Here is a 122,940-nt window from a genome sequence, read left to right as displayed (position 1 = left end):
TGAGAACTTCAATAGTGTGTCGGTAGCGTTGTAAGTAATAGTTCACACTGCAACATTTTTACTGCTCTGCACCACTTGCCTTCCCACAGTGCCCCATGCTCGGGGGCTTGTCCAACAGTTAATACAGAGTTGTAGTTCTCTTAAGGTCACTGTAGTTTGTGTAAAACGGTTAACGGACAAGTGTGCAGACTTGGGTTCATGTACTTACAATATCGATCATTATTGATATAAATATAGGTGCTCCTGTCTCGATCAAAATACAGCTTTTACACACATGATGCAAGGAATCAGATACGCTGACTAGATGTAGCACAGACCTGCCAACTCTCACGGTTTTGCTGTGTGGCAAACGCATTTCAACCATTTCTCACGCTCTCACGCCACACCTTGTATATCTCACGCTGAAAAGGCAACGCCAAACAAGTAGCCAAGCTAACGTTGTAAACAGTAACGGACGACGCGCTGGTTAACCGAGTGAACCTACATTGACGCGCAAACTTAAGCAATAAGCCACAAGAGGCCGTGTTTTGCGCTGATTTTAGAACAGGTAAGGGGAGTTGTTGGGCACGACGCGAAGCGGGGGCTACCAAATCTCACGCCAAGGTTTTTGGAAAAGTTGGCAGCCCTGTGTAGCATTGCACAGAAATGACCATTGCACAGTCTTGCGCTCGCTCTAAAAAAAATTTAAAAAAACGAATTCTGGGAGATTGTGCAGTGCCGCCGCTCCCATAACGCGCACTACGCGCTGTGCGTAGGGCACCAAGTCCTGAGGGGGCACCAAAGATTTGCCAACTGAAAAATCATCATAGTTATTATAATTATAATGCCGATATTATTTCAGTAGGCCTATATAAATATTACGCACCTTTTAGGCATGTTTATCACAAAACAAGCAAAACAAGATATATATTTAATTGCCCAAAAAACGTTACGATGGTGCCCCCCACCCCCACCCCACAAAAAAACAAATACACACTCAACTTTCCAAGCTCGCCGTGGGTGCCCTTTTCTATCTCAGTGGCCTGACAAACTTTGACAGTAGGCTAGGTAAACTTTTCGAAAATGACCTCAAAAAGACAACAGGAGTCAGGGGCAGAAAAAGAAATAAACTGCAAGATGATGCCCGTGCATCACTTTCAGGTAAGTCCATGTTTAAATATTGTTAAATACGGGAAATATGCTGCTAACTTATAGTTAGCCTATGCATACACCTCGAACTAGCTGACGTTATTGCTAATTTTAGCACACTCAAATATGTTAGGTGCAAACTAAATTTAGATTTTACTGTTAAACAATATGCATTTGAAATAACTGACGCCAGCTAGATGTTACTTTACTGTACATTCTATGATGCTTTTATATTCAAATGATCAAATAGTTTTTAAATGAGTAATAAAGGTGGAAGGCTCCTTGGCTGCATGCTTTCAGTTTTAAATGTTTATAATTAATTTGGAAAACCATGCTAAGAAACGTAAGGGTGGGGCTGAAAAATTAAGAGACAAAAATACATCATGCACTCAAATAAAGGCCCCAAAATTTCGCTCGCGCGCATTGCTCCGTAACCAGCATCATATCAAACACAGAATGTGGATGCATTGACAGGCCAGCTGTGGTTGTGGTGGTGGTGGGCGGGGGGGGGCATCATAAAGGAATTATGCGTAGGGCACCAAAATGGCTAGCAGCGGCACTGAGATTGTGTATAGCTTTTGCGGGCGTCCGGGACCCACTATTGAAATGCGGGAGACTCCCGGAACTTCCGGGAGACTTGGGATGTCTGCGTTGAATGTCAATCGTGTGCCAGGTGAACTACAATAGCTAGACTGTAGTATGCAGCCAGCACAGAAGAAAGTTAGAACTTAGTAGCTAGCTAAGGAGACGAGACTTTGAAAGTACAAAAAACACACCAGGGATACCGACAACCTTGGCAACCCTGCACCAGGTATATATTTTTTTTGTTAACGTCTGTTTAGTCGTACAGAGACATATAAAACAAGGGTATGTAGACTAGGGTGACCAGAAGCCTGACCCTGAAAAGGAGGACACTTGGGATCAAAAAGGAGGACAACCCCAATAAGTTGTTGACAAGGGGGGGGGGGGCCCGGCAGACATAGCATTATCCTTGAGCAGTTGCGTATCGTAGGCATGCTTAAAGCCCCTTTCCCCCTACTACTCACGTCAATGTCCATGCGACAGAACTTACAGAAGGTATGATATTGATCTTTGCTGCTCCTATGGCAAAGTGGAGTTCTGAACTCCACGTAGGTTAGAAGGAGGTCTTTCTTTTTGACATCGGAAAACTTACACGAGTGGTAAATTGCGACGGTGGGCAGGAAGGGTCAAAAAGGAGGATAAAAGGGCGAAAAGACAGACACGCAACAGCGTGGTTGGAAAACCGGACTGTCCGGCCGAAATCCGGACGTCTGGTCACCCTAGTGTAGACACATACTATAAGTTTTTCCTCCATCTTGAAACCTAGAAAATGTTTTCCTTGAACACCAGTTGCTCCGTTACAATAAACAAGAAACAAATCCGATTGGCCAACGCCAGCGTTTAACGCTCCTCATTTACATAAAGTTGAGAAAAATCCAACTTTCAACCCTCCGCTCCGCTCGCCTTCCCACAATGCCCTACGCGAGTGTCAACGCCTGGTTTAATTGAAAATGAATTGGAAGCCGACGCCTCGCACCGCTGCAGTGTGAACGCACAGTGAGCAACATTAGCACAATATTAGCTAGCCAAACTCTTTCTAGCATGTGTAGGTATTGACAGGGAGAGCCTAACCTGTCGGCTGTGTTGTCGATGCCTCAAGAGAAAAAAGGAAGAGACCATTGGTGTCATTTATAAAACTGCGTAGGATTCTTACTGAAAGTGTAGGTACGTCCAAAAGCCTAAAATGGCGTACGCCCCCCCAAAAAATCAGATTCATAAAACCGTGCATACGCACACCTGTAAGCAATGTTCCCTTTGTAGATCACAGATTACCCACAAGTGTGCGTACGTGAATAATTTACCCCACCTTGAACATGCCCATTTTTAACCATAATGGTCAATGCAAACAGAGAATGTCTAATATAGGCTATATCTTTAAACAGGCTGTGATGCAAAGCACCTCATGAATGCTAATCCATTATATTAATGGCATTCGATTGTTCTTTATGGTGAATCATGTTGTTGAGAAGCTATTGACTTTTGAAACGTGTAATTTGTTGATGGTCCCTAAACAACGCGTTGTTTAGGCAGCCCAAAGCATTGGCTAAGGGGCCGGTGTTGGACCGAATTCTCACTCCCCCGCAGAATTCCACTCCCCTACGCGTGAACGCGCACTGCCTTCTTAGTGTGCCTTAGCGTGCCTTCTTAGCGTAGTTGTAGTTTGACGAACCAAGGCGATTTTTACAAGCCTAAATTCCCTCGTCTTAGACTTTGAGGAAACGTCTTAGACTTTGAGGAAACTGTCAGTAGGATATTTAATTCATGTTTCATCAAAATATACGTTTTTGCCGATACGATTTGTATGTTCTTCTTTTTTTTCATTCTTTTTTATTCAATCTGATTCTTATTTCATTTATACTGGGATACAGTCTGAACCTTTCCCCATAAAATACACTAATAAGAAAGTGATTTTTTTTACACCAACCCTGTATTCCTCTGGAACCTGTGACGGGTAGCGTGCCTCTCTACCACAGATCAGGTAAAAGGTGGAAAACTTGGTGGTCGTCTGCTTTTTGGTCCTTAAACCAAACATGACCGCATCCAGGTGCTTGTCTCATTTGTTGGGTTTTTTATTAACAAGCTTGCAGATCGCCCTTCAGACGTGATCAAAACAATGACTATCACTCAGAAACTAAATGGACTCAAATATAAACATGCCTTTTATATACACACCATGTGATAGGAAGTCTATAGTGTGCCTAAGTGGAAGTGTGATTATGGAATGGTCTGTGATCTAAGCTTGTACAAATAGAATGTAACCAAAGTTGTGTATGTTGTTTGAGTAACAGAATAATAAACTACATTGAAACGGGCCTCAAACTGGTAGAAGAACTTCAAAATGCATTCTGTTACCTCCTTTGCCGACTTGGTGTGGAGGGGTTAAGCCTGTGGCCATTTAGTTAAGTAGTCAATAATGACACATATATATTGGGGTCCTCCATCTGTCATTGAAAGTTTTCCAATTAGGTCCATGCCAACAAGCTCAAATGGTTGGGTCACCTAAAGGACACAAAAAATAGACAAACCCATATTCTCTCAATACATTACATACATTACTGACACACCACACAACCCATTCAGATGGAATGTAAAGGTGAAAACATACCACTATTGGTGTGTATTCCACTTTTTCTTTGATGGATACGCTACTGGCCTGGCATTGCACACAATGTTGTCAAAATACTGGAGAATGGAAGGGCTATAATCTGTAACTAGGCTAAAGACAATGTTTATTAACTATCAATGACAATAATAAAAAAAAAATTATGACCATTTACCAATATATTTGCCTAAGTTACTGATGGTAACAGAATTTTTTTATTAGATCTATACCCATTTGTCAATGTCAGAAGACATCCCTGGCCAATAAAATCTTTTAGAGATTGCATCTCTGGTTTTTCGTTGACCACAATGGGCTCCGATGCTGCTAGAATGGAACTCTACAAAGATGGCGTTGGCCTCATCTGCACCGTTCACAACCTTCGTTTTAGAGGCATGGGAGGTGCCTCTGTATCTGATGTAGTATAGTTCACCAGCTGTGAAAAAAACATATTCGGTAAATATAATATACAAATGTATATACACAGTATAATACGAAAAAGTAGACAATCATGAAAATGATTACATAAATAACTATATAGACATGTTGACAAAGATTATTGTCATACTCTTACTATCGATGTCGTACGTGTTGGCCTTTTTGCGAAAGTTGTTTTTTTCACATTTGGAAAAGCCCTCGGGATACTGCGCTTTCACCTTGTAATTACAAATCCTGGTGTATTCAGCGGGATCCATGGTCTAAAACATATAGGCCTACGGTTTCAATCTATTTGACGTTGAATAAATACAAATAGGTTTTTGTCACTTAAACATCGGCTACTGTCAAATCTTTCAAAACAAATGCCTGGCAGCTATTTTGCTTTATAGTTACAAATGCCTTGCACTAATTTTACTTTATGGCCTACAAATCTTTTTGTATTGTGCGGGATCTATGTTCTAACGCATATGCCTAACCCTTTTAACTATTTTACCTTCAATAAATGATAGAATGGTTTTAAAATGTACAGCTAATTGTCTTGTCGCATCTTCCAAAACAAATAATGGCTGCTACTTTACTTAAAGGTCCAGTCAATCTGTAAAGTCACGTGTCCCATGATTCTGTGTGTTATTATAACTATTATTCCTTGCCAAAGGCTATTGGAACTAATGAAATTGAAATAATCACATTTCCATCAAAGACACAATAGACACGAGCCTCCCACATCAAGATGCACCCAACTTATAAGTCAAAGAGAACTAACAACAGAATTGTCATGGCCTGGATGGAGTCTTGGGGTGTATAGTAATGAGATACATGCAAAATGATTATACATTCCAAACGTTCAACAGATACACTGTATGTGTTTTTGAGCTGTAGTTTTGCCATGCCAAGCTCATTGTCCATCCTGCCTGATACATAAGGCGTGCAGACCCCCTCCATTTGGTAGCTCTGGTCGTCATGGATCCTAGGAAATGCAGGGGAGAAGGTGGGACATCTGAAACTAATAAAGGACAACAAATACAGATAGGTACATCAGTCTAAAGAAGTAAGATTGCTTTACTGAATGGGAATGGTCAAACCCACAAATATTGTGCAGGAGGGTCATTAAGACCAAAGCTGTATTGTTAATGGCAGTTGATCAGGTGTTTTGATCCATTATAAGCATGCACATGTATTACATGATATAAGGAGGGGCTTTGTGTTGAGGTACATTGTGATGTGGAATTCTCAGAAGTTCTTCAGATCGGAGTGGATCAAAAATAGAGCCAAGTTTCAAGTTCTAGTTCTCAAGTCCAAAGAGGCGGCTTGATGGTATTTATTTAAGGCAGATAGTTGAATACAAGTACACACTGGTACAGAACCAAAAAAAAGGGCACCCAACTCTCCCCAACATCTGGTCATATTGGCAGGATATTTTAGCTCCCACCCCCTGTCCCAAGAGATAAGATTGTGCAATATGGAACCTTCGAGAAGCTTCTGAAAGATGAAGTCACCCATCCCTTACCTGCGTGCGCAGCCTCAACCTTGGCTTAGGGGCTAATTTCACCTCTAACACAGTGTCCTAAAGTAGCATGTTCCCCAAAATCTCCACTCTCCTAGCCCCCAATCGTGTTGTTCTCGCAAACCTTCCTGCACCCTACTCAGCCCCCTCCTCACTTGACGTCACTCTGACATGTTCGCATCCCGCTCCCACCCTTGGGAGTTAGAAGCTCCTCAGTTTCTACTGAGGACAACTGGAACTTCTCAGCAACCATAGCAACCCCTGCTCCCTTGTCTCCTCCTGGTCCAACTTGAGCAGAGTGTTCCCATAACAAGATAAGCACACTGAAGAGATCCTTCCATATAAGACAGCCTAGTCGCACACCTTTGGCCCCCTCCTGTCTTACATGGCAGACCTAATGTCTGCCATTACATTCCATCCTGCTCAGACAGGCCTTCTCCTAACTTAGGCTAAAGTTTGACTCCATCTATCCTTAATACCCTAACATACATTAATCAGCTCTGCCATACAATAATCAGCCCGCCACGACAATTGCTTTACAAAAATGCTCTGCCATCCATAAGGACATGTCTGTCAGGCATGCTGAGATGTTCGTTCCCATATGCATAAGGGGATAAATAAGACAAAGTGTATTCAGTAGGATCCCATTTCTAACAGTCTGATCACAGAAAAGCAAAGACGGGAAAGCACTGTAACACACATGCTTTCACAAAATTATTTTTCTACAAAAGTACAATCATTTAATGACACATCTGTGAGACACACAAATAACTTGAGTGTGTCAGATATGAGGGGGGGGGGGAGGTGTTCTGCATGTATAAAAGATTCAAAGAACACGAGAACACAAGAACCAAACAGTGTTGCCAAAATCCTACTCCCCTTCTAACTTTTATATTTATACAACTAGTATTAAAAGCTTTTTCTGTCACACTTTATAGTGCTGAGGAGCCGCCAAAATACATTTGGGGTGTGTCAGATCTTACAGTGCCAAGATACAGTATGAGGGGGTATGATTTCGGCAGGTATGAAAAATAGTGTAGGCTATATGAACAGGTGATAAGGAAATGGCTACTGTGTTCAGCATGGGCACATAGGAAATGTATTTTCTTCCACCTCCTACATCCCTGAAATGTTCAAATAGAGCTGTATTTATCTATGTTTAATTCACCTAAATGCCTCATTATTTTTACCATGTATGCATTGCAGTTGGCTACTGTGTATGAGTTCTCTTTATCTCGCAAACTACCTCACCAGTTAAACAATCCTTTAAACCAACTGCTACTTGAACCAACTATTTAATGATGCAGCAATTCAGTCCTTCTTTTTGACTTACTGTTGGAGTAGGATTTTGGCAACACCGTTTTTTGTACCTGCCAAAATCCCCCCCCCCCCTCCCCCTCATATTTTGAGACTGTAAGATCTAACACCCCCCCCCAAATAATTTTGGTGGCTCCTCATGCCCTGTAAAGTGTGCCATAAAAAGCTTTTGATACTAGAATCGCCACTCTTTGTTTGGTTTAAACCGTCTTCTCTACCTTGTCCCCCTATCGTTTAGGCACACCGAGTAGGCCTACAACGCTCGCCTTCTGCGTAGGAGAAACGCGTTTCTATTAAGTGATAATACTTGTACCTGAAGTAGGCTACAGTAACTAAACTGGTCAAATAAATTATAAAGATGGAGTAGCATATTTCTTTCGCCTTCCATGTTCATGTTGCCATAATAGCTATAGAGCGAAAGCTACCCCAATGCCATTGCAATTGCAGTTAACTGAATGTCATTGTATCTGAAAAGCTCCGTGGACCCCGTCCTAGATGTAGACGGTAGAGGACAGAGGCCCCGTCCACACCAGCCCGAGTGAATTTAAAAACGCATACATATGTCTGCGTTTTCACCTCCCATCCACACTAATACGGCGTTTTTCGGACACTGAAAACTGAGCTTTTCGAATACGCTAGACATGTGAAAAGGCTGGGTTCGCGTATAAACTGAGCTGCGTGGTGCAAGGAACATCTCGTGATCAGATCACATTTCTTCGAATAAACGCTGCTGCGTTTAAAGTTAATTTTTGGTGCGGCATTTCTTCGAGGGCGGCGTTTATTCGAAGAAATATGGTCATTCAGACAAAGAGATGACCTCAGGAGCGCATTTATAGTCCATCTGCATATTCATTTATGGGAGGAGGCAAGGCGGGGTCAGTGGCTCGTTCATGTGCGGTCAATCTCACGTTGATTGTGATTTATAAAGGAAAGGTGCGCAGGACCTGGCGTACGACCGGTTTTTTACATGTGAATATTTCTGTGCGTAGGTACTTTTTGGCCGCACGCCATCTTCTGGTATGAAAACTGCGTAATCCTTTATACATGAGGCCCCAGGTGATGGACTTGGCACACAAGTCAGAATTGAGGTAGGCTAAGAAAACATTACAAAACTAAAGAACATTTTTAAATGATAGGCCAACCGCTCATCTTATTTGGACTAAAACATAATATTACATGAAGCTCAAAAAACACAGTATTTGTGCTCAAATTAATGCGAAAAAATGTGCGTGCTCGCAATAACTATTGATGTCCCTGCCAAAGCTGATTTCAAACTTGCGTCCCTGATCTGTTGTATAGTGGGTTGCAAGGGGAGTTTCTATAGCCGAGTAGTGCATTGTGCGCAGCAAACTTGGAAGAAAAAAAAGGGATACGAATAGGGGCCTGTGCCCCAGTAGAGCTTTATGTCTAACAACGCCCCGGTGAGACAGACAGCGCTGAATTTTGATTAAAAATTTGAGTTGGATTGTAGGCCTAAAAGGTGTTTATGGACCAATTATCACTCACTACAAGCGCAAATAACACTGCTGGATTTAATTTTCATGATAATGATGAAATCGAGGGAGAAAAAAAAAAACGTGTGTGAGGAAAACAAAATATATAAATATTACAAATATTTTAATTTTATATTATTATAAATCACAACCTTTGCGTGGAAAATGGCGTATGCACATTTTCACCCCTGTTTTGTAGACCCCAGAGCTTGCCGTAAAGCAGTATCTCAGGTCGTACGATGTGTATGACGTCATGGACATTTTAAAAGGCTTTATAGAACAGAAAGGCGACTTTTAAAAGATCTAACACCCAGCAGTGTGTTTTTTGTTTGCCTCCCCTTTCGAATTCAGGATTCAAATTACAAGACAAAAAATTATATCCTGAGAAGAGTGGATTTCGAGGGGTATAGCTCCATAGACCTCCATTCATTCTGCACTCGCTTGTTAGTGCCCTCATATGGAACTAGAGTGGAACTGCAACCAGTTCAGAACTCGGAAGTTTCCCGAGAGTGGCAGTCCTCCCCATATTAGACATTCTCTGATGTGTCCATCTGGGCCACCTCTTCTTCTTGGCTCTTCTACTACATTCACTTATACTCTAAACTGGAATCATTGCATACAGCGCTACCTAGCGCTAAGATTGAAACACCACACTTCTCATCACGAACCTGTAGGAAACCTCAAGTTTAGCCCATTGTAAGGGCACTTATACTGCCCCACATCACATTTTCCCCACTTGAAGGGGCTTCCTTTAGGAAACTTCCCCACATTCTCTCACCTGTAGAGATACCCTATGCAGCACTGCATCCCATGTTTTTGTATTGGAAAGGGCATCCTTCTCACAACTGTCATGTATAGGCACCTTTTTCCATTGAAGGGAAGAGCACCCACCATCACAATATCATGTTGAAGGAATATTATAGGGTACTGCATAATGTTTTCTGCACCTGAAAGGCACTCATGAGGACACTTTTAAAAAAAATGGCCAAAGGAACATCATTTCTTGCATGAAGAGGCATCCAGGAGGGCACTCTATCATTATTTTACGGAAATGTGGAAATTGTTCTAGAGGCCTTATTTGATACCATACTGAGTTTGGGTCTTACCAGAAATGTTACAAATAAAGTAATTAAACATATCCTACATCTAAATGCTTTCCAGTCAAAGCAGTCATGCTTTCCAGTCTACAAGACTTGCCTCTTGCACTCACATCACTTAATCTTTATATAACAAATTATGTTATATTATGTTTGTAATACATTACAAATATTTTTGTTGACAAAGGTTAATGTATATGGCAAAAACAATACTTTGACTCGTTGCACTGTTGTTACCGCCGATTATTTTACCTATAAGAGTGTCAATAAGAAAGCTATACACAAAATTCCACCTTGTGGAAACCAAATGTCTGCCCATCCGATTTGTTCTAGAACCGAGCCTGGTGAAATAGATCTCACAAAAACAATGAATGCATGGAGCAAAACAAGTAATTTTGGTTCAATACTTAATTTGCTTAATTCACTTTAATCTTTTGTTTGTCATCATATATGTTCTCTTAATTGACAGAAGTCAAGTTAGGCAGTGTAGAAATATATTCACTACAATCAGATTTGAATACCAATATAAAATGCGTCTTTCAACATGTTCCCTACAAGATGGTGCAGCCTTACAAGGTACAGTCCAAAGTACATGAAACTTCATCTCAAGTATCCTCACATATTGCCTAACACCACCCATCTAATAGTTTACATCTGAATATCAAATTCAACAATAGTTTTAAATGGAATAATGTTGTGCCCAATGACAGATTTGGGAACCATAAAAGCACAGTCGGCCAGATCACTGCTGCTGGTCCTCCATCTATCAACTGGTACCACATGATCAGACAGAACACTTGTAGAGAGAAACTGAACAACTAGTTACACGAAAAGCAGTCAACTTTACGTACTACTTGCCAAGTCACAATAAAAAAACACAATGAAACTCTCATGTTCTGTAGGTGTGTAAATTATAATGCAAATTTAGGTGAGAGATTACATTGTTCATCTGCATCCACTCCAAAAATGACAAAGGGGGAAAGTCTTTCTTTGCATTTTGTCACTCAGTAGCAAAGTGACCATCTGGTATTAGAGTTCTGTATTGGCTGGAGGTGGACAGTTGTTGCTCGCTTTATGTGATGTCCTTCTGTCTTGGTGGCCGGTGGATGTTTCTGACGACACACTTCACCATCCACTCGATACCTTCATTCACACCATCCCTGAGAAATGAAATATAAAAATGTATTCTCAGACTACAACAGGAATTTGCCTCAATAATTTGGAAGACAAATGTTTTGTATTTACAGATGTAGTACAAGAAAATAAATGTTCCTCTTTAGTGCATACTCATGCTGTACAGCTATTAAAACAAGACAATATAATACATCAATTAAACAATACATATGTAATTCTGTCATCCATGCCAACAATGTACCATAATTGTTACAGGAGATAATAGTTTATGGTTCAGAAATGGTAGCTCACCCTGTTAGGGCAGTACACGGCTGCACCAGACAATCTCTTTTCCCGATCTTAGGAGCACAGTCGCTGAAAGCAGTTTTAATGTCTGGCACCGACATACAGTTCTAGGAGTGGAAGATTCAGACATTAAGTAATCACCCAAAATCTTTAGAAAGGAACACTTTTTTTGTTACTTCTGCCAGAAATTGGGGCACAACTAACCCTAACACTAACAGTGACCTTAAGGTCAACATAACATAAGTAAACATAAGGAAGTTTGCTTTAATTTGCGGATATTAGGCAGAGGAATATGTATGTGTTCACATGTAGATGACCCAATCTACGACGAGAAGATTAGCAGTTGAACAAAAGGAACCTAAAACACAGCGTTCAGAGAAGGGACCAACTCGCAGGTAATGACAATAATAATAGTCATAGGGAGGGAGATAAAGTAATCAAGATGGGAGACTTGTGTGGCCTGGACGGAGCAGCTGGGTGGAGTACGGTGGAGAAATGGATGGATCCCCTTGTGTCGTGGAGAGTATCAGTACGTTCTTTCTCTCGTTGACCCATGGGGGGAACGAGAGACTAAGATGAGTGGCGTCAGCGTAGCAGTGATAAGAGAAGATGTGATTTGATGACCAATCTGGTGTAGAGAAGAGGTCCCCGCACTGGTCCATGCGGGACACCAGTAGCAAAGGAGCGGGGTGCTAAAGAGGTCCTATCAAATGGGTAAGACTTGACCCAACAGAGGGCAGTTCCAGCAATGCCCATTTAAGCTACCACGGAGATGAGAAGCTGGTTGACCACGTCAAAGGCAGACAGGTCAAGGAGGGATCAGCACAGAAGAGAAGTTCTAGTTGTGTTGAATCCAACTAAACATGTATTTTACATGCAGATACATAAGACGCAGTACAGGAATGGAAAAGAGACACAACCGAAGATACTCAGTGCCTGGTGAAGTCTGTGTGACCGGCTTCAGGCAGTCACTAAACACTAAAGGCCCTGTCACACCATAACGTTCTGGTCAACGTTCTCTGAAAGTTCTAATCGTTCATTTTGAGTGTTCTAGGTTAAGGTGGACACATCTGGCGTATGACTAACGTGTGACTATAAGGCATTACCAGGGTGGGACTGACGCATGAGGAGCGTGTAAACGCAACCAAGTAAGACACCCCTGAAAACTATTAAAGTGTGATGACGTGTCACTGTGTCGTGACAACGTGTGCCGAAAGCAAACAATGAAAACAAAGCAAACGATGAATAACAACCAAGTAACGCTAGAGTAACGACTGACTAACAATAGCCAAACACGTGCACCACTATTCAAACGTTCCACAAACGTTCTTCAGCGTGTCCAGCGTTTACAATCAGTCAGTCAGTGTCAGGGACACTGACTGTCTCCCCACCTTCAAGAAAAGGCTCAAGACGCACTTGTTCCGGGAGTACAACGGCACTTAAGAATGCTTGGCTGGACTTGTTAGTTAGTTTCCTCCAGGATCACAATGACTCTTATTAAGTGACTCATTGCTCTTTTAGGTTAGATATAAAGAAGCTAAGTCTTGTACTCGCTGTGAAATATGTTACTGTTGATTGTCTTCTACAGGTACAGTCCTGCACTTTTGTGGTTCATGTTGTTTTAATTTGTAACTTGTATAACTGCATGCTCTTATGGGTCTTCCCTTTTGGCACTTGTTTAGCTTTTTCACAATGTATGCTTCATGTTTTTGGCTACTTGCAATGTTTGGGACAATCTCGTTGTTATGTTCAGTGACCTATGCTCTTTTGTAAAGCTCTCTCTTGGAAGTCGCTTTGGATAAAAGCGTCTGCTAAATGAATAAATGTAAATGTAAATAAATGTACAATTAAACATTGAAGAACGCTGGTTTCCATGAGAACCTTTGTGCATGTTCAAAACTTTTTTGGGGGACCAGCATTCTCCGCCAATCACCGCCGATTACCAGCGTCACCAGCGTCCACACACTGCTCTTCTGGCGCTATACCAGCAACCATGGACGATTAGGAACGTTTCCTCTAACGTCATAGAACGTCGACCAGAACGTTAAGGTGTGACGGGGCCTTAAGGCTATGTGGCCAAGTATAAATGTTTCCTGTACATGATGTTTATTGACTATTGTTGGAAGTATGTACTAAAAGTGCCAACATTATCAAACATGAAATTAAATGTAATATATGATAAACTAAAAACAGAGATGACACCATGATACCTTATAACTATCACAATCTAAATAAACTTAATGGATCTTTCCAAGGACAATAATATAAATTAAAGAATGACATCCAATAACTTATTAGACACACCAAATTGAAAACAAGGTTTCTTCATAACAGGGTTTACTAGTACTTTGTCTCAGCTGACTCAGTGTTTGACAATATCCATACCTCTACATCCTGCTTGTTAGCCAGCACAAGGAGTGGGACACCTTCCAAAACCTCACTGCTAATCATTTTTTCTGAAAGAGGAAAAGGAAAAGCTAAAAAGTAATAAAAGAACACCAAAATGTTATCTAATTTGGAGGATAATCAATCATTTGGGCCAGTGCTTAACACATGGATAAAATATTGTATACTGTAGTAATTAAATAGTAAGATCCCCATTGACGTGTTTTAGTTGAAGATACTTAAAATGAAGAAGTTTTACACTCACCAAAGGCATCTTTTGATTCTGACAGTCGCTCCTCATCAGTTGAGTCTATCACATAGATCACTCCATGGGATTCTGCATAGTACTGTTGGAAGTTCAAGTCATGGGTGTGAGTGTTTCTCAATAAATATGGTAATCTTTACATTAGACCCAATAATACCATTGTACAAATGTGCTGACTTTGTCCCATAGAGACTGCAGTTCCTCTTGCCCTCCAAGATCCCAAAACATCAAGCGAGCTTTTCCTACATCGATTGTCCCAACTAGGAAAACAGATGAGCAGAACACAAATAGATTAGCTTTATTGAAAATCGGTGCATACATACATACATACATACATACATACATACATACATACATACATACATACATACATACATACATACAGTGAAAGGACTTACTGTTCAGACCAACTGTCGTAGTGATTTTGGAGAGATTCATTCCTTTGTAATTCTTGCTGAACCTTGTCTTGGTCTGTTCCAGAAAGGTCTGAAGAGTTGAGAATAGGATTACAATTAAGTCACTGGAATAAATATAACGTACAACTTTGACCGGTGTATGAGTAAAGAAAGATTCCAGTGTCCCAAACATTAACTGTATGCCATTTAACCTACACAGTCGGAAGTACCATACTGGGGTAGCCTATGGTCCATAGGCTAGCTTTTCAATTTAAAAGACAAACGTCTCACTTACCGTTTTCCCTGCATTGTCCAACCCAAGTATTAATATACAGTATTCGTCCTTTTGGAACATGTACTTATACAGGCCAGACAGTAAAGTATACATCTTCAAATGTTAGCAGGAACGATATTACTGTACCAAGTTAGCTAGCCTAGCTAGCTGGGTAGCTAACGTTACTTAGCTAGCTCTAGCTAAACTAACTAGCTAGCATTTCTAATTGTTAAAAAAGACGACACATTATATCATTGTATCAAACAATAGATTGTATCTAGCAAGATGGCCAGATAAAAGTATTCAATTTTCAGGTACTTTACGCAACGTAAAATGTCTAACTTTAACATAAAAGTATTCTGCATAAACCCACATAACCAGAAGAAGAACGATGTTGTTTATACGTGACGTAGCAAAGTGAAGCTCGGCTCTGAAAATACATTTCCGGTAGATTTGTTCAACATTTTTCAAAATAAAAGGTTATGAGACCGTTTGTACTTTTTATTATTTAAATGGGGAAAGAAAAGTTTTTACCCCAAAATATACAAAATATATACTGAATACAATTTACATTAAATAATGCAATTAAACATAATGCCATTGATATTAACAATGTAAAGTACTCACTAAAGAAAAATCTGGAATTATCAGGATATGACATATCATGGGAGACCAGGAGAGCTGCTAGGAGGGGCTCAGGAGTTTGGGCATTGCCCGTGCAGAGTGAGGAAGTAATTGAATTCTGAGACAATAAGAAGGGGAGAAAGGTTATGCAATTTGACTAAAGGGACAGATAATTTAAAAGAGAAAAACTAAGACAGTGTAAAGACTAAGCTAAAAAGAGTAATAGCAATGTCAAAAAAGATAAGACAGAGAATTCAAAAAAAGAATGGAGCAAGTTATCAAGTGGGTTGTAGGAAACCGATTGGGAAGGAAGACACAGCAAGTGAGGAAGAAAAGGGGCTGCATTTTATTTTTTTAAGTATGAAAAGACATCCAGTTGATTACAGGTAGATTGCACTTGTATTAAAGTATGTGCTAATTATGGAACCAGCTTTTTGTAAATTAGCAGACAAAGAATTACACTTTATTGCACTGTGCTCAAAGAAGATGTTTAAAAAAAACTGCTAGAGAAAGAGATAAATAAATGTAAATGATTTGCCAAGGAACCAAAAACTAAGCATACTACACTAGCAACCCTTGCAAAATGCCAAAAACACAAATCGTGTGGTTCAAATAACTGATGTATTAATCATTATACACTTTTGTACTTTGTTATGGGCATTTATTTACTTGTCACTGTTGAGGGTCTTTGAGTCCTTCCAAGCCTGAGTAATATATGTTTACCCTTTTTGGATTGTTTTGAACTACATTTACATTAAATTTTGTCATTTAGCAGACGCTCTTATCCATCACAACGTCAATTTTCACAGCCGGGAATCGAACCAGCAACCTTCTGATTAATAGCCCGATTCCCTAACAGCTCAGCCATCTGCCCACCCCCCCCCCATACATTTTCTTAGTTAAGTGCTTATACGTTTATGTATGTGTTCTACTCTCTAGATGATGAGACAAAGAAAACTGTCAAAGGAAAAAAGATCAAGGCCAAGGCAAAAGTAGAACCAATGAAAATGGATGAAGCCAGTGAGCGAAAGCAGGAGAAATAAGTCTGAGGAAGAGGTTAGGATAGGAAGCAAATGCTGAATGATGGAGATAGTTGAATGTGGGGGAAGACATCAAGACCAACAGTGTGAGGATTTACCTCTATGTTCGGTGGATGTATGTTCTATATACAGGTGGGGACAATGTACATAGACATACACATAGTACAACAAAATACAAACAATACAAAAAATACAAATAGTGTAACGTAGTGCAAATTGCAATATGCAAGGTGTCATTGTGCAGATAATGATTAAAGTGAGTGGGGATGTATTATTTCCGAAGTCCACAGCCATCTCCAATGTCTTAAGAGTATTAAGCTCTAAGTTGTTCTGGCTGCATCAGGTCACCAGGTTGTCAGCTTCCCACCTAGAGTCAGACTCATCCCCACCAGAAATGAGCCCAATGAGGGTGGTGTTGTACGCAAACTTCAAGAGTTTGACGGATGGGTGACTGGAGTTGAAGCTGTTGGTGTACAGGGAGAAGAGCAGAGGGGAAAGGACGCAGCCCTGAGGAGATCCGGTGCTGATGGACTGGGAGTCAGAGACTTGTGTTCCCAGCTTAACACACTGCTTCCTGTCAGACTGGAAGTCTGGGATCCACCTGCAGGTGGATTCAGGCACATTCAGCTTGGAGAGCTTGGATGATGGTGTTGAAGGCACAGCTAAATTCGACAAACAGGATCCTGGCGTTGGATGCTGGGGAGTCCAGGTGCCGTAGGGTGAAGTGGAGGGCCATGTTAACTGCGTCCTCCGCAGACCTGTTGGCTCTGTAGGCAAACTGCAGGGGTCCAGTAGAGGGCCTGTGATGGATCAGAGGTGTGCCAGCACCTCAAATGAGCTGTAGTCCGATCAAACGCCAAATATACACAATTTCCTATACCCAATGCCTTGATGATTAAATGAGGAATAAGTAACTAAACACAGATTTTAGTTGTTATTTATTTCAAAGCTCTTTTATTAAGAACATGTACATTTGTACAAGAGTTACATTCATGCATATGTCCTTTCCCAAAAGACAGAAAGTTAAGTTAGAAAAATGTGCCCCACCCCCTTCAAAAATCCCTCCAGTGTGCCTCGCAAGTAGCAAGTGCTTCAAAACCTACACTAGCCTGATCTAACAATAAACGCAGACTGTGTGTCAGTGGCTTGATTATCTCAAAAATAACTGTATAAAGTTGAAAAATAGTCAGTGTAATGCCCAGGACCCAAGGACCAGCAGTGTCACGTGTTAAGTTGTTTGGATGAGCTAAATATTCAAACAAGTTGCCATCATGATAGCTGCAGTTCAAGCAATGATAGGGTTGGGCGGATAAATCCCAAATTAAGTATAATGGTCTATTGGCCTAGTGTATCTTGCTATATTGAGAGTGCTGGGCAACAGAAAACCAATATTTTTCAGATTTCCATTATATGCTAGAGCTGGGAAAGATAGGACATTTGGGACATAGGACCCTCAGAACATGTGAATAGCACACTACTCTTTCCTGTACTCACACACAGAGGTGGAATGACCTTCCCATTTAACAAACCTTCCACCGTGGTCTCAAGGCCATCGCTTCTTGTGATACCAGCAACTTTTTCCTTTCCCTACACTTCTAGATCCTGTTATTACACTGTCTGGCAAGAAACTGCACGCATGAGTAGTTGACATTGCACTGTATTAGGAATTACACTGTACTAGACACAACTGCAAACTATTGAGATGTTGTTGCAAGACTATAGCTGAGGTATTAAGATGTTGTCATTACACTGTAGTATTATTATTTTTGTATACCATACATCAATCAGCTGGCCATTGTAATCGAGATATAATAGTTGCGCTACAGTTAAGCAATTTAAATGTTATAGTTGCAATGTAGTATACTCACTCTATTTTTTTGTTCTTTTCACCTGCTAGCTGAGATTTTGCCTAATTACTTTTCAAAGTGGCAAGTAAATACATACTTTTCCTTGACTCTAACCTCTGTCGAACTATGCACTTCTGATCCTTGATCTTCTGTTGTAGGCTACTTTCTATGCACTAGACTATGTGAATAAAAGCATCTATTAAGTAAATACAATGTAACGTACTGGACTGCTGCAGTCAATGTGAATTTGTGAAGGCCACGCCCCAGATTTCAAATAAATATGCGTGGTCTCCTTAAGAGTAAGTTTACAGTCACGTGTACTAGACTAGTTCAGAAAGTTGACAGCAGCAACAGGGTTTACAACATCAGCCTGCTACTTTACGTCAATGCTAGTTTTTAGATAACTAATTACATTCATCATTTTGCCGAATGTAACTGATAAGTTACCCTTGACATAGTTTATACATTTTAGAAATACGTAAAGTTACTGTTAGCTGTTTAAAGTCACCATGGATGTTTTTCAGGTAGGACACACGAGCTAAAGATAGACGCAAGTGCTAACTAACTTTAGCTAACGTTAGCAAGCTAGCATAAGTAGCAGGAGCATTACACATTTCGATAGTTGTAATTCAACAATTGTTACGTTTACATAATTTTAATCAGCCAGCCATCATATACGTATCTGGTAATCAGCTGTTCTGAAAGAAACGATAATACTGTAGATAGCACCACTAGCATTACTACTGTAACTATTCTCTAACGATTAACCTTTCAATGATTCAGGTATTTTCTCCCCGTCTTTTTATTTTATCATCAGAGGCTGCTATCTGGATTCAGGCTGGATCTGGGACCGCTCAAAGAGCCTTTGGGGTTTATTCGGGTATTAGAATGGGTAAGTTAGACATTTATTTTATTTGTATAGTTTTGTGGGTAGGCCTGTCTATAAAAACAAAAACAAAATACTGGACATAATGCGCAAAATTCGGGTACTTTTATTTCTCATATCTGTTTCCACCTGTGAATGTAAGTAAGGGTACGGTAGGCCGACACTTATTTTTATTTATTTATGTTGCCAGCATGTTGGGCTGCACCCTTTTTAGTAGTTGTCAATGTGACTTCTCAGCTGTAATTCAGCAGTGCATTGTTATTTTAATTAAACAACTTCTGCATATTTATGAATTACATTTTTGTGATATGAGGATGATGTAGTATTCTCTCCTTGGCATTTGACCTTCAGTATTTAAATTGTGTCTAAGAACATTGAGGCTGCACTACAGATATAGAATACATTCATCTTGGCTACTGATTTCTTAATAAGGGACTTCTGTGCATTGTTGTCTCTGTAGTGAGAGTGCATAGTTGGAAGCAGCAATAACTGTGATCAGCATTAAAACAAAGTGGGACTTTTCTGATGTTCATAAATAATACCATTGTATATTTTAGCGACAGCATGCATGCCTTTGCAACTACTACCATAACATAGTTATTTACATTTGCAGTGGGATTTGCCATGAGACAGTGAATATGTCCAACTGTCAGGACATTAGAGGGTCCTCTAAACACTAGGACTGGTAGTGTAAACGTAATTGCAGTCTGAGTTGCTAATTAGCCAAAGTCAGATGTTTTTAGTTGATAGTCATTTTTATAGTGGGGTGTTGCTTGCTTGCTTTGTTGAAGAATGCCAGAAGCTTCAACACAGATAGCTTGGATTGTATGCTCTACTTTTTTCACATTTAACTAAGAGGTAAATGTGACTTTCAGAATTTAGGGTTTTGCCTGTAACTTGCTAGGCTGACATGGCTTGGATAGCTCTGTCTGTATGCTCAAGGTGTGGACTGTAACTGTTAAAACAGTCCACCCTGCTTTGGGTAATTAACATAGCCTTATCTTATAGGTCGGAGTTTGAATCCTCCTGAAGTCTGTTTGTACTTACTGTCTTTTTGCTGTTTAGCTATGCTAAATGTATGCTTGGTTTTTAGACAAATGGAGATGTAATTTGTCTGCAAAGTGAAGGTTGAATGTGGTTAACTATCGCAAATACACATTATCATAAAATCATAATCTGTAGTTGCACAAGGAACATAAAGAATGGTTCCAGTTGACATCTGTGCCAGAATGCTTCAGTAGCAACTAATTTGAACATAAGTAAATTATCTGTGAACATAGAAAACATTTGCACATCGGTAAAATTTCAAAGTCCATGCATCCTTAAAGCACCATTAAGAATCCATCCATAAACCCCTCTCCTGTTTGTATGTGTCAACAACATATCTCTCCAGCAATGGGGTGGGAGGGGGCAGCATTTACCAGGAAATGCTCTGGGAATCCTGCGCATGGCTGTGCAATCACATTCTCAAAGTGTCTTTCCAGGCGCCAGGGTTACTCAACACACTCACACACATGGACGCCGATCCACCCATCTCACTGCATTTTGAATGAGGGTTGTGAAATATTGTATGGAGTTCAAACAGGGTGAGCTGAAAACCAGTTTTAGGGATTTGACCTACAATCGGTAGTCTTCCGGGGACTTCAAAACAGTATCATAGATGCGATTGAATGGTTATGAAATAGATTGCCCACATTTTTTAGTATTTCATCAAGTACTTAATTTTTGTTGTTGTTATGCATGTTGCCAACATGAACAGCAATAAGAATGGTCTACACTCTAAAGATTTTTTTTGCTGCCCTATTATGTCACCGACATGTATTTTTGTGTGTGTTTTCACATACTTGTGCAGTGTGTGTGCATTGAACTTGTGGCCCACCTCTTACTATTTCGTCCACTTTCTTCCGTCATTGGACTTGACAATTTAACTGCTATGTAAATGGAGAACCATTTGGGGACAAGCTTAACCTTATGTGGGCGGAACAAGCGGAACAAAGGGCATTATTCTGGAGAGTAAGTCCGGACACGCCACACGCCCCTATCAACTGTTTTAATTGGAGGAAGGGTTTCCTCACAAGGCTGCCACTCCAACACTAACCCAAACACTAAACGATTGTTTGTTTAGGCCTACATTTTAGACTTATCATTGGCCACATTTCAGACAGTAACAAAGTTGTGCAGTCCAAGATTTAATTTTTGAAGCAGGATATCATATGCAGGCATTAACACGGTATACAAACTACTTCAATAATGTGTGAGAAGGATTGACTAGGCCTCTCTTCCAAACCATTGATTCACAAACTATATTATTAGTTATCGTATAGAAGAGTTATCATACAACGTCGTATATGTTGACAAGTTGTTCAGCCACTCATATTAAAAGGGCTGCTGGCCAGAGGGAAGGATCATGCAAAAGGTAGAGAATCTAGTTGACTTTTTTGACCTTCTTCTTGTTAGCATCAGTGACAGCCCTCCAGCGTTTACTCTGTGGGACAGGCAACAGTAGCCAACGTCTGCCAGTCTGCTGCACTGTTCATCATTTTAGCATTAGCAGTGTGCACTCTAAGCTCAGGCCAGGAGGGGGAGAGCTTCCTGTGTGGAAAGAAGATGTTGGAGGGGGAAGTTGAGGAACATCATGGGAGGGTCTTTCTCCTCTGTTCAAATTGAATTAAGTGGTGTGTGGCTACTCTTGTCCTGTCAGCGACACAACACAGAGCGCTACAGAGGCTAACAAGTTAGCAGCAGTGTCCGAGGGGCCTCTTCCTGTTTAACCCTGGTTCCAGTCAGGCGTTGTACTTGAACCTGAGCTTGCTGAGTCACCAAGGCGGTCTGACTCCTCCGAACAATCCTCCTGTGCAGCATCAGGGACACCTGATCACCTTGATCAGCTGCACATCCCAAGCTTGGGAAAACAATAAATCACAAGCTTTATAAACTGATGCACTGTTAAAGATAGAGGTAGATGCACTTTTTGTCATTCTGAAAAAAACTTCACATCCTGATGGCAACCAATGAATATAAACAGTTTGACAGTAAAATTTTAAATATTCGATATCTGTTGGCATTGCAGGACTGTAATAAACATGACGAATCATTTAGTTAGGACTGAACTTAATGATTTGGAAGGCATTTGGACCGAATGCAATTTTTGGATGGGATACTTACATTTACTTTTAACGCTAGTCATTTAGCAGACGCTTTTATCCAGAGCGACTTACAGTAATACAGGGACATTCCCCCGAGGCAAGTAGGGTGACGTGCATTGCCCAAGGACACAATGTCATTTTGCACAGCCAGGAATCGTTCCGGCAACCTTCTGATTACTAGACCGATTCCCTAACCGCTCAGCCACCTGACTCTCTACTTATCTGTCTACCTGCCTACCTCCAGGCAGTAGTCAGGCAGCACATTCATATGCTTAGGGGAAGTGGCTTTAAAGGAAGGGGGTGGGATATTTTGGTTTGAATCCTTTCGAACTCGAGCCAAAATTGCTAGCTTGGCAAAGGTTACCGACCCTGCCTTTAAGACACATTTATTAGGGTTGCATTCAGTTGAGCATGTGCAGAATGCTTAAAGAAAGTTCATGCTTGCAACTGAAACCCCATTCAAGCTTCTTTGAGCTACTTAAATATTTGTGTTTTTCACAGTCCGTGACCATCTGAATACTAGTTTGTGAAGCCAGCAGGCCCTGAACCAGGAGATCTTAATTGTGAAAACTCCACTGTAAGATAATAAGATATAAAATAACGCTAACCTGTGGTTCCTTCTCTTCTTGCTGGACAGGTGTTCACCATCTTTGCCTTTGCCACCACAGGGGGTTACACTGGGACCTCCCACATCACTAGTAAATGTAATGCCTCCGCCGCTGAGGTGGACGTACCAGCTACATTCGGTTACCCCTTCAGGTGATTGATCAATGCCGCCATTTTTATGAGTTCACTTACACTTGTCAGTGGTTTAATGTCATTGTTTCCATCAGAGTACTGTATAGGGTATGTAAGAGTTGTTGACACAACTTTTTCTTAAGGTGAATGCTAATTTTGTTATCCATCTCCGCGCATAACTTTTTTTTTTCTTTTTCATATATGATGGGCTTTCCGACTCCTTAAATGTTTTCTCTGACTATGTTGAACATTTCAATTCCGATAGTCTAGAAAGGAGACCTCGCACTGGCACTCCTTGACAAACTATTCAGAACCTCTCTAGGGGGACAGTTGCTTGGGAATAAGTCTTTTCTAATAAAAATGTTCTAATTCAGCTTAAATTAACGTGCTTGATCTTCATTTAAACCAAACAATCAGACACCCTGTAAACACACTTTCGTCTTATTTTTTTTAGGATGCCGAGCACTCCGTACTATGTGCCAACGTGTATCGGTGGCGGTACCAACACAACCTACCTTAGGGGCGACTATTCCTCCTCGGCAGAGTTCTTCGTGTGTGTCGGTGTGTTTGGCTTCCTCTACTGCACAGCAACCCTGGTGCTGTACCTGGGATACCAACACATCTACCGTGAGACCAGCCGTGGACCCATCGTAGTGAGTACCTGTGTGTTCGTTTTGAGTTTGTGACAACTTTGGCCACCCACATGCTAGCTGCAACAGAAGCCTCAGACACATTATTGTGACAACATGAGGGGTATTTCCGGGAAACTAGAAAGCAGAATCTACTATGTAGCAGAAGGACAGTTTTTTTCACTATCACATCAGCCTGCGATGGCCTGAAACAACACTATGTTGGACGTTATATATTGCTCGTCAAACTGTAGTAGTACTATAATTGTAGTAAAGTTCAAGCTTAATTTACCAAATCTTCTAGTTGAACTACTACCAAGATTAGCTCTAGGCTCACTGTAGTATAGGGCTAGATGTGTGTGCCATCACATGCCGTTTTCATTGGAAATATTTTTGGTTCAGTTCTAGCACCTATCAGAGGCTTGGCAGTCAATCTTAATCCTGCATCTATACTGCAGAGAAGCATGCAGTTACTCCACTTTCATGTTTCAATAAAAAAAAAAAATGTTTTCATATTGCGCTCTTTCCTGCCCCTCAGGACCTGTTTGTGACTGCAGCCTTTGCCTTCTTGTGGCTGGTGTCGTCCTCGGCCTGGGGGAAAGGCCTGACCGATGTGAAGTGGGCCACCAACCCTAACAACTTAGCACAGAGCTGCACCCCGCTCTGCACCCCCGGGGCCTTCCCACCCATGGGACGCCTCAACGCTTCAGTGGTGAGGACAGGTTTTCATAGCACAGTATCATTGTATGCACTGGTGCACAGTTTTTAAAATATGAATTAAAATTATATAATAGTTATATAAATCAACTATATTAATATTACTAATATTTATCGTTTCTATTTATATTGTGGCTTTTAAATGGTTTCATAATTAGTACAATAATAAAGATATTACAAGGCAGTAGACATTTGAGGGAAGAGGTAGCACTCATAGCCATAGCAAACTCTTCTTTCAGTTGAAAAAAGTGCAAACAGTGATAACAAATGATCCTTAAGAACGTTTAGCAGACATTCTAATGAAACTGCAATTTGTCCTCCAGCTAGTTTGATTTACACATAAAATAACAGAATTTAACAGAGTTACTCTGTGATCTTTATTTAGTTTTGTAATAATTGCCTTTCTTTTTTGCCCTTCCCATAACTAGATTTTTGGTTTCCTGAATCTGATCCTTTGGGGTGGAAACTGTTGGTTTATATACAAGGAGACTCCTTTCCACAAGGATCCTAACCCACCTGCCACTATGGAGGAGGGCGAAGTCACCGGAACCTAATTCACTCCTTTCCGCCCCCTTGCTACCCAAACCTACAATATCACAACAATGCTTGGGGTCCCACTCTGGTTCTTGTGTAAAGCCGTTAGATAATACAACTAAATCACCAAGGAAAACAATGCTTTTTTTTTTCTTTTTTTTTTACTACACTAATCTCACAGCTCACTTTCATCATTACAGGTGTTCAGCTCAAGTTCAATCTTAAGTTACATTTCCTTTTATTTCAAATTGATCTGTTTATCTGATGTACAGGCCTACTCCAATCAGTTCTACCCCTTCCGAGGTGAAAATTAAGTGCCTTTTTGAGACCTTTTTAAATGATGTTGCCAATACAAAGTGCCTTTACCTTACATGAAATGTAGTTAGATACTGTAAGCATGCCTTGAGCTGAATACTTTGATAAGACTCTGTCCATCTATAATATTGCTTGCCTCCTACTGAGCAGGTGCATTCAGGTCTACATGAATAATTCTGTTAACTTTTTTTAGTATTATTACTAAGTAGATGTTAAGAAATTCAGTTACTTGTTGTCGGTCACTCAAACCCCTCTATGTGAAAGGTAAGGGAGACAGACATGTACAACTTTAACACACCTGCTGTACATTAAACCTATGACTATGAACCAGGATTTGAGTAGTAAAGTAAGAATAACCTTTGTGTTGCATTTGAGCGTCACTTCCCTTGTATACGACTTCAATATGTTTTGAAAAATACTTCAAGAGTGGGTGTAGAAAAGCACCAACCTAAACTGTGGTGGCTACTTGAACACACAACGGTGCCTCATACTCATGCATAAACATGTTTGCGAGATATGGCTTGTATTTTATTTCTTAGTGGAATTGACATGGAGAGTGCCTAGGTAATTACCACCAAAAATAGCAGTAGCTCAGCCCAGCTGGGCATCCTAAAATAGAAGACATGTCAATTTATGTTGACCGATTTAAGTTGAGCTAGACACAATGCTAGACGCTGCCAAATTTAGACGTTCATCGGTGCCAGTATGCATTGGTACACTATGTTTAACTTAGCTTCCAAAACAGAGCTTACCTTGTTCAGTTATTTTGTTACTTTTCAAAACAACAAAACCAAGTTTCCTCTGTTTGTGACTTTTCCTCTTGAAATATTTGTTTGAATAGCAATTTAGATGTTGTTATTTATGCAGTCGTTTGTTTTTTTACGTTTTGGTCTTTAATGCGTTTCCCTAAAGTAAACGTGTTTGTGTGGCTTCTCTGAGTAATTTGTTGGACATTGTGTTTGTGATTTCCTTTTTGCTGTTGAATTGTCATACCACTGGGCAGGCTGCAGGCTTCATCGTGAATTTAGGTTTAAAAAAGTGAGCAGAACATTTAGCAAAGTATTAGTGCCAAATAAATTAATCCTGCTGTATTTCTTCATTTGTACTGCTTTTTAATTTAATCAAATCATTGGCCATGCATTTCATTTTTCTTTGTAGTTCATGTGATCTACGTCAGCCTCACTGTAGGGAAAGTAACGGAACTTGTTTTAGCATTATTCTTGCACTAAGGGTGTCAGTTAATTAAGTCTTGTAATATGTAAGATGGTTCTAATTTTGAGGGAAACTACAACTGTTCTGTATAATCTTAGAATGTAGTGATTTACAAAGAACAAGCTTAAATCAGTCTTTTGAGTTAAATTAATTGTGCCACATTGATTTTTAAACAAGAATTTCATTATTTAGGGTTGACTTATGTTTGTTTTCTGTTTTCCAACAGTATCTCTGGCATTTGACTGTTTTGTATGTTGTGCCTTGTTTCTGAAAATATAAATCAGTGCGTGTCTTTACATCTGACGAGCATTAAAAAATAAGAGTGCACTAGTCTTCTTGCTATACTGTTGTACTGTAGTAAGTTTATTTTCTGACCTCTGGAAGGTTCAGTACCAGTCAACTCAAGTATATAAGCCAGTCAACTAATACATCTGGACAGTTTTGTCCAGCAGGTGGTGCAGTTTAGTTAATTGGCTAATTGTTCTACTGTGACAACATGGCTTCTCAATCTGGGTGCTAACTTTCATGTCCATTGCATTTGTACAATATTAAAAATCCTCTGGTTCATGTCAATCATTTTTGGGTTGGAATAAAATAGATCCATAATAATGTCCTAATAGGTCCTTATCCAGCCTGTGATACCATACAGATTCATACAGAAAAAAGAAAAAAAAACGTAATCAGAAAGGTCCTTAATGTATGGTCATTTGCCTTGTTGGAAAATGTTATGTATCATAAGTAGTGAGTTTCAGGTCAATACAGAAATAACTGACTGACTAAAGCCTAAAGTCGTGAAGTACAGTATGTGAAGGCAGCTGAACAAAAGTACAAGCTGTCTCAAATGTTTTCTCCTGTTCACATGAAGACATGATTCGGGTTATCTTTAAAACACAATCAATACAAAATTCCATATATTTCACAAAAAAAATATTTTACATAATAACAAAATATAATGTATCCTGTCCTGTCTTGCACTTATGCAAATCAACATTTGCCCTTCCTCACGCTGCGCGTGTGGGTGCTTCTTGAACGCGCACGCAGGTACTTCCTTTCGGTTCCCATCCTGTCGGGAGCGCGAGATATGACGTAAGTCACTTGCCGCGCAGTGATGATGGCGGTACGTGAACGCGCAGTAAAAGTAATGGCTGCTCTGGAACGGCGGGTGCCTAGTCTCGATGATTTCGTGGGGCAAAGCTGGAGTGCCTGGGCCGAACGAGCCGGTGTGACCGCATCGGAAGGTAAGGGAGTATTATGTCATCGATATTGCGCGAGATCGCGCGAATTAACCGAAAGATAGAGGTTTATTTTCGTGGAAACGGATGGCAGCGCTAACCATGTTACCCAAACAAAGACCCTGCTGGGTCCTAGCGCTGGGTGTATAACATGTTGCTCACTCTCCCAGGTCCTAGCGCATACGGTGTCTTTAAAAAAATAAGTAATAAAATTGTTTTTACGGCCTATATTGTCTCCTAATGAAATGTATGTAAAAAATGTAATGGCATCATCTAGTTATGCTTGTATAGCAATGTATGAAGCTAAACAGTTTGTGGCCCAAAAGCGGAAGGCGGCTTATACATGGGGATGGTTGGGCGAGCAACTTCTTGCCATGGAGAGCTAGCAAGCTAGCTAGTAATGCTAACAGCAGGATACAGACACCGGCGACGGAGGAGGAGTCTGATGCTGTTACCACCATGTAAATGCTAGCCTAGCTTTTGATCTCAATTCGGGGTGTGTGAGGTGTATTCCATATGCTAATGCTCGCGTCGTCTACGCATACAATATATGCTTACAAAACATCGAATTAAAAGCACAAATACTCATATCTTTGTATTTTAAAACGACATTGTGTTTCCCCATAACGCTCCAAGTGTGTACACGCACTCATTGTCTGGCGTCTCTTAAGTGGCACTCTTCACTCAACTTTTAATATAAAGTCTCTGTCCCCCTCATAGGATACAGATGCAGCCTGTACAGGCGCACTTCATGTCCAGGATCATGAGGGACAGCCACATTTCCTTTAACAACAGTTACACATGTGGTCCTCCTTCAACCAGTGATAATGTGCCCAGAGCTATTGTTAAGCCATGACTCATTAGCCCGTCATTAAGGAAGCTGTCTCAAATTCTCATTATCGAAAATGATGTAGAAACAGTCTAGGTTATACATCATGTACTTGGTTCCATCCACATGTAGCTTCTTTCCCTTGTTATCCTGACCACCTCAAGGAGCAGGTGTGTCACATCAGCAGCCCTAATAGAAAGGAGATGCGTATCCACTGAAGACAAATAAGACAAGGGTCTTGGATTTTAGTCTGGTCATTGTCTTGTCCAATATGCGTTGTGTGTATGTGTGTTCTAGGGCACGAAGTGGAAGACTGCAACAAGAATGGAAAGAAATCTGCTGAGGCCATGTCACTCCGGAAGGAGGGTAAGTTATGGTTCACTGCTGAGGCCACACTTTGTATTATTTGTCATCTAAAATCAATCTGATATGTTGTACAGTTTTTTTTCTTTCAGTTCTCTACAAATCTCACTTTGGTACATATACATGTGCATATGCTTGCCACAACAGTGTCTCTTTGTGTTTGTGTGTGAGAGATGGATTGATTAATTGACTATAATCAAGAGTAACCCTAGCTCATACTCCACTTGTTAGCCTTCCCAGGCGAGAGTGGCAAATGGGGAGCTCTAAGACGGGGCTGAGGAAGGGTGTGCACAGGGGAAGGGTGTGTGTGTGTGTGTGTGTGTGTGTGTGTGTGTGTGTGTGTGTGTGTGTGTGTGTGTGTGTGTGTGTGTGTGTGTGTGTGTGTGTGTGTGTGTGTGTGTGTGTGTGTGTGTGTGTGTGTGTGTGTGTGTGTGTGTGTGTCAGTCTGTAGACTGTCGTGCCCAGGTGCCCGGCAACCAGGCTGGCAGTCTGCAGCAGCATCTGCCAGCCAGACGCTCCCTGGTGTGTGTGTTTGTCAGATTGGACAGGGAAATTATTCAAAGGGATGTACACATTGTCTGCACAGCATTGTTGTGCATGTGTGCTTGAATACTCCTACACTAACCTGCACAACAAACCTGTACACCTGCTCTAACCTGCAGCATGTGTGCCTCAAGTCCGTTATACTGCACACCTCCTCCCATAGCCCATTCATCCTCCTCTTCACCTAACTCATTTCATCATACCTCTTGTCCTATCAGACATGTCCATTTTTGGCCACTATCCGGGTCAGGACGATTTCTACCTGGTGGTGTGCAGCCACTGTGGCCAGGTGGTCAAGCCCCAGGCCTTTGAGAAGCACTGTGAGAGGCGACACGGACACCTGGGCAAGCTCTACGCTCGCCTCCGCTCCCCGCCGCCAGCCCAACAGCAGCGGCCCCGTCATGGCCACTCCCCGTCGTCCGCCCTCACCAACTCGGCCTCTTCCTGGGACGGGCGGAGCCAGGGATCGGGGCCGCCTCGGGCAGCTCCGCCCTCCCCGTCCACCCCCCCTCAATACAGACACTCCAAGACTGGCAAGGAGGGTGTTCGGTAAGATGGGTGAAATGACAAATGGTGTGAAGGAAGGTTGGTAGGGATTGAATGGAAGGATGTGGTGGAGAGAAGACGTGATGGAGGGAGACAATAGAGAGAAATGATGAGGAGTATGTACAGTAAAGTACTGCGAAAGAGGAGGAGGAGGGGGGGGTGTGTATCGTAAGGTTGACCGTTTCATGTGACCGTCCTAGATTTGCCAGGTATTTCAACCTCTCCTTTTTCCCCTTCTTAGCCACTCCCCTCTGGACAAGTCCTCCCATGGCAGCCAATCGGAGTCCCCCATCTTCAAGCAGCCCCCGCCTCTTGAGCCCCCGCTGAGCACCCCGCCCCCCTCCCTCAGAGACCCTCCCTGGCCACACGGGGGTACCCCGCCTGGACGACCCTCTCCCAGCGACAGGGTCCCCTCCCAAAGAAAGGAGTCCTGCTCGGCCCCTTCCCTCCAAGGGCATCACCGAGTCCCCAGACCCTACAACAAAGTGGCCTCCAGTGAGTACAAATGGCCATAGAATCAAAATAAGCTTTTGAATGTGAGCCCACATTACATGTGTGGATGAATAGTGGTGTGAGTTTAAACAGGTTACTTCCTGATACTTTCCCTGGTAATTCCAGTTTTACAGGAACAGGAATTAAGGACTCACGTCTCCGTTGCTAACCTCTCTGGTGCTAACCATGCCCTTATTTGACCCAGCCAGAGATGTTGCAATAACAAAACGACTTTACTTGTGACATGTGATTTCTGAGACACCCGAATCAGTCCTGACTCTCCCTGGTTGTTGTCGTCCCCCCACTCCCTCCCTCAGGGAGAGAATGTGACCTAGACAAGCACTGTGGAGTCCTGGACCCCGAAAGGAAGAAAGTCTGCACTCGTCTGCTGACCTGCAATGTAAGCTCGTCTCATCTGGCCATCAGGCTTTCCTCCTTACCTTCCTCCTGTTAGTAAACTAAGCTAACAGAACTGTAGCAGGGCCACTGGTCCAAGACCCAAGGCTGCAAGTGATGATAACATGTCTGACTATCCCTTTAGAAAACACTGCTCGTTCAATTTTCCAGTAAGTCTTTTTTAATCCATGACACAAAGGCACTTTTGATGAAAGGGGTGACAATTGTGGAGTGATTGCTTTTTGCTTGACCTGTACCTGAGTCACATCCCCAATTTGTAATACTTTCTCTGTCCTAAACTCCTGCATTTGACTAGCTACACTCCAGTCCTTTTTTTTAAACGTATGGTTACATGACTAAACACTGTGTTGATTCATATGTCAGGGTGACAAGTCGTTGAGCATCTGTAGAGTAGTAGAGCGGCAGGAACGTGTGTACGTCTGAAAGTGAAAGACGACGTACAGCTGTGGACAGACAGGACGGACTGAATCACAGGAAATGGTAGGAGGAAAGGAAGTACAAGAAGAAAAGAGCATCCCTCACGCATGTCTTGATGCCTAGAGTTGTACAAAGTGTTCTTGTTCATTTTCTTAATTCACGTCTCATTGTGGTTTGCTGTGGGTACTATGTTTGCACAAACAAAAGGTACAAAGTGGCCCAATTGGCTTCATGTGCTGAGAACTTCATTAAAAACAACATTAAACGTGTAGGCAACAACTTCTTATGCTTCCAGCCTTGGTACAAATAATGCAATTTTAATTGTTGCTTGTCTAGTCTTTAACTGCGATGTAGGCTTCTGTAGAGCAGATCAGATTTTGCTTGGCTTATGTGTCTGTAGTGGCACTATTAACATGCTAATGAAATCCCACGTTGCGTTGAGACCCATCTGTGCATCAGATGTGACGAGGAGTTTAGTGGACAGTATTACTCCCACTGTTAAACTTGGTGTACTTCCACACGGTAAACGACTTGATTTTTATGAGCACTAATAAGCTATGTGTTTACTTCCATTGTGTGGAATTGGAAGGCTTTAGTTTGGTCAGCTCTCTTTAGAATGTTGCCATATCTCCAGTGTTCTAAGATTATTGAGCTTCTGCTCACCCTTTCTTCCTGTCTCATCTGCCCTCCACAGATTCACTCCATCCACCAGCGTAGGAAGGTGGTTGGCCGGAGTAAGAACTTTAACCAGCTGGTCGCTGAGCTGAAGACGGGGGCCAGGATCCGCGAGAGGGGCGGTCCTGTCTCGGACGGGGGGGGCCGGGGGCGCTCTCCCAGCCCGGACACACCCAGGGACAGGGACTATGCAGGAGCCCCACACTGCAGGAGACCCCTTACCAACTGCCCTGCATTCAGGTAGGGGGATTTATAAGGCATAGTTTAGGGTGATCCATCCCATAAGATAGAATTCCTGATAACCAGGACCCATTTTCAGGAACGGTGATGATCTAAACAGTATCACTACATTGAAAATGTGTGTGTGTGTGTGTTAGTCGTTCCAGGACATCTTCAGAGAGCGCCCTGGAGGAAGACAAGCCGAGGCAGGAAGAGAGCGGTGTCCGCGCCCTGTCGCCCCTCACCTACGGACGCATTTCCAGTGACGAGAGTGAGGCGGACGGTTCCGACGAGCTTGCCGAGTATCCGTCTTCTGCCACGCACCCCAAACCACTGGCGGTGAGGAGAGACTTGTGCAATGTCATTGAAAAATCTTTGTAGAACTTTGCTACCTCTACATTGAATCTTAAGTCGTGTGCTTTTCTTTTAATACCCTCACTCCTCACAGTCGAGGTCAATGGGGAGAAAACTCAGTTTGTCCTCGAACGTCTTCTCAGAAGGAGGCATGGATAACACATTTAAGAAATGCAGTTTTAAAATGCCACAGTTGCAATACGGGAGTGCTCATATTACAAACGGGTCTTTATTGTGTCAGGGAACCCCATTGGCCAATCATTATGTGTGGTATCAACTACGTGTTACAACCTGCATTTTCCTCTCTTCAGCGTTGCTCTTTTGGCAGCCATGCACTGGGCCATGGCGTGTACACCTTCGACCGGAGACTGCACCACCTGCGGTCAGCGCTCAACAACATGGTTGAGCAACACCTCAGTGGCCATCTCTGGAAGTAAGACTACTATTGGTCACACACACACACACAAAAAAAGTGTCTGCTATGGGAGTTGATTCCAATGTAATCAAGCAGAAAAAGAAGTGTATCCCTCTTTCATTGAGATCATTTCTTTTGTCCCTGTTAGGAAAATACCTCAAGCCACAGACCTCCAGTCCCACAGCCCCTCGACCAAGACGCTTCCCTCCTCTTCTCCCTCCTCTTCCTGTTTGTCCTCTCTGCATTCTAAAGTCAGGACAGGAAGTCACATGAGTTCGTCCCTTAGGACTTCCATCTCTCTCGGACCAGTGAGGGAACCACGTGGTCATCTCTCCACCACTACCCTTAGCCAATCAGAAAACTCTGGTAGTTCTAGTGGCCAGCTTGTGGCCCCCGTGACACCAGCTGTACGTCAGACAGGTCCTGGAAGGCCCAAGAACCCAGTGGGCCGCCCCAGCAAACAGATGCTCCGCCTCCGAGAGGAGGCCGCCGCCGCTGCAGCCGCCGCGCTCCGCAAGCGCAAGGCGTCATCGCAGGAAGGCGAGCACTCGGGACCCGACAGGAACTGCATCATCCCTCAAGACCGAGGCAGGCCCCCTTCTTCGTCGTCCTCGGTGACCCCCAAGGCCGCCGCCCCCTCCACCATTCCTCACGGCCAGACCAACGGCACGCTCTCCCCCGGGGGGAAGCTCCGCCCCCAGCCCTCCCCCTCGGAATCTCACTCGCCGTCTGCGGCGGCTTGGGCCTTCAAAAGGACACACTCCTCCGCCTCGTCGACTCACTCCTCGCCCCCTGAGGCCACCCCGACTAACTCCCACAGCCGAGCAGGGCCGGGAGGAGGGGACTCAGGACTGCACGTGCGGGGGGGAGGCGGGGGCTACGAGCACAGGGGACTGGTCAAAAAACGCAAGGGGGGCAACAACGGTGAGCCCTCGCCCCCTGCCAAGCCCTCGCACCGCCCACCCTCCTCCTCTTCCACCTCTCCACGCTCCAACTTCTACCCCTGGAAGGACAGTAAAGGGGGGGTGCTACCCGGAGGGGTGGAGAAGAAACTGGGTACACAGAAGGTGGGTCTGAAGGGGTAGGAGGCCACCAAAGCATAGTTCAGCATACCTCAGTTTTTCTTAAAGCATTATTTGTCCTGGAAGTAGTTGAGACTAGAGACAATAAGATCTATGATTTACGAGTCTTTGCATAGATTCTGCCTCAATAGTTGGCTTTCATTGAAAAGAATAGGGCAGTTTGGTCTGTCTTGACCACGTTTTTTTACTTCTGCCTATTCACACAACAAACAAAAGGAACGTTTAAGTGTAGAATTTAAGGCACATTCTGTTAGAATTTTTGGTCCTTTCCATTGTTCACACTATAGAAGAGCTTCTTGCTGACTTCCATCTCTCCTCTTCCCAACAGCCAAAATTGCACCATTAAGTGTGCCTGCCTTACAAGCCACTAAGGGAGCCAGCTCTGCATAGTCCCACACCTTGCCTCTGACTGTGGCAACAGGACTGGAGAGAATGTGTGACTGTGTGTTTGGTGTCATGGTTCTCAGAACAACATTGCGTATGTATGCCTTCAGATGTCTGTTGAAGCCTATATGTGAGTGTGTGCGTCTTGTGGATGCGTGCGTGCACATGCGCACAATCAATACAGTATGCGTTCCAGAATGTGGAGTTCAGTGTCTGAATCAGATGTTGGTATGTGTGTCACTGACTTTGCAATGGTATGTGTGAGTGTGTGGGGAGGGGGGTGAGAAAGTGGACAAGTGAATTTGTGTATGCATTTAGAAATACCTCAAGACCTTCTGGTTATGCTGCTAAATGAATGTTTGTTTATAAAAAAATGGATTAAAAGTATCCTTTACACTTGAATATCACTTATTTTTCCTATTGTGACAGGTATATAGGCTATACAGAAATGTTCAGATATCAGACTTCTCATAATAGAAACACTTGTCTCAAATGTGGGAAAGGGGATGTCATCTTAAGAAATATTAATTACATTTTTAAGTAAAAAAAAAAATAATATATACATATATATATACATACATAAAATGTGGCTACCTTCTTTTTGTCCTGAAGTCCATATATTGTGGTGTATTATCTTGTAGTGTGCATCATGCTATAGTAGTGTAGCCTAATGGTAACCATGGTTGACCTGTTGGATATAGTTGTGAAAGGGAGTTTTGCTATTGGAATGACTTTATTTGTGCCAAATCAAAGAATTCTAGAAAACTTTATGTAGGCTACTCTACTGAAGTCGCAATTTTTCAGAATCAGAAAGGGTTTAGTCGCCATGAAAGTTTGCACAGACAAGGAATTTACTTTGGCAGGAGGGTGCATACATACGAGTAAATCTTAAATAAGTGGTGTAAGTTAAAGCAAGTATAACTACTATACAAAAGGTGCAAAGTCTAACTAATATTAAGGGGACAGGTTTGTACAATAAAATAAATATGAAGTACAGCCAACACAAGTGATACCCGAAATGACAAGGGATAAATGGCAAGAATGTCCTTAGAGTAGCCTAGGCTCCGTCAACCGGCGGTAGGGCGTGTGCTGGCTGAAGTCGCTTTCCGCGTGAACAATCGTCTATGATGCGGCTAAACATCGTTAATAGATGTCTGCCTAATCTGACGGGAGAGCCAGTGACGTTGCCATTTTCTAAACGCGCCTCCTAAAACTCCTCTTACAATCCCGGAAGTAAAGTCAACGGCCCACCTGATCATGAAACAAGATCAGATTTCGTACACAGGATGAATGAAGACAACCAGAGTTAGCTGGTTTTGTTCTCTACGGTATAGCCTGAGATTTGTTGATATATCTAATTCAGTTTACGCGTTGTCTTTAGGCTCTGTGCAGGTCAAGAGCAGAACACTCGCTGTCGTCGGGTAGCTTAATCTTGGAACCGAAAAGGATTTTCATTGCCGACTAATCCAGTGAATATACTGTCCACCATCTGATACAATCGTTTTGAATCGTAAATTATTACGGTGTCCCATCTAATAATTCGTTCTGACAAATTTCCCATTAAGTTTGATGTTAATATTTCCATAGACTGCATTTGAATACATTTAACAAATGCACTTAAAAAAAATGATGGACCTGTATCTGCAACACTGCAATACTGTAAATGCTTTCGGCTCAACTATCGCAAAGCCTGCAAGAATACCCTTGAGGTAGCCTGAGCAACAGAGGCGATGCGGGTCGATATCGAGTACAGCCCGGTCGGCGAGGGGCTGGTTATGAGCGAGTTCTGGCTTTACGTGTGGATGCGAAGAGTCTCGGTCATCGCTGCGCATGTCATTGCCTTGGGTCTGACCATTCTGATTTCGCTACTGTCCCGTCCTGGAACAAGTGAGTTTTATTTTACGTATGTGCTACTTGTCTTTGTAGCATAAGCATGTTTAACGAGCATGGTCAACATCCCGCCCGCTTTATCGCAGTGCAGACCTTGACAGACACTCAAACTGTAATTGCACTCGCTCTCAGTACCAACATCTGATGTATTTTTGACTACGCATTGTATTCAGTTGTGTTTGGTGTTGGGTCAAAAGCTGCATAGGGTTACAAATGTTGGATGTCATCGCAGCCACAACTGGCATTGAGAACACTTATTAATTGGTATACATCCCCTTAATGAGTACAACAACATAGTTCATTGCATTTGTATTACAGGTCTCTTCTCATGGCATCCAGTGTGCATGTCCATCGCTGTGAGTATACACTGTTATCCACGAGTTGTTCAGATGTTGACCGAAATAAATTAAGATCGTTGCTTCTTCTAGGAGTGTAGATTCAGGCCCAGGTATCCTAGACCTATGACATAAATTATGTATCATTCTTATCCTCTCTAGCTTCCCTTTCTCTTGACACCACCCTCCCTTTCTCTGTCCGGTCTCCTCCCTTTTCTCTTTCGTTCCGCTCCTCCGTTTTTTCTCCTTTGTGAATAATAGATAGGAACAGAAGGAATAAAGGCGGGTTCACCCGTTGCCCATGGCTAATTATGTCATCCTCAGATATTCCATTACACGTGACCCAGAATACTTTGGTTGCATACATTTATATAGGGGCTGAAATATTTGAAAGGGGCAACACTATATAGCATCAGTGAATATAACGTTTTGTTTTCTGATTCTGCATGTTAAAATGATCTGTGTTTTCCATGCACCTTTGTCAGTTGGTCCCCCCACAAAATGGACACACTCACAACCCAAATAAACAACAAGGCTCCTAGCCTCTTTGTCTGGGTATATAATATTCAGGAATACAGTATCCTTAGACATAGCTACACACCTTGGCCGGGTTTCCCAGATTTGTTAAGAAGCTCTTGACGCTAAAAGCTTTTTAGGAGCGTTCTAAGAACGCTCTAGAACGCTCTTAAGAAGCTCTTAGCGTCAAAAGCTTCTTAACGAATCTGGGAAACCCGGATAACCTCTCTAACCTCTCTCCTCTCCTCCCCCAAGTACTGCCTGTGCATGACCGAGGGCATCCTCCTCTTCTCAGCCGAAGGAAACACCTTCTGTTTCAAGTCACGCAAGGGCAAAGTCCGCCTGCACTGGTTTCTCCAAGCCCTGGTCCTGGTGGCAGCCACCACGGGCGTGGGCTTCATGATCGCCAGCAAGAACGTCTCAGAGCGCCCCCATCTGGCCACCTGGCATAGCCTTCTGGGGGTGGGGACACTGGCGGCCACCTTGCTCCAAGCCGCCTGTGGCCTCTGCCTTCTCTTACCTAAACTCAGGGTAGCGTCTCCACCCAGGCTGAAGCTCTACCATGCCACCTGTGGGTTGGTTGTGTATCTCCTGGCGACGGTTACTGTGGTCGCAGCAGTGTTCACTGATTGGTTCCAGGCCACGGTAAAAGGGTTGGTGTGGTATGCCTTTGTGCTGCTCCCGCTATTTCCAGGACTGGTGGTGATGAATCAGATAACGAATGCTTATCTGCCTCGCAAGAAAATCACTACATAGGAGGACACCTCGGGAAGAGACATCAGTCACTATATTTTGAAGTGGATGGTGATATACTTCTGTTAAAAAGGATGAATGATGACTTAGTTGCAGAAGTTTGTTGAAAAAAATCATACTTGCAACTCAGACACACCATGTGTACACACATTTAAGGCAGCTCTGACATTTACAAAAAAGCTAACATACAGCCTGTTACACACACACCGGCACACAGTACATAGTGTACTAAACAAAAAGCTGTAGCTGGCTCTGGATGCACTTCTACATAAATACCAGGGTGTGGGGATCCAGAAGAACTTGTACGGCTAACCTGTCCTATGAGGTCATAGAAAAATTTGCACTGAAACACATTGAATTGTAACTTAAATCAAGTCTTCTGCTCCACCTGTTACCTCAGAGGCCATTTTGCACAATTCAAGCAAACAAAAGAGGGGCACTGTATACAGTAACAAGACTGGTTTTCTCTAAAACAGGGAGATTCAAACATTTTACGTTTGAATCTCTGGGTAAAACAGAGATTACCAGGGTTTTTTAGTGTGTGTCTTTAAAATGTGGACTTGGCGTCAACTGCAAATGTCTTTCCAGAGATTAGCAGAAGAGTAATTTAGCCACCCAAACTACACCCACAGGCTCTATAAGCAGAGAAATATGTCCTTTATCCCAAAATATTTAGTGGGTGCCCCAGTCTACTTTAAACTAGCTACCACTTTTCTTTGTAAACATTTTATTCTTTGTGACAACCAACACTGTCAGGTATTAGCCTTCTCCTGGAAAAAACATATCCTAAGCCAGACCTATTTTTCTAACTAACAAATCCCTTGGCTCTTGCACTAGGACCTATTGGATGTATTGTACCTATGAGCTGTCAGCACAACACCTTGGGTCCTCTTTCTCGTTTATTTCTGTCATTTGTTCTTTCTATGACCCCTTGCTCAGAAAGTATGCAACATGTGGTCATGAAGATCACTTTACCAGCGTCTATTCCCAAAATGTTTAACACAAATACCTTAATACATGTTGTTCCTTAAAGGGGTCACTAATTATCCATGGTTGTAGAAGAAAAGTAAGGTCAAAACAAAAAACTGTTATAAAGAGGTTTCCAATGAAAAACTTGTCTGTGTCGATCATGCCTGTGGTAGTTATTTTAGAAAGCGGGATATTTCAATCATTCAATCACTGTCATTGGTAGGATTTACACATTTTTGTATTCAGAATCCCTTGTTATTGGTCAGATATCTAAATATGACATTGCTTTCAAATTGCACACAACGTGTATATCTATGATCTTGTACCTTTGAAAATGATGCTGAAGGGATGGAAGACTTTTAGATCCAGACCAGTTTTTTTTTGGTATGTTTGCGTTTGTCCTCATATGAACTACTGCAGTTGATTGTGGACGGATTCATACAAATTAGGCTAATCTGGCTATACTTGACCTGCAAGGATAATCAGTATAAAGTATTATTTATGTTTAAGCATGCATATATCCTTCAGTTTGGTTCTACTCAGGGCTGAATCTATAAACTTTTTCATGATTTCACAAGCTTGAGTATTTAGGAGGGGAGATCAGCCAGTTGTGGGCAGGATATGTGGGGAAGTGAGTCAGTTGAAATAGATATTTGAATAAAGTCATAGTGGCTGTGTGGTTGTACATTTTGATTTGGGGACTCTAAGAACATGACTATCATCTGAAAATACAATCATTTAATCAAAGTAGATTTCAGCATATCAGTGGGCAGGGGCGGACTGGGAGTAAAAAGTGGCCCAGAGTTACTATCAGACCGGCGCGTTGCCCACTCAATGCATCGCACGAATCGACCAGTCTGTGGCCTACTTGGAAAAAGACCTATACACTTAACATTATTTTGGATGATTACAAATACATTTCATCATATATGTTTTTTTAAATTTATTTTTATAACATTTGGTCGGCCCATTGGGGATTCCCTCGGTATCCCCGATGACCAGTCCGCCCCTGTCAGTGGGCCACAATCTGCTTTACACAGTGAATGATTGCTGCATCTTCCAAAATCCAAATTTCGGATGCTAACTGGTACAGCACCCAGCAGTGTTTTAGAAATATTATCAAGCTTATTAGACACACATGCTTCCCTCTCACACAATACCGTAGCTTCATAAATACTGTACAATGCTGTCTGAAAGATTGAAGAAAGTTATTCTTGCAATAGCGACTGTCAGTGGTCAAATGTCCTCATATTGGTTTATATTTCCTTGGGAAAATAACCAAAGAGGTATCAGTGGCTCGGTAAAAGCTGTGTATTCAAGCAGGATTCCACCGATCCGTTCATAACTCATCTGTGGTGATCTCAAGGAAGGAACCCTCTCATGAGGATTGTGATTGGGCACACGTCTCTGACGACAAACACTGTTCAGTCAGAGCTTAGGGTCAAAGTTCAAGGGTCACTGGCCATCCCTGCAGATGAAAGTGACTGTTCCATTGAGCAGGTCCTCCACGTTGACAGCTAGCACCTCTGTTGGGGTCTCGCCACCCTCTCCGTCTCCCAGGGCAACGTACACCTGCTGTGGGGACCCGCCCATGTGGGATTGGTCAAAAGAGATCCCATGATGCTCAGTATCATCTTCCCGTTCTTTTATCTGAATGATTATGGACGACAAAGTATAATTTTTTTAGTATAGGGAGCAATGAAGGGTATGGCTCAGTGCTTAAACCACTGGACTGCAGACCAAAAGGTCACAGACTCAAATTCTCCCATGCACTGTGTCACCTTGGAGAGAAGTGTCTGCTAAATGAATGCATCACATTAGTATTCATAGTAAGAACATTCTCTAAATCCAGGGTCATGTACCTTTGTGTCTACAGACTCCACGGCCATTATTTACAATGTGTCCTTTCCTTCAACGTTGCCTCTCATTGGAAATAATGTTATAATCTTACAATGTTTCAAAAGTAGGCTGCAATACATTCCTAAGCAAAAACTTGAGAAGCTTTACTGTCTGGGATGTGGAGGCCTCCTCTTCTCCGTCCTGTAGCGCCCCTATGTGGCAGGAGAGGAAGTGCTCCTGGAGCTGCAGCTGAGAGGGGCACACCAGGGGGCACAGAGAGCAGCCGAATGCTGCCCCCTCCTGGCTGAAGTGTTCACTGCTGGCGTGCTCCTGCATTTCCTCCTCGCTGGGGAACAGAGCAGGGCAGTACGGGCACTTCACCGCGCTGGAGTCTGGGGAAGGAACACGGCGGGTGAATTATATGTAGAGACACAGATTCACAATAAATCCAGAGGATGTTCAAGGTTTAGTATATTTATCAATATCATGTGTTAATACAAATTATTGATACAATATGATGAGCCTATGTTTATTTTTTTTCATCACATAGGTTAGATTAGATTAATGATTAGTATTTAACATGCATGTTAAATGTTTTAATGGACAAACTATTAATGTGTATCCAACACATGATTAATATTAGATTGTCAAAGACTTATGATATCAGTAGGACATTCCAACCCTCACCTGAAGATAAGTCACACCCAATCACCAGCCCGTCAGCATCAGTCACGCCTTTTGAAATGCAAAAGTATTTGACATGATTTAAAATCATGTAAAAACCTATCACATTGAAAGTTCTGTTTTGAATTTTCCTCCGAAAAACAAAACAAATATTTCAAATGGGCCGAATGAATTTCATCCCAACATCCTGACATTTTGTGCTCGAGTGCAGTTTTTCAAACTGAAGAACGACGCTAGTTTGTTGAACTTGTAAACAGGCTTCCTGGGGTTGTGTGGGGGCGTGGTTGGCCTCACCTGGGTGATCGGCCCTCGTATGTTTGGCCAGGCTGCCGGGGCTGGGGAAGAAACGGGGGCAGGTGCTGCACTGGACCAGCGTCTTCAGCTGCTTGTGGCTCTGACCCGCAAACACCTCCGGATGAGTGGTCCTGTTGTGGTACCACAGGCCTGACAGTTGCTGTGATGAGAGAGTACGGACGGGGTCTTTGTGTGGGTTTGGTCACACAAAACATGATAAATAAAATAAAGAATAGGAAAAATCGTCCTCTTGCCTGGTAGGACTTCTGGCAGATTTTGCAGCTGAAAGGTTTGCTGCCCGTGTGGCTGGCCTTGTGTTTGTCCAGCAGGGCAGCGCTACTGAATGTCTTCTGGCAGAGGAGACACTGGTGGAACTCCTTAGGGTGGCTCTCCTGGATGTGCTTCCTGTGATCCTCCAGAGAGGGGAAGCTCAGACGACACTTCTGACAGTCATGGGGCTCTGTGATGTCTGAGTTGGAGGAAGGGAGAGGGTGGGAGGGAGAGGGAGAGAGACGGTGAGAAATGGAAACGGGGATGGAGTGAGAGGGTGAAAGAGAAGAAGGGTGAGAGGGTAGAGAGAGAGGTTAGTTGGCGAGGGAAGGAAGGAGGAAGAGATGGAGGGATGACAAGGGAAAAGTGACAAGTGTTAGAACAAAAGAGAGAGGACACAAGGAAGAGTAATCAAGTTTGAGTGAGAGAGAACAAGAGTGAAAAAGAAACAAGAAGAGGACAGAAGACCGTCAGAAGAACCAAACAGTAAACATCGGTGTCACAAATGGAAAACCAGCAGCACTTACCTGTACGTTACTTCTCGTGGTAATAATTAAATGAAATGTCTTGTACAAGTTATATGTCTTGTACTACTGACTCGAGATATTACTGTCCGTTGAGTCTATGGAATCATGCAGTATTGTAGTTGAGATGATACTTGTAAATGGTCTTGTAAAATATAGACCGTTCCAAGTCACTATATACTGTTAGAATGATGCACTTCGATTTGCTGCACTTGCTATATGCACTATGAAATACAGATGAAATATAAAATGCATAAAAGTAATGTATGTGTGCTTTATCATCAAAGAAAACTCAGAGCAGGTGAAAGACACAAAACGTTTAGCTGTGTCAAGCATGAGGGTGTGTGTGGGACTCACTGTGGAAGGTCTGCAGGTGGACAGAGAGCCCGTTGGCCTGACTGAAGCCTTTTCCACACTCGCGGCACACGTACGGTTTGTCTCCAGTGTGCGTTCGCACATGACGCGTTAGCTCGATAGACTGGGCAAAGACAGCCTCACAGTACTGACATGAATACATCTTCCCTACAAACACACAGGCACACACACACATCAGGGCAAACAAATCGCTTTTTGGGCAGCTGGTTGTGTGTATTGTGTGCGTGTGCATGACGTCGTTCGGCATGCGTGTGATAGTATGTGTGTAATGCGGGCGTGTAAATGTGTGTGGGTTAGAGGCTGAACCTTCGGAGTGCTTCTTCTTGGTGTGGTACGCCAGTGCTGCGGCCACACTGAAGCTCATGTCGCAGTGTTTGCAGTGGTAGGGTTTCTCCCCCGTGTGCAGACGCATATGGTTCTTCAGGGAAGAGTTGGCGGCAAACTTGGCCCCGCACTCCTCGCATGCAAACGGCTTCTCCTCAAAGTGCTCTGTGCGCTTGTGGTAAAGCATGCCTAAAATAAAATAAACAAACAGAACAGCGGTCATTGGACATGGGAGTATTTATTTAGGACAAGGGACTTTTAATAATGAATAGTTCCACATTCATTGGGCAGCACATACACAAAGCGCTTCCAGTCCAAGCACTGCATTAGTGAAGCTCGCTGATATCTGACCTGAGGGGTGGGCGAAGGTCCTGCCACACAGGTCGCACACCACCTTCCTCTTGGCACGGGCGGCCTCGGGGTGAGCGTGGGCGCTGTGACGCTGCAGTGCCCGCACTGTGGGCAGCACCTCTGGGCAGTGCGGGCACCGCTGTTTGGCCTCCTGGTTCAGGGAGCAGCTCTTGGTGTGGGCCGACAGACGACACTTGTAGGCGAAGGCCTTGGAGCACCAGCGACAGGAGTAGGGCTGGGAGGAGGTGGCTTTCGCTTTGGCCTTGGTTTTCCTCACTCCGTCATCCTCGTCATCTGCCGGTTCCCCGATGTCTCTCTCCTCAACACTGTCTTCTGCTTTGTTCTCCTTGCCTTCCTCTTCCTCGTTGGTGCCATCGTCTGCAGGGCTGGAGGAACAGGTTTGGGTCTCCTGTGATCCCGCCTCTGAGTCTGGAAGGCCCCGCCAGCAAGATTGAATTCCAGATGAATAGTTTGTAGAAAATGTCGACATGGTTAGAGCAGAGCACAGAACCGGCAGTTCAGCGTGGCCCCACACATCCTACACATGCACCCTTGAGTGCCTCCTCACTGGATGCATCACAGCATTGTACGCTAGCTGCTTGATTGTAAGACTCTGTAAAAAGAGTTGAAGACTGCCAACCGCCAGCAGGCAGCAGGGTGCCTAGCCTAGAGGACATATACCTAACCTATAGAACACATCCCTAACCTACAGTACACTTACCTGGCCTACAGGATACGTACCACCTGCAGGAAAGTGGACTACAGCCACCGAGCCCCCAAACGGTTTGACCTCTCACCATCTGGCAGGCGGTTCAGAAGCAACAGGGCTCGCACTGCCAGACTCAAATACAGCCTCCACGTCCAGGCCACTTGACTCACTTTACTAAGCCATTCGGACATTATAACCTAATGTTTTGGGGAGGGGTTTTCACCTGCGACTGCACTACTAATTGCACTGTTTCTCAATTTTATTTTTAATATTTTGAACTCTTTATTTAATCTTAGATTTATAAAATAACTGCACCCACAGCCTCATCTTAAGAATTGTTGTTGTCCAGGTGACACTGTCACAGTTTATTTGATAACAAATATATATATATTTCACTGTGAATGGGTAGATGACCAACACTGGACTGTATGTGAAAGCATACGTATAAAACACACCCAAAAATACCCTGGATGATACATTACCTCCAGCATCCAGTGCGCCAGCTCTCCCCACCAGCAGCTGGCTCAGTCGGGGGGAGGGAGTGGGGGACATCTCCTGGATGGTGTAGAGCAGGGACTCCAGGCCCTCCTCACTCACAGCCCCCTCTTTGACCTGCCCCATCAGCGTCTGTACAGTCAGGCCCGGGTCTCCAATCTCACAGCACTTACACACTACCTGTAAACCATACAAAATACAGTAGCAGTAATGGAATTATATTAGCATAATTAGAGGATTCGTGTGTTTGTGCTTGGCGCTTTGGCCGGCAAGACACCAACAAGAACGAGAGAGAATCAACCATGCCAAATCTATACATGTACTTCCGTACTTCTCTCTCGTCCTCCCCCAGACAGGTACTGGCTGCCTGGGCCAGGAGCCCAGCGATGGAAGGCAGCTCAGTGAGAAGCTCCATCAGCTCAAAGCTGCGCTCCAGAAAGATGCTGGATCCATTCCCATCCCCTGCCGACACACTCGGCTGGACCTTCTCCTCCACAGACTCACTCAAACTGGTCTCCCCGACTGGAGATACGCTGCTCTGGGCATTTGACTCGTCAGGTCCTGCGAGTCATAACTAAGTGTAAGATGCACTTTTCATTTTTGCATGTGTACATTATTTGGATTTGTGTGGCGTAAGCATTGGAATAATGTTTTGACGGCTAGTTTGTATTGATTTCTTAACTTATTGAAACCTACCTGAGCATTCTGGGAGTTGTAGTCGAGGTCTTTTACAAGCGGATACATCATTTTCTTTCTTGGCCACCTCCTGAGGGTCCTTATCTACTCCCCCGACTGAAGCCCCACCTTCCTCCACCTGCTCCCTTTTCATCTGAGCTCCAGAGGGGCCAATCGTGGCCTCATCCTTAGCTAGGGAAGGGGCAACCTTTTTAGAAGAGGTTATCATCTCAGCCCCCTGGCTCTGGAGATTTGAAGCTTGTGGCTGGATGGTCGTGGTTGAGGGTGAGGTGGTAGTGGACCGCTTCATCAGACTGGTGAGGATGTTCTTGCAGCCTACCGCTACATCAAACATCTGCAAGCTGTCTGCAGCTGCGATGATGCGGGTGAAGTTGTGTTTTCCCGGCGGCAGTTTTCCGCTGTACACCATGTCCAGAAGGCAGGAAAACTCCTGGGTCGAGACCACAGTTGTGTCTATGGAGATGCTGTCAGAGCCCTCCAATAGGGACCTACGAGAAGGAAAGTGAAGGTGTTTGCTCTAGAGGGTTAGGCTGTTCAGGTGTTCTGTTCAAACGCAGGAATAAAACCCCTTTGGTGAATTATCTCTCTGTTGCACTAAATGACTTGTTTTAGCATTGACAAATAAAACTATAACCTGTGCATGTACAAAGCAAGGTTGGGTTGTTTTTAAATTGCCAACTTTTATCAACACAAATGCAAACTTTTAATTCCTTTGTCAACAGTTCATAGGAACCTGAAGAGTAGACTGGCGGCAGCCAGGACCACTTTGTGGGCTTGGTGGGGGTTGTCTCCCACCATGATGGTGCAGTCACAAAACTGTCCCTCTTTCCTCAGGGAGAGCAACTGCTGCATCAGCTGTCTGCTGTAGTTAGGAAGCTCCATGGCTCGCTGCAAGCCGTCTGAGAGGGGGAAATGAATAAAGACAACGCACATGAGTTTTGTATATTTGGTATGTCTATGACAAAGGTCGTATTATGCTAAGTTTGCACCGAGACAATGAGCCAAGTGTTGCATTCCGAGGCTAGGTGAATACATTTCTGGCCCCCTTGGACTATGAACTCTGGAACCTCTTTAGCGTAATTTAGGTGATATATAAATCAAAGAGTCAAGAGACTTGTTCAATGGAATCTTATAGTTTAACAAGCGTTGCTTTAGGTCGAAAGGGGAAATTGGGAATTTATAATGACTACTGTAATAGCTGGTTGGCAAACCAAGCAAATGCAGGTAGCTACTGTCAATGGCATAGCTTGCTAATCTGTTCCAACATTAGCTGACAGCTAATGTGACTAGCACAGGAGCTAACCCCAAAGAATAAGGTAATTGAAGTGTTCGTGAGACCATATTTCACTGAAATTCAGCACTGCAGTTCCACATGCAAGCATCGCTTTCTTTACCTTTAACGTAATTCAAATTATCCGTCTCTTTATTTAAACTCAAATGACAAACAACTGTGCGCAATAAAGCTTCGGCGTTTTGAAAATGGCGATTCTATGGCGACTCTCACGTCAGAAAACCTACCAGCTGCGCATGCGTACTGGCACCCTGTCTGGCCTAAGACAAAAGACCGATAAAACAGAATACGCTTGACGAAATACACCTATTTACGTAACAAGCTTTTAAACCGCTGAATAAACGGAGCTACCTGTTATCTATTGCACTCTGCAAGTGATAAGGGCTGTTCTCCAGTGAGAGTAACAAAAACCTCAATTTTATAATAATGTTATGGAAAAACTACTGTAAAATAGAAGAAACAATTACTTTATTGCCAATATGAAATAAAAGAGAGAAAAAAACAATTCACACCAATGCCTGCTTTCTTGCTCTGGCTGCAGCACAAACCTAATCTAACTTCAAAATGTTTTTAAGAAATATACAGATATCATTGCTATCTCTTCTAAATGTCATAGGGGGTTATCATATTTTATTTATTGTTGAGGTAATTCACGTTTATCCACCAAATAGTTATGATTCCAATATTTAACAGTTGCTCATGCATTCTTTAAATGTGTGTGAAGAAAATTGCAGTGACACCACAGGCTTCTATCAAACGGAAAGATGTTTCTTGGAAGGGTAACTTTCAGCGTAACTTTGCATCCTACAATGAAGGATGCAAGCCTCTTCTATGAATGGCATTGGAGAGCACTGGAGAATGTTACTGAACTTTCTACACCCAATCACAGTCCGGGGTAAGAGCACAAACACAGTCTCAGAGAATGCATAAGCGTCTTTAAATATTAAAAGCCAGCAATAATTTTGAACACAGGTAAACGAAAAAGGTTTGCAACATAGTCACAGTTTAAAAAAAGAACAAAACAAAACAAACAAAAAAACGGAACCAAATTAAAGCACTTAAATCCAAGTATGGACACTTGACAAATTCAAGCTTTAGATTTTCTTCTGACTTTAGTCTATCAGGGGCATCTTCAGCAGTGTTTTTCTCAGTGTCCAAGAAGCCCAGTGCCTAAAAAGACATACAAGACAATAGTGGTTAGATAGAAAACTATTTCAATTCAAGCCAAAGTTGTCTACATACCAAAGTAGTGTTCCTATGTGACAACAGGAATTTTATGAGCTGTGCTTACCTTTAAATCCTTCTTCAGGCATACCAACTGGGAAGAAATGACCCACAATTGATTATTGTTTAAGTTTTGTGCATGCTACATTTCTCAACTACTTCTACAAACCAACCATAAACTGGAGTAACATCTCCAGCAGAAGTCACATGAATGAGCACGTACCCTGATAAACATCATCCATTGCTGCATAATCTGCTATGGGTTCATCGGCCTGCAAATATATCATCCAATGAAAGTAAGATAGACAAAAATAATAATAATAATAAAAAAAAAAAGTTTTAGGATGATTCAGTTGCATACTTCTAAAGATGGCGGGTGTTTACCTTAAGGCAGATGATACTATCTGGGATGACGCCTAGACTTCCCAGCGTGGCCGAATCATCTGTTAGACACCGCCCGTCGATGGATAGGTTCTGGTCGAACGGAGCCACCGAGAAGGCGTGCATGATCTGAGGGCCAACAGCAGATGGTGCAGAAACGTTCTTGTGGAGGTACAAAGTTTGTTCATTGAGGGGACTTCCCCTCAAACATCAAAAGCATGAACCAATGGGCAATATTTTCCTTCTGGAATCAATCAAGTACTACTCTACTCTTTATATTGGGGAGAAGTTATTTTTCAGGTTGAGGTAATTACATTATGATATGATCATCACCATGTATAGCTTTACTGTAACAACAAGATCATAATAATAGGAGTACGAGTACCCTTTGCTGGTTACTGAAATATATGAGGGCTATGAGTGCACAAAGTTGAATATATCAAGGTTGAGACAACAACATCATCACAATGCGAAAGCTCGGATTCCATGGGAAAAGCGGAAAACGCTTCAGAACTCATGGAACTCTCATAAGTCATCATATCATGACAATCATCAATGGAGATGAGAAGCTCAATTTGGCTAATCCTGCCAGCTCCAGCCCCATGTCTTCATATATTCAACCCAGTGTGTGCAGAGATTAGGGACAAGACATACGTAATACATACGAGTATTTTATACACTATTAGTTTAAGTTACTATAATATCATAAGAATCATGAATGGTCCTTAACCTTGGCACACGGATCTTGTTACATTGTTTCCTCCCAGTAAGTTACAAGATTTGGACAGATTTTGAGTCCCTACCTGTATCTTCAGCTCCTTGAGTGTCTGATTGGCTGAGACAATAAGAGCTTTCTCCCCCCGCAATTTCCTGTGACGCGTGCTCCGCCTGATGCTGCCTGCCTTGCTGGTGCTGGTGCTGGAGATAGGGGCGGGGCTTGGGGAGGCTCCGGCTGGGAAGTCATCGCTCAGTTTCAGACGCTTGGCCCCGTCTTCTGACTGGACGAGACATGGTCATGTGAGGGGGAAGCGAGAGTGCCGCATGGCAGGGTCTTTCGTGTGGTAAAGGCCTCTTACCTGGCTGAAGTCTGGGTCCCTCTCTCCGTCTACTTTGGTGGGCTCCTCCCGCTCCTCCTCCGCCTCAGATCCGCTCACATTCATCTCAGGAGCCGTGTCCTTTATCATCTAAACACAGGTCCAGGGGTTAAAGTGAGAAAACAAAATCCTCAGCCAGAGCTTTTTTGAGGGAGGGAGGGAGAAGGGGTTGGGGAGAAACGCTTTTTTTTCTTCTGCTAGTTTTCTACACAGGGTGACCAGTGGCTAAGAAATTGAGAACGACAAGTCATGTTCCGCAATAAATGCGCAAACGTAACTTGCAGACACGGCCAGTCATAGACAACAGTGTGTGTGTAACAGTTGCTCCCGGCAACGTCGTGGTAAGTTTGAGTGCATGGGCAGTGGCTCTATGACATGACGAGCAAGCACTTTCTTACCGCTGCTGGCATATTGTAGCTTCCTCGAGCAAAACGTGCAGAAACAAGCACCAGGTTCTCTCAGTTTCTGCCAAAAGGCTCGCCGTCTCTACCTTCTTCTATCCACGCCCAGCGCCATTTATTTTTGAGTCCTTTATCTATGGGTAGGACATCATCCCCAGGCTTCATGAATTTGCGCTACATGCTCTCACCGACAACGCTAACGTGACGCATGGATCTCATTCACACTGTGTTGCCAGGACCCGCCCTGCTCTGCTTCTGATAGGCTTGGAACGTTGGTTATAGCTGCGTTCCACTCATATGATTGGTAGGGGGAATCAATTGACTCGAAAATATTAAACCGCATGCAAGTTCCCCCAAAAGAATTCTCATGGCCGCACGCCGGACATCCGGCACGGTGCCGGATGACCTTGATCCCTTCAGGTGTTTACTGCCGTTATCCTGAATGGCTGCGAACGGACAGGCTGGCGGCGGGACAATGCAGGTGTGAGATTGCACACAGAGAGAGAGTCTTACCCTCTTGTCATCGACGACCTTGCGGACATAGACGGTGGCCTGGGCATACTCCCTCAGGTCTCTCTGCTGCTGGAAGATGAAGCCGTCTCTGCACTCCCTACACAGCTCTGTACGTCGGCACGCGTGGACACAAAAGCGGGGGGGTCAAAAAGTGACACGTTGTTTACCTCCACACACTCCGGCACATCCCACTCCCATACCCCCTTTACCAGGCTGAGTGGTGTACTCCACAGCGGGGCCAGTGGGCGTGGTTTGGCTGAGGCGGCAGATGGAGATTGGCTGGTCTACCAGGAAGAGTCTGCTGATCACCTCCCACTCGCTGGGCCAGAGAAGAGCTATACTGTGCAGAGAGAGCCGCACACAACATGAGAGCGTCCGTTGCCGGCCTTCCTCTCTCTTTCACTGCAAATATTCTTCAAGGCTTGTGTAAATCAAACAATTCCAATATATGAAAGAGACAGGTTGTTAAGTAGTAGGAAAATGACTCAATCAGCAAGGTATGAAACAGTAAGATTTAATTTAGTTGAACTTTTATGAATAAATTATATTTGAAGCACAGTGAACTGAGAAGAATTTAATAAACTACATGCTTCCATATCCTGAACTATTATTTCGTACACTTACTGTGGTAAAAGCCTATAATGTTTAGTGTAACTAGCAAATACTAAGACGACATACAGCCTACATTTGTAGTTGGTCTTGCTAGCTAGGCAACTTTTCAATTACCGCTGATATACAAGAGAAAAGGTCTTAGCTTGATTTGGTGGCTGACACCACTTTAAAAAAATATATATCTTTATTGTAGTTTTTAGATTTTTTGTAGTTTGTAGGCATACTGATCAGTGTCCACTGTTTAGAAAGACTGTCTTTATAGGGTAGTGACCTTACTAATTTTTAATTGTGCTTATTGGAAATGAAGTCTTGCCTTGTGACTTGCTTTTTGTTACAGACGTGATCACTTTTATTCCTGTTCAAGGACTGGACATGAGACAGGAGGCACTCACTGCTGGGCGTCTCCTTTCAACATGGAGTCGTAGGTGAACATGAACCCCCCATGAGGACAAAGCAGCAGGCTGTTCCCCACACTGGACACGGGTGTGGTCTTTGCAGGCCTCCTAAAGCGAGACAGAACCAGAAAGGAAGAAATGGAAAAGTAAAAAAAGAAAAATTGACACATTTATCAATTTCTTGCTAATTGTATATTCTCAAACAATAGACACTTAAGTACTCTCTAATAGTGAGAATGCATCATATGCAAGGGAGAGGACCTTACCTAATGAATTTCTTCCACTCGTCCACAAAGAACATAGAAACCACATAAAGCGTGTCTGTTTCCTAAAACACAAACCGGTTTGCATCAGACACAGTGACATGGAGCCCGGAGTATGCTGGACAAACAGGGGCTGTACATTTCAACATGTTCCTTTACATATGTAGGAGATAGGTAGCACTTGGGGTGAACCTGTGCAGTTAGTATATGTGTGACAGCGGAATTGTGCGAGGGGGAAGTTCTCATCTAAGATTTTCTCATTGTATAAATACAAATGAGAGGTATTCAGTGCTCTGAAGGCTGGGAGCAGCGTTCCTCAGCTATAATATATACTGTTTGTGCTTATTAAACCATATAAAGATAGTCTAGGTTTGCTCCAGTCTTGGTACCTGCCATCACATCACCATAATCCAGAGATTCTCAGCAGACTAGAAGTGTCCTTCACTTATAGATATTCATTTCGATCATGTCGTCCTAAACCACTAAACTATTCCCTAAGGGTGTTTTCCACTCCAGCTGTGAGAAGGCCCTGGAGATGGGACGCTCAGCTGGTACCTGAGGCCACTTGGTCAGCACAGGCCTGTTCTTTTCTTGGAAGAGGTTGAGCAAGGAGCTCTTCTGATCCGATGCCATCATCCTGTTAAGGGCCTCGTTCTCTTTCCCCTCACGCTCCAGCCTCTGTGTGTGTGTGTGGAGGGGGGGGGGTAGAGAGAAAGGAGGGAAACTGTTAAAGATGCTCACTAGCATTTACAACAATAACTCAAATAACAACGTGCACTCATGTAAACCTACTTTAACAACTCCATGTTGTGTATAACTTCTATGAACATTTTCCATATGGCATTTTGTATTTGATGCATACAGTAATCAGATATTTCATCCTGAGGATGCTATGGTTTTTGTTGTGGTATTAGCAATAGCAATGACTGGTGAGCATTCAGGCACACACACACACACACACACACAAGCAAGTTGTGTCAAAAGTTCAATTCCATCTATTAACACAGACACACACACAGTCCATCCCCCTCTGCTTGTGCCAGCCAATCCTCACCAGGCACTGCTGGCATGGCTCCTGTTGCTGGGTGAACTGGGGTGCCTTGGGGAAGTACGCCCTTAACTTGGACCACACCTCCTCCGTCACCAGGCGCCGCTCTGTCTCCAGGATACTCAGACCTCCTGTATGGGCCCACAGCACAGCCAGGAAGCAGTCATTTACGGCAAAATAACCATCATTAGAATCCCCCAAAAAACCCCGCCGACATCCATCTCACTTCTGAAAAAAATCTCTTGTCTGCCATCCTTGGTGCCAGGGTATTTGTTTTACCAAAAAAATACCTTTAACTCCAGCACTGAGTTAGTGCTCGGATTCAGACTAGTGGCTAGTGTTACATACTGTATCGACACTACAGCTCAAAGCAGCAGTGGTCCAGTTCAAGGGCTGTTACCGTGACAACAGAGGATGTCCTCGTTAAAAGTCTTCATCTCTTCGTCGCCGCCCCCCTCCTGAGGCTCGGGGTCATACTCTGGGTCAAAAAACACACAGGTTAGGAGACACATCTGCAACAGCTGCAACAGCTCCTTAAATGTGAATTACTACAGGGTTCAAATGACCTTGGCATCACAGGATGTTTGACCTCTAGACCAAAGGCACAGTTTGGACACCCTGTGTGGGTGATCCGCCTAGCGGTAGCGGCGGGATAGCCTCGCGAGCCTGGTTACCTTTCATGGCGCTGATGTCCGGTCCTTCTCCGTTGGTCTTGCCGTTGCTGTGTCGGGTCTCCTCCTCGTCCTCGTCCAGCTGCTCCAGCGCCAGCACCCTCCAGACGCGGAGGGACGCCTTGCTCACCCAGTAGCCCACATCGCTGCAGCCACAGGAGAGTAGGGTTGGTAAACACACACACACACACACACACAAGCATGCGTATGTTCACACACTACCTCTTGGTGTTGCTTTTGACCAGGTTGGAAACCTCCCTGTAGTCCTCATGGAGCTGGTTCTTCAGACGGAGCACCCGGCAGCGCTGGCCAACACACTCCTCGCACAGAGACGTGTCTGGACACACGGGTGAACACACACACACACACACACACAAGCAAGTGGGGACATTTGCGGGATGAGCGCTCCGGTCGTTGACCATCAAATGCCAGGTCCGACCACTCAGAGCTCGAATGACCACGAATGACTGGAGACGACGCTAAAATGGCTTACGGTCAAGTCGGGGTCCGCCCCCGTAGCGCTCGTGCAGGATCTGGGCGGCGCGCTGCGAGATCCTCTTGGCCTCGCCCACCTTGTCGGGGTGGAGCTTGCCATGCGAGCACAGGAAGTGTGAGTTGTCCATCTCCTTGGTGGCCGTGGAGTCGTCCAGCCACTTCTTCAGCCATTCCAGAGGGACAAACTCGTACGGCTCACCTGCGAGGCAGGGAGAGAGGGAACCGGCGTGTTGTTGCAGTCGTCATTCAGTTAACACGACGATCATTGGATCGTCTGATCGTTGAAATACATTTTTGTCTTTGTTCCTTGATAAGGGATATTCCTTTGATTTAAACGTTTTGCATCAAACCTCATTTTTTACATTTCCTTATGGAAATACTGTGATTAAAATACTTTTTTTGCGAACACTGCAGTGGTTTCCATACAAGCCTTTTTCAACATTTAGGTTACCACATTAATGTTTTTTTTGTCTCACACAACAAAACACCACGCTGACTGTGACTAAAAATAATTAGTCATCATGAACCCGGTGTCGGAATTAGAGTGGAGTTACCAACCGTCGTCCGCGGGTAAAAGCTCGTAGAGTTCCTTCACCTCCTCGTGCTTTGCCTTCCCCTTATCCACGCTCTGCCTCCGCATGTCCGCCATCTCACAGCACCACTCCTCAAACTTACGGTTGTCCAGGTCCACCAGCCTCTGCAAAATAGCTGCCACCACAGACAGAGGGTTTTCTTGTCCCGTCACACACGCTTTGCTGGGGGGTTGCAGTCAACTCTCAAAGTTCTATCCACAAGCGTTCGTCAGCAACAGTCAAACAAATGGCCTTGTGATAAACTGGTGGATAAAAGGCTCGCAAGCATGGACCTAAACCTGCTGTATAACAACGGCTACTAAAATAAGCCCTTCAGGTGGATATGTGGGTAAACTATCCCTTTAAGGAGGCTCTGCTCACCTGGCACCTGGACTATGGTCTGTGAGGGATCGGTGACTTCCTCCTCCTGACACTTGTACACCAGCATGTAGGCGTTTCTGGAGCAGTGGTAGCCTTTGCTGCACTTGGGCTTGCGTGCTTGGGTCTTCACCGTCTCGGCTGGGGGAGAGAAAGAGAGGAAGAAGGGGGAGAGAATGGATAAGCACAACTGCGGCTGCATGAAACGACCGGCGAGAGTTGCCGCTTGCAGTCGGGGAGGAGTTATAAACAGCTCCGTAAAGTTGGATATTCCAGATTCTCGTGGTTTGCTACGTCGACATCAGTCATGGCCGAGCAAGCGCTGTTTGACGAACTGCATGGTCGCGAATTTAATTGTTTTTGCATTCGAAACCAGTGCACTGATATTTGGCATTTTATGCATTGGGCTATGATAAACTCTTTCTCCAATCTGCAGATTGATAATACAACCAGAAGTCAATTAAACTTAGTATCTTCCGTTTGTGAAGAGGCGGACTGAAACCCTTTCTTCAACACTAGTAGGCTATCGCACTCTGTCAATAAAGGCAAATATTTAATTAAAATTGTACTGTTTGTTCCAGATTTGAGCATTGGCGAAACTGAAGGTGTCAGAATAAATACAAAACACGAGTCAAATGTCGTGTGTGGGTCTGGCCAATCATGAAATAGCTGTGTCTTCATTAGAATCCGTGCAGTTGCTCTTGAGAAAATGCCCTCAGCTACACAGCCGGCGAATCGATCTAACGGGACTTTTGATGGATACGTCACAGTGAAATAGGCTCACCAGCGCTGCATGAAGTCAAACACACCTATTGTTACTAAACACTTTTGGACTCGCTAAAGAAGGGTTTAGGATTAGGGGTTTGTATTATTTATTTTTTTACTCAACACAGGATTTTCAAATCTTGTGGAATAAACATTCTGTAAAACCGTTTGCTTGTTCATACTATGTTGAGTGTAGAGAGCAATATACAAAGGTTAGAAAGTGAGGATTGACACTCGGTATCCTCTTGAGAAGCCTACGTTGCGCCAAAGAGCGAACAAAGCATTTTTATTCCGTTAGAGTGAGGAGCGAGAGAGTACAGTGGCCTCACCAATGTCCTCCTCGATGCCTAGCTGCAGCTTCTTGCCTTCCATTTTCTCGATCTCCTCATCGTTGAACTTGTACCAGTCGCTGGTGCGGGCGTCCCTGGCGTGTGCGATGTAGTGGCCTGAGTAGGCACTGACACCGCGGTGGATTAGCACGGCGCTCAGCTCGTACACACACTTCTCGTCTGGGGGACACCACCCACGGGAGCCAAAACACACACACATACACACACAAACAACAGACTAACCAACTTTCCTTGTGATATATGTTTCCACCTTGGTCATTGCTATTTTGTGACCTTTTGCCAGGTAAAAACTAAGTAGGCCATGGTAAAATATTTTGGAAAAAAACATATTACTGCTGAGGGTATGGGTGTCCTAGCTCCGGGGACAGTACCTTCCAAAATACAGGAACCTGGGGGGGGGGGGGCTTGGGGGGTGGCAGTGTTCAATATATCTGACTGGTTGAGTACTGAAGAGCCTATCAACCGATATTGACATAAGCAAGTGATTTGACTGCCTGGATGGTTGCGTACAGTACATAAGCAGACTCATTTGCCTCATCTTCTGGGGAAAGTTCCTGCTGTAAAAAACGCAGCTAACAATGGTCTGCATGAACATTCTAGTTCCTTGATAAGTAGTTCTGGGCAAATGCAGCAATTTTTTTTAAACTAAACTTTCGGAAAATTGGATCCTTCCAAACAGTGTCCACTGTCATACTGATACGGCTGGTTGAACCATTGAGAGCTTGGCGATACCTTTGCCCTCCAGGAAGGGGCCCATGTCCAGCTGCTCGGGGAAACTAATGAAGGTGTTGAGCTTCTTCTTGTGGCCTGTTTGTCTGGAATAACAACAGCAATTCAGCCTGGAATTACCACATTGTTCCTCTCAAAGAGTTTATATCAAGAACTGTCTCCTGTATAGGCGAGTCAAACAAGGACAGTAAATAAGTAGCACTAACTTTAATAAGAGGATGTGGCTAATGTTAAAGCTGTACCGCTCACCTATCGAAGATGAAGCGCATAAGCTGGAGGTTGAGGGTGCGCGGCAAGCTGTGGAGTCTGATGCGCCGTGTGGCGTTCTGTTTGCTCTGGCAGCTCTCGCAGTAGTAGCGGTTATCCCCTTCCAGCTTCTCCTCCTACAGACAATGGGTGCGGGTCAATTTGGAAGAGCACTGATTTAAGGATAACTTAAAATGTATATTTTAAAAGGAGGGGGGGGGGGGGATTATGAGGTAACAAGGCATAATGGATGTCATGATATATTCATTTGTTTCTCCGAAAAATAATTGTAACAGCGTATCCATTAAAACAAAGTAGACACTACGTGATACATCACAAGTATTTTTAATCACAATCAGTAGACCAGATATTGCCTTATTATCTGTTCATGTATTGTCTTTTTATTCATTCATATATGTGTTCCTACGGTAACCTATATTGTGAAGACAGTCACAGGTCTATGATGTAGTATCCACTTCATTGAGTTATTTTTGAAGAGTAGAGACTCCCTCCAATTAGCTGGTCACACATACTTTCCACCACATGTGACCGTTGCATTATTTCCAACATTACCTTGAGGAACGCTGTGAAATCATTATAGGTTCCTACCTCAGGAAACTCGTGCAATGTCATAATAAGCTTTCTAATGAAACTGTGTGACGTCTAGGGCTGCAACAACAAATTGATTAAAATCGATTATTAAAAGCGTTGGCAACTAATTTCATTAGCGATTCGTTGTGTCGCGCAATTATTAGGCCACTCAATACGTCACAGAGATGTTTGAGTAAAAAAAAAAAGTTTAGTTGAGGGCGGATCGGAGGTAGAGGAAAGGCCATCGGAGAGACGTTGTTGAGTAACGTTGTTTTGAAACATGGCGGAGGCAGAGAAATCAGTATGTCATCCAAGGTGTGGGAGCATTTCACAGTAAATACATCGAAACAGTGTGTTAATTGACCGGGGTGAAGTTAGTTTCACATTCGACATTCGTCTCACATTCAGAAGACGCTTCTTTGCAGCATCGTGTTAGGGACCGGGTGAAAACAACCCATACCATTTTGAAAAATGTAGACTTTTATAATATTTTTTGGAATATAAAACCTCAAACAGACACCAGAGTATCCTAACTATGTCTGGTATACTTCCACAACCTTTACTTTTTCAATTAAATTTCAAATAAAATGATAGAAAATCACTAATCTTTGAAAATAGCGTAATCCTCGCAAATCTGAATTATTTTCAAAATTGTGTAAAAAAGTCTTACATATACACCGAATTATTCTAAGTAAGTCTGGCCTACTTCCAAAACCTTTCAATTTTCCATAAAGTTTTAAACGAACCTCAAATAAATCGCTCATCTTGGAAAATAGCATTAAATCCATGCTTATATTAATAACTTTTTCAAGATTGTGTGTCTGTTTGTGCACATTCTGAAGATTTTTTGCAATGTGAACTCTTCAATGAGAAGAGTTGGAAATGAAGGGTTTTTTGCTTTTGTTTTTTAATCCGATTCATAGATTAATCGAAAAAATTATCGGCAGATTAATCAATTATAAAAATAATTGTTAGTTGCAGCCCTAGTGACATCATGGTGCAACATTACCTTGAGGAACTCTGTGATGCATTCTGTGAGGTTCTTGTGACCCTGGATGTTGAGCTCCAGCTCGTAGAAGCGGGAGGGCAAGGGGGACGCACGGCCACACTGGTTACACCTGAGCACATTGATCACAAACTCCAAAAATTATTTGTAATTAATACCTGACATTTTCACGCTAATGGTTGTTAACAGTAGTGCTCATTCGATTGGACATTGACACATTTTTATCGTTACAGTAGTGCATGCCTAGTGTGGTAATTGAATACCTCTAAATAGGAGGTGTACGTAAAAGAATAATACAATTATTCATGGTCCAAGACCATAGATGGCCAAAGATTGGCTTGGATAAAATCAGTATCATTTACATGCTTGACGTCAAATCTAATGAAAACCAAATGATGTGTCAGGATTTTTCAGTAATAATGACTGGGGCATTTTTGAAACTGGCTTCACAACAGGAATAAATGCCTGTTAATCTCTGACGCTTTTACAACTAGCATAGTCAAGGATAAATGGAGAGAATCCCCCTAGGAGAGTCCCCTCCTTAAACCTTCAATATAAAAAACATTAGATTTGTTAACACTTTTTTATCTGAAATAAGTGAGTAGTCTGATGCAAGGAGGGTTTTATTTGATGGGCCAAAGATAATACTGCTAATCTAGTTATCTTACACAGTGACGTAGGAGAACTGTCCACAGAATTGCTGCTGGATGATGTTCTGCAGACTGGGGTTCTTCTGTTTGGACAGGGTGTCCTCAAGCAGTGATAGGAAGAGTTTGGAGAACTCCTGGGCATCCTGTAAAAGAAAGAAGAAAACCACAAAAAAGCAAGGATGGGTTGAGATGTAAGAAAAAAATACTCTCAGTTTGATCAAACTAAGACTTGTCACAGCCTGGCTTTACAGTATATAATTTACCTGCTGTTGTCCTGTATCCAACCCCAGTGCCTTGACCAGCCCCGAGGGGTCAATGTACCTTCTGTTACTGTTCTGCAGCAGTGCAAACAGGTACTGCAAGTGCTCACAGACAGTCTGAGGCTCATAATCTGAGAAAAAAATAGAATTATTTTACCAAATGAAATGACAAGTATTTGAAAAACAGTTACATTTTGGGGGGATTATCCATGTCAAACTGCCTTTTCCAGTTACAAACAAAAGGGCATCTAGTGGCCAGACCTAGGATAAAATAATCATGTTAGAATACAAGCATTAAGTATGATATTATTGAGTAACCCACCCACCTCTAAAATCGACCTACCTACGGGTACAAATACATTTAGCTGAACCCCTTTAAGCAAATAAGCATAATTGTCCAATAATACCACCGCTGACAGCAATTGTACACACAGTAAATTATTTGAAACTGAATGTTTCGAATATTTGTTGCTTACATATATGAGCTTTTACCTGAGTCCATGTTGTGCTCCTCAGCCCGGGCATTCTGACAAAGATAAAGGGTCTTGCGGAGCTCCAGATTGTGGAACCACACCTGCAAGAAGGTGTTGACGTAGCATGTAGCACCTAGATTGGTCAGTCCCACAAAGGTGTTCTGACAGTACAATGGACAGAGAGGAAACGAAACAAACATCAATATTCAAATTGGAAGGTGATTGTGAGGTTGTTCTAAAGTGTGAACCTTTTCATTGCATATTAAGATACCTTATCTCTACGCTCTGAGTTGGGGTCATCAATGTTGTGGAAAGTATTTTCATCAATCTCCCCCAACCAGGCATGTTCACCAATGCCCACAAGGCAATTAGGGTTTCCTTTACAATTCCGCCTGTATAAGAGCAAAGTCAGATCACGCAATTCCTACATCTTGCCCATATCTGGGGTTCGTGATCGAAATATAACAATAAAGCAACGCACTTAGACATAAAATAACTATTTACAGACAGACACATCCATTATCCTATCTCGATGTAGCCATAAACTGACATTTTAGTAAGGTAGCTAGCTGATAGGGGCATGTTAGTTAAAATTGTAAGTTGTCAGAGCTGGAGATGAATATTGCAGAGTGATAACGTGTGAGCGCTATACCTGCAAGTACCTCTCTTACACGCCGGTACACCGATCCGGTACGCCAGCTCAATGTGCTCCCGTTGAATGTCCTCTGGTCTCACCGATTCAACCCAGCGCCAGGCTGCCTTCTCTAGCTGCAAGCGCGGTGCCATTCTGCAAGAGACGGGACGCAAAAATGAGTCCGTTGGCTAGTAGAGGTCGAGGCTGCTGCGGCCTAGATAACCCTACCTAGCCAATATGGCATAGGATATATCACTAGTCATTGTTGGTACTGGTAAACGTTAGCTTACTTTATTCTAACGCTATCGGACCTTAGCTGGCTAGCAAATCTCAAAATGCAGTTTTTCATGTCACATGCATTTTTGCTCTTCGGATTTGGAACCTTCGAAAAGCACGATTTAGACGATTTAGATTACTATTAAAATCTAGCTGAGGAGTCGCTAGCTACAGTGCTTGCTAACGCTAGCTTGAAGTCGCAATGCTAAGTGGCCAGACGTTTTTTTCCATAACAAGCTAGCAACAACAGTAACAGACAAGTGCGTAGCTAGCTACGGTAGCGTTCAGCTATAGCTAGCAAGCTAACAAGCTAACATTCATTAGCAAAATCATTACATGGAATTATTTTGAACGAAATATTTATTCGAACCTTTTGTGCGTGTATCACAAACTTCTGAATGTGCAGCTGCTTCAGCAAAATAGTTTTTTATTTAATTTTTACATTTTATTTACAATTTGTTTTAGATTTAGCGCCCTTGCGTCAGATTTTAAATAAATATTTCCTCCTTCAGTTTCAAAGCTACGCGGCGTGACGTACGGGTTTTCCTTGGCGTACAACACGTCTTTCCTGCCGGCTGTGCTTGTTGCACGTAAAAGCGCACACATTTGTGATTGGTTCAGTTTTATATCCACCAATGATACGCGAATGCGCACTGAAAATAGAGTTAACCAACCTTTGTTAAATTATTTTACCATCAAGAAAATAATTACAGTTTAGTCTGACTAAGGTGCGCTTCTCGCCGCCCTACTCAGCCAGTATTTCTAACATCTTACATCCTCTTCATCTAATTAAAAAAACAAAATAGTACATGGTTTTGTTCTCATTTGTGCAGGTCAGACTATCTGCAGAATAATGAGTTCCGACTAAATGTGTAAAAAATATGTTAAACCCATGAATGGATGAAATTATATTGTTTAGCTTGTTTGTTGCTTCTTAAATCCTGTAAGAAAACTGCTTACATTTACTATCAATAAATCTGGTGACGGTGCGGAAAAGCCTCTATAGTTTCAGTAAATCATTGCAGGTTACCCTTTTAGAAGATTCTCCTAACCCATGACCTTGCTCACGGGTCAGGTCGGGTAATGACGTGTGCATTACTGTAAGGTAAATGTATGCATTAAATATTTTTTAACATGGCAATTTAGCTTAATAGGGGTGGGGGGGGGGGGGAGGCTCATTGACGGGCATTACCCCCCCCCCTCCCCCAAATGGAATGTTGTGCCCCATTATTTTAGCGATACGTACCCCCCCCCCCCCCCCCCCCCCATCTGATGCATTCTGGAGCCGAGCCTGTGCACAGTCCCTTCTTTTTCCCGAAAGCGCGATACAAGCCTATACTTTATATTCAAGAAGTATAAGGAAACAGATGGCTTGTCCCGCGTCCACCGGTCCATTTGAATGTGTTCAGGAGATTGAATGGAGGCGGATTGAGGGGCCGACTGCCCCTCCGTTGTCATGGAAATGACAGAACACGTAGATAGATTCATCAAAGAGGGGGTTAAAAGGAACAAAAGCCAGTATGATGAAGAGTAATTATACAGAGAAGGGAATATTCCTTGCTCGTCGTCATCGTTTGGCTTCTCTCGGGGCGCATAATAAGTTTTCGCATGGCAGTCATGTTATTTAGCCAGATGATAACTTTTCACGTGTAGCAGAGATTTACACGGAAAAAACACAGACGTAACTTTAGGTTTTGAAATATAACAGTTTTTTTCGGATGGGACAGTCTTGAAGAACACAAGGGAATACGTAGACCTTCAGACGGAGATGGAGATGGACAAAGAGAACCAATTTCAACGCCTGTCAAAATCATTTATTCTTCTCAGCTTAATGACACTCACGACCTGTGCTATTGAGACGGGTAAGGAGATGGAAGATCATTTTTTAAGATTGATTCCATGGCTGATTCATTTGCCAGCCACTTGTTGCCATCGGGCTGACGCACTGCCCCGTGCTAGTAATTTATTTGTGACTGCTGACGCTTCAATGCACTTGGAGCTATTACACCACCGATAAAATGCTATTTTCTTCGCTTTAATAAAGCATATATTGATTTTTTTCTCGCTGTGTACATGTAACCCTTTAAACCTTAATCTAGATAAACTACAGGAGAGCGTATGGAACGCAGTTACGCATTATCATAACGTTAATTAAACGTTAACGTCCGTATATACACACACGCTGTGGGCTATATTTACTTTAAATAAGCCCCGCTAAATATTTAATGTCATTTTGAAAACCTCTCGAATGTCTTTTTTCTTAGCCTTTGATTATTTTAGGTTTGTTTACTTTTGGTGAGACATTGACGGCTACAGTATTGTGTTAATGTTTGTACCATGGGGCCACTTGCCCTCTTCATCTCTCACTACGTGTCCAATCAGGAGCTGTTTTATTTTTTCAAATGTAAATTTCGTTTTGAAGGGGGACTTCAAAACTTTAGATTTAAAGTGTTTAAAATGTTCACATTACACACTCATTTTGTCAGTGTATGTTTTGTAAGACAATTAAAGCCTCAATGTTAGACAGAATTCCACAGTCTCACACAAATCTGACTAGATCACTGGAGAACCAATGTTATGCTGTTGTTTTTAACAATGATTGTGTGACATTATGTCGACTTGCACTGGAACATTTCAGAAATGGCTGGTTTTCCTCCCCTTCTTGTGAACATTCCCGGAGGTCAGTGCAGGAGGATTGAGCAGTCGCCCCAGGAAACGGAGCTAATAAACTGGGGGGTGGACATAAATCTCCTCATTATTTGGCTTCCTGCCAATATAGGGGAATGTGAGGGCAAATCATCTGGCTCCATCTTGCCCTCACAGACAATTTGTCAGTTGTTACATTGATGAGGATGATATATTTATTATTTCTCAGACCCTAACGCTTGATGAAAATATTAGCATGTACCCATTTGAGAACATAGTATCTCTTTTAATTTTATACTTTTTGATTAAAATGAAGCTTGTCCAACGTAGATGACAAGAAAAAGTGTGCCCGCCATATGTGGTCAATTGAAACATATTCCCATTTGACAGTCGCCCTATTTGTTTCTTGTAGTGAATGTAGTGGACTTCTGTGGACAGATCATCCGGGGAGATGGTATGATTGTGAACTCACACCTGGAGTCCAAGAAGTACTACTTTGTCACCATGGGCACAGACTGTCATCTAACCATGCAAGCAGCGTCTCCCAAGGACAAGGTCCAGTTCCATTTCCGTTTCTTCCTGGTTTACAGTCTGCTGCGCGTTGTACCCCTCAGTCCAGCCCCACTCTTTCCAGAGTCCCCTCGAGGCTCCTCCCCACTCGCTCCACGTTTGGAGCCCACACCAGGGGAGGGTCCAGGCGACCCATGCCACGCAGGATCCTACATCCAGTTCCATGACGGGCGGGATAAGAGCTCGCCTACTATTGGGCCACCATTATGTGGGAAAAGTCCACCGAGACCCGTGCTGTCCACGGGCAACTATCTGACCCTGCGCCTGGTGACCCGGGGTACGCAGCCCAGAGTGGACTTTGTGGGAGACTTCACTTCCTTTAGACTGGGTGAGAGATGAAGGCATGGTTGACTGTAGTCTTAAACTTTTGTTGCTGTCGTTTCAAATACCACTGTTGCGTAAGAGTTGTGTTGGAGTGTATAGTCAGGGCATGAAGGTAGTAAACTGTTAAGTATGGGTTTCCTTTTAAATTAGTTAGTTAATTAGTTAATTACTCACTCAGATGCATTGTTCCTTGTCTATCTGTAGGTTTCAACCAATCAGAGTGCAGTGGGGAGCCTTACTTCTCATGCCGGAATGGGAAGTGTATCCCCATGAGTCTGGTCTGTGATGACAAGGGAATCGACAACTGTGGGGATGGAAGTGACTTGGAAGACCACCTGCCCACAGGATGCAATTCAGGTGGTCCACAGGGATAAGTTGAGCACAAGTTGCAATATAAATTCCAATGACCAATAGAACTGAACCTCTCCCGTCCCCTTCTCAGCAGGCCAGTTGTCTCCAGTGCAACCCCCATCCCCAGTTATAACTGTTCCGCCACAACCTATCTTCAACCCGCCCACTGTGACAGTATCTACTCACAGGAACTGTGGTACACCAGACAGCATACCCAATCATGACTCTGTGACAGGTGAATTGCCTGTTCAATAGCCCACTGTTTTGTGCTAGTTCTTGGTAAGCAAGGATGAAGCTGGAGAAAGGCGAACGTTAGTATCTGAAAACTGTTTTGTGGGTTCAAATAAACTAGAGGCCCATTCAAATGCAAAGCACAGTTATCTATGACAGAGGACATAAAGCTAACTGTGGTGCTCATAGTCGTCATTTAATGTTGGCACTTGTTGTAAACCCATAAACTGTGATGGATACTCAGTGGTGAATGTGGTCCTTTGAGTGACCTGTCACTATTGTTTCTTTTCCTCTCGGTCAAGGTGCAAATAGATACGTTAGAGACTGGCTGTTAGCCTTGGATTTCTTTTGTCTGTGCCAAGCCAATAAGATACCCGTTCAGGAAAAAAAAAATCAGGAAACTAGATGACGATAGAAATTGTTAGTCATTTATAAAGCTGATCCACTTTGAATAGGCCACTTTTAGCCTCGACACAGAAGCTAAAGGGACAGATCAATTCAGAAAGATCTGCAACCCTTGAGCTTGTAGGCAGACAAACAGACAAACGGTGTGTTCTTATATCACACCTCTTTTATCATATTTCACAAATATGCCCAGTATACAGTAATAATGCAATACATCATATTTCTATGATTGAGTACTTACACACTTCCTTTACCTTTCCCCAGACTCCCCTTCCCATGTGTCTCTACTGGCCCTCTACATTGTCCTGGGTGTGATAGCTGGTGGGTTGCTCCTGTGTTGGTGCTGCTGGTCACCTGGCTGGTTTCTCTGGAGGGTTAGTCTCTGTCGCTTCTTGCCATGCTGCAACTCCACTTGTGCCTCCTGTCACCTGTGCGCCCGCAGCTGTGCCCACAAAAAGGATCACCGCCCGGCTAAAGTTACCCCACAAGTACCAATCAACAGCACTGCCATGGGAGTGCTCACCTCAGCCATGGCTAACGCTAATGCTAATGCTAACACTGTGGCAGTGTAGCATAGCATGGCTAGCTACAGTGGTTTGGAGAAGAACATGCTAATCCTAAATCCAGACTGCGTGGAGCTAACATCGGCTACAACGATGTAAAGAGATGGAGGCCAAAGTGAATTGAATTGAATGTCTTAAACGGTGTGGTGTGGTTCAAACCTATGTCTTACTCTCCATCCTATTTTATGACTTTATAAGAACATGATTATCTTTTCACTATGTCATAATGAATGTTACAGTAGCCTGAAGGAACGATGCAGGGTACCGAATGGGAAGAGTTACTGCGTAGTAAAACATTAGACATGTACTGTGCAGATACCAAATAGGTCTTTTTGACTTTTATATTGTTTTGAACTATTCTATATATTATAAAAAATGTAGGATTAGATTAGTTTTTGTCACTACACTATGTTTCAATAAGGGTTAGTGTTAGGTGTTAGGGTTTTCCGGTGACCTGGCCCAAAAAATCCAGGAAAATAAGCCCCCTGTTGTCTACAGCTGCTCTGGTCTCCACTGATTCCCCCCAACTTTCTATGTCCTCCCAATTTACTGAAACTGACTTGTTGTTTCATTTCCCATATGAGCCCCTTTAGCAGTGGGGTCCCCCCCGGTGTGGGCCAGAAGGGAAATATTTCAGCAGGGTAGATCCCACTTTACCGCCATTGTTTTCACTTGGATAGGTCATTGGTACAAGGGAAATCACACACATACAGTTCTCATGTCTTCCATGCAAACGTTTATTAGGATCTTGATCGAGTAGCTAAATAACCTTTCCTGGTTTTCCATCTGTGGCTGTTGTGTAACCAGATTACACAGTACCCCGCCACTCTCTTTTGAGGGATTTTGAGCGGTGACCCCCTGGCTGTGTACAGGAATGCTGTTTCTACCCTCTGGGTTGCTGGGCTGCATAGCTGAGTATGCTCCCTCTTTCTATCTCGGTCTCTCTTGAACAAGCATGTGCATATAGATGCACTCACAAGCTTACTCACATGCGCCTTACACACACACGCACGCACTCACATACACACACACACACTGGTCAAATCACCCGGATGCACCATATTACGGCAAGTCCGGGATTGAGCAGGCTGGGGTTTTGAAACAATTATGTATGGCATGGCAGTCAGCCCTTGTGTCAGGGCCCAAATAGTCACTGCATTATGTAAGAAAATATAAATCATAGTGCGTGAGGGTGAGATACAAGTCGGTTGTCAGTTATTTTAGTCCTTACTTCAGATTGCTAGCATTAACTTGTGCATCTGTTGCAAAGTGAATATTCAAAGACAAAGTTTGTATCAATCTGCAACACATGAATTGTTATCTTCATTATTTGAATTTCAAAATTGCTAAGTCATCACTTTGTGTACCATTTGATATTTGAATGTAAAAATCACAAAATAAAAAAGTAAATTACTTTTAATGGTTAAACCATTTTACATCAGTTTCTGTTGTTTAGCATTGTAATGGTTGGTCTATGGAAGAACAAAATAGTATTTCAGAATATTATGTACATATCCTTTAATAGATAAAACAAGGAGGTAAAAAGTATTGGTAAAATATATACTTCTTAGATGGTTGATCACCACCAATGAGAGCCATGTTGACAATAGGAAGAGCTATGCAAAGTCTCTCGAAGCCACTTACTATGTCTGTTGTCTCTGTAACCACCAGCAACCTTTCAGGTCAAATCTATCACTTTCTATAAAGATAATTAACTAGTTTTGAGTCTATGACTACACTTGTTTGTGTTTGTATCTTTTTCAATCCATAAATTCATAGAATATTTTAAATACTTGACAATGGAATGCAGTCACAAGAACTTGTGGGTACTTGGGTAAAAGAAAGCGAGATGAAACTGTACAAACTGTACATTCTCAAATACTATTATTTGAATTGTTGTTTGTTCTTGGTTATCCTCACATGTAGCATATTTAATGTCAGTGAGACTCATTAACATATGTAAAAACTAAAACAATAAAAAATACACGGACACTAACAAACATTTGAACGCAAACACACACAAACTATTTTTAGACTTATCTTACTACATGTGGAAGTAGATTTCTTGTTGTTGACTCAACGTGTTTGCTACCCTATTTTGACACAATGGTTTAACATTGTCTGCTTGGTATCTCTGTGTCCCAAGCCTCCGGATGCTTCATCTATGATTCACTCAGCCATGGGTGCTGACCCTATTAAACCAGGTCAGACATCAGTCTTCCGCTTTTGTGGTGTAAAGGTAAACACACAACCAAAGACAATGGTACTGTATTTTTTGGTTGCAGGAAGAGAAGATAACTTAATTCTAATCTACCTAAACCATGAAACAGAAATGTTGAGGTGTGTACCAGGTCCCAAGTATAATGATGTATCTGTAAAACACAAACATTTATATTGGGGTAATGTATTGCTTAGGACAAGATCTACTCGTGATTTCTTTGTAACAGAATTCTTATTTGTATCCTTTTTAAAATAATGGATCTTTTTTGTAGCAAACAATAATTTCATTAGAATAAAAAGCATAATACAAATAGCTATATTATACATAATAAAAATAAATATGGCAGGTAGCCTATGTGTACAACCACAATTCTCTTCAGTGGTTTCCAGTCATAAACAGTTACCAACATTTCCCAAAAGTTGTAAATTGACCACAGTTACATTTTCGCAGTTTTGATATCAGTAAACACATTAATTTATGTCAGAAAATTCACTGATCTATACTGAATGTATCCACTTGATGATGTCGGTTGGTTAGCTAGCCAGCATTTCATCCATAAAGAAAACCCTTTGACAACATCTGATTTGTATGCCAGCAGTCAGCACTGCTAACCTGGCCATGTAGGTTTTAAAAGCTTTGATTGAAAGCATATTGTCTCAGAGGAGGGCTAGTTACCTTCAGGAAAACCGTATGACCAATTTGGCATTTGAACTTAATGCACCTTCCTGCCAAAGTAAATTCCTTGTCTGTGTAAACTTTCATGGCAAATAAATCCCATTCTGATTATGATTCTGATTGCTTCAAACAATAACATAATTTTGATTGAGTTATTGCATAGTTCCACAGATAAGAATACAAAATCATGTCAAATACAACATTGTAAATTGTCTCAGGTGCAGTCTGTGACACAAGACAATGCTACAAATCTCAAATACAGTGACACCATTTTCATAATTTCTGCTCTGTATGCCACCACAATGGATTTGAAATGAAACAAAAAAGATTTATATGAAGTACAGACTTTCAGCTTTAATTCAAGGGGTTGAACTAGAATATTGTATGAAACATTTAGGAATTAGAATCATTTGTATACACAGTTCCCCTTATTTCAGACAAATGATGCCCATGCCATCACACTGCCTCTGTCGTGTTTTACAGATAATGTGGTATGCTTTGGATCATGAGCCATTCCAAGCCTTCTCCATACTTAATTCTTCCCATCAGTCTGGTACAGGTTGATCTTAGTTTCATCTGTCCAAAGAATGCTGTTCCAGAACTGGGCTGGCTTGTACCCCCGCAAAGTCTAATCTTGCCTTTCTATTCTTGAGGCTTATGAATGGTTTGCATCTTGTGGTGAACCCTCTGTATTTGCTCTTGTTAAAGTATTCTCCTTGTTGTAGACTTCCAAATGATGCCTACATCCTGGAGAGTGTTCTTCACTTGGGTGGAAGTTGTGATGGAAAGGATCTTAACAATGGAAAGGATCCTGTGTCATCCACCACTGTCGTCTTCCGTGGACGTCCAAGCCTTTTTGTATTGCCGTATATTGAAGTACTGTAATTCCTTCCTTGAAATTGGATGTGGATACCCTAAAATTAAAGCTGAGAGACTGCATATTAAGTCCATATTCATCGTTAAACTGTAACTTGAATATGTTTTGGTAAACAGCCAAAATAAAAAGAATTGTGTCTGTCAGTGTCCAAAAATATATGGACCTAACTGTATATCATGCAGAAAAGAGATTCAAAGATACCATGAGAGGGAATGTACATAAGTGCTGAGTAAGTGACTTCAGGTCAAGTGCTTAATGTAGGAGTTTGAGAATGTGCTCTGTTTACACAATGGGTTTACTACACCACCTAGGAGCCAGGGTGGTCAAGCACCATAAGGTGGGGGGGGCTTTCTTTCTGGGTGCAGGTGTCATGTCCCAAGATGTCCCAACATCCTTGGGGTGGGGGGGCATGGTTGAAGAGACTTTTGAAAGTACCCTCAAGAGTGGTGAAAATTACAAGTGTCCTTTTGGCTGTCCTTCACGTGGGAAAACAATGATTGTGTTTCCTCCAGGATGCCCTTTCATGCCCTCTAGAGGAAGAACATTTCACGACATGTGATGCAGTACCCTATAAGGTTCCCTTTCATTGGTCAAAACATGGCATTCCATATTAGTGCCCTTTCCTCCAATGGAAAAAGACTGTCATTATGAAGTGCTGTCTATGCTGGTCCTACATGACGTGTCCCAAAGGGGGCCCTTGCCAGTAGAGAAAATGGGATGCAGGGCTACATAGGGTTGAAAAACATGAAGTGCCCAATTAGATACTCATCTAATGAAGAGCTCCTTAAGTGGATAAAATGTGATGCAGTGCTTTACAGGGTGTTCCCTCATGTGTGAGAATGTGGGGAAGTGTCGTAAAGGAAACCCCTCCAGTGGAGAAAATTTGATGTGGTGCCATACAAGTGGCCTTACAATGGGCTTAACTTGAGGTTCCCTACAGGTGCTTTGCTGATGAAAAAGCTCATGAAGTGCCCTCTTAGATGCCCTTCCAAGTGAGAACACATGTTGAAGTGCCTTGCCATGGAGAGACAAAAATCCTAGGGAAGAAAATGTGATTCAGTGCCCTACAGACTTTTGACTCAAATCTGATGCCATAGAAGGACAGTTGCACATTTCTCTGAAAGGCAGGGGAGAACAATTTAAAGGCAACCTATTCTTTACCATGGGGCCCCACCAGCACAACAATGAATTAGTATTTTATTTTCCTTTACTGTGTCACATTTAACAACCAAATTGACAAAATGTACTTTGTTAAACTATCAAATACAGTTAACCTAATATAATATAACCTAACCTAAAGGGTACATATATTGAAAAATGGACTGTGCAGATACTAGCTTAATGTATTGACCCCCTTGCTAAAACCCTAGTGTTGTCACAGGACTCACTTAAGGAAAGCATAGCCTAGAGGGAACATTGTAGGGGAAATCGTAGGATCCCTCGTTTATCCCAGGGCACCTATATTGCTCAAAATCACATTTTATCCACTGGCAGGGCACATAATTGGGCACCATGTTTTCTCACCAGTAGGAGTACCCTATTCAGCACTGCATCACATTTTATCCACTGGAAATGGCATCCTTTGGGACACTGCCCCAAAGATGCAGCATAAAGGGTATTTCTTAACAATACCCTTTTTCACTAGGTACCCAGAGGGTACTGCCCTATAGTGTGCCTTTTGCACATAGGGGCACCCTATAGGGCACTGCATTACAGTTTTTCCATGGTAAGGGAACCTATTAGCGTACTGCGTCACATTTTCTCCACTGGAAAGGGCACCCTAGACGGCACTTTATCACATTTTCTTGCACTGGGCCACCATAGTAGCCCTTTATCACGTTTGATCTACCATTGGGGCATCCAAGAGGGCACTTTTGCAGCATTTTTGTCTAACATGAGGCACCAGTGCCACCCCCCATCCCCTGTCTAGAGTGTGTCACTGTCTATGACTAATACTTTATTTTCAGTTTCAAGAGTAGAGTATCACAGATTGTATGGTTTAGGCTACTACAAAATTGTGCCTTGGCACAGCAACAGAATCGATTTGGCTGCCAAAACGGAGGGCATGCATCTGTGCACGTCCCATTTCCCGCTGGAGTGCTTTAGCAACTGGAGAGAGGTAGTATTAGGATTTGTGAAACGTTTGCCCCAGGAAGAGAAATGCTCTGGTCCAATCTAGTACTATTCAGATAGACTAGCTTACCTTTTCATCATCTCTCCTTCCATAGTCTCGGCTTCACCTGTCACAGCATTGCTGACAGGTTTTACTGAAGCAGGTGCAGTCTGTCTGTGCAATAGCCAATGACAGGGAAGTCAATTGGGGAGAAATCCTTAACATTGCATGACCTTTCACTTGCAGACGTTGCATTTGATTTTACAGACGCAAGCTACAGTGTTTTAGCATCACTCTCCAGAATTACTATTTTTAATCTAATCTAGCATTATTAACAGAATTGTATACATCAGTGTAACTTAGATTTAATTGAGCCCATAAATGATTATTCATGAGAAAATCCCCACCCACAACTTTTCACCTGAAAGCAGATTTAGGACAGTTACACTCTAAATATCCAATTGTTGGCTATTTCTCAAAGAGCAAAGTTCACACTTCATGTGCAACCTATTCCTTCAGCATGTTGAATAAAAATATTTCTTTATTAAGTTGCAAAAAGATTTCTAACATTTACAGGATTGTCACGTAGCACATTTTTCTTGCATATACAATGTTATTTATTTGGCACCACTGTAGCAAATGTAACTTGGGAGACTGCACAGCAGCGACCCTGCTCTTTTTCGTTACACGAAAACGGCCGTCTCTCAGCAAGACCTTCTAACCTTCCCTTCGTGGAGAAAAGTCGACAAGGGTCATTCAACTTAGCGTCAGGTCACACAAAGCAGCGTAGCGCAGCTCAGCAGTCAGACTCAAATAACGTTATAGTTGACTGTGTTTGCATTCGCTCTCGTCAAGCTTTTTCTGTACCTTTTGACGCGCACTAATAAAAGCTGCGCAATGTAACAGCAAAATACACTGGGAACTTTAAGATGCGTGAAGGCGGTTGGCTGCGTTTCTATGCACCTCCGTCTCCTTCTGCTCCTTGGGTTGAGTGACCTCTTTGGCTACCTCCCCCTGTCTCCCAACTTCCAATTCTTCTTTCTTTCTCGGTTTCTCCTCAGTCTCCAGCAACTTCTGCTCCCTGGCCATCAGCTGTGCCAGCTCGGCATCTAGTGGTTCGTTGAAGGAAAATAGTTTGCAAACTGTGTCCATAACACCCAGGAAAGTTCCCAGGGTAGCCACCACCGAACCGATCAGGTACAACTTCAGCATACTTCGGTTAGGTTTCTGCCTTAGCATCTCCTTAGCAAAGGGGATGATTTCATGTATGGTTTCCATTTCTGTCGAGAGACATCGAGTTATTGTTGTCGGTCCCTTTTTTACATTCATATACAGCAGGTTATCTTTCAAAATATCGCTCGGCTTAATGACAAGTGACAAGAGTTTCTATATTTATATGCACAGCGTACAGTTTCAAAGACTGCTACTTACTTGAATTGTGTTATTTAGTCTGTTCTTGGAAGACTTTGGCGAAGCTTGGTTTGGTCACAATGCGCACGGATGAAGGGGCGCTTCTCGCTTTTACATGAAGCTTTACGGGTTGCCGCCCATTCTCTGACGTTTATTGAAAGAGAAGCCAAACACGAGTCCCCCACGCACAAGTCAAAATAAAGCCAAGATCAATTGAACGTGAGCTACGTGATCCGCAGTTTGCCACAGTTATAGTCAACGATTGGTGAGGCGTGTTTGTGTGCGTGATGCGTTAAAAGCTGAAACAAAAGACCTTTGGGCAAACCAAATATCGTGCTTTGACAGACATTCTATTACTGTAAGTGTATGACTGAAAAGAGGTAATTTCATTCAAACACCCATTTATTATGAATTAATTGTCTTGTCACCGGAAATTTGTGTTCCTAAATCATGTCAACAGTTTTCGGTTTTAATTGATAGCTAAAAGCTTTCTAACATCCATTGTATCTATTGTAGTCCCCAATCTTCCAGGAAACAATCAATAGTTTGAACCAGACTCAAACCCAGTCTCCACTTCTGTCATGTATGACACATAGTGACAACCCTAAACCGTGACTAATGACAGCAGGATGGAACAGCTGATCACAATAGCCATTGCCTCTACAAATCATCCTATTTCTTTTTGTAATATTCACCACTTTAACTTGGCCTAACTAATTTCAATATTTACAATGCATCTGTAAATAGTACTGAAACATTATTTTGCATTGCTTTTTGTCAGTAATAATATATTTTTAAATTTGATCATTGGCCATATTCACAAAACATATTAAGCCTTCGAGTAGCTCATAACTTGCCGATTCAGGAGAAACTCAAAAATAAAGAACCAGCTCCGTAAATCTGTGAAAAGTTAGGGGTAATAAATAGGACTCCTAAGTCATTAAGACCAAATCACAAACAATTCTAAAATATCTATTGCTGCCAATCCACCTAGGAATGTAAAGATTTTAGAAACATGCTGTGATAATGGGCTTTTAAAAAGGTATTGCCTTAATTGCAAGGGTATTATTATTGTAGTAGAGTTATCAGGGATACGGGGGTCAGCTGGCTGAGCGGTTAGGGAATCGGGCTATTAATCAGATTCCCGGCCGTGCAAAATGACGTTGTGTCTTTGGGCAAGGCACTTCACTCTACTTGCCTCGGGGGGAATGTCCTTGTACCTATTGTAAGTTGCTCTGGGTAAGAGTGTCTACTAAATACAATGTAAATTGATGCAGTCAATTATAGAAACAACCTAATAACACAGAAGATCAAGGTTTTGAAACTCTATGCTACTTGGCCACAGAGTGGCCACAGCTATGCAGCACAAACAAACTAGATATAGTTCAGCCATCCGTCAGTAGAACATTGCATATCACAATAAATGCCCTCTCCAGACCCCACATTGACCTATTTGTTTATGAGATGCACATGTTAGAGGCTGACAATTCGCTGTTTAATTAGTGACACTTACCCTACAATTTAAACAATTTGCACGATACCTTGTTCTACAATATTTCTATGATTAAATCACTGAGAGACCCATTCCCTATCAGCCAATCACTGTGAGCATAGTTAATAAGCCATAGCAACACGGTAAATCCCCTTTTAGCTTAGGATTTTGCCCCATTCCTCAGTAAAAGTTGGTCTCAGCAGCTTTGTGAATAGGTTTTAGGAAGATACTCTTACCTAAGAACCTTTACCTTTATTAAAATAATTTGCAATTGTTATTTAAGACTTATTTCAACTCGATGGGTGAATTTTGAATTCAAGTCATAAGAATCATGTCTACCATTCTTATCTGGGGATGAAGGAAACCCACTTTGATTCCCCTGGGTATAGTTATGACAGCAATTCTGGCCACATTGAGAAATAGCAATGTGTGAAAAAACAAAGAAATAGATATTTGCAGACAATAGAAATATTTGCTTCTGGTTGTTGTGTTCATATTCACACAAAACATACTCACAATTTTACAAGCATACACACACACAAACACACACAGAAATTTAATATTTATACACATTTGAACAGCAACATGAGATTTTTAACATACACATATATCCTGTAGGATGACCAAAGAGGCAATGAGAAGCAACTGATCCTGGAGCAGAATATGGGTTTATTAATAATAATAATAAAAAAATACCTCACATGGTCTAGATACAGGTAAGTTACGAACCAACTTACCAAAATGGTCAGCAAAAGAGAAAGTGTGGGGAGTGGTCAGGCCCAGGTGCATAGTTATAGGTGGATGTTGACATACAGAAATTATAAATTAACAAAAATGTCTCCTATAAAAATAAAACGTGTCACGATGGTTGGCTGGCAGGTAGACCCAAATACAAAACTCAGACCACGGGAGTAAATTAACGGTTTATTGTAAGTTGGAGAAAAGATGGTAGCGGAGAATCCGGGGGAATGCTTGACTGACGACACAGGACTGGAGCTGGCAAAGGTATGAACGGAGTCTAAAGAAAACAGACAGAGAAACCAAGTTACTGACAGAATTTGATGAATAGACTGACTACAATAAATCAGACAGGCCGACTAACATGGACTTATAGAGACGTGGAACCGGTGTTAATATCCTGATGATTTGATGAGATGTGATTAGTTAACAGGGTAGACGGACTGTGTGGACAGGAATGCTGGAGCCTGTAATTGAAAACCAAAAGGGACCGGCAGAAAGAACAGACGGAAAACGAAAAGGGCAGGTCCAGGCCAGGGACATGACAAAACGCATCACATACTACTGTAGGGTCGGTCACTAATGTGCAGCAGTCAAACACACAGACATAAGCACCTCCCACACAAACACACACACACATACTTTCCCCCCGCATTTCTGGCCTTTTTTTTCCAAATGTCTGTGTTAAACCACATTTTCGGCCACATTTTAGCCGACTATATTGTTGAAAGATCACCAGTTGTAATATCTTCTATCTCACTGACCATCTCACCTCAGGATTAATCACTGATACATTCAGGGTCCATGTGAAATGGTGAGTTGTCATCAGGAGTCCACTGCTATGAATATGTCCAGATATGACCCCTCTGATGAACAGCTTAGCTGACAGGGCTGAACTAAGCTTAATACAATGTTGTTTCATATGGTAACCATCTTCTTAAAATACAACTCAGAGTTTCATTTTAATAAAGAAAAGATCAATAAATAAACATTTCCGGATTTTTTAAAACCGGATTAAACAAGGTTACAATATGGCAATACATTTGACTCATCATTTGGACTTGTTTGAGAGTTACGACTATGAATTTGAAGAGAGCAAAACATACAAATGTTTTATGCAATGAAAAGCTATAGAACTTTCTTTTCTTATTTTTGACTGGTCTGCAAAGTAGAAATAGGACAAAAAGTAACATTTTCAGTAAGCACAAATAGGTTTTGTCTGCAGCAATGTGATCTGTGTTGCATAGTGATGCACAAGGATACACCATATCTAATCTGAACTGGAAGCATATTGAAACTATATATAAAATGTTTTCCTCTTTACACAGTGGTATGGGTGGTGTCTGCGCCACTCCAGTGCTCAACCAAGCCCCAACTCCACTAACACAGCGAGCACAAGGACCCGGGAGGTGAAGGAGACATCTGGCACTAATCACTCCTGATCAGCTCTAAAGAGCTGTATTCCTTAGAGCCCGACCGATTTATCGGCTGGCCAATATTATCGGCAAATATTAGGCATTTTCCAAACAGTATCATCATTTATAATAGCTGATAAATGAATATATATATACATATATATATATATATATATATATATATATATATATATATATACATATATACATATATATATATATATATATATAAAACAACTGACAAAGCACCCTTCAACCATGTTATGAGTGTTGGCGTTGCATAGTTTGTCCACTAGCTCTACAACATCCCTGTTGGCAACATTCGTGTTTAGAACGTCACAAACCCTACAACCAGTTGATCCAGTCAGAGTCGGGCAGAGTGTTGGGGAAATGTGTTTTGTTAGGCGTTTCTGGATTTTTTTTTTTTTATATATACATATTGGCCGATGTATCGGAATATCCGATTTTTAAACCATCAAATATTTGTATCAATATTGGCCTTAAAAATCCTTTATCGGTCGGGCTCTAAAATTCATATAAAATAGTTATGTTTTTGTATGAGTTTCAAAATTAAAGATCTCGTAAAGCAGAATTGAAAATTAGTTTTAAGTTTATCACACCACAGAAGAATGTGTTGTTTACTACACATCCAAATTCAAATGAAAAAAATACACCGTCAAGTATGTTAGGCTTTGAAATTGTGAGAAAATCAGCAGTCTTCTCTGCTTGAGACTGGGGGGGCATGTAACCTGAAGGAGCCGAAGCTCCGCCCCCTCAAGTTTATTGAATTTAGCAACAACAGCAACACTAGCTAAATCAATTTCAGATATTGGAACAGCCATACCTGCAGTCTCATGTGTTAATTACTTTGTCTTTGCATCGTACCAGCTGAGTAAAATAATGCAACCGTCTGTGATCTGATGTAATCGGTCGCTGTGACGTAGATCGGTTGGGTTTTGGCTCCGCCTATACAAAACCTGAGCTGAAAACGGAAGAGAAACTGTTCAACGGTCTAACTCCACATTTCAGTGAGACACATTTTTGCGCTTTGCACATGCTTTCAGGAACTCATTTCACACGTATATAATGTACTGAGAAGCAAATCATGGAATTTGCTTTACAGGATCTTTAAGATCTGAGTAAAAAATGACACTTGGTTCCAAGCCTGGCACTGGGTGTTAAGTGCCAGTGTTTTTAAATGTGCAGATAGTCTTTGTTTTTTTTCACCGATAACTAATATCTCAGTTTTTTCTTGGTTGAGCTGAAGAAAGTTGTGTAACATCCATACAAGTATGGATATATACAAGTGAGTGTTATTTATATACATCAACAATTCCTTAAATATAAATATTATCAGTAATCTGTGGGCCCCCTCGAGGCTGTACTGCATGCAGCCCAGTCACCAAGGACCATTTGTACCCCTCTTCTCCACGGTCCATTGGTAACACCCTCTGAGCTTTACCCCCACTCTTCTTAATGTCCCCAACACACTCCTCAAAGCTGCCTTTCTGAGCTTTATGGACACATTGTGTTGCTCCTTTCCCCACCACACATTCACACACGTCAGTAGTTCACTCGCTTGAATGAGTGTTAGCAGATAATCTGTTTATGTAAAGGTATCCCAAAATATTTAGTTGGTTTTATTGGCTGTTGGGATCCAAATATATTCTGTGCATAGTTAAAAGAATAACTTAGCAGGAAAGAAGAGACGGTCATTCTGCTGTGAACTAATATGGTGTCATCTTAGAGGCACAAAATAGCTACCTTAGAATAAAACCCTCGGAAAAGTACAGTACAGCCTAGACCAACAGTGGTTGACCAACTGCCATAGTTACGTTATTGATTGGCAGTGGAAGCCTATCAGACGAGACCACACCCGTCTGATGGTGTGTGTGCGTGTGTGCTGCAGCAGATGAGTCAGAGAACACACCCTTGTCCTTTAGTCAAATGCACAATGAAGAAAAACAAAACGAGGCCTGAGGCTACGTTTGATTACACACAGGTGACGATCCATGTACCACCCATACGCCAACACAAGAGTACCCCCTCAGGGCACATGTGTTGCCAACCTGGAACATGCCTTGAGGGTACACCTTCTGGGTTTATGTGTATGTGTGAATTTATATATATATAAAGTTGTGAATTTCTTTAGATTTTAAGGGATAGTCAGAAGCCTGGCATAACAACATGATGTGAAAAGTGTGTCATATTTTGGGACAGATTATCTCAGACACAGTTCTGTTTCATCAGAGGCTGCTGCGTGGGGTTTTGATTGTATATCGCTCACTGTTTATTTGGTTGTGATTATATTGAGGTTTACTTCATATCCAGAGGGATATAGAGTTAAGCCCTTGCCATGGCTTGTGATGTTGGTGTGTGTGTATGTGTGTCATGTAGGGTGTGGCAGTGAAGTGGAGGTTGCTAGAGCTACCTTTTTGACACACACTGCATCATAGCGAAAAGGTGTTTAAAAGACAGACACACACCTGTTGAAAGACTTACTGAACAGGACACAGAACTACAACTGGTGAGCTTTGAGACAGATAAATACATACATTTGACGTGGTTATACATTGTATTTAAAATGTTGTCTTCTCTTGTTTTGTCACTTTTCTTAAAGCTTTCATAGCTTTTCTTGCTTTGGAGAATCTTGCCTTTCTGAAATATTCAGATTTTTGTGTTTTTATATTTGATGTTCACATATTCCATTTTTTTATCTTTAGTAAGAATATTTATAAAGACGGGAGTAAATGAAGATGTGGATTGCACTCCATTTAGCAGGTATGTTTTAAATATTTATGCAAACTTATTTGATCTGTTTACAATATATTTCTCATCATGTATGCAATACTCTTTTTTCAGTGTTTACTTGACTCATTTATTTCTTCATCCCTCCACTGTCCATACTTATTTTATTATTTGAGTGCTTTTGTAAAGAATGTACGATGAAATACGATCTGTTGGACGCTACCTATTTCTGAATGACAGGCAGGCAAGCAAACCAACAGTGGTCATCCCATATTTTCTACTGACCCCCTCCCTCCCCCATAGCCCTGGCTGCAGTGGCGTATGCCCAGACAGACTGCTCCAGGGGGGCCTGCTACCCCCCTACAGGTGACCTGCTCCTGGGCCGCGGCCAGCTGCTCCACGCCTCCTCCACCTGCGGTCTGACGGGCAGTGAAGTCTTCTGCTCTCCCTTTCAACTGGTAGGTTTCTTCTCCTCCTGTGCGTGTGCATGTGTTTACTGGTACGTTCACACAGACACACATTCTTGTCCAGCTTGGCCGACAGTGGATCCATTAGGCATAGGTTGGCTGCTGACTGGCTTGGTTTATTGGTTGGCTGTCTCACTGGCTGTTTGTCTGGTTTACTGGTTTCCTGGCTGCCTGTCTGGTGTGTGAAATCGTCTAGGTTAAGTGCCAAAGACACCCAGGGCTGGACACATGTTGCAACTGTAGACTTTGACCGCTGTCTGACAAAAAAATGCTGAAGAAGAGCATCCAGATCAGATTTGCTGTGTTCAGAAGAAAAATATACTGTCCACAGTGATTATACAAAACCAGAACATTTGCATAATCCAACCAAATCAAACTGATCTTTGATTAAGAAATGTCACACGATTATGGTCTTTAGATACATAAACAAAATTATCCATAATACTACATAATGCTTACACTTTCTATAGTTTATGGACAAATGTTTATGTTTCATTCCTGTCAGTGTCACTCAATTTATTTAACTTTTTACCTGAGCCACATCTCTGTCAGTCTGGGAGGGGCAATGAACTGTTACACTGTTTGAAGAGACAAAAACTGCATGAGCATGTCTGAGACTAGAAAGACACACCCACATTCCCTCACATACAGGCATGCTCCAGCACACAATGAATCTGAACATTCCCGTAGACCATCGAATACTTCCTGTTTGCCATGTCATCATATACCAGTCCGATCTTGTCTCACTCGTTCCAAAGTAGTAGATATCTAATTCTAAATGGAGGCCAAAATGTCCATTTAACTTGTTCTTCGCCCTATCTCTCTATGATCAGACATTGTATACATGTTTATGAGAATTAATCATTTAGATCATAAGACCTAAGATAGAGCTACAGTGTGTGGGATTGATAGCCGTGGTTCACGTTTTTTTTCCTGTTAATGGTATTGGTTAAACTAAAGTGCTGAGATCATGAATCTCAGCACTTTAGTGTTTTGATAAGCCCACACACATTTAGTGATTTAGCTGAGGGTGGCAGTACACATCAGAAATTATGTTTAATGTGGTCAATTTACCCTGGGAGTGTCTAGACCAGAGGTCTCCAACCCTGTACCTAGGGGGCTACCTGCCTGTTTTTGCTCGAACCACACATTTTTGAACTGATTCAACACTAGTTACCTAACCACCCACTTAATTATGACAATCAGGTGTGCATTAGTGTCGAAGAAAAAATCTACAGGTACACTACAGACTTACCAGGAACAGGGTTGGGACCCCTGGTCTAGACTATTGGCGTGTGTGTGCGTGTCTGTGTTTGCGCAAGTGTGTGTGATTGTGCTTATTTGAGCGTGAATCATGTCCGTAGGGTGGAGTTGTATAGTCTGACACAGACTTTACTCAGCTCAAGTGAGACAGTGTGTGTGCGTGTGTCTCCCCATCTTTTTGTGGTCATACCCTGGCAGTCATCAGTCACAGAACTACTGCCTTGTGGATTGATCTAGGACAAGCAAGGCTGTATGTTTGTGTGTGTGTGTGCGTGTGTGTGTGTGCATGTGTGTGTGTGTGTGTGTGTGTGTGTGTGTGCATGCGTGTGTGTGTCTGAATGCATTTCCTTCACTAAACCGTATATTTAGTTTGGCCTTGGCTCCTAGTTTGGAAAAGACACTTTAGTCAGTTCCATTATTTTCAAACCTCTCACTGAATAAATACTGTATAAGACAAAGTTCTTTAGTTTAAATGTGCCAAGCTTCAGCTTGAAGTGGTGGAAGTTGAGCATTTTTTGTTTGTTTTTTTTTGGTTTCTATAATGTAAGCATGTGTACAGCAGTAGATCATGTTCAACCTGTACATTTGAGAACATCCACAACTAGTCCACACACTAAAATGTAAATGTGTGAGCCTTGAGAGATGGCAGAGGGATACAGGTAGAATAACTGGAATGGGGAACATGAGAAGGGTGGGGGGGATCAAGGGAGAGGGCTCAGATTGGACAGTAGGACATTTTTGGTTTGACAAAATAAACCAATAAGGTTGAAATAACCATACAGTCAAACCTAACTTGTGCAACATTCTCCTCTAACCTTGACCTGCCCATGGCAGTAGGAAAGTTTTTAGGGTTAGCCTGCTGCCAAAATGGCTTCCCCAAGAGGCCTCCTCTGGTCTCATGAAGGACCAATCAGAGAGTAGATAGGCAGGGCTGTTCCCGAATCCCGAGACAGAGAGGCCTTTAGCCAATGAGAAGGTTTATCAGGGCCCATCCAACTACCTTTTAGTCGGCTGTCCAAAACAATTTTATTTTCTAGTTTGTCTATGGTTCTTAAAATTGTCTTCTAAACTTTATTTAGTTTGTTCGATGATGTCTGCCTGAAATCGCCCTCAAGCCAACTGTTTCTAGCCGGTAACCATCCAGATGATAATGCATTTGTTACACATGTAATGTGTTTGTTACATATAACCATCTGGGATGTTGTCCTTGGAAACTGTTTGGAAAACGGCAGGCACTTTCAAAAAAGATAGACAGACAGATAAATTACTAGCCAACAAAAAATCGGTACATCTTCATTTTTTTATATCATCTAAGCCAGTGGTATTCAACTGGTTTAAACTTAGGAGCCACATTTGTCCTTGGTCATTAAGTCACAACCCAAAAATATTTTCATTTCCAAACCATTATAATTAATTTCAGTTGAATGAGGGCAGCACCTTAAGAGCCTGTGCACCTTTCAAAATAAAAGCGCACCATCGTACGTTCGGTAACGTTTTCAAATAAAAGCACGTGTCCGTGATCCTCTCCTCACCAGCTTGCGACCCACTTTTGGGTCGGGACCCACCAGTTGAAAAACACGGGTCGAGGCAATTTCATATGTACTGCCACAACTCTTACGGCACTTCTCCCAACACTTCCTTCTAACTCTCCCATAACTTGATCAAGTGACTTCAAAACTCCTATGCTGAGGCAACATTAATAATATCAAATGACTGGAGTGTTAGCTTTTTGACAATTGAAAGTACCAAAGAGACTCCGAGGTCAGTGCAAGTGACACTGTACCTTCTTTGTTTCAGAAAAGATAGTGCAGCACATGATTTTATTCTTACAGAAACCCTTTTACAGTCAGTTCTTGGCCTTCTCGCCCAAAGAAGGTTTTTTCTGCTTTGTTTAGGTTTCATCTAGTGGCCCAATCATCTTGGAAAGATTAATCAAATGTTTTACACTGTTATGTATATAATTTAACAAAGGACGTTTCTCCTTTCAATCATGCAGGCTTGGTCACATTACTTCATAAACCCCAACGTACAATTTGATTAGAGCATAGACTTACACAACACTGAAGATCACATAATTCCATTTTCACAAATGCCAGCAAACATGAGGAAAATGCGATCAAGTCATTGATGTCAATGCCTTTGTAAAAGTATAGAAGACATGGAAGATGATATGGTTTTGTATGTGTGTGGATGTCTGTGTGGTTTCTTGTAGACTTGAGTTGGGGTCAAAGATAAATGGAGAAATGAGTGGAGTTAGATAGTGTTGAAATAAAAGAAAGAAAGACACGATAAAGGAAGGGAGAGGGTAGAAAATGACATGATACAGGGAGAGAGCGAAAGAGAGAGAGATAAAGAGAGTTTCCAGATGGACAGTAACCTTGGCCCTCATTGAAACAACCAATGCAGCAAGACCTTTTACCCACTGGGGAGAAGGCAGCAGCACAGTGTCCTCTGAGCAGAGCGGTCAGCAGGACTCAGACCATCATAAACCTGCTGCTCCCCTTGGACACAAGCAAATGGAGGGGCAGAGAAAGGACGGGAAAAGGGAAGGGGGGAGTAAGGAGCAAAGAAAAGGGATTGAAGCAAAAGGGAAAATCGAGAAAAGATGGAGGCAAGAAAATGCAGATTGAATAGAACAGAGGTGGCAAGACGGAAGAGAGGAGTTGGAAACAGGAAAGAAGAAGTAAGGAGTAAATATTGGAGCGATGACACTCCTCTATGTGTTTGTGTGTGTGGCACTGCCTCAATCCCTCTTCCAACACAATACAAGTGACCAATGTACAATTCCATGTATGCACATGTGGATTTTGGCTAAAGATATGGGATCACTTTCAGATAATCAAACACATAGAAACACACAATGGATAACCCAGACCTAAACATCCCAATGACTCTCTGCTGATCAGGTTTCATGTCACCAAGGTGATGGAGGTTGGCTAAATCCATATTCCACGATTGCATGACTGTGTAACACTGGGAATCCCCTCACTATGTGCTTAATGAATCACATGTCCACACACAGGTCAAGCACACAGGACTCTAACACACACACATACAACACACACACACACACACGTGATTTTGTGTTCTTCAAAGACTTAAAAGGAAGACTTGTAAGTTCTTCAAAGTCTGATATTTCACTTGACTAAGGTCATCCGCATTGTGCGTTATATTTTTCTCTCTGTGATCCCTCTCAAAGAAACACAAACCCATTCACTTTTGATATTTTTGTATCTGTCACTCAATATCTCTGCTTTATTTGTGTCTCCAGTACAGTATAAGGTTGCCATATTATCGACTCTTCCCGTGTTATTATCTGCCCTTGAATATAACAGAATGAATAGGCTAATGACTCTAATGACATTGCTTATTCTCTCTTTTTTTTTCTAAGTGGAAAATGAAATGCTGTCCATGTGACTCTCGCAACTCTTTGAGTAGTCTGGCCCATACTGTGCAGAACGTTCTGTCCACTGCAGGACCCAAACGCTGGTGGCAATCTAAGAAAGGTAAGGGAAAAGAGGATGAGGTATTAATTCGAGAGGGTAGGAGTGAATGATTAATGAATAGTTAAATGATACTAACTAATTAACTACTCAATCTTTCTGTAGATGCAAACCCAGTAACGCTTCATTTGGACCTTCAGAACCTTTTTCAGCTGGAGACTTTGGTTCTTAGCTTCAAGGTAAGAGTTCACAGAATTTATTGATACAATGTTGCCATTTTTCTGAAGTTTTGGGAAAAAACCTTGTCAACAGCAATATTAAATGGACTTACAAAGTCTTGACCTTGTTTGGCTTGTGTTGAAAGGGTCCTCGTCCCAGCGCCCTTGTTGTGGAACGGACTTTAGATAACGGACAAACATGGCAACCGGCCCTCTACATGGCCAGCAACTGCCGTTCAGCATTTCCTGATGTCACCACTACAGCACCTCGCACATTGGACCAGACCTATTGCTATTCTATGTCTCCAGTGTCACCAAACCCCTACCAGGACCAGATGGTGAGGTGGTCACTACCTTTAGAGATTGGAACTACAACTCCTAAAATATGTTGTGATTCTGTTATCTAAAAGATTAGCTTTAACAACTTTAAAAACATGTGTTCGTAGTTTTCTTCTGTGCATTTTATTGAGTGAAAACTTTTCCTCCAGATCCAGTTCAGTCCTTTGCGTCAGTTTTCTGCTGTTAGAGTTCCCAACTGGCAGAAGATCGAAGGTTAATAAGAAACCACTCACTCTTTATTGACATTCTTGTTGTCTAATCAAATGCCTTGCCTAGAAACTGACAGTAGTCTCCATCCACAGAGGTGTCTGGATTGACAGGACTAAGGGTCAGGTTGACAGAACTAGGGCCTGTGCCCCGTCTCCAAGGCCGAGCTGCGAGTCAGTTCTACGCCCTCAGTGAGATGAAGGTTATTGGCAGCTGCATGTGCCATGGCCATGCAAACCGCTGCCTACCAGATATCTCTTCCAACCAGCCACCCAGTATGCAGGTGTGTGTGTGTGTTTGTCTGCGTGTGTGGTAGGAATTCACAACGTGCGTATGTCTCTCTCTTTGTATGCATTCTTGTGTCACATGTAAACTTGTGAATGCATGTTTCCAGGTCGGTGCTCAGTGTGAGTGTCACCACAACACAGCAGGGTTGAACTGTGAGCGCTGTGCAGACCTCTACAACGACTTGCCTTGGAGACCAGCGGAAGAAGGAAACACCCACGCCTGCAAACGTACGCAACACCTACCACAATCTCTCACTACCAAGACCTGAGACTGTTCTGGATATATTTTTATAATTAACCTGTCGTGTGAGCATAAACTCTTAAACTTTTGATTCTTCTGCCTTATACTTTACCCTTCATTACCGCCCCCTTCAGGATGCGAGTGTAACAACCATGCCCAACGCTGTCATTTTGACCGTGCTGTGTACGAGCTGAGTGGACGGAGGAGTGGTGGTGTGTGTGAGGGCTGTATGCACCAAACCACTGGACCAAAGTGTGACCGCTGTGCTCCAGGATACCAACCCAACCCCAGGAGCAGCATGGACCGCCCGGATGCCTGTATACGTAAGCAACCTGTACTGTGCACACAGATTTCAGCTTTCTTTTTAGTTTGAAAATTGATGAATTTGATTATTTTGAAGAAACTGACTAATCTTCTCAATGTAAACCTACAAAATGTTCACGCTGTGTCACACTGATTTTAGTTAATAGTGGACCATTTTTGTTCACGCAATTTCCTTGAACTGTTCTCCAGACCACCCAATCTTTCTCTTCAGAAGATCTACCAGAGGATCACATTCCCCAGTTTGCGTATTAGTTATTTGATCTTCAAGACCAAGCTGTTACAATATCATTCACAGACCTTCTGCGTTTTTTGAGGCTGCACCTTAGTGATGCTGCCCTTGCACTGCTGCTTAAACAGGGGGAGTTAGACAGGGTAGTTAAAACACAGAGATTCTTGGGGGTGTCAGTTTATTGCTGGGGCAATACAGGTTCTTGATCACTAAAGAGCTATTAGGCTGCTGAGGTTTATTGTCAGGGGGGTTCTAATATTGTCCGACAACCGAAACTATTCCCCTACGGTTTAAAGAAATAAGGGGAAACTGAACAGTGTATTAATATTAACCAAATATGCTAGAATTACAGTAATTGGGTTAAATCAATGCAAGAATGGTCAAAGTAAGTTAAACGAAATAGATATTTAATAACATTGCAAATGAATTGAATCAATTACAAGGCAAACTTGTTACAAAGAAGGTTTTAAATCTAATCTTCATAGTGTGTGACAGATTTTGAGGCAACTTTGATTTGCTGCTGGTTCGGCTGAATTACCCCACTAGCCCACAGGCCACTGACAGCCAGGGGTGTTACTTTTTTGTTGCCGGGGGTGCCACTGTACAAGAGTGGGTACTTGTGAGTGACAGGTGTCTGGCACGCCCTCTTGATTTGTTGCCCATTTGGCCTAAATTCATTCAGCCCACACAGGCTGTTGACTTTTTGACCAAGGACAACGGATAGAGTACAGTCAGGCAAGGCCGTAGCCATGGAGGCAACATTGGGGGGGACAAATACTTTTTTTTTATGACAATTTCGGACAGCGTGCTTGGTTGCCTGTTGTAGCGTAGCACATTTATATTTTTATATCAATATATTGGGGGGGACATTTTGACCAGATTTGAATATTGGGGGGGATGTGGCCCCCAATATGTATTATGATTACGGCCTTGCAGTCAGGTGCTTGTGGCTACTGAGTGTGATTGAATGGGGAATGTGATTGTTGACGTGGCTGGCGTTAGCAACATTTGAAGAAGGTGGATTACTTACTTTCTCATTCGTTTTCTTTGTTTTCTTTGTAAGAACAGTTTGAAGTAAAGTGACTTGGGACACACCATCCAAACGTTCAAATTACACACTAAAGGACAAACGACAAAATCGTAGCTCTACGTTTTGTGTAAGTTGGTTTGAAAGAAAGTACTGGCTAGCGGCAAGTGTAGAGCTAATAATTCACTTTTCTGTTAAGTTATTGTTGTTGTAACTTGATATCTCGGATGTTATCATGCATTTGCTGCAGTGTGAACTATTGATTAATGTATCATAGCCTACACGTTTATAGCCCACACACCCAATATCACCACCAGCCATCACTGGGTGGGGGACAGGGTGGGACCCAGCATTACATTCTCCGACTCTTCCGAACCTTAGTTGAAGGTTCTCCAGTTGCAACACTTGATCCTGCTGACAAGAATTAGGCACCGCCTTTCCATGCATCACCTCCTCCAGCTCAAGTTTACGTTAGTCCATCGTCTAAACTGCATCTCCTCTGATTTCTGGTGTCTTATAAACCTTTCTTTTACCCGTCATCCAAAAAGTATTTCAGAAGGTAGGAAATTATCTGTCTGTTTTCACATCACTTTCTTTTGCCAGGCCCAGATTACAATGTGTGTGTTAGTGTATCTGTGGCTCTATTATATCCAGAACCGGGCATTGTTTGAAATCGGCAGGTGTATTGATCAAGGCCCAAGAACCTGCAATGTCGCAGTTGTTTGGATGAGCTGTTTGCTAGATTAAATATTATGTTACAGGGCTGCCAACTTTTTCAAAAACCTTGGCATGAGATTTGGTGCGAGGGGCGAGCTTTCGCAATCTTAATCACCACAAACATCACATAAAAAATTAGTGCAATACTTATTTTTGGTACATTATCAAAGACCCAAGAACAACTTGACATCATCCATTCAAATAACTGTATCTATTGGCTTCCAAGAGCAAAAATGTTTATATCCTTTCAACTTCCAACCAAAAGAATCAAAAATGATTTTTGTAATGAAATCTCACCATTCAGTTTACTAAATCTCAACACTATTTAAATCTAAGATACTCAAGGTGAAATTTTTGTATTAATCAAACTATGAAACTGTACATTTTCTTCTTTTATGAAACAGGGTGTCATTGCAGTACAGAGGGGGCAGAGAATGGCGGTCAGTGTGATGAAACCAGAGGGTCTTGTCGTTGCAAGGCCAACGTGGAGGGACCACACTGTGACCGCTGTAAGATGGGCTACTATGGCCTGACAGCATCAAACCCGCTGGGCTGCACTAGTGGGTGACTTTCAAACTTTTGCATTTCAACAAAGCCTCACCACATCATTATTTATTATCGTTGTTTAGAGAGATGTATGTAATGTGTGTGATGCTCATTTTGAGTATTTTTGTGAACTCTTCTGCGTGCCTCAGCCTAACCCTCTGTCTCCCTCTTTCTGTCTCAGAATGCTCTTGCTCTATGGATGGCTCTCGGTCCACTGTGTGTGACCCCCTGACTGGGCAGTGTCCTTGCCGACCCAACTACCAAGGCTTGACCTGCACCCTGTGTTCCCAGGGTTACTGGAGCGCCTCCTCATCTGGCGGCTGTGAACCCTGTCGCTGTAGCCCCACAAACTCTCACGGCAACACATGTAACGCAGTAAGCACTCAGTGTAACCCAACCTATCACACAAACGTTTCACAGTTTAACATATTTTCTTCGGACGTTTATCACAATTTGTGAAACAATATGACAATATGAGATATCAGAAGTTTGTAAGCATTTAAACAATGCAGCTTGAAATAAATATGGACTCAATTAGATGTCAGTTGAATGTAGAAGAAGGCTATACAGCAAAAAAACATTTTTCCCATTGTACAGTAGCAGATGAAATAACTCTGTGGTGCATGTTGGCCATCATTTGATTATTTTCTCTGTTTTCTCTAGGTAACTGGTCAGTGTGACTGCAGATCAGGGTTTGGAGGAAGAACCTGTACAGAATGCCCCGACAACTCTTACGGAGACCCTCTCATAGGCTGCAAACGTAATTGTCTCCTGTCCCGTCTTGTCATAAAAAAACTAATTTTTACTGGTCTTTATTCTAATATTAATCTCTAACACTCCACCTTTCCTTCATTCCCGCTCTCCACAGCATGTGAATGTGCTGTTGGTGCAACAGTACATGGAGGGTGTGACAAGCGTACAGGGGTCTGTCACTGTCGCCTGGGCATCACAGGTGTCCGCTGCGATGCCTGCAGCCGTGGTCACTGCAGTAGTTTCCCCGCTTGTGATGTCTGTCCATCTTGCTTCTTCTCCATGGACGCCCAGCTCCAGAACCTCACCCTGGGGCTGATGAAGTTCTCCCACAACTTACCCCCTCTCACCGAAGTTACAGGCCCTTACAATGTGGGCCCACGTATTCAAACCCTGGAGACCCGGCTTATGCAGATACGTGATTCCCTGCCTCTCCCGCCTACTTCTGTCAGCCAGGTCAACCAAGCTCTTTCCCAGCTGAGCAAACTCAGGTGGGTGGACACCAGGTTGATGTTAATGTTGTTACAGTCACCTTACCTATTAACTTGACTCATTGTTTTATTTATTGGTGGCAATCCTTCAGAGACAAGATGATACAAGTGGATGGGAACCTGTTACCCCAGGATCGAGTGTCCAATCTGGGCTCGCAGCTCGATGATCTCCAGGCACTCCTGAACAGTCTCGGCCTGGAGTACAACATCAAGAAAGACGCAGTCAGAAACACAGTTAGCTCCAACCACGCAGGTGAGAAGGAGAGAAATAGAAAGGGAGAGAAAGACATAAAGGAAGAGGGGAAGAAAGAGGAAGAGAGAGATACTTCTTTGGAAACCTGCAGTTGTAACATCGATAATGGTTAAAACTGAAACAGAAAGTAAAACGTTGGTCTGAAGGACTTAACCATAGAACTGACTGTCACAATCAATGTAAACCTCAGAATCTACCCTTGTCTTGTCTACCAGGTGCCATTGCTGCCATAAAAAAGGCCTATGATGAATCCATGGATGCGGGGAAAAGTATTGGAGCCAGCAGTAAGACAGTCGAGCAGTCAATTGGGGTCAGAGGGGATGCTCTTGACCTTCAAAACCAGTTTCAGCTGGCAAATATTAGAGACCTGGAAAAACTGAAAGACAATTTGGCCACAAAGCCTAACCTCACTCCTGCAGCTAAACAGGTAACGTTGACCAGAAAGTTAAGTCATCACTTGAAGTGAAGTCAATTACCTAATCAAAATGTATAGCATTTTTTATCCTCCCCACCCCACCCCCATCCCTTTAAGTAAAGTACTTTTTAAAACCTTCTGTTTGAATCATTTTTTATTCCCCGGGGAAGCCTATGTTGTCCACATGGTCAGTTTATTTAACCATGGTTTGTTTGAGTTGATTTGAATTCAGATTCACCATCCTCCGTTGTTAGGTCTGTGGCGGTGACCGCTCGGCTCCCTGCACCCCTCTCCAGTGCCTGGGGCAGCTGTGCCCTGATGAAGGAGCGCCCCCATGTGGCCGTGGGGAGACTTGTGTGGGAGCTCTGCCACTAGGTACCAGAGCTGGGAGTGATGCAGAGGAGGTAAAGAAGAGGTTGCAGCAACTCAGCATGAAGATCACACAGACAGAGGCAAAGGTGAGTTCATGTCAGACTCAGGCTAACATGCAGCAGACATACATTAGCCAGGAGAATAACTATACCTGTCAGCCTGTATATAGACTAGAGTTTGTGAAGTAATATTGAGATACTTTATTGGAAAATGTTCAAGTTTTTTTTTTTTGAACAATTCAGACTATTAAAAGAAAGGTAAAAATGTTTTACATAATTCTCGAGTGAGTGACAATTAAAACTATATATATTTCAAGAGGAAAATTATCATGAATATCATGATTTTAGGTTTTCTCCTGTTGACCATGTGATAATATTTGGCTCCTCACATTTCTTGTTTCATAGATCCAAGAAACACAAGATATGGCCAATAAGGTGAGGAAGTCAACAGACGAACTGGCGAATCAGATGAGGAAGGCTCGGGACGACCTGGAAGGAGATCTCAGGGAAACACGTGACTTTGTGAAAGAGCTGAAGTACTTCCTATCAGGTGACTCATCAAAGCATCATTGAATATCCTTAGAAGATAGATGGATAGAAGGACACAAATGGATCATTATAGTTGATTAACAAAACACAGAAATTATTTTACTTCCTTTTACATTTCTACTCCTCGCTTCCCCTTCTGTTCCACAGACCCAACCTCCAACCTGACCCACATTCAGGAGGTGAGTGAATGGATCTTGAACGCCAAGCTGCCCCTCAGCCTTGCCGATCTGAAGAAGAAGCTTCAGAAGTTGAAAGACATGGCTGCAGGGCTACCAGACAGCACTTCCTTACTGGACCAGACCTTGCCACAGCTAGACACAGCTAGACGGTTGCTAAAGGAGGCCAAGGATTCCAGGTGGGCTGCTATAACTACTGTATATGAAACTCTGGTTAAAAAAAAAATGAGAGAAATGACAACTCATGATTTTGTTTATTTTCTTTTGAGGATGAAAAAAAACTTTAAAATACTAACTTGAAGGGATACTGACTCGGCTAAAAGTAAACTTCAGTTGGATGACTTCTCCCTTTTCACCAAGTAACACAGTTGCATGGTGTCTTACGTTGCTAAAAATCAGGGATGCAGCATTGGGGGTGAAGGATGAGGCTGACAGGTTGTTGGACGGCTTCCGTTCAGTGGAAGGCTCTCTCTCTGGCCTGGAGGACAAACTTCAAGGCAGCACGGACCTTTTAGAAAACCTACAGCTGAACCTTGATGAGGTAAGAAAGAGAGGGAGAGAAAGAGGTAGATGAAGGAGAGGCAGGTATGGCTGCTGGGTGGATGTGTGGTTGTGGGCAATAGTGTACAGGTCGTTTTTGCAGACACTAGGTTCATTGGCAGCCCTAACACAAACATTACATAATTGTCAATATCTATGCGCTGTTACATCATTTAAATAATAATACATAATAATAATAAATAATAATACACATTTGTTTCAGATGTTTTCACCTTTCCTTGGTAACTTTAAATTGACATTCATTCCAATAAAGTAGAGTGTCAAAGAACCCCAGCCTGTTGAATTTGAGTTGAACGACCCAAGTTCTTTGTCAATGGCATTTGCAAATAGGCAGAACAGAACGAATGTTGGGAAACCTTTGTGGAAAAAGACGGCAGTAAAAGTTAGAAAATAGATTTGCATAGAATTTGTAACTATTTTGTGTAAAATATTTATTATACAAAACCCTAACAAGTTTTGTATGTCATGTTCAAATATCCAACATAATGGATTCAAAAATGAGTTCTTCTTTTACATACTTTTTCCTCTTTACTCTCTATAACATCTCCCTCCTTTCATTCTTTCAATCCCGTTCCTCCCCAGGCTCAGGCTCAAATGGACCCAGCGGTTAAGGCCCTGGGAGAGGTGACTGCCCTGAACAATGGCATGAAGCCTCAACTAGAGGGGCTCAAGGCACTGCTGAACTCTGGAGGCCAATTGGCCCAGAATGCAACAGGAGAGGCTGGGAAAGCCAAGAGGGAAGCAGATGCTGCAGCTGAGGTAATTGTGTGCACTTTAATTTCAGAGTTGTACATGTATATACATGTACAACTCTGAAATTAAAGTTGGCTATATAGCCAAAGCAACAAGAAGACCTACAGGAATGTGTCTGTGTACAGCATGTTTGTCTGTGTGATCAATGAATTTATAAATATTTTGCTGATAGAGATTGTTTTTTTAGGGAATAATCTGCTCACATCTACCTGTGTGTGTGTGTAGGATCTGGTGACCCTGGAGAAGCAACTCAATAAGTTGCAGGCTGCAGCAAAGGCAAACGGGGATGGTGATGCGGTGGGGTCAGCAGGCAATCGTCTCCAGATGTTGCAGAAAGAGGCTGGGTCCTTGGCCCAGGACACAGGAGACATGATGAAGGCTCTTGCAGGTAAGGATGAACTCCAGGAAGACATAGCAGACATCCCAAGTCTCTCGGAAGTTCCGGAAGTCTCCCGCATTTCAATAGCGGCTCCCGGACACCCGCAAATGCTATAAAATCTCCCGGAATTCGGGGATTTTGTATTTAGAGCATAGCGCGAGACTGTGCAAAGGCCATTTATGGTCGAAACAAGTGCGTGTCCTGATTGCGTCCCGGGGGGTGGGGGTGGGGGGTGAGTCTCTGCAGGTTGGGATGTCTGCATCGATAGGCTAGGCTACTGAGCACCTAGCACTGACCAAGTTCTTACGTCAATTATTAATTGGCAGCATTTATGCCGTTTAGAACATACTTTATGACTGTGAAAGGTGTCTTTAAGTGGCCTAACTTTATTTCTTTAGGGCAAATAGGACGAAAATATGTGCAATATTACATTAGCTATTAGACCGGACCTGGGCATCGTACGGCCCGCGGGCCACAACCAGCCCATGGGCTCTCCCAATCCGGTAAATTCAAAAATTCAAGATAAATAAATGTGTTGAACGGTAGTAAATATGTAGTCCTGAAAGACTACAGTGATCAGGTGATTTACATATGTGCGCTTGCGCAACCTCACCGACAGGAGAGTAAGCTGTTGGTTAGCCCTCGAAAATGAAAAACGAAAGGTTGATACAGAATGTAGAGCTTTTAACAAGACATGAACTTCTAAGTATCTGTTTACTGAGGTCAAAGTCAAAGCTGTGTTCTTAATTTGTGGAAAACAGGTTGCTGTGTTGAAGGATTACAATTGGAATCGTCACCCAAAAAAACTAACGCAGACATAATAACAACTTGACTGATTCAGTGGGCGGGGGCTGCTGATGGTTTGCTAGTTAAACTGCAGACCCCAATCATCACCTGTCAGATTTCGATGCACTTGTTAAAGCCCACTGGATTTTTCTCACAGAACAAAATGAACTTTAAAAAACTATTGCTTTTTGTATAAAGTTTATCAATTGCATATCTTTAACATACTGCAAAACAACTTTTCAGTGTTTGTGAAGATGAACTAGTACAAATAAAATGAAACACTGATGTAATGACTGTTTTAGTTTTTACTGATTATTACTTCTATAGTCTTTTCTTATTTGTCCTACACCAAAATGTAAAATATTTATATAAATATTTACAGAATAACTGTATTCTTCTGATAAACAGTAGCAGCTAATCAAAATATGTACTAAACTGCTTTTGTCAATGGGAGAAAATGAATAGTAAGCTAAATAAAGTTCAAGATATTGTTGATGCGGCCCTCTAACGAATTTCAGGTTTCTCATGTGGCCCTTTGTAAAAATTAATTGCCCACCCCTGTATTATACTATTACATTAACATGCTCTGAAATATGGGCTAGTGTTAGGGTTAGCACTTTGTTTCTCCCGGGGGGAGGGTGGGGGGGGTTCGGACAGACTTACCCCCACAGCTAAAAAACAATCCTAGAGGAAACACTGTATGAATCACAAACATAAGAACATTTAGACAGTACAGTCCAGGACATGAAAAGTATATTGAGCCCATCTGATCTGTTGGATAAGAACCTTAGTTACAAATAACAAAACAAAATACTAAACACTTGTCAAATTTTGTCATTTTAAAGTTTGCTTTAGAATTCACAACCAACTAATGACGTTAAACCCCTCTTTTCAGGCAAAGCCGACTCCTTGCGTGATCTGCAGAAGCTGGTCCTCCAGAAGTCGGAGAAGCTGAGTGGCCTGGATGCCAAGCTGCGGGAAATCTTGGCCTACCTCCGTGAGAAGGTTACCTACCTGTCATCTTGCCAGGCATGAGGGGTCAAAAGACACATCTCAAACACCTACAACATACTTTCACTGGTTGACACTGCACTTCACATAGTTATCACCAGTGGAAATTGTATTACACTGTCAGCCATAACAAATTCTCAGTATTCAATAGAAATCTTTTTTATTTTTGTTTTTTACCGTAACAAGGTAGTAATGTAATACTTGCAGCCAATATGGGGCCAATTGTGTTTAAATTATTTACATATTTAATTATATGAATTGCAACCTAATGCTTTTAATGTGAAGTCCACTTACATGTACAGAATTACTGTTCAGCAGTGTTACAATCTTATGTTCCTGATCCTAGAGATGATTGTAAAATATGCTCAATTATACCTTTTACATTTTTTTATAAAAAATATGTAAAATAGTTTATAATGTTTTGGATGTTACCAACAAAACCTGTGACGAGGTCATGGAACCTTCTGGAAAACCTGAAGTTATATCCATTTAAATGTATTTAGAATCAGAATCAGATAGGGATTTATTCGCCATGATAGTTTGCACAGACAAGGAATTTACTTTGGCAGAAAGGTGCATAAAATAAACCTATAGGAACCTAAAATAAAAATATGTGGACTATCTATACTAAGGGTACATAAACTAGCAGTACTAAGTGGAATCTTAATCTTAAGCATACTAATTGTCAGCAATGTAGTGTTAGAACACATTATGGCATGACATTCCTAGTAACATTTGAAGTTTAAAGTAATCAACTGCTGGTTAAAGATTGGTTATTCAGAGAAATGTTGCATATTTTTTGTGTGTACTCACAGTAAGCATAAAACTTTGTCAAATACCCGCAAGTCTTTTTCTCAATAAACATATTATTCACTACTTTTCACAGCCTTTTAGCCTTGTTTGTTGTTCACCAGTCACATAATGGGGGTTAGGGTTGGGGGATTGTGAGCGTATGCAAAGCATATTGTGATTCAAATTTATAATTAGAAAAGACAAGAAGCAAACAATTTCCATACAAGTTCATACATTTTATATACAGTATTTCAAAGTCTATTGATGATGATACTAGTATAACTTTATAGCGTGTATGGCATAATAGTGGCACATATTAAACTCTACTGATAGATGTCTTAAAAGCCAGACAAAAACATCTTATGTCCAATGGCTTTACACAGTATGAGTTGTTGCATGAGACCCATGAAAGGTCAATTAAACAATTCAACAGCCAACACAAATTTCTCAGCAACTTCCTGCAGCAATCAAACAAAATAAAACAAGAAGGTTACAGCCATTAAATTAGAATTATACTTCTATGGTTGTCATTTTGTGTAGTGTCACATGGCTAAATTGATATTTCTTTGTAATGGTATTTTTGGTCACAAAGAAATCTTGGCCTATGGTGTAGTACATAATAACAGCAAAGAACACAGAAACAATCGGCAAGTTTCAGAGGAGTCAAAATGCTAATATTGTAGGATGACAGAAGATATAAGATACAAAACGTTATACAGAAGATACAAAAATACACTCTGATATGTCACCTTGATAGAGACAACTTGAAATCCCATTTCCCCAAAACACTTTTACTGATTCCAACACAGTCTATTGGTCACATGGAATTTAACAGCAAATTTCCTGCCATCCCAGCTGACATAAATTCCTGCAATTATATTCCCAGTAAATCATTTGAATATTGTCAAATGTTGTATACATGTATATGTACAAAATATGATAATCTTATGAGCATTATAATGCAGTATTTCACTCTGCTGATGCTTCTTCAGCGGCCTTCCTCAGATCATTCAAAGTGTGAGGGTGGGTGGGTTTACTGCAATGACATTCCTGTTTTCCTCAGGGTTAAATATCTGACAATTTTTGGCCTTCAAGTCCCAGAGAAGCACTGCATGACTCAAACAGCAGGATGTAGTAGCACCTGCATAATTCTACAGGAAGTCTTCAGACTGCAAAAGCTGAACAGCTCACCAAGAATAACTGGGAGAGAGAAAAGGAAAAAAGAGAAGAAATAATAAGCAGTGAGATTTAAATTTACATTTAATTGATTAATAATTCTGTACATTTTGTGTCACTGTATTTCTAAACCTGTTGTAGCACTGTCTCAAAACAGACTGCACCCACACAATTGTCAATGTTGCCCTTAAGATATGATGCTGTTTCTGTTGCACTGTAATATTGTACTTGCAATGTTATTGCTGCACTGTAGCGGCGATTTCGGTATTTTTACACTGTGCCTGGTAGTTGAAATGTTATTTTTGCACTGTGCTTGGTAAAATACAGACTGTTCCTTGACTCTAACCCCTGAAATACTTTCTTTATGCACCATTTGTATTTTGTTTTAGATAAAGGTGTCTGCCAAGTGAACAAGATGTAAATATACATTGGGTCAAACGATATTATGTTTAGAAATGATACCTTAAGGCGTTCTTTATCCAATCACATAATGGAACACACCCCGGTCTGTAGGTTCTGGCCTTTTCTATTGGTCCCTCTGTCTATGGCCTCACAGCTGCAAACCAAGAATACAAACTCGCTTGACAAAGAGACAAACTGCACAGACAATAAAGAAATTATCATCACTGGAAATGAGTTGCTGCATCTTTATGTTCTTTCATGATAATAAGTCGATATCCAAAATGAATTAGATGTATTTTCTCAATCAGGAAAGTCAAGTGGAATACTTCTACAGTGATAAATTGGATTACTTGGATAAAGTTTGGCGTTAGGTGCTTTTTTGGTTATATATAAAACCTGATCTAAAATAGAAGCTTTTGCCTCTTCTCCTTCCTAACCCGGTATTGAGCTCCAGTATCCCCAATAACTGTTTGGACACACTGTAGTATAAAGGTGCAACCTCACTGCGCATTATATTGTGGTATACTGTGGAAATGTGGTTTCATCTAGTTGGGATGTTTACCTGCTAACTGCTGCAAATCCACTCTCTGAGTGGTAGGCGTGGGCACCCCTTCCATTCTCTGTGACAGAGGGGCAATGCATGGGCTCGCTGTGACTGGCTCTCAGGGGCGGGCCCCTACACTGCTTGGGATCGGTAGTTGGAGTTGAGTGGTCTGTCGGAATGGGAAGGTTTCCATTGCTGTCCAGGGGGTTGTCTGTTAGGTTGTTGAGACCACACAGGGGATTCTGGAAGGCGTCGACTACAGCAATGTTGGGTACAGTAGGGGGAGCTGCTGGGGGAGCGGCATGAGAGAGCTGCAGTTTCATCATATGGTTGACTGCTGTTGTGGCGTTGAAGGCTTGCTGTGACATACACACAAAGTGCAACGTTACAGGACACCACAACACAAATGAGGCATTGACTGTTACGTGATCCAGTTAGACAAAGCTGGTTTGAGTGCCTTCAACTCTAGGATTGAGCATTCGGATCCAATATGGTTCATTGGAGGGAAGGCACAATGTTTCTTACCCTCCATTTGGACTTGACAAAGTTCCTCTGGATCTGCTCACTGACTGAGCTGTAGATGTCCTGGCTACTCGCCGTCTCCCCAATAATCCTATCGGAAATAACACGAGGTTGCACAACCTGCGATTATCAATTTATTTTCTACTTCCTTGAGAGACAAGAAGGCTTAATTAAGCTATCTCACTGATGGTAAGTGCTTGATTATTGCGCTCAGGCTATAGGAACATCACTTCTGACATGAATGTGATGTGTGTCTAAGGGGTCAGCTCACCAGGGGTGTCTGAGAGCCTGTTCTGTGGTGTAGCGCTTAGTAGGGTTCTTCTCCATCATGTTCCTTATGAAGTCTTTTGCTATGAGGATAACAAAAGGTAGAAGCAATGAAATTACAGGGTGCTGGTTATGGTGCAATGTAAAGATGTTAGCAAGATTCATAAAATGGTTCTCTACTGTAGCTCTGAGAATACTGATATGAACCTCTAATTGAGAATACACCGTCTTCTATTTGTTATCCATCTTATTTAATTTGTATTTAAGTGATTATATTATTATCAATAAATCAACCTGCCAAACAATGCAATGTATTACATTTTAACAAAGTAACTATATTTGAACGTTTATTCTGAAAGGGTGGGACGAAAATAGGATTACTTAGTATTCTGGCTCCCTTAATCGAAGCTCATTACCTCACTAAAGATGTTTATTTAAGTCCAGGTCAACCGCTAGTCTCAATCTTAAAATGATGTCACCTGGGAACCATGAGACGTAAATTTTTCTAAAATGTTTCTAGGACTTCTTCAATGGTTTTCTACTGGTTTTCCTGACTACCAATGAACTCTTCATGGTGTTAGATGGTCTTTTGACTCACCGGACTCTGAGATGTCATCCCAGAAGGGGGCGTGGAAGGCGTAGTCTGCTCTCATGATCTTGGAGAAGAGACGCGTCTCATTGTCCTCGAAAAATGGAGGGTAGCCGCACAATCTGTCAGGGAGACACAGCCATAGCTAGAATACAGCCATGTATGACCTAATTTCCTAGCATTCATGCTATTTCACAGGTACAGCCTCTTCGTAGTTCTATTTCATTATTACTGTCACTGTTTGTTGTTTCATGCTATGGAATAGGCAGCAGTTCATATGCAAAAATGGCAGGGCTAACCAGCTAGCTAATAACCTGCTGTTTAACACTGACTTCTGAAACACACTGAAAAGATTGTTTTTCAAGTTTTCTTCTGATGTATCTGTACTGTAAAATCTATAAACCATTGAGCGGGTATGATATACAACACCATTCATGACTTCAATCTATCACATCTTTCCGGATACTGTTTGGTATTGTTGTTTCAGGTATTCATACTCACAGGATGTATGTGATAACTCCGATGGACCAGCAGTCCACAGCTTTGCTGTAAGGTTTCTGGGCTAGAACTTCAGGAGCTGTGGAAAAAGAGTAGATGTGAGGATTGAGTAATCCATCTTCCTTTATTTGATTACCTTAACCTTTGCAATGCAACTGACCAACATATCCTGGCGTTCCACAGGCTGTGGACATGATTCCGTGGTCGGCCATCTTAGAAAGGCCAAAGTCACTGATCATGATCTTTGAGTTCTCATCCTGGTTGTAGTACAGCAGGTTCTCTGGCTGCTCAGAGAGAGAGAAAAAGAGAGATGCAGAGAAAATAGATTGGGGGTGATTTTCTGGCCCTTTTTAAAAAAACAGTATGAAATGTGTGTAAATGTATGTATTATGTTTTGTATAGGAGTGTATGTCTGTGTGTGTCTAAATGCATTGCTTGCTTTGCACATTCTTCACGTGTGTTGTACCTTGAGGTCCCTGTGTACGATGCTGTTCTCATGGAGGTAACTGACTGCCTTCAATACTTGAACGATCACTTGGCTGGCGTCCTTCTCTGTGTACACCCCCCGATCTAGGATGCGGTCAAACAGTTCTCCCCCTGACACCCTGGACACACACACACCCACAGTCACTGGCATCATCACAACAGTAAACATCACTGCATTCTTCATCCCTATCATCAATAAACATTATTGTAAAAAAAAAACGAAATGCAAGCACATTCTAAGCAATCTTTGTAGAGTTCTTAGGTTACAATGTTACACTGATGAACATGTTAACTCACAGCTGCATGACAAGGTAGTAGTGAGTCCGGGTCTCATAAAAGTCCTCCAGTCCCACAACATTTTCATGCTTTATCCTGAGATTGATGAAACAAGTGAGATGATTGACTATGTTTATGACTGTGTGAATGAGGATGTGTGAATGGTGTGACTCTGTGTGTTGTTGAGTGCAAGTCTCACCTCCTTAGTACAGAGATCTCGTTCTCCAGGTTACTGTGGGCAAGGTGTTTTTTCTTCAGACACTTCAGAGCATAAAGGTTCCCTGTCGTCTTCTCTCTCACCATGTAGACCTCTGAAAATGCCCCCCTATACACACACACACACAAACAGAGGGTGAGAAGTCGAAATATAGAGATAGGGGGTGAGAGTAAAGAGAGGGGAATGGGTGAGAGACAGAGAGTATAAATTGAGAGACGTTGAGCATATGATTAAACCTGATTCATATTTCCGTAAATATGTATTAATTAAATACAGGCTGTATATGAGATTATTTGTTGAAAATAGTAACTCATATTAAGCTCAATGTTAGAATAGGTTATAGGGTTGTAATAGGTATTATGTGCATTTAGGGTTAGTATGGTGTATTATTTATTGTTATCTGTATATTTAGGGAGTTTTGGTATTAGGGTTAGTATCGTCGATTATTTATTGCTATCTGTATATTTAGGAAGTTTCACTTATTTAAGCTCAGCATAGAGGTAAATTATGTTCTGTGTACTTATATGCTATGTTATGCCAGGTGCTTGTGTTGTCTTGTCTTAAGAATTTCAGTGCCCAGTCTGACCTTGTGTTGTTCTGTGTACCTGACAAATAAAAGCCTTGAACTTGATACAGACACTATAAAACAAAACAAAAATGTGAATTTATTGAATGAGAAAGCAGAATGGTTGGCAGTGTATGCATGTATTTATGACATGTTGAGTGGAAGGACTCGTGTGCCTTCATGTGAGTGTGTGTTCTCTGAGCCTGCTTTGTCTTAACCCATGAGCCTGGGAATAGCTACAGTGCCTTAAGGATTAGGTCTCAAGCCTGTTATAAACTACATTCAAACCGCAAAAGACAACAACATGGGTATTGACCTGACTATTGTCACCTGGAACTTTATTATGTGTATATGTACTGTATATATGAGGGATCAAAAAGGATAAATATAAAAATATATATAAAATATGTAGCTGAATTTATATGTAAATACAATTCCTGAACATAGAAATATAAACCTGAATATACAAATCTAGATGTTTTGTCTCAAGGAATATTACATTAGCAGACATGACATTATAATATCATGTTGAGGTCTTAAATCACTCACATCATCTGTTGGCTCAAAAAACATTTTAATTTCCACAGTTACAGCATTTTGGTACATTAGGCACACAGCGGAATTATGGCATTTTGAATCAGAATGACATGATTTCTTTCATACTTTGGCAGTGACCAAACACATTTAAATATATTCAAAACAACCTCAATACATATTGAGAACCGGATCATATCCTTTTTGCTTTCATAATAATTCTTAAAGGTTTTTCAACAGCCTGATTGAAAGACTCAGCAAAATAGCATGCACACTACTTCCTCCATAGTTTGGTGTGCATTGGAACTTGGCATTGAGCCATTACGCAGTCTTTCTCTGCTTCAGTCCCATGCTGCAGCAATAAACTCTATGAAACCCCCTTAACCCTTTGGTTTAGTACTTCACTAGCTGCATTTATATATTCAGGAATTCTATTTTTTTTTCAGATTAATTTATTATATTCAGGACTTAAATGTATGTATTGAGAATTATATTTCTACTGACTGACATATTTATTTACTGTTTGGCCCCTCATAACATTTATATACAGTATATAGATATTATTAAATTTGACTTTATAATGGGGGGACCATCCAACCTAGGGCGGCGAAGGTAAGTTAAAAAAAAAGTTTAAAAAAGTTATAAGGCAAGCGGCCCTCCGGCCCAGACGTGCTTCGGCCCATCGGGAAATCTCCCAGTGCTCCCGATAGCCAGGCCGCTACTGTCTATCTAACACTATTGTCTAATGCTCGCCTATATAAAATGATTTGGTATCTTGTTCCCGCAATTAATCCAGAAATCGGTGAGACCTGCTCCACCATGTGGTTGAAATAACTGTGTGAGTAACTGGTGCCTACAACCAATCAGGTGTCCTACACTACAACATGTGGGGTTGTGTGAAAAGATGTGAATAAATATACAGAGATTACAACCTAGATTTGTGAGGCTGATTAGAGATGTATATATTTTTATATATTAGGAAAGGATCTATGGAGAAGCTTAACAGCCCCAACATTGCTATATTTAGAAATGCATTTAAAATATAATTTATTGTAAAACTTCTGTTGACATAAAACAAAAAAGTTGATCAATTGCTTTATCTTAATATTTTTTTTGACATAACTTGCCTACTTCATGCTTATATGGTAGGCTAATAATAGTATTTATGGTGATTCACATACAAAGTAGTGTATATCAAGTATATAATATACCGGTATGTGCTTTGTTGAATGATTGATTGCCTTATAGGCCTATTCAAAAAAAAATATTATGTTGTGTAGGAAATCGCTGATAAAGAGGGAGCAGAACGTACATATGTTCTATAATGCATATAATGCTCCTCCTCCCAACCTTTCCTCCTAAACAACTCCTGAGTTAACTTGGGGTACATAAAAAATATTTAATGCTTTGATAATACAAATTTAGACAGCTGCTTTTCAATTCCTCATCATTTCAATTAGTTCAACTTTACGTTAAGCATCCTTGCCACAGTGCAATTGCAGTTACTAAGAACAAGTAATAAGTCAGTAATGTGTAATAGGCAATACAACAAATTCAGCATGTTCTTATAATTTGAGAATGTGCTTGAAATACTTATGATTTAAGTTAAGTTTTTATGTTTTACTTTACAAATTATGTTGTAGAACAGTAAAAAAAAAAAAAAAAAAGGTTTTACCTAGCAATGCACAATGAACAGCTCAACACAAACAGAGCCAGACTTCTGTGAATTAGTCATTTCAAGTTCTAGTCAAGCTGGTACCACATGCTAAATTAAGTTTATCAGCTTCCAGAACCCTCCAGCTCCACACATTTCCAGTGCCCCAGACAGACTATAAGGTCCAGGAAGAAGTGTTGTATAGAGGTGCTGATATCCCTTAATCTTGGAATGTAACTCTCCTGTGATCCTTGGAGGCTGAAAATGTGGTAATCTGTTCTACTGATGTGATGATCAAACCCAAATGTCACACACAAATACAGTAAATACAAAAATAAATATGCCCTACTCTGTGGATCTATGTGATCTCGCCCCCTCCACTATCTCCACAACTCAAACATACAAAAATACAGAATTGGATAGAAAATATCAATTTAAAAAAGATTTCACTGCTGGCTGGCCCGCGGCCTTAGTCTTGTCTGAGCATCCATCCCCATAGATCCCGATCCCCTCACCCCAAGCTACTTATATCTCTCACTGCACTTCTGGTTAGATGGGCATGGCACAAATGTGTGTGTGTGTAGGCCAGGCTGCTTAGCACTGACGTCATTCACAGCAGCAAGGGTACATCCTCTTCAATTAAGGGATTAGAGGCCCGACAAGAATGTGTCTGTGTATGTGTTTGTGAGGAAGGGTCATAAAGGTAGGTCTCTGAAAACTGAATGTAGAAGTGTTTATGTATGTGTGTTTGTGTGGATCTGATATAGAGGCATATTTTATATATATTGGCAGGATCAAAAAATAAATACAGGTATACCGAATTATTTTAGGGTTGTGTTCTCCACATAAGTGTTCTTAAACAAAATGTTGCATGTCCAGCAGAAGGTAGTTACAACTGGAGTGTGTACGTGAACTAATTCAACAAGACCACAAAATCCACTTCACCAATATAAGCCTATGAAATAACCTCTGTCTTTTGTGTTGTTTCAACTCAATACCTTCTTTCCAAATTCAAATCAGGTATGAACTTTCTTTAAGTGTATGGAGACCTCAAATACATTTGAGATAATCTCAGGTGATGAAGAAAATTCCTGTGTGTCTCAGCTCATTCAAGAACAAACTTTAGGCTGTGACCAGGGATTATCCCAGCAGTGTTGCCAAACTGGTCTCAATTGCAGGAAACAGTTAAAGTAGGTCTCTTTATAATCCACTTAATCCAGTAATGGTTCTTCACCCTAAATTAAGAAGAGCTGCTAGTCACTAGAAATTGCTAGTCAGGCTCAAATAAAATGTCTACCACGCATGACTGTTATGGCTTTACATTTGTGGTCAACATTTTTCAATATTATGATACAAATGTGTTATCCAATATCAGGTTCTGCCTTTAGCCTTAATTGAGTGGGTGGTACCTGTCAAGGAAATTCATTCAGGCTGTTATAGAAAGTAAGTACAAATCACAATTGCAGAAGTAATAAAAGGAAGACTTACGATCCTAGGGTTCCTTTGAAGTCAAATACATCTTTGATGTTGTTTGCACTTTTCTTCCAACTGCAGGTGATTTCTTTACGCCCCATGATGGATTTGAAATCCTGAAGATAACACACACACTTATTTTACTTTTCTACTCCTTTCATTAAGACTAAACACTTTGCTTGTTGAAATATAGGTAGAGACACATTGGTAGGTCAAAGTAAATTTACTTTAAAGTCACAGCTTGTGTCTCGTTTAAAAACATGTTATTCATTTATTAGGAGGGACACAAGAGAAATATACCAAATACTTTTAGGGTCATGTCCTCAAATCGATCATATATAAAAGGTTTCATGTCCAATAAGGGGGTCAGTACTAGTTGTTCTAAGCTTGTTTGTACCTATCAGTTACAAAAGGCCCAAAGGCATGCGGGATTAGGGATCTTGTTACTTTTTCCATTCTGGTCCATCATCCCCTTCCTTGAGACAATTTTGGAAACAGATTACCAGTCTATGACACTATCAAACTGGGTCAATTTATCATTCTGAAAATGGAGGACATGCTAGTAAACTGTACTATGTGACTTAACACCAAACTGTTATTAACCCTGACCAACATACATTGTTACTTTTTAGTCTCTGATATATAAAATCTACAATATATGCAATTTAATGTTAAAGTCATTGGTGGAAGTAGTTTTTCTGAATGTAAGGCAAGTGTTCTCCTGTTTCAAACTACTGTACACTAGAAATTGATAAGTCTTTCAATAAATCCTTATTTTTTCTTTTTGAAATAATTAGGCTACTAAATCCACATGCATTAAAAACTACCCTGGGTGTAATTGTTTTTTTTCTTCTTCTCTTCTGTTAATTGATCACATTAGTAATTACATATCATACCTCATTTGTTTTTAAGACATGCACATATTGTATTTGACAAAACTACATTTTACTTTGTTCACTTGCACATGAACAAAGCCAAAAAGGATTCGTTTAATCCCAATTAAAGGCAAACAAAAAAAGGATCAATCACAGTATCAAATTGATACAATTGTACTACTTTTTAACACCTTGCTAACGAATCACAGCAAAATACTAAAGTAGAGTGCAATTATGATTGATCAAAAACAAAAAGCCAGTTACGACTATTATTCGGGTAGGCTTTTGTATTAAACACGGCAAGAGAAAAGGTACGTGAAACAAATGTACTCTTACCGTTGTGAAAAGGAGAAGAGGGACGGGCACTTGTTGAGGTATCTCAATGAACTACCTGCCTTTCTCCTGTATCCACTGCGTCTTCAGCTGAGCAAGCACCGGGCGTGGTCTCCTGTCCTGTCACCTGAGCGCAAGCTTACGTTGACTCCGCAAGACAACACGTGAACGGCAGCAAAACAATCCCTCTGTGCTAATGTAGTAGCCTAGCGTTTTACCCAATTAAATTATTTTATCTTGCACTGACAAGAATTTATAGCAGCCTCTATGATTTCCTTGCCACGCGTGCATTTCAAACTGTTTCTGTTTCTTTTCCAGAAAAGATGGGGTTGGTTTATTTTCTCATGACAAGTGTTTTGTTCGTGACTCCCATCAACTACATTCACCCAGTATCTGGAAAGCAGCTTCTAAACCAACACAACACAAAACTCCCTCTGAACGTGATATGAAAAATATCACATACATAGAAATGTGAATTAATTGGTTTACCTGTTAATTTATTTATTTACCTAGCCACAGTAGCCTAGGTGATCTTATTCAAGTGCAGTTGACTTGTGATTCCTTCTAAATCCTGAAAAATATATGTATGTATAAAAATGTATACAAAATACATAAAACACTGACCGTGCTAATGATAATGGTATCACCTGGTATTTCTGACGCATTTCAGCCATTCTAAGAAATAAGAGATAATGTGTCCCTCTATATGCAATTATTGGACGAGGTGCAGGCATACTGAGGTGATAGTTGTCTTGAGTTATACAGAGGAAAAAGCAAGTCAACAAACATTGTTGCAAACGTTGACAGTTCTCATGCCAAACTTTTAATAACACTTGAGAGCTCTGCTTTAAAGTGTTGGCCCATAGAACACAGTTGCATTTAAGTGTGGAGAGTACCTTTGTCTTATGCACAGGCTACACACATGAGAAAACATGCAGTCTAAAACGAGAATGTGTGTGTGAAGATCTGAGTGAATGGATGTGGGTGTGTGTGTGCATGCAAACTTTGTTTGTAGACCACCCTTCAGGCTTCATCTGGACTTTATGTCAGTGTAGGTGCTGCTGTTGTTGTGACAGTGTCCAGGCCCTTTTCAGAGCTGCAGGGCACACATGCTCCCTAATACACGACACCAGACACACAGCTAACAAGCCTATGAGGAGCAGCTTAGGCAGATGCAGCAGTGTTGTAACTGTTACCTCATTATCCTGAGCTGTCACTGTAGCTTTAGATTCTCTCACCAACTGCTTGGTCATACAGATAGGTCTTAAAGTAACTGCTGTGTTAGGTGATCATCTATGAATGTTGGATGGAAATACACAGACAAGTGAGTTGATGCTAACTCAATGTGTACAGGGAATAGCACAAAGTTCATCTCTGAAGCAGCTTACCTACTGCATGTCCACATGTGCCATTAAAGCAATGCTTCATACTATAATGCTATTATTTGGGTACTTTTATCCATAGCATGATACAGGGAGAATTTGAACCTGCGACCGATTTATCTGTCAAATGCTCGACCACTGAGCTATACCCCTATTCTACGTATACCATGGTCTAGAGTAGTTATATTATGCCTCAATACTGTAGGGGGTTAAATATTGGCCAAACAAACAAAACAAATTCATACATTGTGGCGGATGCTGGTCTTTCCAATACTGGGAGCTCATTTTCGGCCTACATCCTAAACGTTCCATTCATTTAGCTAGTTCACAGGTTAGTTCACCCCTACGACACTAACTTAACCTACTGAATGAATTAATGAATGAACGAACGATCTAACAAATCAATATTAATCTCGAGGAGGAAAGGTGGAAATTAGGTTAACCTGTAACAAGGAACGAGGTGTTTAATTGTATAAAATGTATGATGAAAAATAGCTTTGCAATTTTGCCAAGCAAATACCAAGAAATAGGTTGCTGCAGTTTCTCTTTCAACGACAGTTGCAAAGTGCAGACAGATGCAGTCTTTCGACAGACCCTCCAATCATCGTGTAGAAGCCCAGCGTCCAGGCCAGCCCACTCCTCCATTCACCCCCAGAGATGCTGAGCTTCCAGGGCAAGACATTGGCTGTTTATCAATCCGAAGCACACTGAGAACGCAAGTACATTCTTTTGAAGAACGTTCTTGCAAGCGTCCTTGCGAGAATGGTCTTGCAAGGACGGAGAATGAATTGAGATGGGTAGGGTTTTCCTGGACTCGCGAGAAGGGTCCAAATGCAGTGCTCCCTCCTCAGGCCCCTCCAAACTGGAACTCTCTCCTCAGGCCCCTGAAGCCGGAACTCTCTCCTCAGGCCCCTTTTTTCATGTGTATCCGAGGTATTAGTGCCACCGCTGGTCGGAGGATACTGTAGGCTATTTATATTAATAGGCTAACTTACATTGAACTTCGGTTTTAGCATAAGTCAATAGTGTTTAACAAAGCGGAAATTAGCATTGCGGCTAGCGTTAGGTACAGAGTTCTAAATTAACACCCTCCAAATGCGGGCTAAATTTCATTTTCATAATAAAAACTCGCTAGCCAGTTTGGCCGGTGATAGCCTAAATGAGGCATTTCATCAACGATACATAAGGCTATGTTCTCGGCATGGTTATTGTTAATTTATCCCCCTGCAGTAGCCTAAGTTTCCCATGAACACCGTAATCCTACGTTATTGGAATATGGAATATATGTTTAGTGCTCTTACACATCTTTATGATTGAAGTGGTAATTGATGAAGCAACATTTAACATAAATACAAGGATGGATATTGATTTCAGATTAAGAGAGTAGTGTTGTTTGTATTATCAACGTTAAAAAATGAATTATTTCAGAGCCGGCTCTTGTTGCCGTGGAAACAATAAACAATAACACGAGCCAGCTGTTGCTGCTGCAAATGACCAACGGAAAAAATGTGATATTCTATAATGACCACTAGATGACGCTAAACTGCCAAACCTATTTTCTATGCTTGCCAGGGTTAGAACAGTGATCATGTTTGTAATGTTAGCAATACGTAACGCTAGCCGCAATGCTAATTTCCGCTTTGTTAAACATTATTGACTTATGCTAAAACCGAAGTTCAATGTAAGGTAGCCTATTAATATAAATAGCCTACAGTATCCTCCGACCAGCGGTGGCGCTAATACCTCGGATACACATGAAAAAAGGGGCCTGAGGAGAGAATTCCGGCTCTAGGGGCCTGAGGAGAGAGTTCCGGTTTAGAGGGGCCTGAGGAGGGAGCACTGCATTTGGACCCTATTGGGACTCGCAGCATTATGATAAAAACTAGATGACAAAGCAAAAAAATTGCCCCTCTACGTGTAATTTTATGTTTTCTGTTGCCCTTGCTAACTTACAGTACCTCATTTTAACTAGTGTCTGCACTGAGATGCTAGCTAGGTTATCGAAAAGTCGGAGCAAATTTACAAATTAGCCGTTTCATCAATAAAATAAGAACATTTTCAGGGACTACACTGCCTATTTCTCGCCACATTTTAATTCAGATGCTGATTTTCACGTACCGTTTAGCTGAAATATGAAAAGTAAAAAATTACAGTTGTGAGGTTTGTCCGCCTCGCTTGACATCTTGCAATGACTTCTGGGGAATCAGAAGCATCCTCCTGGTCAAGTCACCATCCGATGCATCATCGATAAAAGGGGCGGATCAAGAACATTTCCGGGTATTTTTGGCGTTCTTGGTGACTTGTGTTGTTTGGATTGGAACCGTACTTGGGCAATGAAAGATGACGTCAAACGAGTCGCAAGAACACAAGAACGGAAAAAAATTTGGATTGATAAACAGCCATAATCGCGGCATTTATCTACGGTGGCCCTGAAGTGCAAAACACCTCCCCCCCTAATATGAGTACATCCCCCAAATGAAAACACTCCCCCCGAATACGAGTCAACTCCCCCCAAATCGGATGACTTGTTCACCTCCCCCCAATACAAAAACATGCTCCCCCAAATGGAAAATGACATTAGGCCTACATTAACTCAAAAACACATTACATTAACTCTGAACGGAAAGGGTAGGTAGCCTACTATGGAACGCCGAGTTAGTCAAAATTAAATCAATAAATAAATAGGTAAATGAATAGATAAATACATACATAAATAAATACGGCTATGAAATAAACTCTGAAAAAAAAAAAGATGGTAAAAAATATATAAATATAACATTATATAACATTATATAATTATATAGCTGAATCCGTTTACCGACATCAATAAATAAATACATTTATTTATTTAAAAATGACGTTTTTGTAAAGACAACATGTATTTAATTTATGGGACTTTTATTTCCTAATGCCACATTTATTTATTTTTTGAGACTTTTACGCACCACATTTTTTTCCACATGTATTTCCACACCACATTTATTTCCACTCCACATTTATTTCAGTGCTGTATTTATTTCACATCTCACATGCAAATGAGAGGGGCGTGGTTATCGTCAGACCAGCGCAGCAGATAGCTATGCTACCTGTATGGGGGTGACAGTGGCATCGCACTGCCGAAAAGCATACAATGTAGACAAGCTTTGCCCATAATGTCTGTGTCGTCTCTGCCTTTGTATGGGAGTGATGGCGGTGACTTAGTAGCCTACGTGTGGGGACTTGATCTTTGATAACTATGAGGTTGCGCTGAAGTTACCTTTAAAAACATGGCTTTCGCTCGTGTGACGTGGAACTCGTCTGCAAAGCTAACAATCACTGCCAACACTATGTCTTCCTAGGTGGTATGTTGGCTGTCACCTGTCTCGAAGTCGACAACTGTAGGCCAAGTGGCTGGCTATCCGGCTAGCTAGCTGACAAAATAATAAAAGGACGACATCAGTGTGGCCATTTCAGCTAGAGCTAGCTACTGTAGAGCTAGTAGTGTTGTGCTGTATTGGCACATATGAACAGCCAAACCCGTTTTGTCACTGAATGGTCATTAAAACGAGTCCAGTGGTAGTGGTTTGATTTAATATTGAATAATTCCATAAAACTGTACCTAATGTCTGGGTTTGGTTATTGTGTACCGCGTTGAATGGGTCTTGGTCTTGACACGTCTTGGTTAGTTGCAACTTTAAATTGCCAATAATAACAAAGCGTTAAGAAACTTGACTTCAATTTGAAGCAGTAGCCTGCTGTAAATCCAAAGGTATGGGTAATGTCTGGAATGGTCTGGCTTCACTTCAGGTCTCGTCTCACTAAATGGTAATGCATGGCATAATGGTGAGGCTAGATCGTTATAATCAGGTGCCTTATCGACCTAGTTATCCACATAATAGCAGAGCGATGTAGCGGTGGTGGCAGTGATTGTCTTCTTTGTTGCTAGCTGTGTTAGCTAACATTACCTGGCACTTATCACCCCCCACTACCTGTACATCTTGCACACGAACAGTGCTCGATAAGTCTCAAACTATTTAAGACTTAAATATCTATGTTCTGTAGAGCACTTATCCGCCCAAGTACCTCTACAAAATCTACTATCTGTGCCAAAATAATATATCCTGACAAGCCATGCCGTTCGGCAGTGCGATTCCACTGTCACCCCCATACAGGCAGCATAGCTATCTGCTGCGTTGGTCTGACGATAACCACGCCCCTCTCGCTTGCATGTGAGATTTGAAATAAATACAGCACAGAAATAAATGTAGAGTGGAAATAAATGTGGCCTGGAAATACATGTGGAAATAAATGTGGCGTGTAAAAGTCCCATGAAATAAATAAATGTTGTCTTTACAAAAACGTAATTTTGAAATAAATAAATGTATTTATTTATTGATGTCGGTAAATGGATTCAGCTATGTAATTATATAATGCTATATTTATATATTTATTGCCATCTTTTTTATTTCAGAATTTATTCCATAGCCATATTTATTTATGTATGTATTTATCTATTTATTTACCTATTTATTTATTTATTTATTTATTTAATTTTTACTAACTCGGCGTTCCATAGCCTACTACACCTCAGCGCTGATTGGATGCAGTAGGCTAACTAACAAGATAAGAAATTGATCGCCCGAAGTACAAACTGCCATAGCCTGACAGCGTTACGTGCACCAAGACATTGGCTGTTTATCAATCCGAAGAACGCTGAGAACGCAAGTACATTCTTTTGAAGAATGTTCTTGCAAGCGTCCTTGCGAGAATGGTCTTGCAAGGACGCAAGGACGAAGAATGAATTGAGATGGTTAGGGTTTTCCTGGACTCGAAGCATTATGATAACCCTGACTAACTACAAAAACTAGATAACAAAGCAAAAAAATGGTCCCTCTACCTGTAATTTTACGTTTTCTGTAGCCCTTGCTTACTTACAGTACCTAATGTTAACTAGCTAGAAAAGAGGGGAAGCTCATTTTCGGCCTACATCCTAAAATGCTTCTATTTAGTTCACTGGCTAGTTCACCCTTACGACAGGGCGATTCTTAGATTATGTGTACTTTTGGCCTTGTGAAGTGGAGTGAAAAAAACATTATACAAATTCAACTCACACAGCTCCATATGTTTAAATAACTAGTGTAGTATGGAGATCCATTAGATTTCAAACTAAATTTACAAGACTAATTGTTGTTTTTCACATTTTATCTGACCCCGAGTAAACAAATGTCATTTCCACCACATTTCATTTAACACCTATAAATAAACAGTGTAATAATTTAAACATCCTAGAATTTTCTAGGACCATTAGCTTAACTAGTTGTACCAGTAACTACTATTTATAACAATAATTCATTTTTTAATGACCTTATTTTAACTGTCCTAAGGATCAAATGCTGAACTGTACACTTTTCACAGTGTGAAATTCAATATTACTTTGGGTAGGTCCTTGTAAATAATTAATAATCTGGTTTGTTACATAAAGTAATGCAAGCCATCAATAAATGTCAACATGATTTTAATATGACCTGACTAATTTGGGGTAATTTTGTGAAAAATGTGCTGTGATGGAAATGACGAGCTGTGGTGGAAATGACAAGGTGTTGTGGAAATGACAAAAGCTAAACACTTAGAGAAAACATAGATATATTTATTAGAAAAAACATAAATCATTCAATTTCATTTACAACACCATGTAAAAACCAACCACTCACTTTGGTGTTGCTATAAGCCAACATCTAATTTCCGGCTTTTTGTCAAAATCTTCAAACTCTCACAGAACTGTTACGGTACATGCTGTAAATAACCCCAAAACTGGTGGGTTGGCAAGAATACTTAAATAATAAATGATGATTTCTTTTTGAGAGTCAATAGAGAGTCTCTCTTCAATGAACACTTAACTTGTATACTTGTATTCAAAGAACTAGTGATTGTAGTGTCATAGACAACTTTTACAAAGTGCCCCTCGGATTTCCTTCCAAACAGGCACAATAATTTCTTTGTGCCTTTTAGTGATGGGTACAGGCTCAGGGATAAGGCCTAGGACATGCATGGTTTCATACCAAACTATGTCATCTCTTTGAGGCCAAAATAACCGATTTTCACCTACACGGCTCATGGTTTTCACTAGAGCTCCACTATATCAATCAACATCTTGAATGATGCCAGGATAAGCATCGCCATCATAATTCACGGCACACCACTGACCAACTAGGCCCTCGTTGAGATCATCAATACGCTGCATATGATGGACGGTGACTGGATGTGATGTACTAGCTGAGGGAATCTTTTCATCCCATGTAGGGGACGTGACCATCTCGGGTTGGTAGCACTGGCAATCAAGAGGCGCAGAGCAGAAGCAGCTGAGGATTCTCCATGACATCTGGCTTGGACTGGAAGACATTATCTGAGAGGAGTAATATGAGTACATCCCCCAAAAGAAAACGCTCCCCCCGAATACAAGTCAACTCCCCCCAAATCGGATGACTTGTTCACCTCCCCTCAATACAAAAACACGCTCCCCCAAATGGAAAACGACATTACATTAACTCAAAACACATTACATTAACTCTGAACGGAAAGGGTAGGTATTGAACTTCAGCACTGATTGGATGCAGTAGGCTAACTTACGGTGGCTCTGAAGTGCAAATCACACCCCCTAATATGAGTACATCCCCCAAAAGAAAACGCTCCCCCGGAATACAAGTCAACTCCCCCCAAATCGGATGACTTGTTCACCTCCCCTCAATACAAAAACACGCTCCCCCAAATGGAAAACGACATTACATTAACTCAAAACACATTACATTAACTCTGAACGGAAAGGGTAGGTACTACACTTTAGCGCTGATTGGATGCAGTAGGCTAACAAGAAATATGAAATTGACTGACAGAAGTACAAAATGCAATAGCCTGGCAGAGTTATGTGCACCAGAACATTTGTTTGGCTATCGAAGAATGTAGCAAATAGTAGGCTACTTAGGCAAAAGTATTTCGTGTTAAATGTAAAAATCGATAGCCAGACAACTATCCTGGTCCACGTTACTCTGTGATTGTGGCATTTCGTTCTTCTGTAGTGGACTGGTCCGTGTACCTTGTGGCCATTGGTTTTTCTATTTTGCAACCCGTGTTGTACACGGACCGATAAGGATAAAAAATTTGATATGAAGATGAAATCTGACACATAGTTTCAGCGTTTAACTAATAAGATAATTGCTGTCTGTGGTTCTATATGGGCTGTGGAAATTATAGCTCTCACCAAAAAAAGAACTGAACTATTAAATTTGGAGCTGTGAACTTAGTTCAAAATGTTGAATTATCAACTAGTTCATAAAAAAAGATTGAACTATGAACTGAACTAGTTCATGTAGAAAGTGAACTTTCCCAACACTGGCCGTGGGGTAGCTGCTACAAACGTGGTGTTCCTTGCAAACTGTAACGTGAGCGGCAGACTTGTTCAACTGCAACCAGCATTGTTGGTTGCTGTTCTCTACGGGTATGATTGTGGTGTTGCTCATAGCCTAACTAGCCTTTGGTTTGTTTTATTTTTCCTCAAGCTATTATATAGCTCTTATCTAAATGGACTTACAGTAAGTACAGGGACATTCACTCGAGGCAAGTAGGGTAAAGTGCCTTGTGCCAAGGACACAACATCGCACGGCCGGGAATTGATCCAGTACCTTTCTGATTACTAGCCCGATTCCCTAACCGCTCAGCCACCTGACTCCAGCATATAGGACCCTTTTGGAAGGCAATCTTCCTAGTTCCCCTTCTTGCACTCAATGAGTAGCTTAGACATCTGACGTGTGGTTGTCTGAATCCTAAGGCCGTTAATTCAAGTTTATCAGTGACATGAAGTTGCTGTTAAGTGTGAATTCTAAAGTCCTTAAATACAGTTAATCAGAGTGACATTACAGTTTTTCTTGATTGGTTACACACATTTTCTGAAAGTATGCCTCATACTCTCAGAACTCTACACACATCAAAAAAAATACAGACACAATGGGCAAAACCCCTCACTTCTCCTGCAAAATGAAACTGGTCAGCCTAGAAGGATCAGAAACTCAGAAACGGTAACTTTCTTCAACGCACACTCGCGCGCAAAAACTCTGGGATTGATCACCTTGACAGCGGCAGGGGAGGGGAATTCCCACCAATATGTTTAAAGGGTCTTACATGAAGACTACAGAACCAGACAACTTTGTATCGCAACCAAACTTGTCTGCTTGCTGGCAAGAATTAAACTATTGTACTTTCTTTGAATCTGACGACTGTGCATTACTTGATAAAGAAATCTCTTAACTCTTAACACATTACGCATACTAGTATGTCTAAGAGAGAACTTCCATATCAGCCTGACAGTTAACCTGGCCCGGACCAGATAGTTTTACTGCATAAGTTGCTATGGTAACTGAGCTTGAACTAAATGGAACTTGTTTTTGGAACCAAATCAGCTGGAAATAGACCAATGGACATAAGCCTGACTTGTTATTTGGTAAACTTGCTTTATGGAACAGGCCTCTGGACAATTTAAAGAACCCTTAGTTTAAAGTAATGTTTGAAAAGGTTGTATATTTTTTATCCAGTGAAATATGAGATGTTTACAAAGTTTGATTTATTCAACTAGTAGGCCTATGTTGTTACAGTTAATGGTAGTGGTAGAGAACAAAACAGTTTATGAGACTTTGAGGGTGTGCCTGTGCCGTCTGCACTGCTTATCATGGCCCACGCTCAGAAGTAGACAGAGATGCAGACTCCGACACAGGAGGTAGCTTCCAAAAACAAGACTTATTTAAAGCGAGAATAGTCGTGGACAGGCTGGCAGTGAAGGTACAGTCCGGTAGTAGGTTGAGTAGTCGTAATCCAGGGGTAATCAAAGGTCTAAAAACGGGAGATCAGAGCACAAGGCAGGAACTTAACAGGGTGTTCCATCAACGTCGCTAACGCAAGTCGCGCTAACACGAATAAGTCTCACTTAGGTAAACGTCAACTTAGACTTAAGCCTCAAGCCGTTTCACTAGTTGTCTGATTCGGCTATGTGTGCATTTAGGCCTATTGATAATTAGCGTAATTTGATGAGCTGTCTGACAGTAGGCTAGGCTATGGCCGATATACTCAACAGGAGATTGAGAATAATAGCCCAAAAAAGAACATGGCAGCAATTGAAAATTCAAAACACTGAAGAAGGCCGTGGTTAATTGCACTTGATGTGGGCTAATAATGTTTTTGTCTCTTTAAAAAAATCAATAAGTTACTTCAAAATAACTTTGCCACACACATTTATTAACTGATAGGCTAAATGCTGAGCTTAAAGATAAAAGGGAAAGATAACCATGACTGAAATAGGGATTCACTGAAATGACTAGTATTGCACAGATCCAGCACTGACTTTTTAGATCAGAAGGTGACCCAAACTGCACACTTTGTTTGGCAGAACAGTCATTTAAAATTGCTCAGCATGACTAGCATTATTATATTACGCGTATTTCCAATTAACATAGTCTGCCTCCACAGATCCAGAGGGGGCTTAAACAGTGACAGACTGTGGCTGTGCCAAGTGTTGTCACAGCCTCACTTTGGGAAAGCATGCTCTACTGGGAACATTAGGGGAGACTGTTGGGCACAGCATCTAATTGTCTTCTTTGGAAAGTGCAACATTTGGGACACTGTCATGTAGGGGCAGCATAACAGGGCACTTCATAACAGCACCCTTTTCCATTGGAAGTAAGGGCATGGGAACAGTCCAATTTAGGCCATTATAAGGGCACCTTATAGGGTACTGCATCACATTAAGACATGTTTTTACATTTATAGAGGGCACACTGTCATTTATTGAGTGGGGCATCCTGGGCACTCAAGCATATTTCACAATGTGAATGGCAGACAGTAGGGCACTTGGCAGCAGGGGCGGATCTACCGGGGTGGCATGGGGTGGCAACTGCCACCCTAAAATTAGCCTTGCCACCCCAGCTGCCACCCCAGTTGGCAGCTTTGAAAACAAAGAAAAGTTGTGGCTCATCTGACATTTGCGATCGCGAAATTTCTAATATCCGACTGCCAGTGCCGCCGCTCCCATAACGCGCACTACGCGCTGTGCGTAGGGCACCAAGTCCTGAGGGGGCACCAAAAATTTGCCAACTGAAAAATCATCATAGTTATTATAATTATAATGACGATATTATTTCAGTAGTCCTATATAAATATTACGCACCTTTTAGGCATGTTTATCACAAAACAGGCAAAACAAGAGATATATTTAATTGCTCAAAAAACGTTACGATGGTGCCCCCCACCCCACAAAAAACAAATACACACTCAACTCTCCAAGCTCGCCGTGGGTGCCCTTTTCTATCTCAGTGGCCTGACAAACTTTGACAGTAGGCTAGGTAAACTTTTCGAAAATGGAACAGGAGTCAGGGGCAGAAAAAGAAATAAACTGCAAGATGATGCCCGTGCATCACTTTCAGGTAAGTCCATGTTTAATTATTGTTAAATACGGGAAATATGCTGCTTATAGTTAGCCTATGCATACACCTCGAACTAGCTGACGTTATTGCTAATTTTAGCACACTCAAATATGTTAGGTGCAAACTAAATTTAGATTTTACTGTTAAACATTAATTATGCATTTGAAATAACGCCAGCTAGATGTTACTTTACTGTACATTCTATGATGCTTTTATATTCGATTGATCAAATAGTTTTTAAATGAGTATTAAAGGTGGAGAGCTCCTTGGCTGCATGCTTTCAGTTTTAAATGTTTATAATTTATTTGGAAAAACATGCTAATAAACGTAAGAGTGGGGCTGATAAATTAAGAGACAAAAATACATCATGCACTCAAATAAAGCCCCCAAAATGTGCGCGCTCGCATTAACTCCGTAACCAGCATCATATCAAACACAGAATGTGGATGCATTGACAAGGCAGCTGTGGTGGTGGTGGTGGGGGCATCATAAAGGAATTATGCACAGGGCACCCAAATGGCTAGCGGCGGCACTGTGTATGTTTGAAGAGCAGGTATCAGCTGTAAAACTGTTGCAAACAAGCATGAAACTTTCCTCAAGCTTTAGACTGACTAGCTGACATTCAAAGGTGACAGACTTCCACTTCCACCTCCACATGCTCCATGCTGTAAGTAATAAACTTCCTTGACTTCATCGACTCTGCACTACTTGATAAATACATTTACCTAACAGAGACTTATGAGCAGGCCTATTGTTGACAGGAAAAAATAACGCTTTTAATTATCAAACATAATTTCTCTGTGCGCCCCACCTACTAGTCTGAGCCTTTGATGATTGGAGGCGTGTTTTCTCTTTCACATCTATACCTTGTGGTTTTATTTACAATAAATGTATTCCGGAAAAGTGAAATATTCAACAGTCACCAATGGTCTCAGCCGTTTCTACCCTGCACTGGTCCCAGCCCCTCCAGCCCTGCACTGGTCCCAACCCCTCCAGCCCTGCACTGGTCCCAGCCCCTCTAGCCCTGCACTGGCCTCAGCATCTACAACCTGTAGATCTGAGACCCTGTTGGGCACTGAAATATGCAGTCATGGCTTCAGCAAAGAATACTGGGGGTACTGTCATTTGCAGGACCTTTGTAGCCTCTGACTGCATTCCCCATTAGTAAACAATGCTTTGAAGACATTTTTATTTAGTCTGAAATTTGGTTTAGTCTGTCTGAAATTGTTTTTATTTTGTCTGTGAGCTTGAGTCATGTAGGGAGGGGAGATGCTGCACCTGCACACCAAGTTTTAGCTTTGTCTGAGTTCAATCAGTTGCACAAATAATGTAATTATCTTATTGTATGTGTGTGAGTGTATGTATGTGTGTCCAATTTTTTTTTTGTGGTGTGTATAATGGTTTTATAACTGCCGGGTTAAAAATGACCCCTAAGACAATCTTTATACCCTAGTGGTACAGCTTTCATGGAAATGTGAACAAAGACAATGTTTCACTTTTTCTAATGTTGGGGTCATTCTAGGAAAAGTCATTCATTTTCAGGTAAAAAAAATAACATTTAGGGGGTTTTCTCTGCTGATAAACATGGTGACGGGTCATTTTTGACCCCTAAGACAACACAAGGGTTAAACAACTTAAAAAAAAAAGTTGATTGGGTCACGTTTTCTGTTTTCAAAATCAGCTTTAGTCGCCATGTAAGTTCACACAAACAAGGAATTTACCGTGGTAGGAAGGTGCATATAATAAACATATACTGATCTTAAATATACATTCACAATAATGTACAATAGTATAAATACAAGATTCTAAACAACACTATACAATGTAATTTAAAAAAAGATATCAAATAAAATAAGATCAGATACTGCAATGTGACTGGTAGCACAATGTCACCACATGACATTGTGCAATGTGCAATAGTGATGGATGGACTTATAAATAAATGAATGTCTTAATGACAGAGGGAGTCCATAGACTTGTTGGAGAGGCCAGCCACGGAGGGAAATAAACTAGTTTTTGTGGCGTGAGGTTTTGGTCCTGATGGACTGCAGCCTCCTGCCGGAGGGGAGTGGCTGGAACAGAGCGTGTCCAGGGTGGGAAGAGTCAGACACAATCTTTCTTGCTCGCCTCAGGGTCCTAGAGGTGAACAAGTCATCGAAGGAAGGTAGATTGCACCCATTCACCTTCTCAGCATCTCGGATGATACACTGCAGTCTGCTCTTGTCCTTGGCAGTATCAGCACCGTACCACATTGTGATGGAGGAAGTGAGGATGGATTCAACGATGGCTGTGTAGAAGTGCACCATCATTGTCTTTGGCAGGTTGAATTTCTTCAGCTGCCGCAGCAAGAACAGAACCTCTGCTGAACTTTCTTGGTGAGGGAGCTGATGTTCAGTTCCCACTTGAGGTCCTGGGAGAGGATGTTCATGTGCATGTTCAGCTGGGAGAACTTGTCCTGATGCAGGGCGGGGATGATGGTATTGAAGGCAGAGCTGAAGTCCACAAACAAGTGCCTGGCGTAGGATGCTGGGGAGTCCAGGTGCCGTAGGGTGAAGTGGAGGGCCATGTTAACTGCGTTGTCCAAAGACCTGTTGGCTCTGTAGGCAAACTGCAGGGGGTCCAATAGAGCAGTGGTTCCCAAACCCGGTCTCGGCACCCCCTGTCCTGCATGTTTTAGATGTTTCCCTGCTCCAACACACCTGATTCAAATGAATGGTCGTTAAAAGGCTTCTGCAGAGCTGGACAACGACCCATTCATTTGAATCGTTTGAGCAGGGAAACATCTAAAACATGCAGGACAGGGGGTCCCGAGGACCGGGTTTGGGAACCACTGCAGTAGAGGGTCTGTGATGGATTTAAGGTGTGCCGGCACCAGGAATCGAAAGACTTCATTACCACAGATAGGGATGGGTATTGCGAACCGGTTCTAAGAACCGGTTCCCAGTGAACCGATTCCTTGGAATCGTCAGCCAAATTCTTTAACGATTCTGCTAACGATTCTCTGTGCCATTGCGCATGCGCAAACTTTTATAGTTTATTTAGACGGCAGCAAACATGGCAACTAGGCAGAAGCGTTCTAAATATTTCACACGACAAAATGACAACAACGCCACTTGTAAGGCGTGTAAAAAGTCTATTTTGTCAAAGGGAGGAAATACAACAAATATGAAGAAGCATTTGAACACAGCATGGAATGAAGTTACTGGAATGTCATGTGTTCGATGCATGCAGCAGCGCAGCTAACGTTCGTACTTCATCTTTAACTATCCAAGGTAGAGCTAAACTCCTCAAAAGTGATCACAACCACTTATCACTGTGTGAAGCAATTTGCCTTTATTGTGTATAGTCGATCAAGTTATCTTCTGTCGTGTCGTTTGAAGCATACATTTTAGCTCCGCCATTCGTCTCCCATTATTGATCACACATTTTAATCGTTAATCAGAATGGCCGATGTTTGACACTGTCATATTATGTGATTTGACCTTGGCTGAAAATGGAAGATTCTATAGCTAAGCTAGCGTAGCTAATAGAAGTGTAGAAGAAGAGCAATGGAAAAATGTAAATGTATACATACTGTATATGGTGTGCAGCATTATAGAAAAATTATATGAAAGAAAATGAATGTAAGTAAACCCATTTGTGCTTTTTCTTCCCCCCCTTGCCCAATAAAAATCGATAAGAGAATCGACAAGGAATTGAATTGATAAGCAGGAATTGATAAGGAATCGGAATTGTTAAAATCTTATCAATACTCATCCCCACAGAGGTCAGGGTGACGGGTCTGTAGTCATTATATCCTGTTGGCCTTGGCTTTATGGGCACAGGGATGATGGTGGAGGACTTGAGACAGCCAGGCACATGGCATGTCTCCAGGGAGGTGTTAAAGATGTGGGTGAACACCGGAGACAGCTGGTCAGCACAGTGCTTGAGGGTGGCAGGGGAGACAGCGTCCGGTCTAGCTGATTTTCATGGGTTCTGCCTCTTGAAAAGTCTGTTAACCAAACCCTCTTGAATGGAGAGTGTCGTCATCGTGTTGATAGGGGGGGGGGCTTGAAGTTGGTAATCAGCTTGAGCCCTCTCCAGACAGAAGCAGAGTTGTTTGCAGAGAATTTGTGTTTTAGTCTCTATGAGTACAGTCGTTTAGCCTCCCTCACCGCCTTGCTAAACCTGTTCTTCGACTCCTTGAAATGGTCCCTGTCCCTACTCCTAAACGCAGCCTCTTTGTCCAGCCTCAGTTTTCTGAGTTTAGCTGTATACCAGGGTTTGTCATTGTTGTAGCTCACCCTTGTGCGTGTTGGTATACAGCAGTCCTCACAGAAGCTGATGTATGATGTCACAGCCTCCGTGAGCTCATCCAGACTTTTGGAGGCAGTCATGAACATATCCCAGTCAGTAGAGTCCAAGCACGCCCGCAGATCCTCCATAGCCTCACTGGTC

At 41.9% G+C, this 122,940-nt stretch overlaps 10 protein-coding genes across 13 annotated transcripts; 5 read left to right on the top strand and 5 right to left on the bottom strand.

Moving 5' to 3' along the window:
- Positions 1-10,569: 10,569 nt before the first annotated feature.
- arfrp1 (ADP-ribosylation factor related protein 1) lies at positions 10,570-15,322 on the bottom strand. The gene is made up of 7 exons (XM_084706341.1): positions 14,918-15,322; positions 14,626-14,713; positions 14,405-14,487; positions 14,228-14,309; positions 13,963-14,033; positions 11,584-11,684; positions 10,570-11,318 (listed from the first exon to the last, which is right to left on the bottom strand). The coding sequence occupies exons 1-7, from the start codon at positions 15,008-15,010 to the stop codon at positions 11,231-11,233; spliced, it is 606 nt and encodes a 201-aa protein (XP_084562467.1). The 5' UTR covers positions 15,011-15,322; the 3' UTR covers positions 10,570-11,230.
- Positions 15,323-18,730: 3,408 nt separating this feature from the next.
- sypl2a (synaptophysin-like 2a) lies at positions 18,731-27,157 on the top strand. The gene is made up of 6 exons (XM_084704926.1): positions 18,731-18,931; positions 19,225-19,299; positions 23,077-23,198; positions 23,632-23,830; positions 24,345-24,518; positions 24,952-27,157. Exons 1-6 carry the CDS (start codon positions 18,917-18,919, stop codon positions 25,075-25,077), a joined length of 711 nt encoding a protein of 236 aa, XP_084561052.1. The 5' UTR covers positions 18,731-18,916; the 3' UTR covers positions 25,078-27,157.
- Positions 27,158-27,656: 499 nt separating this feature from the next.
- Positions 27,657-34,954, top strand: atxn7l2a (ataxin 7-like 2a). The gene is made up of 10 exons (XM_084704925.1): positions 27,657-27,822; positions 28,943-29,011; positions 29,770-30,100; positions 30,339-30,592; positions 30,907-30,989; positions 32,118-32,338; positions 32,476-32,656; positions 32,983-33,104; positions 33,235-34,153; positions 34,497-34,954. The coding sequence occupies exons 1-10, from the start codon at positions 27,693-27,695 to the stop codon at positions 34,512-34,514; spliced, it is 2,328 nt and encodes a 775-aa protein (XP_084561051.1). The 5' UTR covers positions 27,657-27,692; the 3' UTR covers positions 34,515-34,954.
- Positions 34,955-35,771: 817 nt separating this feature from the next.
- Positions 35,772-39,739, top strand: cyb561d1 (cytochrome b561 family, member D1). The gene is made up of 3 exons (XM_084704384.1): positions 35,772-36,439; positions 36,761-36,798; positions 37,549-39,739. The coding sequence occupies exons 1-3, from the start codon at positions 36,283-36,285 to the stop codon at positions 38,047-38,049; spliced, it is 696 nt and encodes a 231-aa protein (XP_084560510.1). The 5' UTR covers positions 35,772-36,282; the 3' UTR covers positions 38,050-39,739.
- On the bottom strand, positions 39,739-47,203 carry zbtb40 (zinc finger and BTB domain containing 40). 2 transcript variants are annotated; one of them, XM_084704383.1, is made up of 13 exons: positions 46,971-47,203; positions 46,310-46,475; positions 45,577-46,064; positions 45,212-45,441; positions 44,868-45,060; positions 43,677-44,105; positions 43,308-43,514; positions 42,984-43,148; positions 42,087-42,301; positions 41,833-41,992; positions 41,542-41,589; positions 41,023-41,246; positions 39,739-40,665 (listed from the first exon to the last, which is right to left on the bottom strand). In XM_084704383.1, exons 2-13 carry the CDS (start codon positions 46,456-46,458, stop codon positions 40,471-40,473), a joined length of 2,703 nt encoding a protein of 900 aa, XP_084560509.1. In that variant the 5' UTR covers positions 46,459-46,475; positions 46,971-47,203; the 3' UTR covers positions 39,739-40,470. The 2 variants fall into 2 exon arrangements, with proteins under 2 accessions (XP_084560509.1, XP_084560508.1); XM_084704382.1 differs by having other exon boundaries at positions 46,310-47,203.
- A 115-nt stretch (positions 47,204-47,318) lies between these two features.
- usp48 (ubiquitin specific peptidase 48) lies at positions 47,319-61,429 on the bottom strand. 3 transcript variants are annotated; one of them, XM_084704381.1, is made up of 28 exons: positions 61,265-61,429; positions 60,637-60,771; positions 60,256-60,376; positions 60,004-60,145; positions 59,515-59,642; positions 59,270-59,394; positions 58,605-58,713; positions 57,008-57,141; positions 56,762-56,844; positions 56,009-56,188; positions 54,918-55,055; positions 54,523-54,672; positions 53,963-54,163; positions 53,692-53,806; positions 53,473-53,615; positions 53,199-53,276; positions 52,805-52,929; positions 52,306-52,428; positions 51,754-51,815; positions 51,485-51,595; positions 50,690-50,820; positions 50,481-50,587; positions 49,549-49,656; positions 49,276-49,470; positions 48,476-48,601; positions 48,315-48,363; positions 48,159-48,185; positions 47,319-48,037 (listed from the first exon to the last, which is right to left on the bottom strand). In XM_084704381.1, the coding sequence occupies exons 2-28, from the start codon at positions 60,768-60,770 to the stop codon at positions 48,015-48,017; spliced, it is 3,168 nt and encodes a 1,055-aa protein (XP_084560507.1). In that variant the 5' UTR covers position 60,771; positions 61,265-61,429; the 3' UTR covers positions 47,319-48,014. The 3 variants fall into 3 exon arrangements, 2 of the variants coding, with proteins under 2 accessions (XP_084560507.1, XP_084560506.1); XM_084704380.1 differs by lacking the exon at positions 61,265-61,429 and adding an exon at positions 60,909-61,118; XR_014766504.1 differs by lacking the exons at positions 47,319-48,037; positions 48,159-48,185; positions 48,315-48,363; ... (1 more) ...; positions 49,276-49,470; positions 61,265-61,429 and adding an exon at positions 60,909-61,129 and having other exon boundaries at positions 49,624-49,656; positions 50,690-50,815.
- Positions 61,430-62,483: 1,054 nt separating this feature from the next.
- ldlrad2 (low density lipoprotein receptor class A domain containing 2) lies at positions 62,484-66,067 on the top strand. The gene is made up of 5 exons (XM_084706111.1): positions 62,484-62,756; positions 63,953-64,438; positions 64,639-64,791; positions 64,877-65,020; positions 65,686-66,067. Exons 1-5 carry the CDS (start codon positions 62,663-62,665, stop codon positions 65,991-65,993), a joined length of 1,185 nt encoding a protein of 394 aa, XP_084562237.1. The 5' UTR covers positions 62,484-62,662; the 3' UTR covers positions 65,994-66,067.
- A 6,595-nt stretch (positions 66,068-72,662) lies between these two features.
- On the bottom strand, positions 72,663-73,426 carry LOC146273526 (G0/G1 switch protein 2-like). Its single transcript, XM_084705511.1, has 2 exons — positions 73,302-73,426; positions 72,663-73,150 (listed from the first exon to the last, which is right to left on the bottom strand). The coding sequence occupies exon 2, from the start codon at positions 73,146-73,148 to the stop codon at positions 72,795-72,797; it is 354 nt and encodes a 117-aa protein (XP_084561637.1). The 5' UTR covers positions 73,149-73,150; positions 73,302-73,426; the 3' UTR covers positions 72,663-72,794.
- A 6,255-nt stretch (positions 73,427-79,681) lies between these two features.
- lamb3 (laminin subunit beta 3) lies at positions 79,682-96,355 on the top strand. The gene is made up of 22 exons (XM_084706147.1): positions 79,682-79,706; positions 79,977-80,131; positions 84,795-84,909; positions 85,012-85,085; positions 85,211-85,402; positions 85,553-85,616; positions 85,706-85,893; positions 86,005-86,125; positions 86,273-86,461; positions 88,840-88,995; positions 89,163-89,356; positions 89,645-89,741; positions 89,850-90,222; positions 90,315-90,475; positions 90,691-90,902; positions 91,145-91,348; positions 91,667-91,811; positions 91,958-92,165; positions 92,386-92,527; positions 93,130-93,306; positions 93,526-93,688; positions 95,361-96,355. The coding sequence occupies exons 1-22, from the start codon at positions 79,682-79,684 to the stop codon at positions 95,498-95,500; spliced, it is 3,495 nt and encodes a 1,164-aa protein (XP_084562273.1). The 3' UTR covers positions 95,501-96,355.
- A 217-nt stretch (positions 96,356-96,572) lies between these two features.
- On the bottom strand, positions 96,573-105,572 carry LOC146273524 (calcium/calmodulin-dependent protein kinase type 1D-like). The gene is made up of 12 exons (XM_084705017.1): positions 105,487-105,572; positions 101,228-101,353; positions 101,050-101,124; positions 100,733-100,871; positions 100,427-100,550; positions 100,270-100,345; positions 99,778-99,890; positions 99,184-99,262; positions 98,916-99,003; positions 98,409-98,749; positions 97,907-98,000; positions 96,573-97,468 (listed from the first exon to the last, which is right to left on the bottom strand). The coding sequence occupies exons 1-11, from the start codon at positions 105,570-105,572 to the stop codon at positions 97,928-97,930; spliced, it is 1,320 nt and encodes a 439-aa protein (XP_084561143.1). The 3' UTR covers positions 96,573-97,468; positions 97,907-97,927.
- Positions 105,573-122,940: the final 17,368 nt, after the last annotated feature.

This window comes from Hypomesus nipponensis, chromosome 9 (genome assembly GCF_054491055.1).
Source record: "Hypomesus nipponensis isolate SF chromosome 9, ASM5449105v1, whole genome shotgun sequence".
NCBI classification, from domain to species: Eukaryota; Metazoa; Chordata; class Actinopteri; order Osmeriformes; family Osmeridae; genus Hypomesus; species Hypomesus nipponensis.
This window is presented reverse-complemented; position numbering and strand designations above follow the sequence as displayed.

Coding starts and splice junctions, on each gene's coding strand:
- usp48 (XM_084704380.1), bottom strand. CDS start 60,967: ATGAAAAACTGCATTTTGAGATTTGCTAGCCAGCTAAGGTCCGATAGC. Junction 56,189..56,761: donor CCCCTTCCTGGAGGGCAAAG/GTATCGCCAAGC, acceptor GGTGTCCCCCAG/ACGAGAAGTGTGTGTACGAG. Junction 53,277..53,472: donor GGACATCAGCGCCATGAAAG/GTAACCAGGCTC, acceptor TTTTTGACCCAG/AGTATGACCCCGAGCCTCAG.
- atxn7l2a (XM_084704925.1), top strand. CDS start 27,693: ATGATGGCGGTACGTGAACGCGCAGTAAAAGTAATGGCTGCTCTGGAA. Junction 30,593..30,906: donor CTACAACAAAGTGGCCTCCA/GTGAGTACAAAT, acceptor TCCCTCCCTCAG/GGAGAGAATGTGACCTAGAC. Junction 32,657..32,982: donor CGCACCCCAAACCACTGGCG/GTGAGGAGAGAC, acceptor TCCTCTCTTCAG/CGTTGCTCTTTTGGCAGCCA.
- LOC146273524 (XM_084705017.1), bottom strand. CDS start 105,572: ATGGGGCGTAAAGAAATCACCTGCAGTTGGAAGAAAAGTGCAAACAAC. Junction 99,891..100,269: donor GGAGTTATCACATACATCCT/GTGAGTATGAAT, acceptor TCTCCCTGACAG/ATTGTGCGGCTACCCTCCAT. Junction 99,004..99,183: donor CAGGCTCTCAGACACCCCTG/GTGAGCTGACCC, acceptor TATTTCCGATAG/GATTATTGGGGAGACGGCGA.
- lamb3 (XM_084706147.1), top strand. CDS start 79,682: ATGTGGATTGCACTCCATTTAGCAG. Junction 89,357..89,644: donor ACGGCAACACATGTAACGCA/GTAAGCACTCAG, acceptor TGTTTTCTCTAG/GTAACTGGTCAGTGTGACTG. Junction 91,349..91,666: donor TCACACAGACAGAGGCAAAG/GTGAGTTCATGT, acceptor CTTGTTTCATAG/ATCCAAGAAACACAAGATAT.
- zbtb40 (XM_084704382.1), bottom strand. CDS start 46,509: ATGTGCGTTGTCTTTATTCATTTCCCCCTCTCAGACGGCTTGCAGCGA. Junction 43,149..43,307: donor CAAGAAGAAGCACTCCGAAG/GTTCAGCCTCTA, acceptor GTGTGTTTGTAG/GGAAGATGTATTCATGTCAG. Junction 41,993..42,086: donor TCTGCCAGAAGTCCTACCAG/GCAAGAGGACGA, acceptor CTCTCATCACAG/CAACTGTCAGGCCTGTGGTA.
- ldlrad2 (XM_084706111.1), top strand. CDS start 62,663: ATGGAGATGGACAAAGAGAACCAATTTCAACGCCTGTCAAAATCATTT. Junction 64,439..64,638: donor CTTCACTTCCTTTAGACTGG/GTGAGAGATGAA, acceptor GTCTATCTGTAG/GTTTCAACCAATCAGAGTGC. Junction 65,021..65,685: donor CAATCATGACTCTGTGACAG/GTGAATTGCCTG, acceptor ACCTTTCCCCAG/ACTCCCCTTCCCATGTGTCT.
- arfrp1 (XM_084706341.1), bottom strand. CDS start 15,010: ATGTATACTTTACTGTCTGGCCTGTATAAGTACATGTTCCAAAAGGAC. Junction 14,714..14,917: donor TGGACAATGCAGGGAAAACG/GTAAGTGAGACG, acceptor TCAACTCTTCAG/ACCTTTCTGGAACAGACCAA. Junction 11,685..13,962: donor CTAACAAGCAGGATGTAGAG/GTATGGATATTG, acceptor TTCCACTCCTAG/AACTGTATGTCGGTGCCAGA.
- sypl2a (XM_084704926.1), top strand. Junction 23,199..23,631: donor ACATTCGGTTACCCCTTCAG/GTGATTGATCAA, acceptor TATTTTTTTTAG/GATGCCGAGCACTCCGTACT. Junction 24,519..24,951: donor GACGCCTCAACGCTTCAGTG/GTGAGGACAGGT, acceptor TCCCATAACTAG/ATTTTTGGTTTCCTGAATCT.
- cyb561d1 (XM_084704384.1), top strand. CDS start 36,283: ATGCGGGTCGATATCGAGTACAGCCCGGTCGGCGAGGGGCTGGTTATG. Junction 36,440..36,760: donor ACTGTCCCGTCCTGGAACAA/GTGAGTTTTATT, acceptor TTTGTATTACAG/GTCTCTTCTCATGGCATCCA. Junction 36,799..37,548: donor CAGTGTGCATGTCCATCGCT/GTGAGTATACAC, acceptor TCCTCCCCCAAG/TACTGCCTGTGCATGACCGA.
- LOC146273526 (XM_084705511.1), bottom strand. CDS start 73,148: ATGGAAACCATACATGAAATCATCCCCTTTGCTAAGGAGATGCTAAGG.